Genomic DNA, 144,179 nt, shown 5'->3' on the forward strand with positions numbered 1-144,179 from the left:
GAAACTAAGACTCGATGCAGCCAAATAAATAAATAAATATTTTAAAAATATGCCTTATAAAAGAACATAACACAAAATCATAAACTTAGAAGTATAATCTTATGTTTTTTGATTGATGACAATCTTAATATGACACTTAAATATCCATAATGGCTTTTATTATATAATATGTTGTGTTTGGTGAGATTTAAAAGAATATTTATTTACAATTATTTTTATATACAGGGGAGAAAAGTTAGTGGGAAAGAGGCTCACACATGCTTGTCAGTTAAATCATATAGGCAGCCGGGTGACCCTGATTTCAGAGCCAGTCAGTTATTATTCTGAAGATCTTGGGCAAGTTACTTAATCTTTCTGAGCTTTAGGTTACTCATCTTAAAAAATAGTGCTAATAAGCTAACCAGTGCGAATAAGCCTAGCATTTTGGAAAACATTTGTGGCAGACTATATTTTCCAAAGATGGCTGCAACAATAGCTCCCATTCTAAGCACTCACGTTCATGTGATTTTGACACATTTCCCATCAAGAGGTGGGAGTTTCCCTGGTGATCCAGTGGTTAAGACTCCGCGGTTCCAATGCAGGGGGTGCGGCTTTGATCCCTGGATGGGGAATAAGATCCCACATGCCCCATGCCGGGGCCAAAAGATAATAATAATAATAATAATAATAATAATAATAATAATAAAAAGAAGTGGGGGTTTTCTTATTTGAGTTGCCTTAACAAATTACCATTGACTGTATGCCTTAAATAACAAACATTTATTTTTCATAGTTCTGGAAGCTGGAAGTCCAAGATCCGGGTGCCATCATGGTTGGGTTCTGGTGAGAGCCCTCTTCTGGGTTGCAGACTGCTAACTTCTCACTGTGTCTTCACATAGCAGAAAAAGAGCAAGCCAGCTCTTTGTCTTTCATGAGGACCTAATTACCTCCCAAAGGCCCCACTTCCAAATACCATCACATTGGGAATTAGATTTCAACATATGAATTTTGGAGGAACACAAACATTCAGTCCATAACAGGGTCTAAATTCACTCCCCTTGTATCTGGATGGATTTGTAATTATGGTGAAGATGATACTATGTGACTTCTGAGGTTAGGTCATGAAAGAAGATACTGAGAAAGAAAATAAAAAGCAGTTTTTAACATTTGGAAGCTGGCCTGGTACTCATAGCTAGGCCATATTTTTCTTTTATTGGATGTGAACAATCTTAGAGTACCACTCTCAGACAAGACTACTTTGAGACCATGATAAAATGAGACCAAAAAAGCCACTTCATAATTTTATCTAAACACAAAAACAAGGTCACTCACTGTGGCACCCCCAAAATACCAACTCTCCTTCTCCCTTGGTCAAAATGAGTGACTGCTACTTCCTTATCAATTGTAGTTTTATCTTCACCCTCGTCTGATTTATTGAGATACCAATCAGAATTGCATGCAATCTGACAGCATTCAGTCTAGGGTGAATCAATCCCTGCTTCCTTAGACCCTCCCCCAAACCACTCAACCAAAGCCCAAATCCTATAATAGGTTCTTTCTAACATCCTCTTAACTGAGACATCCAATAATTCTCCAATGGGTTTGTTCTCCCTCACTTCAAGGAGTAATAAATTCAACTTGTTTAACTACATGTATATTCATGGTAGTCTTTGGCTGGAGAACGTAAACAATATTTTGGCTTTTTCTTCTTAGGACACTTGCTTGGAGGGGAACCCAGCTGCCATGTAAGCAGACCAACTACCCTAAAGTCACCAGGTTGTGAGGAAGCCCAAATTAGCCCACAATAAGAGACCACATGGAACTAAGTGGAGAGAGAGAGAGACGCTGGTCAGCCCCTAGATGCTGTAGCCCTAACACCTCCCCACCCTCACCCCCTTCCCTTCCAGCTTCAGCTACCTTCTGACTGCAACTGCATGAAAGACTTTGAGCCAGAACTGCCTGGCCCAGACTTTCCTAAATTTCTTATCCACAGAAACCACAGGAGATAATAAAATGATTGTTGTTTGAAGCCATTAAGATTGGGGGTGATTTGATACATAACAATAGATAACTGGAAAAGGATTGAAAATTACATATACTATCTGGCACACAGTAGGTGCTCAATAAGAGGCAGCTCTTTTTTGGTACTTGTAAGAAGTAAGGCTATTTTGTGCAAAATCTCCAACACCTAAACAATTTTTTTCAGTAAATTTCCTCTGACAAAAACTTGTGGATTAGTGTCCACAGATCCACTCAATGTATTTTAATCCTGATACCAATGTAATGTAGACTGATCAATAATCCTCAGTAAGAGGGTGAGCTCATTTTGGAGCATTGCTAGAGCAATACTACTAGTGTTACTTTTTGAGGAGCATTTTCTGTTTAGAAAATACATATAACTTTGCTCATAACTTTAGAATCCACATTAGTGGTTGACTACGTTTCCTCGCCCCATTTTCCTGTGGGGGTAATATGTTGAGCCAAACATGACTTATTGAAAAATGTCTTAATTGAATATTTTTCAAATTGCAAAAGTAGTATATGCCCATAGTAAAAACACTAAACAAAGATGTATAAAACAATTCTCCCTTATTCCCCTCCTCAACTCCCTCCCATTCCCACCACCCTCACAACTTAAACCAGTATCAATAGCCTGGTGTGTATTCTTTCACAACCTTCTTTTGCTCATATAAACACAAGTGAACATAAAGATATGCATATAGATGTATATGTATATATAAAGATATTAAGTTACTTAGTTGGTATTTTTTTACTAAAAAGGAATCATACAATTATTCTGCAACTCTGCAACTTACTTTTTTCACTTGACAGTACCTCATGATCACTTACAAGTTAGTGTATATACTACATCTGCATTTGTTTCTTACAGCTGTTGCAACAAGTTACCACCAATTTAGTAGCTTAAAACAGCACAAGTCTATTCTCCTACAGTTCTGGAGGCCAGAAGTCCGAAATCAGTTTTACTGGGCTATAGTTAAGGCTTAAGTCGGCAGGGCTACTTCCTTCTCAAGGCTCTACACTTCTACTGGCTGCCTTTATTCCTTGGCTTGTAGAGACCCCTCCATCTTCAAAGCTATCACTCCAAGCTCTGCTTCCATTATCGTATCACCTTCTCTCTTCTTAAACAATTGAAAAAAAAAATCATTTCATTTAAATTTTGGGGTTTCTGTAGTTGCTAAACTTGGGGTTCCTAAAGCTACATTTCATTTTTCAAAATCTATTTTTTTTCTTAGACTCTTCTCACAGCCTGCTCCCCACTCCCGCCGCCCGGACCTTGCCCCGGAAAGGAGGTGGTCAGGGAAAAAAATGGTCCCAACACCTTTCCTTTTGTCTTCCTGATCTCCTTTCTGGAAGTAGCAGTCTACCAGACCCACAAACGTCCTTTTTGTCAGTGAGTCAGGAACTTTTGGACCCCAGTTCCTAGTCCCTCCTTGGCCCGCAGAAGCATCGGAAGGCGTGACCCAGGCCCAGGACACCCTAGCTGAGCACCAGGAGTTGACACTCTTCTCTAGCACCTCAGAGACAATTCTGACTATTGAAAGGCAAACCGAACACGCCTGTAAGGAAGGAGACACACCACAAAGACCACGAAGACATGTTTCCGGCATCCTTTTACGGATAGGAAACATAGGATTTTACCTATGTTTTGCGAAAACAAGAAACACAGAACTAAAGCGTCTTCATTTCTGTTAGATGGGAAATATCTTTTATAAGTTAGTCAGAGGGAGGGAGACTAGGTCAAGGGATGGGTCAGCCGGACCTTCCCAGTTAGCAAAGGTCAGGCAGTAGCTAAATCACTGCTTCTTAGGTTAGTACACGCTGGCATAACCTCGATTCACCTCATTTGCTGATTTTAAATAAGGGATCATAAGAACTTGAAATGCATATTGGGTGTCACCCAACAGTGAAGCTCGACTGCCAAGGCGGAATAAAAAAGCGCCCTTTCTCCTCCTGCTCCTGGCTCCCCGAGGTGCCAGGTTGCAATCTGCAAATGTATTGTCTGGCCCTAGGGGCTTGACAGTTAATGATTTGCCGCAGAAGGAGCCCGCCGGCCGCGGTGCGAGAAGGACGCGAGCGAACCCGGGAGCGCGGACTCACTGGCCGAGCCGAGCCCCACCGGCAGCACAGGCACCGCCTCCCGTCTTCCGGGACCCGGCACGTCTAGGGGTTCCGGGCGCCGGAGACCGCGGGGCTCCCATGGAGGCCACCTCGCCGGCGGCATCCGCCGGCCCGCAGCCGCACGCTCAGGGAGCAGCGGGCGAGTCCGCCAGCCTGCTGCGCCGGATCAAGGGCAAACTCTTCACCTGGTGAGTGGAGGCCGCGCACGGCGACCGGCTGGGCGGCGGGCGCTGCTGGGAGCGCCCGGGTTCGCACGTGGCGGCGGCAAGCACTGGGGAGCTGGTTCAGGCGGCTGAACATGTGCTGCAGGGATGTAGCTGTTTACTGGCTTTATGAAGCTCTTGGTGTCCCTTGACTCCCTCTTAGAAATCGTGGGGATGTATTTCAGAGGATTTGAGGGGAAATTCACTGTCTTGGCATTGTTAGGTCGATCCCCAGTGGCCTCCCAGCGGGGAGGGGACGAAGTCCCCAGGGATGCTGTGAAGGAGGGGTGCCCAGTCTCGGGCTTGGTAGGTGGGTGAGCGCCTCTTCCTGCCACCGGTGCCCACATTCCCTGCTGCGGAGCCCGGCAGAGTGGGCGGGTGATCCCTCACTTACAGTTGAGTTCACCCAAGTGAGAAGTCTGGGTTGAGTTTTGTGGTGCCGCCCCGAGGAAATCCAGAGCCTGCCTCTTTCCCGGGCTGAGCGAGGCGACGGAGCCACCTTCAGGTCTGGGGTCCAGGGAAGCCTGCTTCTCTTGTCACTGTGTTATGTGGAAAATAGAGAGAAATGTGCTCAAGGGATCGGCAGAGACTCTGGGACGGGGAAAGCATTTCTGTGGTTACTGGACGACTCGCATCCTGGAAGTACAGATAACTCAGGATCTAAATAATGAAAGCCAACGTTCACTGAGCATTCACTATGTCACGTACTGTGCTTAGCGATTTATATGGATACTATCATTTAATCCTTATCATTTTATGAGATAGCACTGTTGTTATCCCTGCTTTGCTGATGGAGAAACAAAGAAGGCTAAGCAATTCCCCCAAGGCCATGCGATGACCTGTAAGGGGTGGCGCCTGCCAGCCCCAGTCTAAACTGGGCTTAACTACTCCTGGCCGCTGGCACCTTTTTTTTTTTTTTTTTTTTTTTTTTAAGATTAACAAAGTGAATTTTCCGTTAAAGGTTGTGAAAACTGTCTTAAAAAGTCATACTATATTCAAAACTAGATCAATAATGGTGTATGTATTTTTTCATGTAAATAAGTTTTAAATAGCTGTGTGTGTTTAAAGGGCCAGAAATCACCTTGTATTATCCAGCTATATACAGTATGTCTGATAAATTTAGCCATAAGTTCTCAGCTGGGAGGCAGTGTAGTGTAATGTCTAAGAGTACAGATTCTGGACCCAAATCCTGTTTTTGTGCCACTTACCAGATGGGTGACCTTGGGCAAGTCACTTAACTTCTCTGTGCCCCACTTTTCTTACTTGTAGAATGGGGATAATAACAGCACCTACCTTGTTGGGTTATTGTGGAGATTAAGTGGCTGATTACGCAGGAGTGGCAGACAGCCTTGTTCATGGTACTAAGCATGGGTTAGTTTACACCCACCATCAGCCCTCCATTCCTGGGTGATAGGAAGATGTGATGTTGCTTCAGGAGATGACAAGCAACCCTGATGATGAGACAGACACTATGGTGGATTAGTTGAGCAAGACATAACAAGGATAAGCAATAACTGTTTTTTCCTAATGCTCTAATATTTTCAAAATCTGGTATGTTTTACCAGGAACATCTGATAGCTTCCTAGATATAAGATTTCTTCTGTCTCTGAACACACTTTTTTTGTGCCTCCCTTATGGATTTTTACTTTCTTCCCTGTGTGATAGCTATTTATGTGTATCTTGCATTCCTGATGGACGAAGTCCTTAACAGCAGGAATCAAGTCTTTAAAATTTTTGTATTTCCCACAACCCCATAAATGAATGAATGAGGGATGACTAAGGTTCTTGAGGCTTCCTTTCCATTCTGCCATACTCCCTACACTCTTCCCTTTATTGATCTTTATTCTGAGGGTCTTGGGCTGGAGCTTTTTTTTTTTTTTTTTTTGGTTGGCTGAGCTCTTTTGTTCATTAAGATTTTCAGTCCTACCTCTGGCAACCGTCCAAACACGAATTCTTGTTTGCAGTTTCTCCTTGTCTAAGCCAGCAATCAGAAAAATGCAGTTTACCCAATATCCAGAACTGCTTATATTCAGTATTTTAAACTCTCAGTATTAAAACTCATCCCCTAAATTTGAGTTTAGCTCCATGAATCCCTAACCGTTATGGGATGGAGAGAGGTTGGTGAGTAGATGTTATCACTGTATGGATAGGATACAAAGGAATAGTTTGTGACCACACAACTGTTTTCTACTCCTTTTACCAAAAGGAGGCAATGATACCTCTTTTGGCAACTGGGTACTAAATAACAGAGGAAAAGTTTAGGACCTTGAGCTGGTTCTGTTTTCATTATGAGAGGGATATATTCTAGGTAACACCAACTCCTGATATGCCTGCCTCAGTAGTAGACAGATAACTTTTTCTCTATGATTAAGAATATCAGGTCACTCGTTGAATAAAAATTTATTGAGGACCCACTACATGCCAGGCATTCATGATAATGAGCACTCTCTGTTTCCAAGTAGACTCTGCTTGTAATTTCAGCTTTTGTCACTTATTGCTATCAACTCAAATGACAACTACTATGATAGGAGGATATGGATTTCCAGGAATACCTGAGGATATTTATTTAATCGTATGTATACTATCTAGCAGATTACATCCTAACGTATACTCTAATTCAAATATGAAAAAAGGCATGTTTCTTTTAATGACTATCAAATTTATATCTCTAGCAAAAATTGTTGATTATTATTTCACATATTTATCCTTTTCCCATCAAATAGATGATAAGCTTTTTGAGGGCATAGGTTTTGTCCCATTCTTTTTGTAGTACAGTGCAGGACATGTATTCATTCATTCAGTCTTTCATTTGACAAACCTTGAGCATCTATGATGTTCTAGGTTCTAGACTAGTCTCTGTGCTATTAAGATGAATAGGATATAGTTCCTGTTCCCAGAGAACTCATGATCAAATTATGGTAAGAAGTTATGATTAAAAAATCATAAAAAAAAAGAAGTTATGATAAGTACTGTAGAGGTGAGCACAAAGTACAGATGGCACAAAGGAGGCCAGAGATCAAGTCCACCAGCATGAGGGAGCTCGACAGAGAAGGTGATAGGGAATTTGAAGCATGAATAAGAGTTTTCCAGGTGGACTAGGTGAGGAAGGACAGTCCAGGCTTAGAGATGCCAAAGAGTATTTTGCTCAGGGAACTGCAAATAGCTTGGTTTGAGGGGGGCACAGTCTTGAGGAGGAATGAACAATAGTAGTTGGTCAGTCTACACGTGTACTCCTTGTTACTGTCTAGTAAAGGGCCTGGCCCTTTGGTTCTGACTTTCTGTTCGGTTTCCTCATTTCAAAGGTTAAGGTGCAGAAACTTTTGAAGGAGTCATTTAGTGGTGTTTAACTGTACAGCCTTCATCTATTCACTCAACAAACATCTACTGAGCACTCACTGTGTGCACAACACAATCCTAAGCCGGTATGTAGCCCTCCTGAAAGGTACTGTAAATTGAAGAACTTTTTGTGGCCTTTGCAAGTGGGGGATTAGGGAGTTCTAGATCCTACCAGTCTCCAAAATATCTTCTCCCTTCCCCTTTTAATTTGCAAGATTAATTAATATCTGCCTCTTCTACTAGACTTCAGCAGGTAAGCAATCCAATCTAGTTTTGGTCACTGTTATATTCTCTGCCAAGTGTAGCGCTTACCTTGCAAATACATACATAATGAATATCGGATGTGACTATATGAATTCTTAATTCCAAACAGGAATTTTATAAGAGACCACATCTCTTTAAAAAAATTTTTTTTTTCTATTCAGCACTATATGTTTATGACCCAGTCATGCTTTTTTCCTCTACTCCATTGTTTTTCAATCTCAGCCTTATCGACATTTTGGGTCAAATAATTCTTTGCTCTGGCGGCTGGCCTGTACGCTGTGGGATGTAGCAGTATCCCTGGCCTCTACCCTCTAGATGCTAGTACAGCACTCCCTCCACCCCCTTACCTCTGAGTTGTGATAATCAAAAATCTTTCCAGACATTGTCAGATGTTTCCTGGGGAACAAAATGACCCTGGTTGAGAATCACTGATCTAGCCTGTTGTTTCTAACTATCTGTGGTTCCACGGTCCTTCAGTGATGGACACTCAGATAGTTTCCAACTCCCAGCCACAAACAACACTGATGAGCATTCTCATACATGTCCCCTTGTGTACTGGGGAAGAGTCAGTGGCCAGGCCTGGCCAAGTCCCTCCAGGTGACTTTAAGTAGAAGGGAGGAGATGAATCCCAGAATGGAGAATCCTTGGGCATTACAGAACCACTGTTGATTGCTTTTGTTTGTCACCCCTCCATCAGGCTGTTCTGTGACCATGGCTTTATCACCAGCTGCTCTGGAAGAAGGAGGAGGCAGTCTCTCTAGGTTGTAGCCCATTAGCCCTAGGAGCTTGGAGGGAGGTGGGTGGAGGAACGGCTCCTGGTTAGAAAGCCTGAACCTTTTTAACGTCTCAACACTGCAGGAAGTTGTTAAAGGGATAAGCAGTAATGCAATGTAGGGGAGAGGTAAGGGTTGACATTAAAAGCCTTCCACTTGGCCTCTGGCTGTTCTGTGCCCCGGGTATAGTCCTCTCCCTCCCCCAGACCAGTTCTAGGAATAACCTTCGGGTTATTCCTGCTTATCTCTTGTCCTTTCTTCAGGTTGATTTGGAGGAATATGAGATGGCTGCCAGTGCTTATTTCCCATCTTGACAGCACTTCCAGAATATTTCTGGAGTCCACCTTCCCCTCCAATCCTTATCATCACTACTTCAGTTTAGGCCTTTATCATTACTTGGACTTTTGTCGTAGCTTCCATCCCTGCCTCCACCTACCCTAAATCATCTTATTTCACAGGAACTAGAGTAATGTCAAATAAAGTTAAAGGGTACCAATAGCTGCCATCAAATGAGAATTTACCCCCTATCAAGGCATCCTACTAACATTTCATCAGTCCTTATAAAAAGTTTTTTTAGTCCCTTTGATAGCATAGAAGTAACTTGCCTGAGGGCACATGGTTAGTGAGAGGCAGAGTTGAAATAGTTTCATTTGATTCCAAACCAGACTATTTTACAGTACTATCTCAGAAATCTCACTGCACCATGTTCAGGCTGAAACCTTTTGGCTTCCTCCCATCACCTGCACCAGTGGTTTGCAAATTGAGGGAGCTCTTGGGGTTCCCTGGAGGCTCCTCTCGGTCCATTATGGCGGCAAGTTAGGAAACAGAAGCTGGTGGCTCCTGGGCTGGCCTCTGGCCCCCACCAGTCCGTTGCTTTGCCTGGTTTATAGTTGGGCTTCTGTGCAAGATGTTTGAAGAGAGGGTTCTGCAGCTAAAACAAGACTGAGAGCCACTGGTTACTGGATGGAGCTCAAGCTGTGGCTATTGCTACTGCTTCTGGCTGTTGTTCCCCTCTTCGCCTTCCTCCCCCCTTCCCTCCTCCCTCCTTCGTTTTCTTCTTTACCTGAACACAATTATTATATTTTTAGTGGTTTTTATTATGGTGAAATATATATAACATAAAATTTACCATTTTAACCATTTTAAGTGACATTAAGTACATTCACAATGTTTTTGCAACCACCACCACTCTCCATTTCCATAACTTGTTTATTATTCCAAACAGAAACTCTGAACCTGTGTAAATACTAACTACATCCCCCTCTCCCCTCAGCCCCTGGTAACCACCATTCTACTTTCTGTCTCTACAAATTTGACTATTCTAGATCCCTTATATAAGTGGAATCATGCAATATTTGTCCTTTTGTGAGAACTCAAGGTTCTTGACGTGAACTGTAAGGCCCCCTATCACTGGCCCACTTCCCTCTCCAAGCTTATCTCCCAGAACATCCATCTCTCATGTGGCGGCCCAGTAATAACGGCATGCCTCTGAGCCCCTTGCTGTTACACATCATAGTCTGCATCTTTACACCTGTACCTCCTTCCTTGAATGCTTTCCTATCTGACCTCATGGCTGCTTAAAGACTCTTTGTAGACAGCATCAAGTCAGGCAGTCTTCTTCTGGCTCCTTGCTGTCTCTCTGTTGGATGCCCTTCCTCTATGCCCTTCAGTTACCTGTTTCCTAACTCGTTACATTTACCATATTGTGACAAAAAAGGTAATTTTTCACTAGCCATAGCTGTGGAAGAAGCGAATTGGCTCTCAATGTAACTGCTTGTGTATATAAGTTTTGGTAAGTTTGTTAAAAAGTTATAAAACTTCCTTATATTATTAGTTACTGAGGAACATCAGAGAAAATGAATCATTTCATGCAGGTGAATTTTACAGAAAACTTATGACCCACTCTTTTAAAGTATTAAAATTTACTTTTAAACCCAATTAGAATGACACTGTTTATGTAATGGATTACTCACTTCTGTTAATTAATTTATTCATAATTTTGGGCAGCAGTTCTTCAACATTTAATTGGTTTGTATCAAACAACTTTCTAGGGTAGGCCAACCCATTGAATTACTTAGTGGGTCCATTTGCAACTAATCCTGGAGATTTTACCAAGGGAAAAAACCCATTATTTTGAAGTCTTCATGGTATATTTAAAACAGATATATGAGACTACTTGCCTTTTAATAAACAAAGTGCATTCAACATATCACCTTTTCTTCATGATTCAGGATCATCATTATGATGATTATGATGATTAAAATTATTATGCTGAGTGGCCATAATATGATCAGAGGTTAATTTTTTGTCTTATTTTTTCTGACTTCTTTCTGACAGTTGTCACACATGATTTTTTTCTGTATTACTGAGCATATCTCTGAAAGTCTGCATTCTTTCTAAATTATGACTTCTAACCTGTTAACGCTGTAGAAACCAGGTAACCCAGTTTCTTAGAATTGCTCGTAGTGAAAGTATAAATAGGCCCTGTATAAATATTTAAATGGTTTTTATTTTAATAAATTATAAAAACTTTAAGTCCACAAATTTTGGGACTTTTTTTTGGATGGTTACAGGAGTCTATGTTAATTAAAGTCATCAGATAAGTAATATGTCACAAAAACTTGGTTATTTATGCTAATGATGCAGAGAAAGATTCCATGAAAAACCACCTTTGGGTACCGAACTTCTTTCTAGTCATTTCTTGGAAACCACAGTATTTAAGGAACGTTTTAACTCAGTTTTTTCAGTCCAACAAATCCAACTGAGAGCTTGAGGCTAGTATTATTGAGAGCTTGAAGCTTAGAGCTTCCTAGAGGAGTACTGCGCAAAAGAGTTTAGAATATTTCTTAAGCTTTTCACTGTGGTATCAAGCCAGAGATAAAAAAAATAATAAAAGCCAATCTTTGTTGTGTAAAGTTTACCTAGTATACCTAGAGCAACTTCACTATTCCAGCACCTCATGTGGATTAACTCATGCAATCCTTACAATAATACTCTGCAGTAAGTATTATACTATCATTGCCAGCCTACTGGACACATTTGGAAGCTGAGGCACTGAGAGGTTAAATCTTATTCCCTAACAGGATTAGTCACACAGTAGTAAGGAAAGCAGCCAGGTTTCATCTCCTCCACCAAGTCAGTCTGGCCACAGAGCCTGTGCTACTAACCAGTGTGGTGACCCTGCCTCCTATGAGCTGGGCAATAAACAGAAAAAAAAGGCCTTGGACAATTTACCCCCTAGGGTTTTTGCTCTGGGTTATTTGTATCGCCTTGGGGTGCCAGAGAGTATATAAAGTCACAGGATAAATATAATGCTCTTTCTGGGGCATCATTTAATTTATTTTTTAGATTCCAGTTGCACAGAAGTGGATTAATCATAATCCCTGGCTCATGACACCCTTTCATTGTTGGCCCATGAATAAGTTAATTTTTTTGTGCAATAAGTTCCTGTATACCTACAACCAGCCCTAAAACTGGAATTGTGATGGTAATTTTCATCGACCTATTGGTCATCTCCTCTTTCATATCCCTTCTTCCCCAACCAAAGATAATCACCATCCTGAATCCTCCTTTCACCATTTCCTTGATCTCATTTTGATATAGTTTGGTACCTCTATGTATTTCTAAAAAATTATTTTTTATTATCTTTTATTTTTTTTTACTTTTTAAAAATGGTATGCTATATATAATCTGTTGGGATTTATTTACCCACCTATATCGCATTGCTAAGTTTCATCCGTATTGTTGCCTGATGCTGCAAAACACTCCCTTTTGCTTCATATAATATTATTTTCTGTGAGTATACCACACTTTATTTACTCATTCTGTTGATGGGCATTTGGGCTTTTTTCTATGTTTTTTGTGATAGTGAACAGGACTTCTAGGAACATTCTTCTACATGGCTCCTATTGATCACTTGTAAGAGCTTCTTTTATACACACACATGCACATATATATACATACATCTAGGAGGGGAATTGCTGGATTATAGGGTATGTGATTGTTCAACTTTATAAAATAATGCCAAACTTTTTCCAAAGTGGTTGTATCAATTTACACTCCCACTAGCTGAGTATGAGAGGTCCTGTGAAACAAATAACCTTTCTAACACTTGATATTATCAGACTTTAAAATTTTTGACAGTCAGATGAATGTAAAATAGTATCTCTTAATTTGCATATCCCTGATCACTAATGAAGCTGGGTCTCTGTGTATGTTTATTGGCCTTATTTGTTTCCACTTTTGAGAAATACTCATATTACCTGTGAAATACCCATATTTTGCCATTACTTTTATATTAAATGGTGTCTCTATACATAATGCAATTTATATAGATTTTAAAGATACCACCAGAGAGTTGAAAACATTGGGGCTTGTATCAGGTTCCCCACTAATGCTCATTTACTTCTCCTTGCCTGATAGTGGTGGTTCAGTTGAAAAGGCTGAGAGTAGTTGAGAGCTGGGAGGTGTAAATTAGGAGCAAATGAAGCAGATTAAGGAGGGGAATGAGTTTTTCTGGTTTGAGGCCTGTGGAGTGTTGAAAGACTCGAATGACTCACAGGAAATCTTCCTTACACCTCCGTTTGCCTCCCAGGCCCAGTCCTCAGGAACTTTCTAATTCAGGCTTAGACTCCTGTTTTCTTTTGGTGCCTGGCTGGTGTTTAAATAGTGTATTAGTTTGATTGTTAGCAGAGAAATCCAGCTCACCACTGTTGTAGGTAAAATAGAGGATTTATGACTTCACAGAATTCAAGGAGGGTAAAAGTGCCAAACCACAGAGAGCAGAGAAGCAGCTGGAGGCGGGAACCCAAACCACAGTGGGATTCTCTGCCTGTCTCTTTATTTGTGCTTTGCTTTCGCTGTTGATTTCATTCTTCTAACTGCAGACCAGATGATTATCTTCATTTGAGGATTACGTTTTACAGTTTAAACCACACAAAACAGAAAAAAATACAAACAAAACCCTCAAGTTTTGAAATCTGTATTTTTATTTGATAATCCACAAGGTATGTACATTTAGATTTTCCAATGGTTAAAAAAAAAACTTCTTCAAACTTCCTATTCAGCCTCAGCCTCAATGGGCAGGCAGTATTAGGAATTTAAAATTTTATGGGTCGTGGCTTCTTGGCTGCCCATTGAGAACAGCGTTAGTCTGTTTTCTTCCGTGCCTTTGCCAGACTGGGCTGGGTAGAGAGAGGGCTGTACCTCTGTCACAGGGTCATAAACTCTAGTCATCTAGACTCTTGAAACAGCAGCACACTGATTACCCAATACTAGTCCCATCCTTCTGAATCTACCCTTCCCCCATCCCTGCGCCCAACTTGTCAGCCCTCCTGGAGCTCCTGTTCCTAGCCTTTGGATGGTGTTCACATTGGTACCCCTCTTAGAATTCTCACACAGGAGTCTGGGGAGAGGGAGAATCCTGGAGGTAGAGGCCATATCCTCTACATGTTGCCCACAGTTTAGTGCTGCCCCCTCCCCCCTTGTAGGCTGTAGGACTCAAGTTTCTCTGACCTGTGTCCAAAGAGAATAGGTGAGTTGAATATGTGTTTCAGACTTTCTCATTTCAGCCAATCAAAAATTGGAGGACAGAGGGAGGATATCATAAATAGATTTTATGTCATCTTATTTTCATTAGAACACCCCTTATTAAAATAATTAATTGTAGAACATATAATCAAACTAGTGTGTTAATGCCCATTGTTAGAGATGCAGGGTAATTTGTATCAATTGGTCTCCCTGTATGGTATTATAATCCTCAATATTGTATATTTTATTTTTGTTCTTATCAGGGACGCAGTGTGTAGGATGAGAAAATACAAACTGAACAGCTAAAACTCAGTTTCTCACCTATTCAATTGTACTTGTAATCCCTTTCTTACAAAAGTTTTTGTGAGATTTAAATGAAACAACATATATCAGCACTTAGTATGGCACATGACACAGTTATTTTTATTAAGCCACCTCACTTTTGTTAGGATAACAATAAAGGTTTTTTGAGTTCATAATAAATGCAAGTAGTATCCCCACTGTCCTCGGTTTCAGTTACACGTGGTCAACTGAGGTCTGAAAATATTAAAGGGAAATTCCAGAAATAGACAATTCATAAGTTCTAAATTGCATGCTGCTCTGAGTAGCATGATGAAATCCTGTGCTGTCTGCTCCATCCCACCTGGGACTTGAATCATCCCTTTGTCCTGCATGTCCTGCCCATTAGTCACTTGTAGCATCTTGGTTATCAGATTGACTGTTCTTGTGTTCAAGTCACCATTATTTTACTTAAAAATGACCCGCAAATGAAAGAGTAGTGATGTTGGCAATTTGGATATACCACAGAGAAGCCATAAAGTGTTTTCTAATTGAAAAGGTGAAAGTTCTCTACTTAATAAGGAAAAAAAATTGTCAACTGAGGTTGCTAAGATATATGGTAAGAACAAATCTTCTAGATGTGAAGTTGTGAAGAAGGAAAAAGAAATGTGTGCTAGTGTTGCTGCAGCACCTCAAACTGCAAAAGTTACAGCCGCAGTGTGTAATAAATGCTCAGTTAAGATGGAAAAGGCATTAAATTTGTACCATAAGATATTCTGAGAGAGATCACATTCACATAACTTTTATAACAGTATATTGTTGTGATTGCTCTATTCTATTAGTTTCTGTTGTTAACCTCATTTATAAATTAAACTTTATCATAGGTATGTAGGTATAGGAAAAAACATAGCATATATAGGGTTTAGTACTATCCACGTTTTCGGGCTTCCACTGGGGTTCTTGGAATGTATCCCTCATGGATAAAGGGGAGGGGGCTACTGTACTTCCAATATAACAATGATTATGAGCCACACTGCTTGGGCTGCTCTCCAGGTTCTACCACTTACTAGCTGTGTGATATTGGGCAAGTTACTTAATGTCTTGTGCCTCAGTTTCTTTATCTATAAAGAGCAATAAAAGTAGTACCTACCTGGGACTTCCCTGGTGGTCCAGTGGTTAACACTCCGCGTTTCCACTGCAGGGGGCACGGGTTGGATCCCTGGTTAGCCAACTAAGATCCCACATGCTGCATGGTGCAGGCAGAAAAAAAAAAAAAAATAGTACCTACCTTTAGGATTGTTGGGAGGATTAAATGCATTAGGATTATGAAATTGTGAAATTGTTAGAACAGTGCTTGGTACATGGTGTGCACTCAACAAGTGTCAGATATTGTTATTACTACTGTAAACAATAACAGTGGTAACAGTAATAATAGTAATGGTAACAATAGTAACAACAACAATAATAACAGTACTAGATATTGTGTGGATATGTATATAAGGGGGAGGCACAAAAATATCCATGACAGTTTCTGCATTTATAATCTAGTAAAACAAATACAACAGGCATATAAAACACTACAGACAGGATGTAGAAAATGGGAAGGAAGATTACAATGCAAATGCCGTAGGAGTTGAGAGGACATCATTCTGGAACTGGGCACCCTTCTTGCTATCTTTCTTCCCACAATTATTTCATTTTCTTAGCATAGAGGCATGGAAAGAACACAGGCTTTAGAATCTCGTTTGGATTTTAATCTAGTGTTACTATCTATTCGTCATATCAACTTGGTTAAAAAACTTTGAACTTTTGCAAAATGTTACCTACATTTTAGGTTTGTATGAAAATCCAGTAAGATAATATATGTAAAAGCTCAATACAGTGACTGGCACTTGTCTCCCTTTTATTGTATAGACGGTGAGTATTAATATGTTTCCCTTGTATTCTTGACTACCTAGGAATCATGCAGGACATAATATGTAAGGAAATCACTGGATTTCCAATTTTTCTTTTGTTGGTTTGAATAAAACTAGTTCAGTAGTTTCTGTCTTGATGGCATGGTTTCATTTTTTTCCCAGCAAATGATGAAAGTGTTTTAATCCAGGATGGCTCCTGATCAACTTTGTCTGAAGTTACTTAATAGGCTTTTTACTTGATGTGATTATTTTGTTACTAAGGCCATTCATTGAGATGAATGTAAATAGTTAAATAATATTATGATTCAAGTATTATTTTAAGTGTCATATGCAACTAAGTTAACTTGGTGTATTAGTTTTCGATTGCTGTCATAAAAAATTACCACAAATTTAGTAACTGAAAACAACACAGATTTATTATCTTACAGTTCCTTCGGGCAGAAATCTGACACATGTCTCACTGGGCTAAAAGCAAGGGGTCAGCAGGGTTTTGTTCTTTTCTGGAGGCTCTAGGGAGAGTGGATTTCCTTTCCTTTTTCAGTTTCTAGAGGATACCTAAATTCCTTGGCCTTTGGCCCCTTCCCCCATCTTCAAAGCCAGCAACTTTGCATCTCTCTGACTCTTCTTCTGTAGTCATACCTTCCTCAACCACAGATGGGAAAGATTCTTCCTTTTAAGGACTCATCTCAATGTACTTAACCATAATCACATCTGCAAAGTCCCTTTTGCCATGTAAAAGGAAAAAACTGTACTTTCCTAAACTCAATACTTCTGACAACAAATGTCAGGGTGGGGGTGCGTGGTTTTCTCACATCAACCGATTCTTCAACTCTCCAGACACAAATTGGGTGTCCTACAATTTAGTTATGACACTATTTGGAGCTAGTGCAGATGACGCAGGTTAAGGACTCAGTCCCAAAAGATTGCTCCCATCCCCCAACCTCCCATTTCAGACACCACTCACGAGTCCCAGGTTGTCACCTTGTACTTCTGATCAACCAGCTATAAATCAGAGGTTCCCATAACCTCCTCCTCGGGTTTGATAATTTGCTAGAGTGGTTCACAGAACTCAAGAAAAGTTTACTTGTTAGATTACCAGTTTATTATAAAAAGATACAACTCAGGAACGGTAAGATAGAAGAAATGCGTAGGGCAAGCCATGGAGGAGGGGCCATGGAGCTTCCATGCCCTCTCCAGGTACATCACCCTCCCAGCACCTCAGAGTGTTCACCAACCTGGAAGATCTCTGAATACCTTACTTAGGGTTTTTATGAATGCTTCGTTATGTAGGCACGAGTGATTAACTCATTGGTCATTAGTGAGTAACTCAGCCTCCAGCCCATCTCCCCTCCCTGGGGGTGGAGCTGAAAGTTCCAGCCCTTTAATCACTTGCTGGTTTCCTTGGCAGGCAGTCCCCCATCCTTAGGGGCTTTCTTAAAGTCATATTATTAACATAAACTCTGATGTGGTTGAAGAGGGCCTGTTATGAATAACAAAAGATGATTCTTTCACCTTTATCACTCTGCAGCTATTTCAGGAACTGGGGACGAACAAACAAACAAACAAACAAAAAAAGGTGCTCCTTTCACGCTTATCATTTAGAAAATTACAAGGGTTTTAGGATCTGGCCAGAAACCAAGACTAAAATATGTATTTCTTATATCATAATATCACACCATGTAAGGTGAACTATTCACAGGTTCCAGGGTACTAGGACATGGACAGTTTTGGGGAGACATCATTCTGCCTACTACATTTGGTGATAGAGTCTAAAATTGGTTCCAATAAAAAAAAAAAAACCAGCTTTAGAGCACAAAGACCACCTGGATGCTGGTAAAAATGTAAGCAATAATTCATAAAATGTCAAGGAAACCTTTTTTAAACCTTTTCTCAGCTCATCTAACCCACACCTTCTGCACATGGTCAGTGTTTGAAATAATCAACCAAGAATTGGTACTCTTTTCAGTTTGTACCACAGGTTTGAAAGAGATTTGGTAGCTGCTAATTTCTTTGGATGAGCTGCATCTCTAGGCTCCAGGCACGCTGGAGAATTCACAATACCATTCTCTCTGCTGAGACCCTATAAGCAGATAGGGAAGGGGGTCCCTGGAGAAAGAGAACCAGGCATGGCTTTCTTGACATTAGAGAAAGACCTAAGCCATTTTGTGATCTAAGCCTGGACACAATGCCCTTGAACAGGTCTCAGTAATTAGTGATCTTAAGGGAACAAAAGAACAAATGTGTTCTTAGGCAAGAAAAGTAACAGTAGCAAAGAATAAATTAGTTATAAAGGCTCTCAGTTCTGTTTCAGTGGTAAAGATAGCCTGAAGCACATTCTTGGGCTGTTTTACAGAATTGAGCCCCCCAACCCCACCCCCTGCCCAGTGCAGCTGGAACCTAAGGAATGATGATGTTGAGCTTTTCTGACCCACGAGATTTTGGTCAACTAAAGCTTGGACTCTGTCAACCTTTGTCCCAATTCTATGCTGAATTCTTCTCTGCTCAAGCCCCTTCATGAATATGCATATACCCTCAGCTTCAGACTTCCCCAGTTTTGCTGTTGGGGAGACACTGCTTTGGGAAAGGTACCTGTTGTTCTTACTTGCTGCAAGTAATAAATCCTTCCTTCTCCCACTCTTTGGCTTGGCTGTGTCTTTTAGCTCAACACCCACTAAGAAGCGAACCCAGTTTTCAGGTAACAGAACAGCAGTTCCTATTCCCTTTCTGTTAACCTGAGCAACTTGACTTCATTCTTTGTGTCAGATGAAATATCACTTCATGAGGAAAGCCTTGCATGAAATCTCAAATTAGGTTAGGTCCCATCCCAATTGTTTCTTTACTGTTTTTCTGCACTGCTGTGTTGTGAATTTCATGAAGGCAGGCTCTCTATCTATTATTTTTCTGTATTCCCAGAGCCTGACATACTGTCAGGAACTAAAAAAATATTTGATGAATTGAAAAGGATACCATTAAGAAGATGGTAATAAAGGTCACCATGGGTTATTGCAATTGCCTGCCTGGTGGGCTATTTCCACTAAGCAGTTTCTAGGTAGGAGTGGGGTACTACTGCAAAGGCTACCCCTCTTCTGAAAAAAGACACGGTTATTAACTTGATTTGATCATCCCTGAGCTAGATCAGCTCCCTTGAACAAGCTGCAGCTTTCTACTCCACAGGTGCAGTTACCTTCAAATACCTCAAATGCTTTTCTCTCTCCACACTTCTCTATTTGTGTGAGGATGTGTGTGTGTGTGTGTGTGTTTCTGCTTAACTCTGATTTTCTAGAGGGCTTGATATTGGTAGCCTTCTCTTTTATTGGCTGTGGGATGATACTGTGATGATTGCCAGGTATTGCAGAAGGTTATATACTTCAGTAGTGTGCATAGTATTTATTAAATTGCTTGGCATGTGTTAGGATATATTTATATACAAAATTCCAAGTAAAATGTAAAATAATCATAATTTTATGATAACTGATTTAATTCTATGCAAACCGAGTCTGCAGTTATTATGGAATATTTTATCTATTATAAAATATATGGGAAAATATAATATTGAAGTCATATTCAATGATCACATAAGAAGTCAAGCATTTATAGAGAGAGATGGCACCAACCTGTATTTTTGCAGCCTCATCCATTGTCATCAAACATTTGGTTATAGAAAAAAAAGAAAGATGAATCCTCTACTTTGAAATTATTTTAACAGAATCATGTAGGAGGGAACATGGTGGGCTAGCAGAAGCACTCTACTTAGTGTTGGGGGTTTGTATTTTGTACCTAAATCTGCCGCTTTTGAACAACATCGGTTAGGTGACCCATTTCACCTCTCTCAGTCTTGGTTTCCTCGTCTGTAACTCCACAGCACTGTCAAATGGATCAAAAATCAAAGAGGGTAGAGAGAAGTTTTTGTAAATTGTGAGGCACTATAAAAAACATAAAGTTAGGTATTCTGGTGGGGTCCATTAGTGTGAATGTAATAAATAAATAATATTTGATGATGACGGATGCCCCATTGGCGAGTCCAGGGAGCTTTAAGTCAGCAGTTTGGAAACCTTGAATTGTCAGCTGAGAATCGCAGGTAATAAGGAGGTTGGGGGAGAAACAAAGGTGAGCTGTGAATCCACATTAGCACAAGGATTCAAAATGAGGAGTCAAAGAAGTCTTCTAATGTTATGTTCTCTTCTGGTCCCTTCACTTTACAGGTTTTTATAGAAAGAAAATAGATTTTTAAAAATAGATTTCTCATTGTTAGAAAACTTGCTATGTACGAACTGGATAAAGAAAACAACAAAAGTCCTGTAATCACACCCAAATTCTCCATTAATTTTAAGGTTCAATCAGGCAGTTTGATTCATCGACCAATCTAGTCATTGATTTCTTACCTCTTTCACTAGTATCCTTTGGCTCTAGGCCCTCTCTTTTTTCTGCAGAGTCAGAATAGAATGAGAGTTCCAGAAACTATAAGAGTTGTTAAGGCCCAGAGGTTGAAGTTCATTTTGTTTGAAAACATCCTGAGTTACAACTAAAGTGACTGGATGTAATTCAGTGGGTTACTTGCTGGATCTAGACCCACACTAAGCTTGCTCTTCTCTAAACTATGTTGTATTGTCATAGAGTACCGCAAAATTGGTTAGCTTCTCCCCTCCGCTTCTAGTGTAAGAAGTTCATGTGACATACGGTGAAGTTAAGTAGAGAAAAATGTTTTGCTAATTTCAAAGTGTACTATTCCATTATTCTGTATAATAATCATAAATACAAGAAAATATAATGGGTGTTATAATTTATGGGACAATTTTTGGACAAGCTTGCTTCATTACTTCATTAAATAGTAGACTGTGGTTTTGGCAAAATTTTATGAACATGCTTCTAGCATTGTAGATAAGAAAGCTGATATCTGAAACTCTGGATTCCTGTTCCCTGGTGGAATTTTCCACTTCTGTATATCATGGTCAGTTCATTTGGGGGTGATTGTGCCCTAGATAAAGTTGCTCTTGCTGTTCAAACTTACATTTATATTTGAAAATAAATGTATTAATTTATAATGAGAATTGTTACTGTTAAATTTGACAGCTGGTTATAGTGAAATCATCCCAACTGAAAAATCTACGCAGGGATTACAAGATCTGATGTTGTTTGGTAAATCTAGAACAAGGACAAAAGAAAGTACATGTCTCCCCTTACTTCATGACGTCCTTTCTTCCACTCTTGGTATCTGACTTCCAAGCAGTTAAGATTGACTTTTTAATGGATTCTTGTTCCTGTATAGAACTAGAGAAATTGTAATAATTTGGCAAGTTTCCTTTTTCTAAGATTTATATTGCCCAGCAGGTCAGACAACAGTCACTTTGTCCCATTTCAATATGCACTGCAACTTATATTACATTTTCATTTTGAAGTTGAATGCTTGCTTTTTTTTTTTTCCACTTCTTTATTGGAGTATAATTGCTTTACACTGTTGTGTTAGTTTCTGCTGTACAACAAAGTGAATCACACGCATACATATATTCCCATATCCCCTCCCTCTTGAGCCTCCCTCCCATCCTCCCTAACCCACCCCTCTAGGTCGTCACAAAGCACCGAGCTGATCTGCCTGTGCTATTCTGCTGCTTCCCACTAGCCATCCATTTGACATTTGGTAGAGTGTATATGTCAGTGCTACTCTCTCACTTCGTCCAGCTTCCCCTTCCCCCACCCCCGTGTCCTCAAGTCCGTTCTTTACGTCTGCGTCTTTATTCCTGCCCTGCCACTAGGTTCATCAGTACTGTTTTTTTAGATTACATATATATGCGTTAGCATGCGGTATTTGTTTTCCTCCTTCTGTCTTACTTCACTCTGTATGACAGACTCTAGGTCCATCCACCTCACTACAAATAACTCAATTTCGTTCCTTTTTATGGCTGAGTAATATTCCATTGTATATATGTGCCACATCTTCTTTATCCATTCATCTGTCAATGGTTTAGTTTGCTTCCATGTCCTGGTTATTGTAAATTGTGCTGCAATGAACATTGTGGCACATGTGTCTTTTTGAATTATGGTTTTCTAAGGGTATATGCCCAGTAGTGGTATTGCTGTGTTATATGGTAGTTCTATTTTTAGTTTTTTAAGAAACCTCCGTACTGTTCTCCATAGTGGCTGTATCAATTTACACTCCCACCAACAGTGCAGGAGGGTTCCCTTCTCTCCACACCTTCTCCAGCATTTATTGTTTCTAGATTTTTTGATGATGGCCATTCTGACCAGTGTGAAGTGATACCTCATTGTGGTTTGATTTGCATTTCTCTAATGATTAGTGATGTTGAGTATCCTTTCATGTGTTTGTTAGCAATCTGTATATCTTCTTTGGAGAAATGTCTATTTAGGTCTTCCGCCCATTTTTGGATTGGGTTGTTTGTTGCTTTGATATTGAGCTGCATGAGCTGCTTGTATATTTTGGAGATTAATCCTTTGTCAGTTGATTCATTTGCAAATATTTTCTCCCATTCTGAGGGTTGTCTTTTCATCTTGTTTATGGTTTCCTTTGCTGTGCAAAAGCTTTTAAGTTTCATTAGGTCCCATTTGTTTATTTTTGTTTTTATTTCCATTACTCTAGGAGGAGGGTCAAAAAAGATCTTGCTGCGATTTATGTCAAAGTGTGTTCTTCCTATGTTTTCCTCTAAGAGTTTTATAGTGTCTGGCCTTACATTTAGGTCTTTAATCCATTTTGAGTTTATTTTTGTTTATGGTGTTAGGAAGTGTTCTAATTTCATTCTTTTACATGTAGCTGTCCAGTTTTCCCAGCACCACTTATTGAAGAGGCTGTCTTTTCTCCATTGTATATTCTTGCCTCCTTTGTCAAAGATAAGGTGACCATCTGTGCGTGGGTTTATCTCTGGGCTTTCTATCCTTTTCCATTGGTCTATACTTCTGTTTTTGTGCCAGTACCATACTGTCTTGATTACTGTAACTTTGTAGTCCAAGGTCAGGGAGGCTGATTCATCCAGCTCTGTTTTTCTTTCTCAAGATTGCTTTGGCTATCCAGGGTCTTTTGTGCTTCCATACAAATTGTAAAATTTCTTGTTCTAGTTCTGTGAAAAATGCCATTGGTAATTTGATAGGGATTGCATTGAATCTGTAGATTGCTTTGGATAGTATAATCATTTTCACAATGTTGATTCTTCCAATCCAAGAACATGGTATATCTCTCTATCTGTTTATATCGTCTTTGATATCTTTCATCAGTGTCTTATAGTTTTCTGCATACAGGTCTTTTGCCTCCTTAGGTAGGTTTATTCTTAGGTATTTTATTATTTTTGTTGCAATGGTAAATGGGAGTGTTTCCTTAATTTCTCTTTCTGATTTTTCATTGTTAGTGTATAGGTATGCAAGAGATTTCTTTGCATTAATTTTGTATCCTGCTACTTTACCAAATTCATTGATTAGCTGTAGTAATATTCTGAAGTTGAATGCTTTCTGGTGGCATTAGTGTTGACACATTTCCAAGTTACACTGTAGAATAATTTCTTTTTGTAGCCCATAAATAGTTCCCTCTGCTGAAGATAGGCTAATGGAGGCTTCAAAAGGCCTCTTTCCCTGGTGGCATTTTTTACCTTTGCAGCAATTCAGCCTGCCCATATTGATTCACATACCGGATAAACAAAGATGAATAAGACATTGTTTCTGCCTTTTAGTAGCCTACAACCTACCTGGGGAGCCAAACACATACTAAGTAGAGTATAATGTGAGACATTTTATTAGATCAGCAATCTTTAGGGTTTTCCTCCATTATAAACCCCTTTTCATTACTTCTCTGTCAGGAATTAATGTATTTTGAAACTCCTCTAAATTGCATTTGTTAAGTAATAATGAATTTATTTTTCCTTCTCTCTCTTTTAACTAATCAGACACTAAAACTTCTGATAAGCAAGAGAAAATGAGTGTTACCATGCTTAGTTGGTAACTGAAAGTAAGTAAATGTGATGTTTGGGTTTATCATGGGTAAATGTGGGGGTTCTGTTAGGCTTTAAAAATATTATGGAAATGTTTAAATAAAAATAGAGACTATTACCTGCTGTGATGTACTCATCACCCAATAATTATCAACTCATTTCATTTGCACTTCTCCACTTCACCCCTTCTGGATTATCCTAAAGTAGGTCTCAAGCATCATATAATATCATGCATAAATATTTCAGTATTAATCTCTGCAAGATAAGGGCTTAAGAAACATAGTCATAGTACCATTATTCCACCTAAAAATTAACAATCGTTCCTTACTATCATATATCTTGTCCATGTTCAGATTTCCCCAATTATAACTTAACTTTAAAAATAGTCTTTTTAAATCAAGATGCACATAAGGCCCACGCATTTCAACAGGTTGTTATATCTACATCTCTTTCTTCTATACGTTTCCTCTTCTTCTTGGCTCTTTTTTGTTGTTGTTGTCTTTTTCTTTTCTTGGCTCTTTTTTTTCTTGCAGTTTATTTTTGAAGAAACAGTTCATTTGTCATGGAGAGTTTTCCACACTCTCAGTTTTGCTGATTGTATCTTTCTGGTGGGTGTACAGTATTTCCTTCTCAGAATACTGTTTTTAAATGCAGAAAATAAAATACATAGGATTATAGTGGAAACAAATTACATCTGTTTAGGTATTAAACTATTAAAAATACATTATGATGTTAATATATGTGCTTCTTTTCTTTAAAAAAAAAACACATTAAATAACAAGATCTCACAATGAGTCTTTAACATGATTTTGGAGTAGTGATGATATTTTGAAATTTCAGCAACAGTTGTCATATGATATGAAAATATCTGTGAATTCTTTGGCAGCAAATTCATAGGTACTGCTAATATTTCTACAGTTTGTTACCCACGTTTACAATCAAAGGGAACGTATTGTGATGTATTTTTTTCCCATCCAAGTTCATATATTTCCCAGAATATTTTCATGGACCTGATCAGTGGACCCCTGTTAAAAACCCTGTGGTCCTACATTTTTGGCAAGACTATTTCATAGATATTGTGTATTATCTTCAGGAGATGCATAACGTTTGTTTGTCTTTGTTGTTGTTGTTGTTGTTGTTATATTAGAAGCTATCAAGTTTTATTGCCTAGATTATTATTTTATTAGGGGTTGTAAAATGATATTCTATTTCTGTCATTCCATTTTTATTTATTATATAAGTATTTCTACAAACTCCCTGTCATCAACTCATTACCCTGAGGTATAATTTGTATAGGAAGGGCGGATTGCCCTTTGAGTTAATTCTAACTTTTAATAAAGTTCAGAACCATAGGGTTTTTATTATAACCTCTTCAGTCTTACATCTCCATCTCCTTTTTCCTGTACCAAAAATCAATACATTAATATCATTTCTTGTTTGCTTTATTCCACAGTAAACACACAGTCTCAAAATAATATCAACACTACCTCTAAACAGTTTAAGATATTTTACAGTTCTTATTCTTTCTATGGTATATTCTATTAGGAATGTACTGTCAAATTAATGTGTTTTAAAGTTGCTTGAAATAATTCCTTTCTATTTGGTTTTGCCACCAACTTAAGACATCCTTAAGTTCATTTAAAATTTTGTTTTTAATTTTATATGTAGCTTTTTAAAAAATTTAATTTTTGTTTTATAATTATGTAAAATACTTACATGTCTCCTAAGACAAATAATAAAACAAGGCATATTCAGACATAACGTACCTCTTACTTTCTCTCTCTCCTGACCTATATAGGTAACTTTAAAAACGGTTACCTGTTTTCATTTAAAAATGCTAACAAATATATGTAAATGTTTGCATTCCATACCCATTTTCCTCCTCATTTGGTTCTTTTTTTAGTATATCCTGGCCGTCATTTTATAGAGTGTATAGAGATATTTGCTTTGCTTTTTATAGCCGCACGGTATTCCTTTGTGTTTATTAAGCTAGTCCCCTGAGACAGGAAGGTGGCAGGGCACAACCTTTAAAAGAATGACAGCCATTGAGGACACGACATAAACCATTTAGAACGAACTGGGTCCAAGATGGTGGGTGATTGACTTCCACTAGACCTTGAACCTCAGTATATGTTCATTGTAATACATCAGCAAGCTAAATGACACACCCACAGGCGCCATGACAGTTCCGAGGCCAACCATAAAAGGCAAAAAAGTGGGCAGTGGCCCAATTCATGGAAATCCCCACCTCTTCCCCAAAATAGTTGGAATAATCCTCCCACTCATTAGCCTATGAAATTATCCACCCCTATAAAAAATGACAACTGCATACCCTAGTGCCTGTCATCTTGTGAGGTGGCCCACACTCTGTCTATGGTGGGTGTATCTCCCTGAATAAACCTTCTGTCACTTTACTATGGCTTACTCTTGAATTCTTTCCTGTGTGAAGCTAAGAACCCACACTTGGCAGCCGTCCCAGGGACTCACCTGAGACCAGGGACGTGACCATCCTCTTGTGCCCACTTTCTTTCCTGCAACAATATTTTTAGACATATAGGCTTTTTTCTTTAGACTTTTACTATTATAAATAGTGCTGCAGTGAATAGTCTGTATATATTTACTGAGCATCTACAATGAGTAAGACATAATCCAATGGGGGAAAAAGAAAATTACCTTTCCTTACCTGCCTTCCTTTTGAGGTAATAATATATACTATTGCCCTTTCTATTCTTTGAAATTTGGCTTGCTTGGCCACTTTGAGTTTTGAATATGCCTTTATTACATCAGAATGTGGGTTCTTCAAAACTGCTAGCTACTTATGCTTATTAGCATTAGATGATACACTAATGGCTAAATTTTTGAATCATAGAAATGTAGATAAGGAAAGAATATAACAGGTCATCTAGGCTGCTACACACTATATAAAGAAAAACTATCATTTTTTAGCTTCCTTCCAGTCTAATTTAAAATACTCTACTAATAGACACTGGATAATCTATGTGCTAAATGTGAGGATTTATTCTTTTCAGATTTGTAATAAGATTTTTATAGAAGTGCTCAAGTTATTATTCTATCCCGGGTATTTACAGATGGCGGTATGATAGATTTAAAAATCTCCCCAAGAAGACGGCGCCATAGAAGTCTTTTAGCTTTGATACTAAATCTTGCCTTTAGATGATAATGTGCAACCTAGCAGCACGGATTTGAGACATAAAGTGAACAAAAATGTGTGATTTGCATTCAAACAATGCATTGTATCAGTCATTTGACACTTTTTTTTTCTTCAAATAATTCAGTGGTTTGTCATCTTCATTGTGTATTAGACGCATTAGGGGACTTTTAAAGTAGACTGATATTTGGATGCCACCTCCTAAGAATGTGATTCAGCTCATTTGGGCTGATGTCTTAGTTTTGGTGTTTTTTTAAAGCTCCCAATGATTTTTAAATGTACCCCCAGGTAGGGGACAATCAATCTAAGCTGACGTTCCAAATGAAGAAGAGCTAAATAAATGAATCAGTCCTGTCATTGTGTCTTGTGTATATTTTATGTAAAGCTAGTGTTTGAATTAGGCAGAAATCCATATTACAGCCTTTCCATCATTCCTGAATCTTCCTGGAAATTGTTCACTTTTCTGGTCTGTGATCAAGTGTCTCATTCTTTGTGAACGTTTTCCAGGCAGTCTTGACTCTTCCTTACCCTGGCCACGCAACAATGGCAAATATCCTTGAAGCACTTATTCTGTGCCAGGCACTGTGTTACTCATGGAGAATATAATGTCCCTGTCCTCCTGGAGCTTAGAGTCCTGGAGGAAGAAGAACCACAAGCAGCATGGTAGGTGCAAGGATAGAGGGATATGGTATTTTTTCAGGGCACACAGCAAGAGCCTGCTGACCTATTCTGGAGAGAAGTGGGCCTGGGACCATGAAATACATGGGCCTTCTAAATTCCCTGTGCTTAGCACATATTAGGCACCCAAGAAACTTTAGTAAGTACATGACTGAAGAGTTTACTGACTGAATAAATGAATAAAAGAAGTTATAGTTTCATTGGAAAGCATGTGCATGAGTATGTGTTTTGAAATGGAAGGGACGTTAAAATACGTACTTTAGCTTTTCTGGAGGAAATAAAATTCCTTAAAGTCTTTTCTTCTTTTATTCCTTAAATTCATACAATATATCCAAATAGTAATGTGGTCAGAAGTGATGCTATTTAGTTTATTTTCTACGTGTTTTCCCACCCCTACCCCTGATGATCCATGACTTGTTTGCCCTGCTTTCTGGTGGCCCGGCTCCCACAGCATGAAGCTGCCTTGGGAAGTATGTCTTGGAGTTGGATCATATCCTGCTATTGAAGTTCACTTCAGTGGAGGTTCCGTTTGAAAAACAGTGGCAGGATATGTCCCATGGTTAGATGCATGTTGCTTCTGGCAGCTTCCCTTAGAGAGTAACAGGTTTTATTATGGTGTAGAGAGAGTCCCTTTGTTTAATTCAGAATTCATATGCACTAGGACCTTGTGAAATCCAAATGCTTTAATAGGAAGCCATAAGTAACAAAAATTGTTTTGAGGCCTATGGTATCTCTACGAGTCTGAGTGGTTTTCTCTTCTTTTGCCCTTGTTCAGCCTCCACCTCCTTCAGTTTCTCTTTCTTTCTCTCTCTCTTTCTCACTTGCTCTCATTCTTGTTCTCTTCCTCTTCCATTATAGATGAGGTCATTATGATTTGGAGCCAAGAGAAGTGCATTCCTGTAACTTTAAATCTCCATACTCAATTTATGACTCTTTTTTTTAGAAGATGGTTATACTTTATAGTTGGAGGACAGCTTGCTTAATTGTGCTATTTTTTAATGTAAATGTGAGCTTATTAGAGGAATTTTGTCAATTTGTGAACAGGGCTTAGTGCTTCCACATTTCTTATTCTCACATATTTCACATTTATTATTGCTTTCGAGCCCATTATGGTGTGCAAAGAATGTTCTGAATTTGATAAAGTTATCAGCTCCTTGATTAGCTTTCTAGTGCCCTGTACTTTGGACACCCAATGCCCTCCTGACATACGGAGAAACAGTGTTAGTACTGGTAGCAGGGAAATTAGGCTAGACCCTTTGTTTCCTGACTGCAAGGTGAGGTGCAGGGATCCTTTGAAGAAGGTGTTTTCTAATATAAGCTCTGTTATAAAATCGTGGAGAAGTGAAGGAGGGTAAAGAGAGGAATGTGGGGAAAGGTGAGTGAGGACAAAGAGGCACAGGAGGTAAGAAGATATCAGCTGTGAGAGATGACCTCACTTACTATCCTAAGACCATGTTCTATAGCGGGCACAGCAGATATTCAGTGGTCAGACAATTTGCGCACAGACTCTGCTCCTGAGATGATCTTAGGGAAGACACACCCCTCTTCTGGGCCACAGTCTCCTCAACTTAAAAAAGTGGGCATTAGCAACAAAATCTAGCAATTCTGAGACTTTGTTCCATGGAAGAGAGGAGGAGAAGTTTAAAGAAAGGAGGTCATTAAACAATGAAATACCAGAAAATTGGAACCATTTCCTTGGCCATGTACCCTTCCCCACATGATTCCAGAGGGAAGTATGTGGCTGGGGACAATGACACAAAATGAATGCACTTTTTCACTCTTTGGCTTTGGCCTATACTTCTGTAGGTTCCCAGTAGACTATACAGGACTCAGTGGTGAATTTCTTATGCCTAGGATAGGGCAGCATAACATCCAGAATCGATGCAAACTATGCTTCCTTCAGGAAGAAATGAGCATAAGAGAAAGAGGTAGCAACCCGCAGATCCGGTTTGCCTCATCAGCCTGTGACAGGTAGAACATCCCTAGAACGAACACTGCTCTGGGGCTTCTCTGGTGGCGCAGTGGTTAAGAATCCGCCTGCCAATGCAGGGGACACGGGCTGGAGCCCTGGTCCGGGAAGATCCCACATGCCGCGGGGCAACTAAGCCTGTGCGCCACAACTACTGAGCCTGTGCTCTAGAGCCTGCAAGCCACAACTACTGAAGCCTGCACGCCTAGAGTCCATGCTCCACACAAGAGAAGCCACTGCGATGAGAAGCTCGCGCACCGCAACGAAGACCCAACGCAGCCAAAAATAAATAAATATATAAATAAATTTAAAAAAAAGAATACGGGGGCTTCCCTGGTGGCGCAGTGGTTGAGAGTCTGCCTGCCAATGCAGGGGACACGGGTTCGAGCCCCGGTCTGGGAGGATCCCACATGCCGCGGAGCAACTGGGCCCGTGAGCCACAACTACTGAGCCTGCGCGTCTGGAGCCTGTGCTCCGCAACAAGAGAGGCCGCGACAGTGAGAGGCCCGCGCACCGCGATGAAGAGTGGCCCCCGGTCGCCGCAACTAGAAAAAGCCCTCGCACAGAAACGAAGACCCAACACAGCCATAAATAAATAAATAAATAAATAAATAAAATTTAAAAAAAAAAAGAAATAGGGGAATGGATATCTTTCAAAAAAAAAAAAAATACTACTCTGTGGGAGCAAGTCCTTAACCTCTTGCTCACCTGGGTGAAAATTTCCTTCATTAGCCTAATAAAATGTCTTTGGGTCTGGCCATTTCCTGATATAATTTCTGCCTGTTGAAGGGTGAAGTTGCTTCATTTCCTTCCTTTTGAAAGTAACAGAGTAAACTACATGGAGTGATATAACCCTTTGAAGAGCATTTTAGCAAAACAAGTGAAGTTGAAGACGTGCCCTAAAACCAATGATTCTACTCTTAAATATATCCCCAGAGCAAATGATTTCTTTAAACTTCATGACACAAATAGAAACTCATTATATTTGTAGAGTACTCTGAGTTCACTGCTTCCAGCAGATGTCTAGATGGTACCCATCAGGCCATCCTGAGTGCGGAGGAGATTATATGTTAGCACATAAGTAACCCATTTGCACTAGTTTGCTAAAACCCAGAAAACCTCTTAGATATGTATGTCAGGGGACATACATATGAATGTTTGTAGAGGCATTGTTTATAAGTGCAAAAATAAATTGGAATACAACCTAATAATCAATAAGGGAATGGATAAATAAAGTGTGATATAATCACATAGTGAAGTACTATACAGTAGTGGAAAGGAATGAACTAGAACTAACGTATCAACATAGAGGACTCTGTTGAACAATGTTGATCGAAAAAGCAAGTTGCAAAAGTATACATTTAGTATGATGCTGTTTATATAAAAATTTAAAACAGACAAAACAATTGTATACATTGCATAAGGATACTTCTGTAAATATGAAAATATATGGAAATGCATTGAATGTTAAATACCAAGTTCTAGAAAGTACTTATCTCAGGAGGGCTAAGAGATTGGGGAGAACACAAGGGGGATATGTTGATTTTGCCAATATTTGTGGAGAGAGAGAGTAGAGCAGGAAGTGCAGTTAGGAGCAATTTGCTGCAGTTCAAACTGTAGAGCGCTTCCTCCTTGAAATACCACTTACTCTTGCTTCCAGAGTGTTTTTCCTTGTTTTCTCCCTGCGTCTCTCTGACCATGCCCTTTCATCCCCATCTCTAATTCCTCTTCCTCCTCTGCCCCTTAAATGTTGTTGTTTCCCAGAGTGTTTTTTTAAAAATAAATTTATTTATTTATTTTTAAATTTATTGGCTGCATTGGGTCTTCGTTGCTGCACGTGGGCTTTCTCTAGTTGTGGTGAGCGGGGGCTACTCATCATTGCAGTGGGGCTTCTCATTGCAGTGGCTTCTCTTGTTTCAGAGCACGGGCTCTAGGCACATGGGCTTCAGTAGTTGTGGCACACGGGCTCAGTAGTTGCTCCGCAGCATGTGGGATCTTCCCGGACCAGGACTTGAACCCGTGTCCCCTGCATTGGCAGGTGGATTCTTAACCACTGAGCCACCAGGGAAGTCCCCCAGAAAGTTTCTTTTTTACCCTCTTTTCTTTTCAATTTTTAGGTATATATTTTAGTGACCTCATTTATATCCCAACTTTGATTACCACTTTTATGATCATGATTCCCAAATTTATTTCTCCAATCCAATCCTTTTTCCCAGCTCCAAACTGTCTACTGGACATTTCTTCTTGACTGTCTCATAATTAAACAAAATCCAGCATGTCCAAAATGGAGTTAATCTCTTTTCCAAATGTGCCTTTTCCTTTTGTCTTTGGGATCTTGATTAATTACATTGTTATCTACACAGGTGTCTGATCCAGAAAACTGGGTATTATATTAGATAGATCTGTCTCTGTCAATTTTCCTCTTTAATTGGCTTCCATGGCAGGAATTAAGGGTTAGGTTTTGGTGTTCTGTGTTATGACATAATGTGCTATGACATATTTAGGGACCCAGGAATGCTCAATTCCTGCCTTGCTAATCTCTTTACTCCCTCCTATTCAGAAGATTTCAATGAGCTTACCACCAGCAAAATAAGATACCAACTTTAGAACCTATTTTAGATCTCTTCTTGATCTCGATTCTATTGACTTTTCCATCATTTGCTGCTTTTGTTTTTCTCTTATACTCTGGGTTATAGCTACACCAACCCACTTGAAATCCCTGAATGTGCCATATTGTTTTAGAACTCTGTGCCTTGGTACCTGCTATTCCTTCTGCTTGAGATACCTTTCCTTACTGTGCCTGTCTAGTGAACTCATGAGGTTCTTGTAACTAGCCCATTTTTGTACTTGTCTGTCTGTGCCCTAATTACTAGTTTATATGCCTACTTATCCCCAGTGGTCTCTGAGCCTCTGAGGCACAGATAGTGCCTATCCAGTTTTGAATCTTCATGGCCTGGCACATGGTAGATGCTCTATAAGTATATATTTAGGGTTGACTTACCCAGCAAATTTCCCCTTTTTCTTTTTGCCTGTGTTAGGATTGTTTGAGATTAGTTGCAAATTACTGAAGCAAATATTCCAAAGAAAAAATACATTGTAAACTCTTAGAACAGATATTCTCTGTCTTCTGCAGTTTGGGTATTTTCTATTTTGCTTAGAGCAACTCTGGAAGGAAGTATTTATGTAGAGAACATTTAAATAAAAGTTGCAGTATTCTCAATCCTGGTCCCTGAAACTTCCAGGAACTATATGTCTTCATCATCTCTTTTAATTTCTTTTAAGTTTCTTTCAAGTTTTCACCCATATTGCCTTCTGCTCATCTCCCAAACTTGTTTAAGTTTCCCTGCTCCTTTAACAAGATAATAATTAAACAAACAAACAAACAAGCAAAAAACTTGTCCTCAACACTGCTGCTTATTCTTCAAACTCTTTCCCCATCGCTATTCTCCTTTTCATCATTAAAAAGAAAAAAATAGATATTTATGTTTGGTGCATTAATTTGCTCATATTCTACTCACTCAGCCCACTGGAATCTGACTTTAGTCATTACCACTAACAAAATGCTTTCCTTCCAAGCCATCTAGCAGCTTCCAGCTTGCCAGTCCAACTGTGTCTCTTTAGCCACGATGACACCTTTTCTCTCTGCAGTTTTTGACACTGTAGTATTGATGATCTCATCCTTCTTGAAATGTTTTTCTACTCTTAGTTTCTGTATCATGGCAGTCATAATTTCTTGTCTTTCTCTGACTATTGCACTTCATTGGGTAAGTGGGGAAGTGTCTTATATTTCAGGTAACCATATATTTGGGCATATCTGGTAATTTCTTTATCCGTTTACATTCACTTGACAAATATTTATTGAGTGACAACAAAGTGCCAGCACTGGATATGTAGTGGAGAGTAAAACAGATATGGTCTTTCTGAAGTCCAGAGTTTCAACCTTGTATTTGTTATCTGTTGCTACTGTGTAACAAATTACCTCAAATTTAGTGGCTTAAAACAATACACATCTGTTATCTCATAGTTTTTATGAATTAGGCATCTGGGCATGGCTTAACTCTGCCCTCTGCTTCAGGGTCTCTCATAAGGCTGCAGTCATGGTGTCGGCCAGGGCTAGAGTCTCATCTGAAGTCATGACTGGGGAGGGAATCTGCTTCCAAGCTCATGTTGATTTTGGCAAGATTTATTTCCTTGGAGACTGTTGGACTCAGGGTCTCAGTTCCTTGCTGGTTGTTGGCCAGAGGCCACCCTTAGTTCCTTTCCATGTGGGCCTCTCTATATATAGCAGCTTGTTTGATCAGAGCCAGCAAGAAAGAGAATCAATAGAGTTGGGTAGCAAGATGGAAGTTATAACCTCAGGTAATGTATCCATGGAAGTGGTATCCTGGTTTTGTTTTGGTTTTTTTTAGTTTTTTTTTTTTAATTGAAGTATAGTTGATGTACAATATTATATAAGTTACAGGTGTACAATATAGTGATGCACAATTTTTAAAGGTTATACTCTATTTATAGTTATTATAAAATATTGGCTATATTCCCTGTGTTGTACAGTATGGTATCCCATTAATTTTCTTGTATTCTAATGGTTAGAATCAAGTCAAAGATCCAACCCATGTTCAAGTGGAAGAGATTACACAGAGCAAAACTACCCAGAAACAGAGATTCACTGGTGGCCGTCTTAGAGTCCACTTGTCACAAACCTCTTAATGTTTTTCTCTTAGACCTTCCAGACACCTCAATTTCTAGTGCTCTCAGATTGAGCTCAGTGCTCTCCCCTTGCCGAAACCTGCTTCTCATCCTGTATTCTGTGTCTTGGTCAGCAGCCTTATATCTATCCAGTCATCTAGTCCAGAAACCCAGAGATCATTTTCAATACCTCCTCCTGAGATTTAATGGATCACTAGGCTCTGTGAGTCTTTCACATCATTCTCTATTTAACATTCACATTGATGTGGCTTTAGTTCAGCCATGGATTATTATATTAACCTTCTAACCTTCAGTCCTTCTCATAGTAACCAGAGTTACCTTTTTACAGTCTGGCCTCTACTTACTTTTCCAGGCTTCTTGCCCTCCACTCTTTGCTGTTGACCTTATGCCCTAGGCATATGCCACTTGATGTTTCCTGAACCCACCATTGCATGTTTGTGCCTCTACATTTGGTCCTACAGTTACTTCTTCCTGGATTCCCTTCTCCCTACTTCTTCCTCTAGAAATCTCTTATATACATACTTCCAAACCTAACTGAAAAATCACCTCTTCCATAAAACTTTTCTCAGTTTTCTCCCTGCCTGCTAACTCCCTCACTCAGAATTAACCAATAGTACCTGTGTGCTCTCTCAGCCCTTTAATCACACCACTGTTACAAGACTGTTGTTGTGTAGTTTGCTTTCTGCAGTTTCGTAGTTGGTTGTTAAGGTACTTCTCTTTTAAAATGCCAAAGGGTAGGGTCTAGATCTTATTCTTCTCTGGATCCAAAGTGCCAGCCTCTGGAACAGTAATTCACAATCTTGGCTGCATTTGGAATTACTTGGGGACCTTTGAATTCCACCGAGGCCTAGACCCACCCCCAGAGGCGATGATATAATTGGTCTCAGGTGCAGCCTGGGCTATTAGCATTTTTAAAAGCTCCATGATTCTAACATGTAGGTAACATTGAAAGCCTCTGCTTCTAGTTTAAGGAACCAAGTCTCTGGGAGAATGAAAGGATGAGAAAATGTTAAACATTTAATGAATAGGAAGACTTTAAAACTAGAGTTAAAGTTGAGTTTTAAAAAATCACACACACATAATTCAAATAAAATATGACATAGCTAAGTGATCAAAATGATCTCTAAATAGATCATCAGTGAACTGAGGGAATATGTATTTTTGTGGTAATGAGGGGAAAATTAGAAATGTAAAAGAGAATAAAACTGTAGTCTCTCAAAATCCAACACTTTAATTTTTGTGCATATGAAGTAAGTGGTAAAATGAAATAAAGAACCACCTGGAATTATTAGCATTTCCCTTTTGGTTTAGCCCTAAAGTGAGTGTGTGTGTGTGTGTGTGTGTGTGTGTGTGAAAGATATAACTTACTTGCCAGTTCCTCTGATTTCCTCCTTTATTTTCTAGGAATATTTTGAAAACAATTGCCCTGGGTCAGATGTTGTCCTTGTGTATATGTGGGACAGCCATCACCAGCCAGTATTTGGCAGAAAGATGCAAAGTGAATACCCCCATGCTTCAGAGCTTTATCAACTATTGCTTGCTGTTTCTAATTTATACAGTGATGCTGGCATTTCAATCAGGTATGTCAAATGTTGGAATTACCTTTTCAACAAATTATCTTCAAAAAAATCTTTGGCTCTAGATGTTCAAAAAATAAAATATGGGGCAAAACCAAGAACAGGAAACTACTGTTTTTATAAAAGTTATTAGAAAAGTATGACACCTTTAAATTCTATTAAATTGGTGACTAGAGATTTGTGTATAACTCTCTGAAATTGTTGATTAAAATAAGTAGCACCAAACTGTAACGTAGGAGTTGTCTAAAAAAAAAAGAAGTGTAGATGCCATTACAAGTTAGATCTTTTTTTTCCCCCCATGGTTGATAAATTTAAAAGACAGTATTAGAAACACTTAAAAAGTCAAGAACCTCACTGTCCAAAATATGTATTTCCAGCTAAGTGGAGAATGCTAAATGGACCACCAATTGCATGTATTGATAGATCAAGTCTATGTTGTGAGAGAAACAAAACAAGGAATTGGCAAGGAATTAACATCTTATCACTGGCTGGTTAAGTTGCTTTAGAACCATTGTAGAATTATCATTTCTAGCTAACTATTTATAAATGGGAAAAACTAGGCTAACAGTATTGTGCCAGGTATCATTTTAATTGCTTAACTCATTGAAGCCTCCTAACAAATCAAGTGAGTATTATTATTATCTCCACTTTATAGATGAGTAATCTGAGGCATGTAGTACTTAGATAACTTGCTATAAGTCATGCAGGTGGAGCCACATTTCAACCTAGGCAGCCTGCCCCAGAGCCCATGCACTCACCACCATGCTGTATTAGGGGCTTCTTGTCATGATAAGAGCCATCCTTCCCACAAAAGAAGAGCATGGTATTATAAAATAAATTAAATAAGATTGAATTCAAGAGTGTAAAGACAATGGGTAACCCAGACTGATTGGTAGGGTGCAATACTCCCATTTTCATCACATTTAAGGCATATAATAAAATCACCAGTGTGGTATTTGCTAATCGTCTTTTAATATGAATCTTAATACATCAATGGTATTTCTATGTGTCAGGAATAATAACTTATTTTGAAAGAAAATGGAAACCAGTTGTGGGAAGGGGTAAAGAGATATCTTAAGGGGAAAACTCCAAATTTGGCAAGAACTTTAGGAGTTGGAAATAGAACTGGTACGTGGTTAATAGCCCCAGACTTTTCCCCTCTATGTAAGCATTGGCCTTTAGGAAGTCAGTGTGATTCATAAGTATATCAGTGAAGTCTCCTAAGGGATGGTTATTAGATGCCTTCCATGCCATCTCATCTTGAGGAAGACAAACTGTGTTTTCAGGATGTTCCTGCTGATTGGGATTTCATGATAATTATTTGGCTACAATTCTCACTACCTTTATTTCCTTGCAGGTTATCTTACCCATAAAGCTTTCTTGTATATGTGCCAACTCTATATATCCTTGTGATGCTAGATTCTCCAAAGAAATGAATCACAGTTAACTTGAATAAATAGAATTTAGGGGATAAAAGGTGTTTCTTCAATGGTGCCACTAAATCTTTTTTCCGTACTTACCACTGGCTTAATTTTCTCTTGAAAGCACATCTTTTCCAAAAGAATGACCACATGCAGAGTTTTCTTTGAAGAAGCTCATGAATAGAGGTTAAATAACCAATGAATTCATAAGAAAACATTTCATTTCCTAGGGATCTGGATGTTATATTTCTGTTGCAGTAGGAAAGGGAACTTAACCACTTTTCTCTTACTTCCTTTCTCTTTGGTGTTTTCATTGAACCCTTGGTCTATGATGACACCTTAGCTTGGGCCTCATACTAGAAAAAAATCTGACTGCTGAGCTGTTGCAGGAGTTTGGGTTATGAGTAATGGAAATTAGGAGGGTCCACGTTCAGAATACATAGTAAACCCTTGCTTTGACTCTTTATCTCTAAATTAACATGGATGGAATCATTTCAAGTACATGTACTAATCTAGATTTCTTTCAACCAGGTAGTGATAACCTTTTATACATCTTGAAAAAGAAATGGTGGAAGTACATCCTGCTTGGACTAGCAGATGTAGAAGCTAATTACCTGATTGTCAGAGCATACCAGTACACAACTCTAACCAGTGTCCAGGTAAGAAGGAGTCCTCTTACCAGTTTGGGTTTTATAGCTTTAAGAGAAGAATCTGAACTCATATGTGCTCACCTAATTTTATTAAGAACCTGTTCACTTGAAGAAAACCTAAACACAGGTGGATGCTATCTGTTTTCCAGTGGAGCATATGTGCTAATGAGTAAGGCTTCCTGGAATTACTGAAAACGTGTACAAGTTAATCAGTTCCCAAACTGCTAATGCTATAGCAGAATAGAACAGTTGCTACCAAAATAAACATAAATATTTAGTTGGCAATGGATGCTGTGATGTTGGCAAGAGTTCTGTTTTATTTGTTGCTTAAACATGGCATATAAAGTGGATATACCATTGTGCTACAGAAAAGTTGGAGGTTTGCAAGTAAAGTGGATATTCAAGACAAAGGAACAATTAGAAGGAACCTATTAGACATCTTGGGTAGAGATGGTAGCCAAAAGTAAAACTTATATCTCTATTCCTTTTCTAGGTTTATTCTCACTGGATTGAAAGAAAAATGTTCCTACATAGCAGTACTTTTCAACCTGGTGGAGTTGAGGAAGATTGTTTAAGTTGTCTTAATGTTAAGGAGTTTCCTGGTGGCCTAGTGATTAGGATTATGGGCTTTCACTGCTGTAGCCTGGTTCCATCCCTGGTTGGGGAACCGAGATCCCACAAGCCGAGTCATGCAGCCAAAAAAAAAATGAAAAGAGTTGTCTTAATGTTAGCGAACTGTGTGATGTATCATAACACTGACTCCCCATTGCTAACAACAGAATGTGTTATAAATGGAGATGAAAGTAAGATAGTTTCCAATACCAGGTTTAGACCTCACAGTTTACTGAATTTAAGACTTTTGATGCATCACTTTTGTTTTTTTTTTTGGCCGCACAGCACGACTTGTGGGATCTTAGTTCCCCGACCAGGGAGAGATTGAACCTGCACCCTCAGCAGTGTAAGCACGGAGTCTTAACCACTGGACCACCAAGGAATTCCTGATACATCACTTTTTAATATAAAACAGAGATGGTCTTATCTCCAAATTTTAGGAACATGGAAAAATTGAAGTGAGATTAGATTTATTTTAAAGAGAAGGATTAATGAAAACAGTATTTTTCCAATGTGAATATGCATCAAATTCTATTATTACCAGAAAGCCTTTTAATATTGTGCTAAGCATTGTCCTCAGCAAATATCTTGGGTTTTGACTGGCATGGGTTAAAAAGCCAAGATAGGAAATATTTGTTAAGACAGACATCATAGGAGGCACGTGAAAAACCCAGAATTTCATAAAAATTAAAACCAGGAGTTACCTAGAAGATGCAGTTCATCACAAAATAGTATTAAGTGTACTTTTAGCAATGAATAATGAGTATAAGTGTAAAGAAAATGACATTTTTCTAGTCACATCTACCCTCATAGTCTCACACACAGTTTAATTACTTGATTACAATTTGCAGAAACTTTGATCTCTGACTAATGACAATTAGAAGTTTTGAATTGGTACAAGGTCTAAACACAGCTAAACAAAACACTTACAGCTGGGTTATTGTGACTAAAGGTCATGCCTTAAACTAATCTCAAACAATTTCTATCGTCTTAGCCTCTTAGAAAAACCTAAGCATTTGGTTGTCAAAAGTTATGTACTTATGTACAGTTATGTACTGGTTCTAGCAAGCCCTATTATAAAAAGCACATCTAACAACTAGAGGTGTTTCCAGCAGTAGAGAGTGCCTGTCATTGTAATTCTTCAAGTGGATTCTCTCCTTGAGTAAATCTCTGGCCTGGTTAATCTGAAAGGGTGGAAGTTATTTACTGATTGATTGATTGATTGCCACGCATGACATGTGGGATCTTTGTTCCCTGACCAGGGATCGAACCTGTGTCCCCTGCAGTGGAAGCTTGGAGTCCTAACCACTGGACCACCGGGGAATTCCCCTTAAAAGGGTGGAAGTTTAGATTGGATGGTCTTTGAAACTCCTTCTTAAGGATTCCTTCAAAGATTCTGTAATTGCAAATAGTAATGTAGTAGTTCTTGATGTGGCCATTGACATTGCTGGCCTAGGTTTCTACTCATGTCTCTTCTCACTTCACTGCCGCATCTACACATTCCCTACCCACAGGCGGCTTCTCTCTCTTATGTTGCTCTATTCTTTCTAGAATGAATCCTTTTCGAAGCCCCTTCTCTAAGGCCTAGTTCAATTTCACTTTCTCCTCTATACTCCACTGTATCTCTAATAAAGTCTAATTCATGTTTATATCCATGCCTTCTCCTCATTCCAGGTTCTTACTTAGTTCCTTGCTTACTGTGACTGTACAATAATTTTTAAAGATTAAATTAAATAGGGAGCCTCTTAGAACTACAAGCATCAAACAGAAGGCATCTGTCACCAAGAACACATTTTGAAAAGATCCAATGTAGATAAATGACTGAATGTGATAGATATCAGATTAGAAGTCATGGAATTTTAGAGTGGGAAGGTACCTGTGAGATCATTTGGTCTGATCTCTTGATTTCAGATTTTGACTCAAAGGGTGACTAGCTAGAGATCACACAGCTGGTCAATGGTAGGTCTGGGGCCTGAGGCCTTGGGAGCTCTTACCAAATGTAGGTGCTTCCCTTATATGGCTACTCATTGCCCACCAAAAATTGTTAAAAATAGAGCAGATTTAAGTTTGACTTTAAGACACAATTTGAGGATAGGGAGTCTCCTGTAATAGTTTTTAGAGTGACTTTTTCCACTTTTTTTGTTTAAGGAATGTAGTTTAGACTTTGTTATTTCATTATGGCTGGATTCTGTTGGTGTCTTCCAGGACAAGCTATTATCATTTGCATCGTTTAATGGTTATTCAGGCAGGCTCAAAAAGCACTTAAGAGATTGGAGTTCTGCAGCTGGAATAAATAACACAAGGCAAGGTGCCCATTCCTATACTTGACATTGCAGTGAAAGGCGATCAGTAAACAACTGTGGACAGGATCAAACAGGCTGTTGGAGATTTAGGGGCCTGCCTTGTCCAAGACTAAACAGATACAAAGCAAATCAGGGACAAGGTTAAAAAAAGAACAGGATGAGCAATCAAAAACCATCATCAGGAACATTATTAGTAAAAGGAATATATTTTATCCTTGAATGCACTTTACCAAATTTGTGACTTTAAGAATCCAGTGAATGAAATCTCTTTTTCTTTTATCTTACAAAGATTTTGGATTTACTATAATTTTGGCACTCTTAATCCCCCTGCCTTTCAGACTGGCAATATCAGGGGTGTAGCAAGTATTTTCTGGACCCAGGACCAACAGGTGATGGAGGAGTATATGATGAAGATGAGCAAGAGTATTTGCTGTGAGCAAGCATCTGTCTTATATGGTGGGGTTGGACACTTTGTCAGGGAGATGGTGTCTGTTTGCTCCCTCATAATAACCTGTACTTTTTTGTAGCTCTTAGCCCAACTGCATTTAAATATTGGTTGTGTGATTCTTCTGTGTCTGTCTAGCCTTCTGTATACTCCTCTTTGTGTCTCTCTTGTTCTCCTCTATATTCCAGCTCCTCTCATAGTGTCTCCCACATATCACATACTTAAATATTTGTTGACTGAGTGAATGGGCACATGTCTACTGGACTTAAGGATAAACGCAGGTGGGAGTGTAGAGGTAAACTGCATAGGCTGTTGGGCAGAATTCCTGGGTTCATCAACTGGCTCCAACACTTTTTAAAATTTATTTCTTTATGGCTGTGTTGGGTCTTCGTTGTTGCACGTGGGCTTTCTCTAGTTACGGTGAGTGGGGGCTACTCTTCGTTGCGGTGCACGTGCTTCTCATTGTGGTTGCTTCGCTTGTTGCAGAGCACGGGCTCTAGGCACGCGGGCTCAGTAGTTGTGGCGGACGGGCTTAGTTGCTCCATGGCATTGGGATCTTCCCGGACCAGGGCTCGAACCCGTGTCCCCTGCATTGCCAGGCGGATTCTTAACCACTGTGCCACCAGGGAAGTCCTCCACCACTTTTAACTATGTGATTTTTGGGCAACTCATTTAACCTTTCTGTGCCTTTGTTTTCCTCGTGTGTAAAATGGAGATTGCAGTTCTAATCTCATGGAGTTGTTGTGAGGATTAAATGAGTTAATCCAGGTAAAGCATTTAGTACAGGGCTGGCAATAATAAATGCTCAATAAACACTGACTCCTGTTATTACTTGATCATCTTTTAGCTAATGAGAGATGTTTTAAGCCATCTGTTTCTCCTTCCATGCAGCTTTTGGATTGCTTTGGGATTCCTGTGTTGATGGCTCTCTCGTGGTTTATTCTTTATGCAAGATACAGAGTGATCCACTTCATCGCTGTGGCTGTCTGTCTGTTGGGCGTAGGAACTATGGTTGGTGCAGACATATTAGCAGGGAGGGAAGACAATTCAGGTGAGACTGTGTTACTTGTTTCTGGTTTAGTCACAGAAAAAGTTTTGCTTATGTCCTCACTTTTATTGTGCAAAGATAAAGTAAAAGGCAGAGAACATGTCCTCATTAACTATCTTTAAAATTTTATTTTTAGATTTGCTTGCTTCTGGTACTATAACCATTTCCACAAAGCAGTCTTTATGTTTCTACCTGCCCCGAGTCCTTGCTGTTTTTTGTCACACTAAATGGTTTGTTTGTGTCATGAGAGAGAAGTTTCTGTATATATTTGCAATAATCTTTTTTTGGCCCATACATTTGGATTAGTTACTGGAAATCTTACTGTAGATTCTTGGTTTTTGTTTTCATCAAAAAGGAGACTTTGTGTTCACTGAATGACCTCTTTTTTCAGTTACTCTGTAGATGAGAACATTTTGATATTCTTTATGTCAAGGTTCAGATAGTTGATAGTGTAAAATCTAAATAAGGTCTATGATTTCACCCAATATACAAGTGACTTCAGTGTCTCCTTTGATTGAGAAAATTACCTTGCTTACCTAGCTTCCTTCCCTATAGTTTTCAGTGATTTCCCATCAATAATTTCCATTAATTTCTCATGTCATAAAATCATTTTCTGAGGCCTTACATTATGGTATACACCACCATCTTCCAATCTGTTAGTCTCCTGAGGATCCAAAATAAGAAAAATGAAAGCAGAATTGTGCCGGAAAGTGAGAGGAGCAAGAGTCTTTAAACTTCTAAAAATCAGGGTTTCTTCTTCTGTAAAATCTTACTTAAATAAATATGAGTCAGATAAACTCCTGGAAGCAAGCTGGAAAGTTTTTCCTAGTGACAAATGTATTCCTTTTTGTGGCTTATCTCCTTATAGGTAGTGATGTACTGATTGGTGACATCTTGGTCCTTCTTGGGGCTTCCCTCTATGCTGTTTCTAATGTGTGTGAAGAATACATCGTGAAGAAGCTGAGCAGACAGGAGTTTTTAGGAATGGTGGGCTTGTTTGGAACAATTATCAGTGGCATACAGCTGTAAGATTCTAAACTTATCCCTAAAAGCAATATAAGCAAATATGTCATAGATGATTATGTTCCAGCTACTAATATTCATTGTTTATTTGGCCCAAATTCACATTTGAAATCAGTAACTTGCTAAATATCTATTAGAAGATTTTTGAAACATTAAGAATTATGCCTCATTTTCTTATACATGTGTGAGGCTTGATTCCTGCTTATAATGTGGTAGACTTTATATCACCAGTGAAGACTCTATTTTTCAATTATTCCTAGAAAATATTAACTTCCTGTTCAAAGGGAACACATAGTGCCATGTTTTCCTCCTGTAGAGTGCTTCTAAGTGTGTCAAACATGTGTTTATGGACTCCTCTGGGTTTTATTCTTTGTCGTTTTAATTAAAGATAGTTATTTTTATACTCTAAGAAAAATTCAAAAGTCAACATAATTAATCACCTTGAAGTACTTAAAGCTTGAAGCAATTTAATTGCTTATAAAATAGTGAAAAGTAGTATAAAGATCTCTCTGTGACCTCTTGTTTTAATCACAGATTGATTGTGGAATATAAGGATATTGCCGGCATTCACTGGGACTGGAAAATTGGTATGTACATACATAATAATTCTTGTTAGTCTTTCCCCTAACTGACACACATCAAGAAATAAATACTTCATTTTAGTAATACTATTTAGACATTTTTATATAAAATCACAGAGTAATTTAGTACACAGAGAACTATAGTGGTTTACATTGAGTTTTCTCTGAGAACTTGTAAATAAACCCCCCCATAAAAGTTAATCCTTAATCTTTACCTTCAGGAATAGCCTTTCTTTACTAGGAATTCTGAACAAGACTGACCTTTGGTCACACTAACTTTCAACTAGATCTGTATCTCGAGTTCGCAGACTTCTTGTGAAGGTTGTCTGCTTGATGTAATTTGTGAAGTATTAACCTGAATAATCTGATGGTGTGTCATCACCACCACGTTCCATTGCTACTCTCATCTGATAAGAAAGATTTGAACCTTATTTAATGATGCGTGGAAAGAAATTAAGTACTACATGAAGTGTCATTGAAATTCATTTACCGTGCTTGGATGATTTCATTCAAGTAAATAACTTAGATTGCCTCTGTGTGTGTGTGTGTGTGTGTGTGTGTGTGTGTTGAGCGAGGTTGGGGAAGTGGTTGTGAAGCAGAGATAACTGCTATAACTAGTTATCTCTCAGCACCCACATGACTAGCTCTTATGAGATGTACAAAAGATAATGGGCCTAACGACTATCTTTGATATCCTAAAAATACTTTATTTTGATTCAACCACACAAATCATGTCCAACCATGATGCCTTTTATCATTGGCATCTCTCTGCCCTGGGCACGTGGATAACACGGGGTGATAAGAGCTGTTGACTTACACCATAAGCAAGATTCTATGGCCTTGATCATCTAACACTCTGTTGAATTTTTTAAGTTCTTCATCATATCTTGTTATTATTTTTTTCCTGAGAGCTTTGTGTGTCTCATTTGCAATGCTTACTGTTAACAAGGGGCTTTGTGGATAGTATGTTAAAGGATCAGGGAATTTTATATATCAGTCAAGCTTTAAAAGCACAGCACCTTTAACTTTTGGTTTCTTCCTATAACAATAGATATTCCATTTTTTTCACAGCCCTGCTGTTTGTAGCATTTGCCCTCTGTATGTTTTGCCTGTACAGCTTCATGCCACTGGTGATTAAAGTCACTAGTGCCACTTCTGTCAACCTGGGCATCCTGACAGCTGACCTCTACAGTCTTTTCTTTGGACTCTTTCTGTTTGGCTATAAGGTGAGCAAATAGATCTTGTTCAAATCAGAACACTTGTTTGGTTTAAAAGAAGTAATGGGTTTCTTTAAGATTTTAGATCCCAAAATGAAACCTTCTCATCTTCTTGACAAGAATTTCTTTGGACACTCTCACTCCAGGCAAATAGCATGTTAGTGTTATTGTAAGAGTCTTGCTTTGAGAACTACTGCCTTAGAAATCCATCTTTCCGGGACTTCCCTGGTGGCACAGTGGTTAAGAATCTGCCTGCCAATGCAGGTGACGCGGGTTCAAGCCCGGGTCCAGTAAGATCTCACATGCCGCGGAGCAACCAAGCCCGTGTGCCACAACTACTGAGCCTGTGCTCTAGAGCCCGTGAGCTACAACTACTGAGCCCGTGAGCCACAACTACTGAAGCCCGTGCACCTAGAGCCCGTGCTCCGCAACAAGAGAAGCCCGCGCGCCACAACGAAGAGTAGCCCCCGCTTGCTGCAACTAGAGAAAGCCCGCGTGCAGCAACAAAGACCCAAAACAGCCAAAAATAAATAAATAAATAAATTTATTTTAAAAAAAAAAGAAAGAAATCCATCTTTCCATAGTATAAAGCTTGTTGACTTGGCTGCTATTACAGTCATTTAAACAAATAGTTAGAATGTCAGCTGTTGCTTGATAATTTTGGTTTTAGCTGGGGATAGCAACTATATTTCTTTATCCGTATAAAATTTTGTATCTGGGTGGAAATTGCTTGGCACTGATTTACATTGTTCCCAGGAATTGGCCAGGAACTCACAATGCCTAGTTCAGTGTGTTCTCAGAAATTTCTGCTTAAGAAACATAAACCATTTTTGCTTTTACATGTCACAGGAACCAGCTGTTATCTTGGCAAACTTGCTGGTTAAGGTATTCCTGAACTAAGACTGAAGAAGTATTTATAGCTTTTTGGTGGCATCATTAAAAAGTAACAAATGTCAAAGTGAATCAGGGAAGTGATCCTGACAGCCCTAGATTTTTTTTTCTATTAAGGGGTACAAAGTGGGCCTTAAAAGTGAGTTTAAAAAAAAGTGAGTTAGCTGTTCCGTGGTGCTGTTCTTGCATTTCACATGGCCACCACTAGGGGACCATGGTGTTTTTATTCTGCAGTTCAAGGCCAGTTGATGGCTACCCATACCCAGAGAAAGCTTGAGAGCTCTGCAGTATAACATTTGACCCCTCTTACCTGTGCTTTTTTTTTTTTTTTTTAACCTAAACATATTGAGGTAGCTTTAGTAGTTTAACTTTTACTTTTCCCTTATTAGTAAAATAATGTCCAAGGAGGAAGTAAGTTTAAAGAAATAAAAGCTTCAAAGTGAAAGTACACTTGTCGCTACCTGACTATTATAAGATCCCTTAATGTAGATATTTGCTTTTTAACTGTATTAACTTTAATGAGAAAAAGCCTTCTTTTGTGTCATTTTTTTTTTGGCCACATGACTCATACTATTATTCTCAAAAGTGGAACATGCAAACTATAAGTTCCTTTGCAGTTCTTTTGCTTTATGTTTCTTTGTCCCTGAATGTCTAGCAGCTCACTCATAACCATATCAGATTTTATTCTTTTGGGTCAAAGGCTGTTTCAAGACTTGTAGAGCAAAGAGGAGGTCTGCTGTGATCTTCAGAGTAAATTACAGAGGTGGGAAATCATTCAGAGCATAATGACAATATCTAGGATCTTAGAAGAAATTTTTAAAGACAGAATCATAAGTTCAATATGTCACTAATTTAAAGAAATTATAGTATCTAAGATAACTTTGGCTCTGATATTTTGAAACACAGTTGAAAAAGACATTAAACAATTTCTGTATTCATTGGTGTCAGACTCTGCCTCCTCTGGATTGATCTTGAGTAAATACTCACTGAACAGAGTAGCCACAAGAAATTTCCTGTATAGATCCAGACACAAAGGGTAAAATTTAAAAAACAGCCTGTGATTCAGGAGACTTATTATCTCACTCCCTCAGAGTCTCTCTCTTCTAATAAAGGTGCCTCCATTTAATCATGTGCCTTCTTAAGAGGAAAAAGATACTTTTTTCTTATAAACATTTAAAACCACCAAACCAAACAGGACATGTTTTGAATAAGTTACTTAGGTTTTCCCACAGGTAACAGTGAACATTCTATTGGAGAGCATGATTGACCTTCATGATACTGCCTTTAAAAGTTTAGGGTACTCTACATAGCTTTAACTCCCTTTAATCTTTTCTGAATCATTTCCCCCCCAAAAAAAACATTTATTCAATACCAGCTATGTGCTGGGTGCTGTGCTGAGATTGGATCCAAGAATGAAACCTGTGGAGGAAATTAGTTTGGCTGCTGCTCCGGTTGACATTATCACTGGCTTTGCATCATCAATGAATCCAGTGGAGGCCTTCCAGCTTTGAGGAGGGCTGTGGCTATTCCATTCCTTAAAAAGTTCTAATGGTTTAAGGTTAAGAAGTAATTGAGCATCTATGAAACATTACCATGTTGAAGCCAACAGTGACCCATAGAAGCCCATACCTGGAGATGACTGTAATCTACTTAATGCTCATTTCAAAACCCATTTCATTTTTTCCTTCTACCTTTGGGAGTGTGTCTTTTTTTTTTTTAATTAATTTATTTTATTCACTTATTTTTGGCTGCATTGGGTCTTCGTTGCTGTGCGCAGGCTGTTCTCTAGTTGCGGCCAGTGGGGGCTACTCTTCATTGCGGCGTGCGGGCTTCTCATTGTGGTGGCTTCTCTTGTTGCGAAGCACAGGCTCGAGGAGCGTGGGCTTCAGTAGTTGTAGCACGCGAGCTCAGTAGTTGTGGCTCACGGGCTCTAGAGCGCAGGCTCAGTATTTGTGGCGCACGGGCATAGTTGCTCTGTGGCATGTGGGATCCTCCCGAACGAGGGCTCGAACCCATGTCCCCTGCATTGGCAGGCAGATTCCCAACCACTGAACCACCAGGGAGGCCTGGGAGTGTGTCTTACTTTTTCTTCTCTCTCATCTTCTTTCTCTTCTCCTTCTCCAAACCATTCTGTTTTCTTATTGTTTCACACCAGTGTTGTAAGCTGTGCCTAGGGTCTGAATCTGGGTCTCTCATGGTACCATGCTAAAATTTTAGTCTCTCCACTAAGTAAGTGGGACTAGTTGTGAGGTGGGATGCAGCTGGGTTATCACAGAGAAAGGCAAAAGTCCATTTCCTAAACATCCAAGAATCCAGTTGGCTAATGTGGTAGGTGATGTGGGCAGAGCTCACACATTCACCAGTACACACACACAGGACGGTTTTGGTCATTAGCATCTCCTAGGGCAACTTTCGGAAAAAAAAATTATGAGAAGGTAACCCTCAAATCTCCGTTGACAAAAGGCAGCAGCAAAGATGTGTATGTGAGGGAGCACTGTCCATAGCCTATTATCTCCTCCTAGTTTTCAGGACTCTACATCCTCTCTTTCACCGTCATCATGGTGGGGTTCATTCTGTACTGCTCCACCCCGACACGCACTGCAGAGCTGGCTGAAAGCAGCATGCCACCAGTCACCAGCATTGGAATCGACAACCTGGGACTGAAGCTTGAGGAGAACCTCCAGGAGGCCCACTCTGCAGTCTTGTAGCTGGAGAAGAAGGCACACACGTACACCTGGGGTTTCCTGGGAAGCTGGAAGCTGTCACCTGGATAAAGCAGAGCCTACTGCCTTGGGATACTTGGAAAATTATCAGACTCAGAGTGAATACTCAGTAACATTGGATTGGATCCAGTGGTTAGATTTTACAAAGGAATACAAAATAATGTATCAAAAATAGAAATTCCAAAATAGGGCAGAAGCCAAGGCCAGAATTGTGTTTCTGTGTGTTTGAGGGCCAATACCTATTAGTGTCAGGGAGACAAGGAGTGGGGCCCACACTGGGGTCTTAGAGGTAGAAGTAGGAAAGCAGGATTGGATAGATACCTGGGTGTGAGCCAGCCTCAGGACAGAGCCTGAAAGCAGGCTGTCCAGGCTGGGCTGGGTAGTCAGGAGGAGGGGCAGCCCAGGATGGTTTTGGAGTAGGTTTCCTCATTTGGAGGCATCTGAGTTTTGTCCTGCTGAGGCAGTTATTATCCTTGTACAAGCCTCGTGGCCTTTAGGCCACTAGGTGAGGTCTGGTGACTGATTGCACATGTTGGGAACATGGGTGGGGCAGTACTTGAGAAATCCTGGGATACAACTGTGAGTACCATAGAAGCCGTAAAGTAGAGTACAGTAAACCTAGGAACCTTCTCCCAATTGTTATTATGCTACTTCTTAGCAAATAATGTGCCATGAGATTTTTATGATACTTCTTCAATACAGAGTATTAATATGTAGCATCATTATGATATCAACTACTAGTATGACACTTTACAAAAACTCTGTATGTAAACTTTTTTAGGTAAAAATATAATAAAGAAATTGAGGGTAAGTGTTCATATTATTAAAAGATTTTGATTTCATGGAAATATATTTACTGTGTGGTTTTTTTGATTACTTAATTCCCCTTGTGGATTTTAAATGACTTAATATATTCAAGATTTCCTCATATCCAACTTTTCAGAATCATGTCTTCTTAAGGCGAAGCAAACCTATCTATTTGGGGCTCTGCCAGAATGGAGGGGAAATCAGAGTAAGCTCCCAGATCATTTGCTGGAATAAACATTTAAAAATTTTGAATTACCTTAATGGGTTTTTTAAAAAACCTTTTTGAGTGAAATAACCTTTCACTTCCTGCAGCCAATTAAAACTGATGTTTGTTTTTCACTCCTTACCATTAACAACTGTCAGTGAATGGAAAAAGATTATGTTAAAATGTTTCGCCTTTTGGGGAAGACTTCCAGTTTGATTAATACACTGATTATTTCTTAAAATATCTTGCTTAATAATAAACTTGTATATATAGGGATAGTGGTGAAGTAGAGAATCTCAGGTGACAATATCCCACATGTCTGTCAAGGCTAAGCTCAAATGTCATCTCTACTATGAAGCCTTTTTTAGGCCATCTGGGCTGGGTCCCCCACCTCCTCTAGGTTCACAGGGCCCTTCCTCGTAGCACTTATTGAATTGAGGTGTTGCTGTTTACCTGCCTCTCCTCATCACGGGTTGAGCTCTTCCAGGTCAACAGCCTTTTAGCATCTTTCTAGTCCTTTGCTCATCTTACTTCTTGAGTGATTATTAAATGAACTTTGTCTTTGGTCTCAGCTCAGAACGTTTAAGGGGAGATTGATCTAAAGTAAGGCCTTTTATGCAGATACATGTCTGTAGGGAGTAAATTATCCTACCCTGCTCTCTTTCTACCCATCACCCTTAATCCTGGTGTTTCCCCTTGCTTGCTCCCTTTGGAAAGGGGCAGAGGAGTTCCAATCTGGGCATCCCAAATTAAAACTCAGAATAATGTTCCAAAGAAGCAATGCTATGAATGACATTCAGCAACTAAATAATAGTACTGCAAGGCTGTGCAAGGTTTAAGGAAGTTGTGAAGACTGTCAGTTTAACCAGCCTGCATAATACCACTTTCATGGAATATATGTTTTCAAACATCTGGCTTACACACAAGCTTCTTTTTTATTTATTTATTTATTTATTTGTTTATTTATTTATTTATTTATTTATTTATTTTTGGCTGCATTGGGTCTTTGTTGCTGCGCACGGGCTTTCCTCTAGTTGCGGCGAGTGGGAGCCACTCTTCGTTGCGGTGCACAGGCTTCTCACTGCGGTGGCTTCTCTTGTTGAGGAGCACGGGCTCTAGGTGTGTGGGCTTCAGTAGTTGTGGTGCACGGGCTCAGTAGTTGTGGCTCACAGGCTCTAGAGCACAGGCTCAGTAGTTGTGGCGCACGGACTTAGTTGCTCCGTGGAATATGGGTTCCCGGACCAGGGCTCAAACACATGTCCCCTGCATTGGCAGGTGGATCCTTAACCACTGGCCACCAGGGAAGCCTGACACACAAGCTTTTGAAACACAACACGTTCTTAAGTTGAAAACCTCCTATAAATTCTTTCTCAGCCTATTAGAGCAATATTGATTTTTCTATATTTTTTGTAGATATTCGTGCCATTAAAAAAAAATCCTGCTGAATAATATAATAGAGTTGCTAGGTCATTCCCTAGTGTTGTATAGGGGTAATAAATTGTGCAATTGGACTGTGGTAACACTGTAAGAAGAGAGGGCTTTGCTGGAGCCATTTTTGTTATTTGCATTTTGAATCTAGGTTCTCTTTTGTGGATGAGTAGTTAACATTTCTCATCTTTCTGATACCAGTGTCTCACAGAGAATTGGTATGTAAGATCAGTATTTCCAGCAGGTGGCGCTTTAACAATTATAAAAGAGACCTGTGACATAATCTTTCATTTTGTAGTGCCTCCATAACGTTCTGTTAAATCAAAGTGTTTTGTTTTAAAAGAGGGTATTATGATGACTGTCCTCAGCAGGGATTGCCTTTGATTAACTGTTGAAGAATGCAGGTGCCAGAAAAGTTGAAATATCCTTTGCAGGTCATAGTTTGGTGGCTAAAGTGAATACAGGATCCAGGATTCCCTTCAGTTTAGTCGGCGGCCTGAAGTTCCCACTGCTTCTTGAAACTGAGTTCTGAGGGGGCCGTAGTCCCTGTGGAATGCACCTCCAATGAGAGGAACTGGGAAGATTTTCCTGTAAAAACTAGCTTGATGGTGCAGTTTTCTCTGCGGCTCTGGAGCCTGCCCTTTTAAGAAGCTGTCGACATGCATCTCTGTGACGTCTTCTATATGCCTAGTCACGATTCTCTTTTCTGTCATTATTATGGTGATGTACCATTTTCATCCACATTTAATCACTTAGTATCTGGATATATCCTCAGCCCTCAAAAGATACCAATAAATCAGGGAAATTCAGCAAATAGCCACTTAGCTTATTAAAAGACAAGAGATTTATGAGGACATTAGGTAATGCTGAACATGCAGTTCTTCAATAGTATTTTTTTTTTCAATAGTATTTTTATAAAGAGTGTTTTGAGAAGTCTGGCTATATATATGTGGAATATCGAGAGGAGTAAAGCCTCTTTAGGATAGCAAAATTTTACCTGTAGGATTTAATGTCCCAAAGTTTCTTCCCCCAATGCTTTCTTCATACACTTTATTCCTGGTTTAAATATTGCCCTCTTTAGCAATCTTAAAGTGCAGACACTTCTGGAGAAGAAAATTGGAAAGGGGAGAGAAATGATACGAATAAAAAACATGGGCCATTTGAACAATTATTGGCTCCAACTTACCATAACAAGCATTCAGATGGTGCCATATAATCATCACTCAATGAGCTATTCTTCACAGCCTGCCCAATGGGGAGGCCAGACTCTATATACCAGGTGAGATGTAGAGGACTTGCAGTGCTAGTAGCCGGAGCTTGGAGTCCCACTTTCGTTGACCTCAGATGTTGCCTTCTTTCTGCTTGGTGACAGTGCTTTTCCACTTTTCCCTGAGTGTTTCACATTCTTTCAGATTCATATTCTGACTTTGGTCTTGTGGTCCCATGTGGGACCTTATCCACCTTGGTCTTCATAAAAAGTCCAGTACAGGTACCTTTACATGATAGGACACACACAGACACACACACCACCATCTCCAACTCCTACGTAGACCACTCCCCCCAACATCTTATTTTTCCAGAAATTGCAGTTGTTGATAAGATTGATTGCAGCAGTTTCAGGGAATCTGCCCTCACCCCTGACACACATCCAGAGACATTTCTGTAGAACTTCAGTTTCCTAGTCCAGCTGTTGGATTAAGTGTACAGGCATACCCCATTTTATTGTACTTGCTTTATTGTGTTTTGCTGATATCATGTTTTTTTACAAGTTGAAGGTTTGTGGCAACCCTGCATTGAGCAAGTATATTAGCACCATTTTTTCCAACAGCATTTGCTTACTTCATGTTTCTGTGTCACATTTTGGTAATTCTCACGATATTTCAATTTTTTTGTTATTATATATTTGTCATGGTGATCTGTGATCAGTGATCTTTGGTATTACTGTTGTAATTGTTTCAGGTGCCATGAACTGTGCCCATATAAGATAGTGAATTTAATTGATAAATGTTGTGAGTATTCTGACTATTCCACCAACCAGCCATTCTCCTGTCTCTCTCCCTAAGCCTCACTATTCCCTGAGACACAATAATATTGAAATTTGGTCTATTAATAACCCTACAGTGGCCTCTAAGTGTTCAAGCGAAAGGAAGAGTCACGTGTCTCTCACTTTAAATCAAAAGCTAGAAATGATTAAGCTTAGTGAGGAAGGCATGTTGAAAGCTGAAAAAACTAGGCTTCTTGAGCCAAACAGCCCAGTCATGACTGCAGAGGAAAAGTTCTTGAAGGAAATTATGTGCTACTCCAGTGAACACATGAATGATAAAAAAGCGAAACAGCCTTATTGCTGATATGCCGAAAATTTTGGTGGCCTGGATAGATCAAACCAGTTACAACATTCCCTTAAACCAAAGACCAATCCAGAGCAAAGCCCTAACTCTCTTCAATTCTGTGAAGGCTGATACAGGTTAGGAAGCTGCAGAAGAAAAGTTTGCAGTTGACAGAGGTTGGTTCATGAGGTTTAAGACAAGAAGCCATCTCCATAACATGAAAGTGCAAGGTGACTCAGTAAGTGCTGATGTAGAAGCTGCAGCAAGTTATCCAAAAGATTAGCTAAGATAATTCATGAATGTGGCTCCTCTAAACAGATTTTCAATGTAGATGAAAGAACCTTCTGCTGGAAGAAGATGCCATCTAGGACTTTCCATAGCTAGAGAGGAGAAATCATTGCCTGGCTTCAAAGCTTCAAAGGACAGGCTGACTCTCTTATTAGAGGTCTTTTTGAAACAAGTTTTACTGTGGGTAAAATGCTATCAAACAGCATTGCATGCTACAGAGAAATCATTCATGAAAGTAAGAGTAAAGTGATGCAGCAAACTTCATTGTTGCCTTATATTAAGAAATTGCCATGGCCACCCCAAACTTTAGCAACCACCACCCTGATCAGTTGGCAGCCATCAACACTGAGGCAAGACCCTCCACCAGCAAATAGATTAAGACTTGCTGAAGCCTCTGATGATGCTTAGCACTTTTTAGCAATAAAGTACTTTAAAATTAAGCTATATACATTGTTTTCTTAGATACAATACTATTGCATACTTAACTGACTACATGTAACTTTTATATGCACTGGGAAACCAGAAAAAATTGTGTGACTTGCTTTATTGTGATATTTGCTCTATTGCAGAGGACTGGAATCAAATCCGTAATATCCCCAAGATATGCCTGTATATAGTGACTTTACTTGGATACAGTTGGTATACAAAATTTATTTGGTCTCCCATCAATTTAGAGCATTCAGTAGGAGGGGGAGGGTCAAGTCTTAATACCTGATCTGATAACTAAAGTGTGAGACATGCCAGAGCAGGGGGATTTGGCTTAGTTGAGAGCTAAATTTGGCTGGTGAGCACAGTCCTGAGAACTCTTTGGTCATGATGTAGAAACATGGTTCAAGTCCACATCTCCTTGTGGAGAGCAGTGCAGGAGGAATCTAGGCTAGGCCAAAGGACACTGTCTGGGAGATCTATTTGCAGAGAGCAGGGAACTCTCAAATTGCCTGGAGTTCAGTGACCACATGCTAATCCTTTAGAGGAAGGCTGGCTAGATTATGGGAGGACACTCACATAGACCCCCCAAACAGGGATGCAGGGGGCAGGGAGAAGAAACTGGGGAAGGTGTGAGTCCTAGGCCCCTGGTACTAGGATGAGTTCAAGAAAAGTAACTGGGGGCATCATCAAAGACAGACAAATCAATTTGGCCCTCAAATAGGCCTGTGGCCTTAGAATGTTCTTTAACCTTCTAACATGTACATTTCTCCAGCTGACTATCCTACCATTAAGCTCAGTAAGTTGAACTGAAGCACATCATGGTTTCTGTCCCCTTCACTTCATCATCTGCCTCACCTTTTAACGTAGCAAGTGGAGAAATGTCCCTTTTAGAAGGTTAAAGAACATTCTAAGGCCACAGGCCTATTTGGGGACCAATTTATAACAATTAAAAACAATACCTTTCAATTTGGTTATCCTTTTAATATTCTTCCCTCGTTACTAATTTTGCTGTTTCAACAGTGATAGATAATGCAGTTGGGAATAATTCATGTGTTTTCAACTGAGTGGGACAAGAGAGGAAGGGCTCCGAGTGCTCCGAGAAGGGAGAGAACCCTGTGGATTCCATCTACTAGGAGGAGGAGATGGACTTGAGCTGAAGCTTGGATAATGAAGTAAGCGTTAAGTACAAAAAGAAGAAGTGGAAGAAGTACTTGCCCCTAATATAATTAAATAATTATTATTTAGATACATGGAGAATTATGAGCTTTAAGCATTGACACTCAAGAACAACCATTTGACAGTACTTGATTTGGTAGCATTCAAGCCTGCCAGAGAGTGTTTTTAGTCCTTGGGAATTTGAAAATAAGTTCTGAGCTTCAGTTTTTGGCTGCTTCCCAGACACAGGCCTTCTACCCAGGGAACTATTAGAAATGCCAGCCAGAATAGTTAATGTGCTGCTATATTAAACCCTGAGAGAGATGGAGTTCTTCATCTACAGCTTAAAAAAACCATTAACCAAAAAGCAACCAAACCAAAAAACTCCTGGGTGAATTGGAGTTCACAAATAGATTGGCAAACCTGACCAGAGAGCTCTTCTGGAGGAAACCATCAGCCTTGGGATCACAAAGCAGCTGGCATAGTGATTGTGAGCACAGCTGGGTACAATCCTGGCTCTTCCTATTGCTGAGTGAGCCTCAGGCAAGTGATTTCATTTGTGTCTCTGTTTTCTCATCTGAAAATGTGAAGATTAGGTGAGAGAATGCACGTCAAGTGCTGAGCACATGAGGTACTGCCCCTCTGGCAATGTTTGGGGCCCACTGTCCTCTGAGGGGACTGGTTCTGCCTACCTGGGCTTGCAGTCACTCTCTTCATACACTGGCTATTTCAAGTTTCATAATCTCACTACCTTCTTTGTTATCTTAAGACACCCAGCTGTTTCTGCTGTTGACAGTAAAGGAGGAAGATCCAAAAATAAAGGAAGTGCAAAGTAACTTGTCATTATTAATGTCACAAATATAAACTGCTCCATAAAATGGGGGCACAGTTATGTCTCATTTATTTTACTAATGAATTATTCTAGAACTCATAACCCTATTAGTAAGAAGTTCTCTTTTTAGGGGCTCTCCCCATTCCCTGAATTACCTGAAAACACAGGGGCTTCAGCAATTCCAAATGGTTGAGGGGTGCTTTCATTCAACTTTTGTACCGGGTAGGCTAGACTGCTTATCCTGCATTTCTATTCCAAATTGTCCTGATGGTAGATCCTTTGCAATGTGGCACTTCATGCACTCCATCAACCAACTTTTCTTTTGTCAAATTGTTTGTCATTGATAATTTACTCTAAATGCCATGATTTTAGCAATTGACCCTCAGTTTGTTTTTTGGTTTTGGAGGAGTTGAAAGCCCTCCAAGTCCATATTCAGTGGTCTCCAGACTGACAGGCAAATGGAAAATATCGCCAGGTATAGGAAGTATTCTTCTATTACTATATCTCCTACCAACACAGCAAATGATTCACCTATCAAATGTGTAGCACAAGCAACTGCTTTCCTCCATTCAGAATGTCCTACTGTATTTCTGTTACTTCTCTACCTTCAAGAAGTCTAAGGACCAGTTCAAGAAGTTTTCTTGTAAGTATCTGACCTCAGATACAACTGTTCAAGTGGCATATGTACCAGGTCTCCCCCATTACTTACATACTTCCCTACTGTGCTAACTAAAATGTGGGGTACTACTACCTGGGGCCCTTTGAGATAAGAGATTGTCAGTCCAGTGGCCTTCCATTAACAAGAATGCTTACTGCAGCTTTAATCATAATAGAAAAATGTTGGAAACAATTGATCCATCAACAGGAGAAAAGATTCATAAATTTTGGTATATTTGCAAATGTACTACCACTCAGAAATAAAATAGTATACACTACTGATAAATATAATAACATGAATAAAAAATATTATATGAGTGAAAGAAGTCAGTAACAAAAGAGTACATATTGTATGATTCCATTTATATGAAGTTCAAAAGCTAATTTATGGGAATAGAAATTGGAACGGTGGCTGCCTCAAGGCAGCACAAGGGTTATTGGAAGGGGCATGAAGGAACTTTCTAGGATAACGGAAATACTCTACATCTTGCCAGGGAGTATTGATTACCTGGTTGTCTAATAGTCTTTTTTTTTTTTTTTAACATCTTTATTGGAGTATAATTGTTTTACAATGGTGTGTTAGTTTCTGCTTCATAACAAAGTGAATCAGCTATACATATATATATATACCCATATCCCCTCCCTCTTGCGTCTCCCTCCCACCCTCCCTATCCCAACCCTGTAGGTGGTCACAAAGCACCGAGCTGATCTCCCTGTGCTATGTGGCTGCTTCCCACTAGCTATCTATTTACATTTAGTAGTATATATAAGCCCATGCCACTCTCTCACTTCGTCCCAGCTTCCCCTTCCCCCTCCCCGTGTCCTCAAGTCCATTCTCTACATCTGCGTCTTTATTCCTGTCCTGCCCCTAGGTTCTTCAGAAGGATTTTTTTTGTTTTAGATTTTTTTGTTGTTTTAGATTCCATATATATATGTGTTAGCATACGGTATTTGTTTTTCTCTTTCTGACTTACTTCACTCTGTATGACAGACTCTAGGTCCATCCACCTCACTGCAAATAACTCAATTTTGTTTCTTTTTATGGCTGAGTAATATTTCATTGTATATATGTGCCACATCTTCTTTATCCATTCATCTGTGATGGACACTTAGGTTGCTTCCATGTCCTGGCTATTGTAAATAGAGCTGCAATGAACATTGTGGTACATGACTCTTTTTGAATTAATGGTTTTCTCAGGGTATATGCCCAGTAGTGGGATTGCTGTGTCATATGGTAGTTCTATTTTTAGTAGTTTTTTAAGGAACCTCCATACTGTTCTCCATAGTGGCTGTATCAATTTACATTCCCACCAACAGTGCAAGAGGGTTCCCCTTTCTCCACATCCTCTCCAGCATTTATTGTTTGTAGATTTTTTGATGATGGCCATTCTGACTTGTGTGAGGTGGTACCTCATTGTAGTTTTGATTTGCATTTCTCTAATAATAAGTGATGTTGAGTATCCTTTCATGTGTCTGTTGGCAATCTGTATATCTTCTTTGGAGAAATGTCTATTTAGCTCTTTTGCCCATTTTTGGATTGGGTTCTTTGTTTTTTTGGTATTGAGCTGCATGAGCTGCTTGTAAATCTTGGAGATTAATCCTTTGTCAGTTGCTTCATTTGCAAATATTTTCTCCCATTCTGAGGGTTGTCTTTTCGTCTTGTTTATGGTTTCCTTTGCTGTGCAAAAGCTTTTAAGTTTCATTAGGTCCCATTTGTTTATTTGTGTTCTTATTTTCATTTCTCTAGGAGCTGGGTCAAAAAGGATCTTGCTGTGATTTATGTCATAGAGTGTTCTGCCTATGTTTTCCTCTAAGAGTTTGATAGTGTCTGGCCTTACATTTAGGTCTTTAATCCATTTTGAGTTTATTTTTGTGTATGGTGTTAGGGAGTGTTCTAATTTCATTCTTTTACATGTAACTGTCCAGTTTTCCCAGCACCACTTATTGAAGAGGCTGTCTTTTCTCCATTGTATATTCTCGCCTCCTTTGTCAAAGATAAGGTGACCATCTGTGCGTGGGTTTATCTCTGGGCTTTCTATCCTGTTCCATTGATCTATATTTCTGGTTTTGTGCCAGTACCATACTATCTTGATTACTGTAGCTTTGCAGTATAGTCTGAAGTCCAGGAGCCTGATTCCTCCAGCTGTTTTTCTTTCTCAGGATTGCTTTGGCTATCTGGGGTCTTTTGTGTTTCCATACAAATTGTGAAATGTTTTGTTCTACTTCTGTGAAAAATGCCATTGGTAGTTTGATAAGGATTGCATTGAATCTGTAGATTGCTTTGGGGAGTATAGTCATTTTCACAATGTTGATTCTTCCAATCCAAGAACATGGTATATCTCTCCACCTGTTTGTATCATCTTTAATTTCTTTCATCAGTGCCTTATAGTTTTCTGCATACAGGTCTTTTGTCTCCTTAGGTAGGTTTATTCCTAGGTATTTTATTCTTTTTGTTGCAGTGGTAAATGGGAGTGTTTCCTTAATTTCTCTTTCAGATTTTTCATCGTTAGTGTATAAGTATGCAAGAGATTTCTGTGCATGAATTTTGCATCCTGCTACTTTACCAAATCTTTAGGATGCAAACAGTGACAGTTTTACTCTTCTTTTCCGATTTGGATTCCTTTTATTTCTTTTTCTTCTCTGATTGCCATGGTTAAACTTTCAAAACTATGTTGAATACTAGTGGTGAGAGTGGACAACCTTGTCTTGTTCCTGATCTTAGAGGAAATGGTTTCAGGTTTTCACCGTTGAGAACGATGTTGGCTGTGGGTTTGTCATATATGGCCTCTATTATGTTGAGGTAGGTTCCCTCTATGACCACTTTCTGGAGAGTTTTTATCAAAAATGGGTGTTGAATTTTGTCAAAAGCTTTTTCTGCATCTATTGAGATTATCATATGGTTTTTATCATTCAATTTGTTAATATGGTGTATCACATTGATTGATTTGCGTATATTGAAGAATCCTTGCATTCCTGGGCTAAACCCCACTTGATCATGGTGTATGATCCGTTTAATGTGCTGTTGGATTCTGCTTGCTAGTATTTTGTTGAGGATATTTGTATCTATGTTCATCAGTGATATTGGTCTGTAGTTTTTTTTCTTTGTGACATCTTTGGTTTTGGTATCAGGGTGATGGAGGCCTTGTAGAATGAGTTTGGGAGTGTTCCTCCCTCTGCTATATTTTGGAAAAGTTTGAGAAGGATAGGTGTTAGCTCTTCTCTAAGTGTTTGATAGAATTCGCCTGTGAAGCCATCTGGTCCTGGGCTTTAGTTTGTCAGAAGATTTTTAATCACAGTCTCAATTTCAGTGCTTGTGATTGGTCTGTTCATATTTTCTATTTCTTCCTGGTTCAGTCTTGGAAGGTACTTTTCTAAGAATTTGTCCATTTTTTCCAGGTTGTCCATTTTATTGGCATATAGTTGCCTGTAGTAATCTCTCCTGATCCTTTGTATTTCTGCAGTGCCAGTTGTTACTTCTCCTTTTTCATTTCTAATTCTATTGAGTTGAGTCTACTCCCTTTTTTTCTTGATGAGTCTGGCTAATGGTTTATCAATTTTGTTTAACTTCTCAAAGAACCAGCTTTTAGTTTTATTGATCTTTGCTATTGTTTCCTTCATTTCTTTTTCATTTATTTCTGATCTGGTCTTTATGATTTCTTTCCTTCTGCTAACTTTGGGGTATGTTTTCTTCTTTTTTTCTAATTGCTTAAGGTGTAAGGTTAGGTTGTTTATTTGAGATTTTTCTTGTTTCTTGAGGTAGGATTGTATTGCTATAAACTTCCCCCTTAGAACTGCTTTTGCTGCACCCCACAGGTTTTGGGTCACTGTGTTTTCATTGTCATTTGTTTCTAGGTATTTTTTGATTTCCTTTTTGATTTCTTCAGTGATCTCTTGGTAATTCAGTAGTGTACTGTTGGCCTCCATGTGTTTGGTTCTTTTACAGTTTTTTTCTTGTAATTGATATCTAGTGTCATATTGTTGTGGTCAGAAAAGATGCTTGATATGATTTCAATTTTCTTATATTTACTGAGGCTTGATTTGTGACCCAAGATATGAACTGTCCTGGAGAATGTTCCATGAGCACTAAGGAAGAAAGTGTATTCTGTTGTTTTTGGATGGAATGTCCTATAAATATCAGTTAAGTCCATTTTGTCACATGTGTCATTTAAAGCTTGTGTTTCCTTATTTATTTTCATTTTTGATGATCTGTCCATTGGTGAAAGTGGGGTGTTAAAGTCCCCTACTGTGATTGTGTTACTGTGCATTTCCCCTTTTATGGTTATTAACATTTGCCTTATGTATTGAGGTACTCCTATGTTGCGTACATAAATACTTACAATTGTTACATCTTCTTCTTGGATTGATCCCTTGATCATTATGTAGTGTCCTTCTTTGTCTCTTGTAATAGTCTTTGTTTTAAAGTCTATTTTTTCTGATATGAGAATTGCTACTCCAGCTTTCTTTTGATTTCCATTTGCATGGAATATCTTTTTCCATCCCCTCACTTTCAGTCTGTATGTGTCCCTAGGTCTGAAGTGGGTCTCTTGTAGACACCATATATATGGGTCTTGTTTTTGTATCCATTCAGCCAGTCTATGTCTTTTGGTTGGAGCATTTAATCCATTTACATTTAAGGTAATTATCGATATGTATGTTCCTATTACCATTTTCTTAGTTATTTTGGGTTTGTTATTGTAGGTCTTTTGCTTCTCTCATGTTTCCTGCCTAGAGAAGTTCCTTTAGCATTTGTTGTAAAGCTGGTTTGGTGGTGCTGAATTCTCTTAGCTTTTGCTTTTCTGTAAAGGTTTTAATTTCTCTGTCAAATCTGAATGAGATCTTCGCTGGGTAGAGTAATCTTGGTTGTAGGTTTTTCCCTTGCATCACTTTAAATATGTCCTGCCACTCCCTTCTGGCTTGCAGAGTTTCTGCTGAAAGATCAGCTGTTAACCTTATGGGGATTCCCTTGTATGTTATTTGTTTTTCCCTTGCTGCTTTTAATATTTTTTCGTGGTATTTAATTTTTGATAGTTTGATTAATATGTGTCTTGACATGTCTGTCCTTGGATTTATCCTGTGTGGGACTCTCTGTGCTTCCTGGACTTGATTGACTATTTCCTTTCCCATATTAGGGAAGTTTTCAACTATAATCTCTTCAAATATTTTCTCAGTCCCTTTCTTTTCCTCTTCTTCTTCTGGGACCCCTGTAATTCGAATGTTGGTGTGTTTAATGTTGTCCCAGAAGGTCTCTAAGACTGTCCTCAATTCTTTTCATTCTTTTTTCTTTCTTCTGCTCTGTGATAGTTATTTCCACTATTTTATCTTCCAGGTCACTTATCTGGTCTTCTACCTCAGTTATTCTGCTATTGATTCCTTCTAGAGAATTTTTAATTTCATTTACTGCGTTGTTCATCATTGTTTGTTTGCTCTTTAATTCTTCTAAAAGTCCTTGTTAAACGTTTCTTGTATTTTCTCCATTCTATTTCCAAGATTTTGGATCATCTTTACTATCATTACTCTGAATTCTTTTACAGGTAGACTGCCTATTTCCTCTTCATTTGTTTGGCCTGGTGGGTTTTTACCTTGCTCCATCATCTGCTGTGTTTCTCTGTCTTCTCATTTTGCTTAACTTACTGTGTTTGGGGTCTCCTTTTCAAAGTCTGCAGGTTCATAGTTCCTGTTGTTTTTGGTGTCTGTCCCTGGTGGCTAAGTGTTGTTCAGTGAGTTGTGTAGCTTCCTGGTGGAGGGGGCTAGTGCCTCTGGTCTGGTGGGTGGGGCTGGATCTTGTTTTTCTGGTGGGCAGGATCGCATCTGGGGGTGTGTTTTGGGGTCTCTGTGACCTTATTATGATTTTAGGCAGCCTCTCTGCTAATGGGTGATGTTGTGTTCCTGTCTTGCTAGTTGTTTGGCATAGGGTGTCCATCACTGTAGCTTGCTGGTCGTTGAGTGGAGCTGGGTCTGAGCATTGAGATGGAGATCTCTGGGAGAGCTTTTGCTGTTTGATATTACGTGGAGCCAGCAGGTCTCTGGTGGATCAATGTCCTGAACTTGGCTCTCTCACCTTAGAGGTACAGGGCTGACACCCGGCTGGAACACCAAGACTGAAAAAAAAAGAAAGAAAGAAGGAGAGAAAGAAAGAGAGAGAGAGAAAGAGAGAGAGGGAGAGAAAGAAAGAAAAGAAAAGAAAATTATTAAAAGAAAAATTAAGAAAAATTATTAAAAATAAAAATATTAAAAAGTAATTCAAAAAAGAAAAAAGAAAAGAAAGAAAGAAAGAAGAGAGCAACCAAACCAAAAAACAAATCCACCCATGATAACAAGCGCTAAAAACTATACTAAAAAAAAAAACCCAAATGGACAGAACGCTTGGACAAATGGTAAAAGCAAAGCTATACAGACAAAATCACACAAAGAAGCGTACATATACACACTCACAAATAGCGAAAAAGGAAAATATATATATATTTATATATAAAAAAGAAAAAGGAAGAGAACAACCAAATCAATAAAGAAATCTACCAATGATAATAAACTCTAAATACTAAACTAAGATAAACATAAAACCAAAACAAATTAGATGCAGAAAGCAAACTCCAAGTCTACAGTTGCTCCCAAAGTCCACTGCCTCACTTTTGGGATGATTCATTCTCTATTTTGGTATCCCACAGATGCAGGGTAAATCAAGTTGATTGTGGAGATTTAATCCGCTGCTCCTGAGGCTGCTGGGAGAAATTTCCCTTTCTCTTCTTTGTTCACACAGCTCCTGGGGTTCAGCTTTGGATTTGGCCCCACCTCTGCATGTAGGTCGCCTGAGGGCATCTGTTCCCACCCAGAAAGGATGGGGTTAAAGGAGCAGCTGATTTGGGGGCTCTGGCTCACTCAGACCGGGGGGAGGGAGGGGTATGGAATATGGGGCAAGCCTGTGACGGCAGAAACCAGCACAATATTGCAATAGCCTGAGGCGTGCTGTGTGTTTTCCTGGGAAAGATGTCCCTGGATCATGGGACCCTAGCAGTGGCGGGCTGCACAGGCTCCCAGGAGGGGAGGTGTGGATAGTGACCTATGCTTGCACAGAGGCTTCTTGGTGGCTGCAGCAGCAGCCTTAGCATTTCATGCCCATCTCTGGTGTCTGCGCTTATAGCTGCGGCTCGTGACCATCTCTGAAGCTCGTTTAGGTGGTGCTCTGAATCCGTTCTCCTCGTGCACCCTGAAACAATGGTCACTGGCCTCTTAGGCAGTTCCAGACATTTTCCCGGGCTCCCTCCTGGCTAGCTGTGGCACACTATCCCCCTGCAGGCTGTGTTCATGCAGCCAACCCCAGTCCTCTCCCTGGGATCTGAACTCCAAAGCCCGAGCCTCAGCTCTCAGCTCCCACCCACCCCGGCAGGTGAGCAGACAAGCCTCTCAGGCTGGTGAGTGCTGGTTGGCACCGATCCTCTGTGCGGGACTCTCTCCACTTTGCCCTCTGCACCCCTGTTGCTGTGCTCTCCTCCGTGGCTCCGAAGCTTCCCCACCACCACCACCCCTGCCCCCCATCTCCACCAGTGAAGGGGTTTCCTAGTGTGTGGAGACTTTTCCTCCTTCACAGTTCCCTCCCAGAGGGGCAGGTCCCGTCCCTATTCTTTTGTCTCTGTTTTTTCTTTTTTCTTTTGCCCTACCCAGGTACGTGGGGAGTTTTCTTGCCTTTTGGGAAGTCTGAGGTCTTCTGCCAGCATTCGGTAGGTGTTCTGTAGGAGTTGTTCCATACGTAGATGTATTTCTGATGTATTTGTGGGGAGGAAGGTGATCTCCACATCTTACTCCTCCACCATCTCGAAGGTCTCTCTCCAATAGTCTTTTTATGGCCATTGATTCCTTCTATTCAAATCTATCTCATCTTGCATTGCTCCTATTCTATATGACCCACCTGGGTTCTACCTTCCACCTTCCAGCTGTGACCTGTCTTGGTACTTCTCAGAAGGGGAAACTGTAGTGGGTTGTGAAGGAAGTGCTGCACAACAAGGATGACACAGACAGTTCCCTGTGGACACTGGTATGGTGGTAAACATCATACAGTCCAGAAGTGTGGCTGTGGGATAGGACCTTCCAACTTTAGAATTCTCCTAGAGGGTTAGGAGCCTCCTGCCAAACAAGTAAGGAAATTTTTGTCTGCTCTTTGTTAGAGGAGAACTTGACACTCCAAATAGCAGCCTCCTTCAAGGACTCATTATTAACTTAATGAAGACAAACTAATATAGGTATAAATTTTTTAAATTATAATGTTAAATAAGTAAAAATCCTAAAGGTCAGTATGCCATGTTAGGCAGAATAATGGCCTCCCAAAGATGTCCAAGTCCTAATCCTTGGAACCCATGGATATGTGACCTTACATAGTAAAAGAAACTTTACAGATGTGATCAAGTTAAGGATCTTGAGATGGAGAGAATATCCTGGGTTATTGGGTGGGTCCAGTGTAATCACAGGGGCTCCTTATAAGTGAAAGGGGGAAGCAGGAGAGTCAGAGAAGGAGATGTGACAATGAAAGCAGAATCAGAGTGATACAACATGAAAAAGACTTGACTGGCCATTGCTGACTTTGAAGATGGTGGGGCACCATGAAACAAGGAAGGTGGGTAGATTCTAGATACTGGAAAAAGCCAAGAAAACTAGAGACTCCACAAAGGAACACAGCCCTGCCCATACCTTAATTTTAGTTCAGTGAGGACCATTTCAGCTTTCTGATCTCCAGAACCATATGACAGTAAGTTTGTGTTGTTTTAAGTCCCCAGGTTTGTGGTAGTTTGTTACACAGCACTAGAAAACATACACCAACAATTTGTGGTTAATATACACTTGCATCCAGGGGTCAAGTGGTATAGGGGTACAAGAGGGCTGAGTGTCAGGTATCCTGGTTCTATTCTTATCAACTAACTGAATGACCATGGACAATTATTCTGTTCAGGTCTCTGGGCCCTGATCCTCTTCTGTAAAATGGGGATGATGGCAGCCTCATCTTTAAATTATTTATCTGAAATATATGTTGATCAGTACCCTGAGCCCAGAGAAGAATCAGATTGAGGGAAGGGCCTGGGTTTTGTAGTTAGTTAGACCTGTGTTCAAATCCCAGCTCTCTTATTTACTGGCTTAAATCGTAGGCAAGTTACTTAACCTCTTTGAGCCTTTTCTTCATCTGCAAAATGAGAAGGATAATCATGTCTGTTACCTCATGGGAGTAAACTGTCAACACATGTTAAGCTCTGAGAACAAGTCCTGGCATATAGCAAGTGCTCAGCACACTATTTGTTGTGTTTATTATCTCTGTGACCTTTGGTAAAGTTATCATATAAAGATGGGCTTTTGTTTACTTATAATGTGGTTGTACTCTAAAAAATATGTACTTCATAGATTTCTATGAGGGTTAAAGAATGGTGCCTGAGGGACTTCCCTGGTGTCGCAGTGGTTAAGACTCTGTGCTCCCAGTGCAGGGGGCCTGTGTTCGATCCCTGGTTCGGGAACTAGATCCCACATGCATGCGGCAACTAAGAGTTTGCCTGCCACAACTAAGGAGCCCATGTGCTGCAACTAAGGAGTCCGCCTACCACAAATAAGACCCAGCGCAACCAAATAAATAAATAAATATTTAAAAAAAGAAAAAGAATGGTGCCTGATACTTAGTAAGCATTCAAAAAAACAAAATAAAAAACCTCTCGTTTGGATAATGTGGGGGAATTCCTTAGAAACTTGGAACGGAATTGTGCGGTGGTTCAGTATTCAGGTTTTGGAGAAACACCTGGATTTGAATCTCATATATTTTTTGTGACTTTGGGTAAGTTACTTAATCTCTCTGAGCCACAGCACTCTCACTTTCGTAGTTTCACCTTCAGTATTAAGATTCAGAATGCGAAAAACTCAGCATGGTGCCTAACACATAGTAAACACTTATTAAAAGGTAGAAGGATGTTATCTGACTTTAGAGGTATACTTTCAGATCAAAAGTATGCATTGTAAGTAGTTGATGCTCAGTAAATTCTGTTGAATTTATTTAACTCCAGAAAATAACCTTTTTTGGGTGGATTTTCATCCTGGGGCTCATTTGGTCTTTTAAAATAAATTTTCCTCTTATTAACACAGATGATCTATTACTGTATGGAAAACTGATGAAGTAAACATAAGGAAATCACAAAAATTTTCCTCACATCCTACCAACCAGAGATACCATCAATAATTTGGAGAATATTTTTCTAGATTTTTATGCATATGGATATATAATTAAACTTTGCACACATATATACACACAGATCTACATGTATGGAACTATATAATACATAGCTATATAGTACAATTTAAATTTTCTTTTTTTCATTCAACAAGGTGTCATAGACATCTTTCTAAGGCAGAGAATATTAACCTTCCTAAGAGTTGAATAGTGTTTCCTTCAACGGATAACCTGAGGCCTGGTAAATCAGATAACTGGACACTAGGTGGCGGTGTTGAAATGAAAATTTTGGAAAATAAACACTGACGGTACGCAGGAACAAAAGGCGTACGGGACTTTGTTCAGCTGAATCCTGTTCCTGACATCCTGATAATGAATAACTGGTGAAAGGACATTATTCTGATTAAGACTATTACTCTGGCGGATCCATATTCCCCCAGCTTGGGCTGCAGACATCAAGCTTCTAAGATTTATAAGACTGCATTCTGATTTCTTTTACCATCCATCTGTGAAACTGAAAATCTGCTCTACTTGCTATTTCTTTCACACTCTCTCCCCAACCCCGCTACCAGACACGACAGATGGATTGATACTCTTGCCGCCTCCCCACCCCAAAAAGCAACCCTGATTCTTGCTCCATGGCGGTTAGGCGAGAACTGGCTCGCTCTCTGGCCCAGGGTACTCTGGATGGTGCTTCACTTTGAGATTCCAAGTCCCAGAGACCTTGATCCAACTCTCCTGGGAATTTTTATTCCCCCATAGCAACTGTGTCCACAGGGAGATAACAGATCAACCCAGACCTTCAGAATTCCAGCCTTCCTTGGGTTTCTTTTGTTTTATTTTTTCTTTGTTTTTTTGCAGATACTTTCTACTTCTGATCCCAACACATAACCCCCACCCAGACACACACACACACACACACACACACACACACCCATTGGTATTTGTGCAGAATGCTCTATTGGGAAGTGTGCAAGAAGCAAGTCTAGAGTTTCAGCTCTGCTAATAACTGACCTTGTGGTCTTTGTTAAATCCCTTACCTCCCTTACCTTATTTCTTCATCTCAGTTTTGTTAAATATGAGTAATAACAACAGCTGGCTCCACTCTGGGGTATTAAATATGTAGACCATATGTTTGCTTAGGGCCCTCCCAGCCCCACCCATTAAAAAATGAGAAAAAATCTTCTGAAAGAATTTGATAATTTCTATTTTAAAAAAATTGCTGTCGTAGGAAAAATCAGAACGTTATGAATTTCTTTATATTTATTTTGTGATTTAGTTTGTTTTTATCTTACACCACACTGACTTCTCAAACCACTCCATAGTAGAGGCTCCTACAAGCTTAGTACCATCAAAATTCTCCGTGATTCAGGGCACAAGGGTATTTTCCAAGTCAGAGCTCTAACTACACGGTCTATTATAGCACTGAGTCACGGACAAAATTTCATCTTAAGGGAAGTAGCACAAGGGGTTTGTTCACACAGACTCTATGAAAAGCCACAAGTGACACTTGCTCTGGAAGCTAACCCTTTTGGTTTTAGCTGGAGAAAATGTCTGTCTTGATTTCAGCGTCTGAAGAGGGAGAGCTTGAGGAGATGTTTTGGGACAGGACATTATTGAAACATTAAATGCAATCTAGCTTGCTACCTGGGCACAAGCAAACAAAAAGAGAGTTAACTAGTGACCCAAATAAAACATTGTCAATTTGATAACATTTGAGTCAATTTCATTCAATTCAATATATTTTGATGCAATTAACAGCTTTTGAGTCCCTACTGTAGCTAGAGTATGTGAAAGATGAAGAAATGAATTTGACTTCATCCCCACCATAAGGAGGTATAATCTAGAATACACAAACGTATACACAATTGTCTTCTCTACTGTAGTCCAGTAAGCCCAGGGACTTTGTATATCTTGTTCATCACCCTTTATCCCATTCCTGGAACATGGAGGAGCTCATTATTTTGGGGGGATGAATAAACATATAATCCATGCAAGGCAGAATGTGACAACTGCTATCAAAGAGTGATGTTGGAATGCAGAGGGGCAAGCAGTAATGCCAATTAAAAGGAAAAAGGGAGAGTGCTGAGGGAAAGAAGTATCTGAGCAGAGCTTTGAGGGATGGGTGGAATTTTGATGGGGGGGAAGAAGGGTGATTGATAGAGATTGATCTCTTGTCTAAGAGGAAACATGATGAGCACAGGCAAGGAAGTAGAGAGAGACAAGGGGAAGACAAACTTCAAAACAAAACAAAAGGAAGCACATATAGGCCTCCTGTGGCAGGCACTGCTTTAAGCACTTTAAAAGCATCGACTCATTTAATTCACAGTAACCCTATGAGATACATGCTATAATTATCCTCATCTAACAGATGAGGGAACTGAGGCACAGAGAGGTCGAATAATGTTCAAGGTCACACAACCACTAAGAGACAGAGCCAGCATTCAAACCCAGGCAATTAGTCTCCAGAGATTGTGTTAACCAATTGTGGTGAATTGCAAGAGTGGGTGCAGATTGCTTTTCTCTGTGTCCAAGGCCTTGGACTGTGACTTCATGGTTCTTCCCGTCAAGAGGTGGAGTCTACTTCTCTACCCCTTGAGTTTGGACTGATTTTATGACTTGCTTCTGTCAATCACATGCAACAGAAGAAACACTGTACCAGTTCCAAGCCTAGATCACACATGCTTCCTCTCTCACTATAAGAACCTTTCTTGCCGCCAAGTGAATAAGCCGGAGTTAGCCTGCTGGTTGATGAGAAACACGTGTCCCAGTGTTTTGCTTCCCCACCCCCCCCACCCTTCTCTCTCTCACTTGCTGGCCCAGACAAACATGTCTCTGTGTTTTCTAGGACAGGCCCATGCTGTTCCACAGAGCTGCTGGGTCTGGCAGTACCTATTTAATTCCCAGCAGTTTAATTCCCCATACTCCTTTATTCTAGCTGACAGTAGCCAATTCCCAGAACCACCCATCTGAGCCCAGCCCAAATTGCCAACCCACAAAATCATGAGCTAAATAAATTGTGGTTTGTTAAAAGCAAAACAGGCCCCAAATGGAGTCACTTATGTTAAGCCCCATGTCACCAACCGAGACATATTTTCAGCTCTTCCAGAAATAGAATCTTAAACCAGTTAATCAGGAATTGCCTGATCCCCTAAAGGAAAGTGACATCACCACAACCAATATGTTTTTTGCCTAGTACAACTACCTTGTTCCTGCTTCCTTCTGAATAAAGAAGTCTTGCATTTTGTACAGCTTCTCAGAGCTGCCTGGTTCATGAATCATTGAATACAGCCAATAAGATCTTTTAAATTTATTCAGTTGAATTTTTTTTTTAACAGGTTGTCTTAAACCCCTAAGATTTGGGATAGTTTGTTAAGCAGCAAAGGCTAACACTATGCTGCTTCTAAATTACTCTCTATTTACTTTGTACAACACATTTTACAGAAGATTTGGCATGTTATCTTACATGAGATGGGACAAAAAATCAGAGAGTGTAGAGAGTTAATTTGCTCATGATCAAATTGCTAGTAGATGGAAGAAACAGGATTATAAAGTATAATGTTCCAAAAATCAAAGGTCAAATGAGACTTCAACTAGTGCTGATAAGGAACAAAAGCTACTTTTGGTTCTAGACATGATAGTGAATTAACAGGACTGTTGGCTCTTTTTCTAACTGAACCATAGTCATATCACAGAAATGAGAGAAAAGCACTAGGATTTGAAGTACTGGAGCAAAATCCATGAGAAACACTTGGGGAACTACAAAGTGATTATGACCTGGTATGGGAAGGAAAGCTCAGCGTGGGGTAGAAGACCAGGCTCCAGTAGGACAGGGGAGGGAAATTTTGAGTTATGCTCTTTTATCCATTGCCCACAGTGGATCACTGATGGCTCTGTTGTAATGTAGAACAGAAATGTAGCAGCTCTAGTCCAGGACTTCAAGAGTCAGCAGGGTGATTGGCCATGGTGTGGAGCAGATGACAATGATACAGTCAGATTATTGAGCCTCTGTTTGTTCCCTACTCCCTCCCATCTCCTCCTAAAAGAACAAACAAACAAACAAACAACACTGTTTTTCTCTACTATTATACTCGTGCTGCTTTACTTATGACCCTATCTACCCTAGAGTTAACATCAGGTCCTACAAGTTAAAGGGCTCAGTCCCACAAGACTTCCCTCATCCCCCTTCAGATGCCAATCACAAGCCCCAGATTGTCACCTGTACTTTTGACTGACCAGCTATAACTTAGGCGTTCCTTCAATAGTGACAGCCTTCTCAGGTTCAATAATTTGTTAGAATGGCTCACAGAACTCAGGAAAAGAGTTTATGTATTGGATTACTGGTTTGTTATACAAGGATACAACTATCAGACGGAAGAGGTACATAAGGCAAGGTTTTGTAGGAAAGGACATGGAGATTTCATTGCCTACTCAGGGTGGCCTTCCCAGCACTTCGACGTGTTCTCCAACCCAAAAGCTCTGAACTTTGGTTATAGTTTTTGCGGAGGCTTCATTATGTAGTCATGAATGATTAAATCATTTACCATTGGTGAATGAACTTAATCTCCATACCATCTCCTTTCCCCGGAGGTCAAGGGATGGGGCTGAATCCCTCTAATCACTGGTTGGTTCTTCTGATAACCAGCCCCCATCCTCCAAGAGTCATCACATTAAGATAAACTCAGGTGTGGCTGAAAGGGGCTTGTTATGAATAACAAAAGACATTCCTTTCACTTTTATCACTCTTCTCATTTAGGAAATTCCAAGAATTTTAAGAGCTTTGTGCCAAGAAGGATGAAGACCAAACATGTATTTCTTATTATAAATCACAAAATCACACCTCCAGGATTGGACAATTACAATGCAGAGAGAAAAAAGATCTTTCAGGGAGATTTTTGAGAGATTTATGTAGCCTCTCCAACAACCTAGATGTTAGGTCAGGGTCACCTGGTGAAGGTACAAAAAGTGGAATAGATTCTTCCCCCAACTCCCCAGGGTTAGTACAAGCAAGAGTCTGGGCCACAGCTCCTCACTTTGGGTATATCACCAGGGGAAAATGAACTCAGAGGCAAAAATATCGAGATAATGGGAGTCCAGTCTGTTTGAGAGAAAGAATACCACCCAAATGACCTTTGCTAGAGAAAACAGAATTGATGTAAAACATGGACTAAGGCTTTATTTATTTAATTTTTGGCCGTGCCTCGCGGCTTGCGGGATCTTAGTTCCCTGACAAGAAATTGAACCTGGGCCATGGTAGTGAAAGCGCCTAGTCCTTAACCACTGGACCTCCAGGGGACTGGAGTAAGGCTTTTAATTTAAGCTTAATAAATCTCTTCAAAGAAATGGAAGATGATATTGGTAATTTTGAGCAGGGACAGAAAGCAACGAAGAAGACCCAAGTAGATATCCCGGTGTTAAAGAGAAAAACCACAGGCCCCAAATGGCACCACTTGTGCTAAAGCCTAGATTTAATACCTGACCTAACTGCAGTTTCAACCTTCACCAGGAATGTAATCTTAACCAATCAGTCTGGAATTTTCTGGTCAGCACCAACGAAGTAATCTGCTACATGGGTCCTCTCCATCCCCCAGAGGGAGAAGAGGCGTCTGAAGGGTAAAACCTTTGCCAAATTCCCTCCCCACAAAAAAGAAAATGTCCCGGCCTAAAAATAATCCTTTCTTTTCTTTTGCTAATGGCTCCCTTGCCCCACCCTTCTTCCTACAAAAACCTTCCATTTGTACAACCGCTTCTAGTTGCTAGTGCCCTTTTAGTTGCTAGATGGGATGCTGCATAAATTCATGAATCGCTTAATTAGATCTTAAGATTTACTCAGTTGAATTTTGCTTTTTAATATTGAGTACGAAAATATAATAGTTGAAAACTGGATTCAATAGATATGGCACTAGCCAGAACGAATACAGACAATAATTACTGAGCTGGGATGTCAGGTCAAGAAATTCTCCTAGAAGCATAGAGTTAAGGCTCTGGCTCTACTCTAGGTTGTACCAAATCCTGGAGTGTTTGGTTGAAATAAATTTCTAGGCCCAAAATAGTGTCGTTCCTGCCCAGGGTGGCGGGTACACATCAGCAAACCGAAACTTGGGTAACTTTCACATCCCTGTAAATGCTCCAGTTGACCAGAAACCCAGCATGTCTAGTCAGCCAATCCCCAAATGCCAAGCCAACTTTGGGCTCTATACTTATTTCCTTGTTCTTTATTCATTTTCTATTTCTATTTGTCTTGCTCCTTATTCTTTATCCTATAAAATCTTCCTGCCTCCTGCTCTATTTCGTAGTGCTCTGGACCTTTGGGAATGAAGACTGCCCACTTTCTGAAGTTTCAAAGTTTCAAAGTTTCAAATCACCTAAATTGTCCTCTTTAATCTTTTTAAACAATTTATAGGAGCAAATTCTCTCTCTCATTTGTATCTATCTCCTCTCTATTCCTTAGATAAAAGAAACAGAGTGTTTCTATATACTTTGTTCTGAACCTTGTTTTTTCATTCAACAATATATCTCAGAGATTATTCCATAGCAAAATAAGAGGTCTTCCTCATTTCCTTTTATAGTTGTATAGTACTGTATAAAATTGTGTGGGTGTGCTATCGTTTATCCAAATAGTTCCTTATTGATAGATATTTGGATTCTTTCCAGGCTTTTACTGCAACGAATAGCCTTGTTCACTACTATGTTTTAACATAAAAGTGCTAAAACAAGAAAAAGGCACAAGAGACATAAGAACTGAAAAGAAAGAGATAAAACCAATCTATCTGATGAAATAAAATCCATATTTTATGGCAAGACAAGAAAAATTTAAATAAAAATTTTCTCTGCTTTTTTGGGCCTCCTTCCTCCCCTTTAGTGTGTATTGTGTATCTGCATTAGCCAGACCGCCTTAGGAGATAACATTTCTTCTTAAGCTTATAAGGTGTCACTTTGTATGTGCAGATATGAATTGTATAAACTGTCAATACATTTGATGTATAACCTTTTGTCTCAAATATGTATATAACTGTGATTTGACCTCTAATGGGCAGAGCAGTCATCAGAGATTTCTGAAAGACTGTCTCTCAGGTTATAATCAGGTTGGTTCAAATAAAATTTTCCATTCCTTTCTTAGATTGACTACTGATTAATTTTTTGGTTGACATATTCAACATGGAAATATATTAGAACTAATAATATTTGACAAAATTATTGGTTACAAGGTCAACTTATAAAAAAATCAACACTGTTTCTCCAGGCTAGTAATAACAAACTTGAATAGCAGTAACATTTGCACAAAAGCATGGGTAATTAAAATAAGTGAGTACAGACTGAAATAGAAGCTTTGAATTAGATATTCATGCAGAAATAGATATATCTTAAAAATGGTGTTGAAGTGATATTAGAAACAGATTGAAATTATATTAAAAGTACATAAACATACAACACCACAAATTTCATGAGGATATATGCCTAGTTCAGAATATTATATAAAATAGATTATAGTTAGTGACTTTGGGGGTCAGAAATGAAGGCAAAGAGTAAAGAGGTAAAATAGAGCAAGAGAGGTGTTTTGCCTGGACTGATGATGATAACGTGTTAAGAATTAGGATTATATTTAATTTAACTCTTCACCTAAGGTCAAACCAAACCAAACCAAACCTCATAAATAGACATCCCTGCAAATCCACAGGGATGAAGCTCATGTTATACTGGGCAAGTGAAGATTACAAAACTGGATCATTAGAAATCACATGGCATGTTGAGAAGCCATATGACAGATTTTCCAAGCATGTAATTACTCTGTTGAGATAAATTCAACAATTTGTTAAATCAGGGTCTCCGTGCCTTAACTGAAATGGCAGATGTGGTACCATGAGATCTTGCTTCCTCATGAGATATGATCATAAGAAATTGACTGGATTTTTTCACATGGGATCTTGTTAGCAAAATGTAGGGGTTTTCCACTATAGTGTGGTGACTGTCACTCCCCAGGATTTAAAGTGGGAAGCAACTGTCTGTGATGTTGAGTCACAAAGATTCATGAGTAGAGTATTTCTGCCTGGTGGAATATTCCACACAAAGACCACCTCCTGTTGATGGAATTCACATCAGGGCCCCTCTGCCTGATGGTGTTTAGAACGTGCACAGTCCTAAAGAAGATTGAATTTCAATTGGCTTAATCCATTGGACTAAAATAATGAGCCCTAGCCACTGTGGTCAAAACAAGGTATCCAAGGGAACTGTGTTTCTTTGACTCATAATATATTATTTTTAGAAGGATCCTATTAAATGGTCATCCTGTCCAGTTCTCCATCTGATGCTTGACACTACTTAGCAAGATTCCATTAATTAGTCATTTAATTATGACTGAACATTCTTGTCTAGAAAACTCATTAAGCCAGCAACAGGGATTGCATTACATTTTTCATATATTAATATATTTATTAACTCAACAAATATTAATTGAACACCAACTATGTGCTAAATATTGGCACAAGGTTGAACAAGACAGACAAATTTCCTACTCCATGGGTCTTACTATCGAGTTAGAGGAATTAACATATAAAGAAGAATATGCCACTGAATAATAAATATATGATGAAAATAAAACAGGTTGGTGTAATAAAGAACGATAGGGCAGGTAGTGGGATGGCTATGGTAAGTGGAGCAGAATGGAAATGATGCCAAAATCTTGGCTCTCTGTGCACCAGTGCCAAACAGAAATATGGAGACAGAGTTATGGAGGAGAAAGAAAGAGTGGCTTTATTTCTTTGCCAGGCAAAGAGGGAACCCAGTAGGCTAGTGCCTCAAGAACTCTGCTCCCCTCCCTGGGGAATAGGGAGAAGTGTTATAGTCTTGGTCAGGGGTATTCGATAAGGATCAAAGCAGTGACAGTCTTGCATTCTTCTTTCTTCTGCAAAGTTTCAAAAGGGTGGGGTTGCTGACAAGATTAGGGTGTGTGCAGGGTCTCAGGTGGTGGGTCTCTTAATCTTGATGAGTTTCTCTTGTCCCTTTAATCTTGCCTCAGGTGGTTTCGTGGCTGATCCTCCCTTCATTAGCAATTGTTTGAATCTGCCCTTTGGAACTCAGGGAAGGTCATGGAGGCTGGAGGCGCCTACAAGAAATGGGGGATAAAAAGGCCTCCATACCCAGGAGCCCCACAGGGCTCTGCTCAGTTTCACTCTCCCCTTTTCTTTGATACTCCTCAATCTTGAGGAGAACATATGTTGGATGAGAAAGGGAACAATCGTTTTGGATAGAGATGTTAATCATAAACTCGGCAGAAGAACTTGGTTTTAGGGGGGTTTAATCCCTACTTCGGTTTTCTCTTTCCCCAAATCTGTCAGGGAACAGGGCAACAACTGCTCTAACTACTTCCTGCTGAGATGGGATGTAGTCCTGCCTAAATTTTGGGGAATAGATACCAAATTAGAAATATTTGAGTTCCAAGTCCTGGATCCGAGTCTTATATGATTAAGATTTCAATCCCTTGTTCTGCCACTTTGGTGCAATAGATCCAGTTAGAGGTAAGAGAAGTGTCAACTTTAGTAGACAGAATAGATTTCATTTTCTTAGGAATTTAGTAGAATAAGTCTGAAGCCAGTTGTTTCCAAACCATTCCCTGTATGGGGAAAATCCATCAAGGCAATCCTGAAGACATGGAAATAGGAAGCTGACCACATATCTAGCAGTTAGAATTATTGAAAGAATCAGTGTATGAATAAAGTATGAGAAAGGATAAGATAACAGAACTTTCATTCTGCTTGTCAGAACAAATACTTAAAGTTTCCCAAAGGGTGAGATGTCTGCTTCTCAGGAGTCTGCTTGCTGGCTGTAGGCAGGCTTGGCTGGTCAGTCTCTGGTAATCTTCTTGCTCTGGTGGGATGTACCCACAGTTTTTCTCGATTCAATTTTAGAGAGAAGAACATCATAAGATCCCTTCCATTTTTTTTCAAGCTGCTGCTCAGGTCATTGCTCTTTTTCACACATTCAGCAGCACCTGGTCTTCTGCTTTGAGGGCATGCAAGGGAGCTTTCAGGCGAGGGGGAGATCTGTGGAACACAAACTCATGCATAGCAGTTAACAATTGACCAATCTGTTGAACAAGACCTTGCCATAATTGGCAAGACCTTGTCCCATTTTAGATGAGTTTTTTTGCATAGCTTGGTGAGAGTTTTCTTAATAATGTCCTTAAGAAGGGTTTTTGTAACTTCCCATGCTTTTTCCAGTTCTGGCTGGAAAGGCCTCTATTCAACCTGATCAGGATGAAGAGGATGGGGGAATTTTTAAATCTTTGTGAAGCCTGATATAGTTCAGAAAATTCAAGTTTGCAAAAAAACAGGAATGAATGCATTTGAAATCACATCCACAATGGTCATCTAGTTTTACCATAGTTACTCCACTTTGACTTTCAAATGCAGTCTCCTCCTCAATGTTAAAGCAGATGTCACTGTTAATGATTTCACTGCTTTCTAGATATGAGAAGATGCTAGAATTTGGGCTCATAAAATCTCCTGAAAACATCTAACAATCTAAAGGCCTGTTGTGCCAGGTTTTCTCAAAGCACGAGTGCCTCATTCTTGATCTCCACCCTGAATTCCTTTCAGGGGGTGTTGAAGGTCAGTGACCACAGTGGCCATTGACTTAATCCTTGCAGAGGCAGATGGCAAGTGCCAATTTTCAGTTGGCAGGTCCCCTTCAAGGTCATAAATTTGACCGTGGTTGGGGGTGCATTTCATGACCATTTCATCCCACGGTGCTAGGAATGCTCATTTCCAGGTTTGGTGAAGATATCACTGATAGGCCACTCAATGTGCTACTATTGGACTAAGCCTCTCTTGCAGCAAAAGTCCCTGGACCACCTGCCTTACTAATCTCTTATGGTCCAGGAAAATATTCCCTCTTGTTGCTTCTTCCCATATCTAGAGTTACACTATTACAATCATTGATCTCGTATGGAACTACACATCATTTCATCAGAGGCTCAGTCACACATTTGGTAATGTAAGAAACAACAATTTTGTAAAACAGACAAACTGCAAATAACATAGCTAGCAGTATTAGGAAAGTCATAAGTAAGAGTTAAGCCAAGAACTTCCATTAGGCCCAGTATATATGGTCGTCTGACTTAGTCTGTTCTGTACCAATCCTTATCTCTAAGGGAAATTATGTATTGACACTGTCCATAAGGCACCCAGCTTAATATTCTAATGTTACTAGACTGATTATCCTTAGTATGATTTAATAGTTCCCAACGTAGAGGTGACTTTAAACTTAAATTACCATAGTTAGCTGTTAACTACATAAATCCATCCCATAATTGTGGGAGGTTTATTCTCTGGCTGAAATTTTGCTTGTTGCTCTGAACTTGAGTAGTAGAGGAAAATTCATATTTATGGCCAGAGTCAGAGCAGGCATTATTAACTTGCTAGGTGAGGGGATTCCACCTAGTAATATCAATAGTGGCCTGAACATGACTATAATTTTTCTTTTAAAATAAATTTCCTATGAGCCAACCAATTAGAAACTTGGAGTGGAGAAATCCACCAAGGTAACCCAGAATTACTAGACACAGGTAATTGGTCACAAATCCAACAATTGGATTAATTTTTTTAAAAAAAACTAGCATAGGATCATGCCCATGATAGGAAAACATTCGATTCATATGCAAGGGTCCAAGAAGTCAAGAAAACATTATAAATGATCATACGAATCAGGTCCAGCATCTTGGGTAAGCTATCTACTTCTGATGTTGTCTTCTTTTCATCCTGGTATGAGTGTAGCTTCTCCTTTGTTTGAGCATTGTTTTAAGATGATTTTGAGGTCAGCCACCCTCTCTAGAGGCCAGTCTGGTGCAGGGGCCCTTTGTGAGTGAAAATTAATCCAACGGGCAATTTCCTTCAGTTTTACTATGCATGAGCTAGTTAAGAGTACCTGATATGGGTCCTTCCATCTGGGTTGGAGATAGTCCTTTAAATTATGTCTTCTCCAGTATGCATAATCCCTGGTTGCTGGTTGTGGGGCATCTGATCTTCATGCAAAGACAGATTACTAAGAAGAGCTTCAGAGACAAACTTAGAGTGTACTTTTAATAATTAAACTTTACCTTAATATAACAACAAGGAACTATCTGGGAGGAAGTCTTAGTAAATACAGACCTCCATTAACAAAGGTGGAATTTAATATTCACTGAAACAATCTTTTTCTCTCTAAAATTACCCTCTTTTCTACCAAATGTAACCAAATTAAGACTAATTTGTTTGCAAAATAAGTCTGGTCTCAATAAATTTGGCCTGATGATTTATATAACTGTAATTGATTATATAGACTTTTTACTTACTGAACTTTTATAAGGAGTCTCAGACTGGACTTTTAAAAGACTTCTCAGGGCTAGGAAAGTCACGCCAAGGGCTTATCACAGATTTCACCTAACAGATCTAGGTGAATTCCTCCCTTTTCAAGGTTCCCAAAATACCATGAGATTTCTGTACCTGTTAGTGAGGTAGCCTTCCTAATTTATCTGATAAAGCTGTTGAGAACCTAAGAATTTCCAATCTCTGGAGGGAGCAGATAGAGAGAAAAGATAAAGATTTCAATTTTGTTTACAAAGGTAAAATTTACCAAATTACTGTAAGTCATAATTAGTTTGAAGGGAAGGCTTTCCTTGCACCTGGAAAACACAGATTCAAACTAGTAATTTTTCAGATAGAAGCTATAAAAATTATAACTGTATTCACCAGTTCACTCAGTTCTATGTAACTAATCCTTTTTGTTAACAGCTTTATGAAGCCATCAGGTTTTTCATTAATATTCTTCAATTTCTTACACAGGTCAGCATTATGGTCTGAAAGTCAGAAACTTGTATTTATTTAGTCCTTTCTCTAAATCTTCTTGAAGAGGAAGCATTTTTGCAAAGGCATCAGAATAAAACCATAACTGTATAATGACAGAAGACTTAAGAAGGCATGTTTAAAATCTGATTACAATACAATTGACAAAGTAACTTGGTTACTGCTGTGACATACAACACTTTAAGATTGAATTATGACTGATAGCATTTTACCAGGACATGTCAGATCTTTAGGAATAACATATAATTTCTAGAATATCTATATTAGTAGACATTTACCATACAATATAACCTAAGAAGATTTATTACTCATTTGACAATAGTTCCCCTGTACTTTTAACATATCAAATGAACCTAATTAGTTTAATATCTCTCTTTGGGATGTCTCAGGGGCCCTTTGAAGCAACCCAAAGTTAGCTGGAGGTCAAAGGACTTCATTTTGATTTACGAAGTTTTGTCAAAAAAAAATGTCAAAAAGGGTCTAGAGGGGCTTCCCTGGTGGCGCAGTGGTTGAGAATCTGTCTGCCAATGCAGGGGACACGGGTTCGAGCCCTGGTCTGGGAAGATCCCACATGCCGCGGAGCAACTAGGCCCGTGAGCCACAACTACTGAGCCTGCGTGTCTGGAGCCTGTGCTCCGCAACAAGAGAGGCCACGATAGTGAGAGGCCCGCGCACCGCGATGAAGAGTGGCCCCCCGCTTGCCACAACTAGAGGAAGCCCTCGCACAGAAACGAAGACCCAACATAGCATAAATAAATAAATAAATAAATAAATAAATAAATAAATAAATAAATAATAATGAAAGCTGCTTTTAAAAAAAGGGTTTAGAACACTCAATCAGATAGGATCACAGGTCACTGTGAAACAATAGTTATTCACTTAGCCACAGTAACAATAAAAGATTTCAAAGGCAAATACAGAACAGATCACTTAAGGGATAATGAAACTTGAAATCTGTTATCAAAGGCAGTTCAACGTTTTAAGAAATCTTGTCCTCTTAAGAGAGAAAAACCAAATTCAACTTTTGTACCCACTTACTTTTAAAATTCATATTACTCAATTAAATTTATTTTAATCTTAGTCAATCCTGACCATGCGCAAAACTTTTTTCTCAGGGTCCACTTTCCACAAGTCTTTTTATCACTTTCTGTATCCATCACTTTATTTCCCATTCAGAAACAGCCAGCTATAAGTCAGACCTGCTTCCTTTTCCCTTAATAAAATGCAATTCCAATCCTCATGGCTTCTTTACTGAAAACATACATCCTACTTTCCTACTGTATACTGAAATGTTTCCTTTATTATTTCTATTAGCTTTAGTTACATGTTTAAATTAGAATCCTTAGCTCTTAAAACCGTAATTTCTTGTGAAAGCTAAGAAGTAAGCTATTATAAACTGTCCTTTACATTAGCATTCTGTAGACTGGTGAACATAAATACCAGTGATATTTTCTGAAAATATTTGCTTTCTTTAGAGAACGTGGCACCAAATATCATTAATAGTCCTAAATACCTTTTGTTTCTCTGTAAACGGAAACTGATGTTCAGTAATTAATGTTTCAGTATCTTATTTTATTTGGGAATGAACTAGCTATTCAATAAGCTTCCATTACTTAATTTAGCACAACTCTAGAATTTTAAGTTACCAGAATCTGGAGAGACTATTTTAGTCCTAAAGCATAATTATTCTTAATAGAGTTTATCTAAAAGCTCTTATCTCATTTGCATTTTCTTTTCCTTAAAAGTTTCTTCACATCGAGTTACTTTCCTTGTTGACAAATTTGCAACAGATATAATAAGGTCTTATTTAACTTATAGTAAACCTAGGTGCAATGAACGTATTATAAGATATGTCTATATAAATTAGATCAACAAACTTAAACATTATTACCATGTATTAATTTAATACTAATATTTCCCAGTTCACATGAACCTGAAATTCATTTAGCTTAATTTCTCTTGTATTTAGAATTGTTTGATTTGTAAGTGCTTACTTTGCTTTAAGCCAGTTAAATAGAGTGCTTTACAAATTAACCTCAGCAATAATATCCAAAGACAAAGACACATACTGAGACATACATATATCCAGACAGACACAACGAGAGCTCTCATAGCTTCATTTTCCAAACTTAGTCATGAATCAGATATCACAATATAAAACTCACTAGTTTATAAATAACAGTTGGAATAAGAAAAAAATTTTAAAAGGCTTTCCCCCCCCCCTTTTTTTTTCTCAGTCTCAGGAATTGGAGATTGTCTAGATTAGATAAGTGTTCCTGAGAGCCATGGTCTCAAGGCACAGGGAGAGAAAAGCAAATTCTCCAAGTAGGACTTGTTCCCTCAGGGTCAGAATTCTGAAAAAAAGTATTTTAACAAGCTACTTTTCTCTAATTGTACATGCAAAAAGAACTGATTTTGCAATTTCCAAAAAATTTTTTATCTTAACCAATTTTCTCCAGAGTCTAAAGAATATTGTGGCCACACTGTCAAAAATCATTTCTTTTTCCATGGTCATAGTTTCATAGCTAAAATTTAGACCACCTAGTGCTTAAATTGGCCCTGATAACAGGGGCAGACTGGCTGATAAAATGTTGTCCCAGCAGGGATAGTCCCTCTGGGGAGGTGGGGTCTTAGTTTGATCAGAAGAATCTGAAGGAGTACGGAAACTTGCAGGAGTAGAGGGGAAACTTGGTTTTCCCTTAAGAGTTGGGAAAAGTTAGAAGGAGATCGTTTAGAATGTCAGGAGCTAATTGTAAGAGACCCATTTTCAGGCCATTTTTCTTTTTGTCACTGAATCATAGCTCTAGGTCAACCAGTCATTCAAAATTTTTCCCAAGGGACTCTCAGGTGGAACTTTAGAGGAAGTGCTTCCCATTCTAGCTCAAGCAATTAGTAACAGGTGTCTGTGCACTCAAACCAAAGTAACCAAGCCAAACCAAAACCTCACCAGCCGGAAGACACACTCAAATTAAAACAAAAGGCAAAGAGAAGCCCAGAAATCAAAAGTCAAATGGCAAAAATACCCCAAACGTGACTTCCCAGTCCCACTAGACCCGTGACCTTTGTCCAAAGTGACACCTTACAAACGGAGTTTCCCTTCACAAGGAGAATTCTCCAAATTGGAGCTGAAGTTCCCCAAACCAACAAAGTCAAAAAATCCCGGTGTGCACTCCCTGGGACTTAACCAAATTGCTGGCAGGTGTGTCGCAATGTACCAAATGCCCTCTTTCTGATCCTTCAAGAGTTAATGCCTTCTCAGAGTAGAAGCCTGGGCCGATGTGGGGAAGGGAAAAGGAAGGTGTCCCCAAGGCAAAGAAAGCCTCAGCAGCTGCTAGGGCAACCTTTCCCCCATTCTCCACTGCAGCCTTGGAGTTCCACAACCGAGAAGGCAAGCCGGGTGTGATTGGGGAGCGGCCCTACGGCAGGGGAACCCTAGCAATCTGGCCTCAGAGAAATCCTCCAACCCTCTGCTCTCCCTGAGGAGGCTGGTGTGGAGAGAAATCCCTGAGGGTCCCATCAAGCCAAGGGGCCCTATGAGGCCGCCTGCCTATGAGTCTATCCCAGACAAGCCCCGAAAATTTGATGCCAAAATCTTGGCTCTCTGTGCACCGATGCGAGACAGAAATATGGAGACAGTTATGGAGGAGTACGAAAGAGTGGTTTTATTTCTTTGCCAGGCAAAGAGGGAACCCAGTAGGCCAGCGCCTCAAGAACTGTGCCCCCCTCCCTGGGGAATAGGAAGAGGTCTTATATTTGGGGCTTGTGGTCAGGGGTAAGTGAAAAGGATCAAGGCAGTGACAGTCTTGCATTCTTCTTTCTTCTGCAAAGTTTCAAAAGGGTGGGGTTGCTGACAAGATTAGGGTTTGTGCAGGGTCTCAGGTGTGGGTCTCTTAATCTTGATGAGCTTCTCTTGTCCCTTTAATCTTGCCTCAGGTGGTTTCGTGGCTGATCCTCCCTTCATTAGCAATTGTTTGAATCTGCCCTTTGGAACTCAGAGAAGGTCATGGAGGCTGGAGCCTTGCCTACAAGAAATGGGGGACAAAAAGGCCTCCATGCCCGGGAGCCTCACAGGGCCCCTCTTGGTTTCAGAAAGACCTCTCTGAAAAGATAACATTTAAACTAAAATCTGAAGAGCAAGAAGGAGTCAGTCATAGGAAGTTTTAGGAGAAAAGCATTAAAGACTGAGGCAATGACTGGAGCAGGGACTCAATGGCCAGAACAAGAAAATCTTGTGTGTTGAAGGAAGAAAAAGACCTTGTCTTGAGGGGCATATATTTGCTAGTCATTTGTTTTTTCCATTTTGTGAATCAGATTATTTATTTATGTTACTTACCTTAAAAAATGGATGTCTTTTCCTTTTCCTATATGTTTTCAGGTGTTCCTGGTACAACCTAGAAATTAATTCCTTATTGGTTTTATATGTTGCAAACATTTTCTAATCTGTCACCATACCACTGCATGGTATGGTATGCTTTGTTGAACAGAAATCCTTTATTTGATATAGTCAAATCTCATCAACTTTTCTCCTTATGGTTTTTGCTTTCTAGTTCTTTCTTTTTTTAATTTTTTTTTTTTTTGGCGGTGTTGGGTCTTTGTTGCTGTGCATGGGCTTTCTCTAGTTGTGGCGAGTGGGGGCTACTCTTTGTTGCAATGTGCGGGCTTCTCATTGCGGTGGCTTCTCTTTTTGCAGAGCATGGACTCTAGGCACGTGGGCTTCAGTAATTGTGGTGCGTGGGCTCAGTAGTTGTGGCTCACAGGCTCTAGAGCTCAGGCTCAGTAGTTGTGGTGCAGGGGCTTAGTTGCTCTGTGGCATGTGGGATCTTTCTGGACCAGGGATGGAACCCGTGTCCCCTGCATTGGCAGGCGGATTCTTAACCACTGCACCACCAGGGAAGTCCCTGCTTTCTAGTTCTTGTTTAAAAAATCCTTCACTAAGTTTGTAAAATATTTTCTAAAATTTTTTCTTATTTGCTTTATGGATTTACCTTTCACATATGTAACACATTCTGGAATTTGCATTAATAATGTGAAACGTAGATCCCCGTTAAATTTTTTTGCCTATCATAAGCCTGTTGGGGAGGGAGAAATTTCTCCCTCTACCCTTCTTGAGTTCTTGTGGCTGGACTAATAAAAAAATTGACACAATACAGATTAATAGGAGAAAAAGAAACACATTTTAATTGATGCACATGGAGGTGCTATAGAAATGGGACCTAAGAAGTGGCCAAAGCAGGCAGCTTTTATACTTTTTAGACAAAGAAACAATAAGTTTGTGAGGAATTGCCAGGAGAAAGAAACTTAGGTTTTGGGTGCCCAATAAGTGAAGAATCTGAACAGAGTTTGGGCTTGGAGTAGTAAACTAGAGAAGTAACAAGTTTGTTTATATAGGCTTCTTGGCCCTAATTCCCTATCTTTGGTGATTAGGGTGCCCTTCTACCTCCAGACGCTGGGAGTGCACCTTTTACATGAGAGATTTATCTCCTGCTTTTAGGGAAAAAGGTAGGAGGGTCAGAGTGTCCCTCTTGTGTTGACCATTTAAATAACTTTAATTCAAAATAATCAATATGCCATTGAGGCACATTTCGGGGCAGCCTACTCTGGACTGCAACAAGCCACCTTTTCAACATCCACCTTTCCCTCCAACTTGGTGATACCGCTGCTACTATAAACAAAGATCTGAGCATTAGGGATGTTTAGTGTTACAGGCATGTTTTAGAAATCATGAGTTCATGCTTATAACAATTCAGCACCACAGGGATCTTCCTCTCTTTCCCCCATCTGTAATTGTACCTCTTTTCTTACACAGTGAGAACTCTGGCTTCCTCAAACGTACTAACATTGACTCTCGACTCAATCCTACAATAAATATAAGATTCAGAATTCTTGCATCCATATCCCTATGAAAAACAAACCTAAAAATAGAGTTTGAAATCTGCTTTCCATGTTCTCTCATTCATTTGAAATGCAATTGAGTTCATTTGTTTCTGTTCATATCTGGTTTTAGGTCTCCCCCAGTTCTTGTTGATTTAATTTCATTATTTGAATATGTAGAAGATTAACATGCTTCCAGAAGTCAAAACCATACTCAGAGAAGCATCAGTCCCCTTCCTATCCATTCCTCCTCATTTCTCTCCACTCTTTGTATGTCCCCAATTTACAACCTTTCCATTTAAGACTTTTTGATGGTGTGAAATCGGTATGTATTCAGTAGAAACTGTACTTCAAATTTTGAATTTTGATCTTTTTCCAGGTAGTGATATGCAGTATGAACTCTCATGATTCTGGGCAGTGACAGTGAGCTGCAGCTCACAGTCAGCCCTGTGATCACAAGGGGAAACAACTGATACACTTACAATTATCGTTTTTCACTTTCAGTACAGTATTCAATAAATTATATGAGATATTCAAACTTTATTGAATAGCTCTAACACAAAATAAGCTTTGTGTTAGATGATTTTGCCAAACTGTAGGATAATGTAAGTGTTCTGAGCATGTTTAAAGTAGGCAAGGCTAAGCTATGTTGTTTGGTAGGTTAGGTGTGTTAACTGCAATTTATGATGGGTTTATTGTGATGTAACCCCATTGTAAATCGAGGAAGATCTGTAATCAATTTCATTGTTTTTTGGTTATTTTTCCTGTCTTTCTTTTTGCAAACAATTGTGTTTTTTTTTAATCTCCCTCTTCTAACACAAAAGGTAGCATAATATGCATACTCTTTAGTGTTTTGCTTTTTTCACTTAATAATATTTCCTGGAAATCATTCCTTTTTAACTCTGCCATTTATTCAATGCTAAAATTATTGTATGTATTATATTTACTATGTTTCTTTACTATCTGAAAACATTTCTTTTGGTATTTAGGAAAATTTGTATTATTAGTTGTAATAGTTATTTTTGTTTTTTTTTTTTTTTGAAATTGACATGTAACATATTAGTTTCAGGTGTACAACGTAATGATTCAATATTTGTAAATATTGTGAAATGATCACCATAATAAATCTAGTTAATATTCATCACCACAAAGTTACAATTTTTTTCTTCTGATGAGAACTTTTAAGATTTACTCTTTTAGCAGCTTTCAAATATCCAATACAGTATTATTAACTAGAGTCACCATGATGTACATTGCACCCCATTGACTTATACATACATTGACTTATTTATTTTATAACTGGAAGTTTGTACATTTTGACCTGCTTCACCCATTTTGCCCACCCCTTATCCCCTACCTCTGGCAACCACCATTCTGTTTTCTCTGTAATATGAGTTTGTTTGTTTTAAGATTCCACACATGAGTGAGATAATATTTGTCTTTCTTTGTCTGACTTGTTTCACTTAGCATATTGTCATTAAGGTCCATCCATGTTGTTGCAAATGGCAACATTTCCTTCCTTTTTTATGACCAAGTAGTATTCCATTGCATGTATATACCATATCTTCTTTATCCATTCATCCATTGATGGACACTTAGGTTATTTCCATGTCTTGACTGTTGCAAATAATGCTGCAATGAACATGGGTGTGCATGCAATAGTTATCTTTATTTTTTTTAAAAAAATATTTATTTATTTGGCTATGTTGGGTCTTAGTTGCGGTTGGTGGGATCTTCTTTGCAGCATGTGAGATTTTTCATTGTGGTGTGAGGGCTCTTCATTGTGGTGCATGAGCTTTTCTCTAGTTGTGGCACGTGGGCTCTAGAGTGTGAGGGCTTAGTTGCTCCATGGCATGTGGGATCCTAGTTCCCTGACCAGGGATCAAACCCACATCCCCTGCATTGGAAGGTGGATTCTTAACCACTGGACCACCAGGGAAGTTCCTATCTTCGTTTTAAAATCTTTTCAAGTACCTTTAGTTCCTCTTTTTAAAACTAATAATATACTTTCAATTTAAAATGGTATCTTTTTTTCCCAGAGTCAAAATCTTCTTTCTATTTTCCCCTTTATCTCATCTCCTCCCATTATCTTGGTTGCCTTGCTTCTATTTTGTTCACATACTATTCTTCTATCCATTTCTTAACCCTTGTTTTATTCTTAACTCTACAATGAAATATATTGAATACTCATCATCAGTCCTTTTGCTGATGTATTCTCTCTTGGTTGAAACTTCTCCCTCATATTACTTTGGAAGGGTTTGTGTGCACTTGAAGGACAGCATGATTATGTATAAAATCCTTGGTTCTGCCAGTCTTCCCATCCAACCTATTAACTGGTTCCTTCATTCTCCCACAAGACTGAGGATTTGCTGGGACCATCCTGATTGCAAACATTCTATCCCATCATCAAACCTGTGTCAGATCACAAGTTCTCCTTTTGTGGTAAATATATGGTCACCAAGCCTTTAAGCCTAGTGTTTTATACAAGAATTAGTGATAATAAAGTTTCATGACAAGGCTTTTGGCTTGAGATGGGGGGAGAGAAACAGAATGGCCAGACCCCATCATACATAAACCTTGTGTGGAAGCTTAATTTAGACAGGGTTCCCAGAATATAAATAGATAAGACACTAACTGGGGAATGCCTCTGGTCTAAGGCTACTGTGAAAAGAAAAAAAGCTTTCATAGTTTAAAACAAAAAAGTTTCAGGGCTTACTTCCCTTGAAATAGCTGACAGTATATTCCTAGCCCCTTTCCAGAATTTACTCAGACAAAAGGTTATTCATCTATAATCTTTTCAAAGCCTTGAGATTTTGAAGGAAGCTCGAGTATCAAGGCTGAAAGGGATCTTAGAAGTGATCTAACCTACCTTTTCTTCCTTTAATAGACGAGGAAACTGGGAGCATTGTCTGGAGTGGAAGGAGAAGTATTTGAAACTTATATGTGAAATTTCAGGCTTATTAAAATGCTTTGAAAAATAAATTTGATGCAGAAATGAACAAAGAATTATAAAATATTTTTAAGTTTTGGATTCAGATTTTTAAAAAATTTTTAAGAAGAAAAAAATCACAATAAAACAGAAGTCCCTATGTTACCTCTCTTATCTTATTCCTTTTCTTTCCTAAAGGAAACCATTATCATGAATTTGGTATTTATTCAGTCCATACTTTTACACTTTTGCTTATACATATGTATTCAATATTATGTAATTATTTTAATTTGTAGAAATGTTAACATAGTATATAATATTCTGAAATATGCTTTTTAAAAATGTTGAGGGCACAGAATTATTCAGTGAACATCCTTGTACATACCTCTGTGAGTATAGCAAGTAAACCCCCATCATTACAGTGTCCCCATGGCTATTGGGGAATGAGTCACTCAGCACAAGTGTTGGGACATGCTGTGATAATTAGCAGCGATCAGTCCACATCAGGTGTCAGGACACTTTTGATTTCTGGAAGGAGTTTTGGATACGGAGTCAAGTCTACTGCTGTCTCTGTTCCTGACAGTGTGACTTTGGTAGAGGAACTGAGGTGTGATGGAATGAGCACTGGATATGACACCAGGAGACTTTGCTTTCAGCTGTACCACTAATTCTACTTGAACCTCAGTTTCCTGATATGTAAAAAGAATGATGCTGCTTCACAGGGCTATTGGGCTCAAACTGGATAGGGATGAAAATGCTTTGTAAGATAAGAGATAAAAGCAGAATATTGCTATTACTAACTTCTATAGGTCTCAGTTTTCATATTTGTAGAATAAGAGGGATAGAACTAGGTATTGAAAGCCCTTTTCCCATCTAAACTAGCCTGTTATTCTGTGACTGGGGATAAAGACTTATCCCCCAAATGAGAAGGGTAGCAGGTGACCACCGTTGGAACAAAAAATATTACAAAGCAAATGAGATAATACGGTATCCCTTCCTTTCTCCCTTCATCACTTCTTCCATTCCTCCCTTCTTTTCTTTCATCTGTTTCTTCCTTTCTCTCTTCTTTCCTTTCTTATTTTTCTCTGTTCCTTTGTCCTTTCTTCCATTCCCCAAACTTGCTATACTTCCTGAAGCACTGATTTCCACCCTTCCTAGCTAACTTCTATCTATTCTTCAGGTATTCTTTGTTTTTCTGGGAAGCTTCCTCTTGTAGGCTTTTCCTGATCTCTCAAATTTTGAGTGTGATGCCCTTCCCGTGTTCTCTCATAACACACTCATGACCTTCATCATTGCACTTATCACCCTGATCCGAATTGTCTTCAACCATTAATAGAATGTAAGCCTGGGGGCATGGAAGGTCCATGTCTTGTTCACTGCTTCATCCCCAGAGCCCATTCTAGTGCCTGGAACATAGTGGGCACTCCAATTCTGTTGAATGAATGAATAAATAAATATTCAGGCACCATGCTAGGCAGCATGGATACAAAGATAAATAAGACAAAGCTTTAAGCTCTCAAGGAATTAGAAGCCTTGCAGGGGGGATAGACAGGCAATCAAATAACTGCAGTTCTGCGTTATAAGAACAAGCAACAGAAATCTGTTCAAAATGCAAATGCATATAGAGAAAAGAGTTTGAGTGGGTCAAAGAAAGTTGTACAAGAGATAGGTAAACTGGATGTTAAGGATGAGCAGGAATGTGTCAATCTGAGAAAAGCAAAGGACATGCCAGAGAGAGCATCAGCATATTTATTCAACAAGTATTTATTGAGCCCTTACTATGTGCCAAGCACTCTTGTAGGTATGGAAGGTATAACAGGCACATCGGAAAACATGCCCCCCTGGAATCCTTTCCCACCCCCTGCAGAGGTCTCCTTTCTGTCTGACCCATGCCATCCTGTGTCTCTGCAGCTCTCATGCAAATGTAGGTATTTACTGCATATGAAATCTTACAGGGAAATTGTTTTTCTTTGATTCAAGACAACAAGGTCTTAGCTGTTTTTGTGCTGAGGAGGACGTGAGGGTTTATATTTCTCAGTGTTTTGATCAAAGCTGTTACATGAGAACACCTTGGAAATGTAATCTGAGTTCTCCAAGGCACCAATTGGGCCTCACCATCTGTCTCAGGCCACAGTCTGACTGAGGACTATCTTTGGCTGAACATCCTTGCATGGGTGAAATATTAACACAAGCATCTGCCAAGGAGAGTAACAAAGTAAGAAAAAATATAAATGAAATAAAGGCTAGAAGAAGTTTCATAAATCAAAACACACCATTACACAGAGCTTTTATGGAAACAATCAGTAAGAAGAAATACAGGGTTACATGGGGTGAAAGATAAACCATTAAGGAGGTTGTTTCATGATGAAACTGGAATTTCCATTTGCAGCAGGGTTTGGACCTATTTATACAGAGAGCTAGAAAGGAAATTATCTTCTTTATTGTCAAAAAGGGTTGTACTAATTTACCAGAGTAATTCAACTTGATATAGACAAGCCCTCTTCTCCAGGTGATTGACTATATGGGCAACCATAAGGTTCATAATTTGAGAGGGAAAGAGGGGGGTGGGGGAGGTAGGTCATGAATCAATTTTACTATTTAAAAACATTTATCTACATTTAAAAACGCTTTGTTGCTTTTAGTTTTTTAAGTTGTATATGCAATAGTGTAGAGTGACTAAAAGCTCTACAACACACAACAGCAGTCCTGCACCCTAGTTCTTCCCCTGGAGGCAATGATCTTCCCCTTTTGCTGATTCATTTTATGTTTACTTACATATTTTAAAATAATGTGTTTGTATTACTCCTTGAGTTTTCAAATCTTAAGCATTATATTGACTTCTTACTGTGGTAGAAAGAACTTACTTCTCTTCACTACGCCTCCCCCCATGTCCCAATAGAGTTATATTTTAATTTTATTTAGCTCAATATTCAGTACACTAGGGTTATGAGAATGCTATTCATAGTTGAGCCATGTAATAAACTTTGACTACTTTTCATTTTCTGCACAATATTGAAATTTTTCTTGGGGATAAAACTTCTTTGTTTGCTTGCTTTTCTAAAACTTACCATTTATTAAACCCCAAACTTTGATTCTCTAAAACTCCCTTCAAGATGTTCAGATACATCAAGTTTCCTAGTGGTTTGCATTTTCCTGAAGGCATCTCTCATGGCCATCTGACACACTCCAGGGTGAACTGATTGTCCTTCATTCCAGGTACACAGGTGCCACTTTGAGCTGTCCATTCATGATTATCTTGGTATTTCCTTAGCCTCTCCTGTTTCTTTGGATCCCATGTCTTTTTTTAATGGATAACCCCCTCATTTTGGTGGAGTACATTATCTGGGGCTGAATTTATGGGAGGTAAATTGCTTGAAACCGAGCATGTCTGAAAACATCTTTCTTTTTTTTTTTTGGCAGCACCAGGCAGCTTGTGGGATCTTAGTTCCTCAACCAGGGATTGAACCTGGGCCCACAGCAGTGAAAGCGCGGAGTCCTAACGACTGGACCGCCAGAGAATTCCCCTGAAAACATCTTTATTTTACCCTTTTCACTTGATTGATAGTTGACTGGGGATAGAATTCTGAGTTGTATATAGTTTTTCTTCAGAATTTTAAAGTAATTGGAAACCTTCTATCTTCCAATATTGCTGATGAGAAGATGGAACCCAATCCAATTTCTTCTTCTTTGAAAATTTTCTTCTCCCAGTACAATTTCTGTTTCCTTCAGATTGCGTTTCTTCTGTTTGTATTGGACTTTAACTTCCACATTTTCTGATAATCTTTAAATATGTAGGATTAAAAACTGCTAAGACTCTCTGAGTACATGACTGAAGCTTGTTGACTGTGCATGTCTATGTAAGATGAGTTGTTAGGGACCTTTCACTGGGGGAATTCCCATGTCAGTATCCTTTCCCCTTGGGCTGCTCAGATTGCTCAGAGAAGGCTCTTCCAATCTTTTGCCCAGAGCTTCATGTGAAGGTTCCACTCTTCTGGAACCTGAGGAGGGGAAGAGGGCTGGGGTGGGAGATGGGTTCACCATCCAGATGTATGTTTATTTAAATCCACCCTTTCAGTAGGATACTTCTGTTTTTAATTGTGCCCAAGTCTTCCCAGTCCAGAGACTCTCTCCAGGGAATGAAACTGCAGTCTGCTCAGGTGGGGGAAGAGCAGTTGTTGGCTGTGTCAAGGTTAGGGGGAGGGAGGGATCTTGGGACCTAGCAATTTCTTGAAAAGCTCTGAACTAGTTATCTTTATTTCAGCCACCCCTCTCTTCATCCCCACTGCCACCAATCTGTACAGTATAAATCAGACTGACTCTTGGCTTTCCCTACTACCAGTTTAGGATTCAGTTTTCTTAGTTTTGCTAAATCGGTTACAGCCGTCCTTTTGCAGTACAGCTTCCAAAATTTACTTGCTGCTTTCTCCTCCTTTATTCTCACGGTCCTTATGGCTTTATGCCTTAAACAAATCTCTCTACTGTCATTTTAGTAGCGTTTTGAGAGGGAGCAAAATTATATGCATATGTTCAATCTTTCTGTCTTAACCCAGAAGCCCAGAAAAATTTTAAATTGAGGTAAAGATATGCTATTTCTATTACTGTATCTTGAACATCAACTGAAGCCAGGAAATTAGTAAGCAGATAGCATAATGGTTCAGAACTTACACCCTGGAATCAAACCTGAGATTGAACCTGTGTCTGTTACTTGCTTGGTTTTTGACCTTTTGACATTTACGTAACCTCTCTCAGCCTCAGTCTTTTTCATCTGTATGATAGAGATAATAATATAACAAATTTATGAGATTAAAGTACATATACATATATGATATGCTTCTTACATTGTCTAAATTCTAGAACTTAACAAGCACTCATTAACTTGAAGGTAACTTGAGTGCTCATGAAAAGACAGTCAGCAAAGAGAAACCACAGTAAATGACTTCATGACCTTCGGACTCATGTTATTGAACACCCATTGCATACCAGATTCTGTGTTAGGCACTAGGTTTATTATGGAAAATAGAATGAATGTTAAGGCTAGTCTTTGAGGAGTTTAGAGTCTGGTAGGGGAGAAAAACAATAAATAAGCACAAGTAAATATAGAATTAAAATTTGTAGTAAGTGCTATAAAGGGAAAGAACAGAATGCTATGAAAGAGAATAACAAGGGGGAATTACTTTGGATTAGTCTATTGGGAAAAGCTCTTAATGACTGAGAATACTGCTTATGCCATATCCAGACTAATGTCAAAGTGGATCAGTAAAATGCACATGCATTTAAACTATTCAAAGTAAATTAATATTAACTTGTAACATGTAGGTCAAAGGGATTAGAGATATGACCTTGCTGTCAAGTTATTTAACTTCTCTTTACCTTAATTTCCTCATCTATAGAAAGAAGATTAGACACAATAATCTCTCAACTCAGCTTCTACAATTCTATGTGAATTTAGGACAGAAAATATAAGAATATAAGAATGTTGTAAATAAGGTTATATATAAAGAGAAAATACTTTTTTCCATTTAGTCCTCACAATATGGTTTTATTACTGAATTTAATTTTTTTCTTAGTAAAACATAAAAATTGTTTATAAATGATTAAAGCAAGAAATAAAAAATCCCCTCCTGATCAACCCCTCCACAGAGACTCCACAGATGACTACTGTTTACTTAGATCTTCTCCTGTAACATGCCTCTGTTCATTTGTTCTGAGTATGTGATATTATTCTCTCAGATATGAAAAACAAAATATTGAGAGTGGTTAATGTTGCTATTTTCTTTTTTTTAAATAAATTTATTTATTTATTTTTGGCCATGTTGGGTCTTTGTTGCTGTGCACAGGCTTTCCTCTAGTTGCGGAGAGTGGGGGTTACTCTTCTTTGCAGTGTGCTGGCTTCTCATTACAGTGGCTTCTTTTGTTGCAGAGCATGGGCTTGAGGCACACGGTCTTCAGTAGTTGTGGCATGCAGGCTCAGTAGTTGTGGTGCACAGGCTTAGTTGCTCCGCAGCATGTGAGATCTTCCCGGACCAGGGCTCGAACCCATGTCACCTGCATTGGTAGGCAGATTCTTAACAACTGTGCTACCAGGAAAGTCCCAATGTTGCTATTTTCTACTTAATTTTTTCCTCCTATCATTTCTATCTTTTCCCACAATATGCATGTATTATTTTTATAATCAGAAAAGTTAATTTTATTTAAATAAAATAATGCTAGTTGTAATGAATAATAAAAATATTTTATCTCTGTTTTATTCTTAAAGAGAGAAGAGAGCTATGCATTTCATTAAAAGTTTGTATGGAAATAGTTCTGGCTAGTAATTATATTTTGCTGCAACCAAACTGCTTGTGAAGATTTATTCTATAAGTAGTTAAGAAAAATATGACAGCCAGACCATATAACCATGTTATATACTCACGAAAGGAAGTACTGGCCTTTATCAGCAAGATCTTCCTTTCTGTGAGATAAGTTCAGGGGCAGGCTTCATTGAAAAGAAAAATTTCTCTAACATCTTTTAATAATTAGTACAGTTGAAAATTTATCAGCTTTAGAAAAGTGATGGTAGATTGAATATTTTGTATTATCTCCTTTCTTGTCTAATGTTTTTCTTCTTTTTATCTTAGTTTTACTTTGTTTTTATTATTTTCTAAGAATTATAAGAAGGTCAGTAGGAAATATCTATATATCTATATCTATATTCCCATTGAATGATCCATATGGCATTCCATCACTATCATATTATATCAGGACTCTTCTAACTCTTTGAGAAGTTCAGGTAGAGTTTCATTATGTATTATAATATTATTGATGAAAATTTAAGGGAATGAGGATGTTCCATGAATGACATAGACTGGATCAAATCCTGGGTGCTATGCAGTTACAACCAAGGTTTGTGAATTCTTATTCATACCAAGCACAGCCTATGGACTGAATGCATAACATTTACAACTATTTTTCAAATATTTGTTGATGCTATAGTATTTAATATAGTGTGAATTCATTTAAAGGTATTAAAACATTTTGTCAGTATGCATTTTGTCAATAAATATTTTCTAAAAGTTTGGAAATCATTTATCTAGTGAAATGAGTACTTGATATGGAATATATATCTTGGAATGACCTTAAATATTGCTTTCATATATAAAAGGTATGACTCCATCCTGGGTTGAGCATTTAACTAGCTGTGTGGCTCAGTTAATTTTTCTCATTTGAAAAATGGAGATAATAACACAAACTCTATTTATTCCTCCAGGAATGGTGAATCTCAAGTGCTTTAAAGAAGCTGCATACTTTGAAAATAGATGTTGCTATCATGACAGTTATTATCATAGTTGTCCATATAATGATATAAAGCATAATGAGAGAACTGAAAAAAATGATTCAACTACCCCTTCTACCTCAGGGTCAGAGAATTGAGTTCAAGTCCTTAAATTTTTAGTTTTTGTTGTTCACCTTAGTAATAATTTAAAAAATAGAAACAAAATTTCTGGGTCAGTATGACAGAATGAGTACATGCAGAAATCTCCACTTTCTGTTCTAAATATATAGGAATGAGAGATGAAATATTAAATATTTAATTAATATTAAATTTAATATATATATTAAATTATATATATATATATAATCACATTCAAAGATAACTGAAACAACCACGATGGACAAAGGCAGGGAAACTACAAAGGTAATCAGAGCCTGAAGGTATGTAGTTCTCAGGAGGCTGGGATCAGAAAGAGGATGAGGACTTCAATGTCTTCATAAGAACAAGATGTAAATATGCCTCAGTCATGATGAGGATGGAGATAAAGTTTTCTGCTTCATTATGGGGGATAAGTGTTATTTTCTTTGCTTTCAAATATCACCTGTGTTCTGTGTTGAAAGACAAAGGAAATACACTTACTTACCCATCTGAAACTTACTTCTGCCCAAGCCTGGTAGTTGAAACAGCTTTCTGTGTGAAACTGGAATTCGAGCTTGTACAATATATAGTGGCTATAACTGGGCCACCTGAATAAGTGGGAATCCCAAGACAAGACTGCAATACGTGACTTGGTTTGAGGCCAGACAACTGGTGAGGCAAGGATGACTCTGCCCTACATGCAGGCCAAATATAGGAGAAACCCTGCACTGAAGATGATCTCTCAAACAAAAAAAACACAAGGATACTTGGTGTCATAAAAAGTAGTCAATAGAACCATAAATAAGAAAATTCACAACCAAAGAAAGAGAGCTAACAAAATAATCTGGAAGGGCCTTAAAGTTTAAAACTGTCAAAAAACCAACCAACCACCCCCTACCCCCCAAACAACAATCCCTGAAAGATAAAATTATCATCCATAATACAAGATTAAGAGTTAATGAAAGCAGAAGAGTCATATATGAAAATGAACTTATTGGAAATCTTAGGAATAAAATATAGCCACAAAACTTAAAAATATAATGGATGGGTTAAATAGTAATTTTTAAAGAACCAAAGAGAGAGTTTATGAATTGGAAGATAGAACAAAAGAAATCTTTCAGGATGCAAAGACAATGAGATGTGAAAAATGAAAAAGAAGTTGAGAAATATGGAAGATTTCAGATTACCTGCAGGATATATCAACCAGATCAATAGCCCACTCCTCAGCCATAGCAATAGAAGCCAGACAACAATGCAATTATTGCTTCAGAGTACTGAGAGAAAATAAATGTAAACATAAAATTTGATACTCAGAAAAATTATCATTTAAGAGGGAAGCCTAAAGAAAGCACATTTTTAGCTATTTGAGGACTAAGAAATCTTACTACTGATATTATTGAAAAGAATTGTTATTGAAAAAATTCAATGTTGAAATTGACTCTTATTGAAAGAATTATTGAGAGATGAATTTCAGCAAAAAGAAAAAGGAACCTAGAAGGAAGAAGTGTGATGCAAGAATCCTGGTTGTGCCAATAAATCTGGAAAATATCTTGATACATCTAAGTAAGCATTGGTTGTATAAATAATAATAATCACAATAATAACAATACCATTGACAGAGAACTAAAGAACTAAACAATAATTACATGGATATTAGAGGATATCAGAGGGAATGAGAGGATATAATGTTCTTTTCTTATTTAGAAGGAAGATAGAGATGTTGAGTAAGTTTAGGTTTTAATAGAAAATGTATGTTTAAATATGTATTTAGATTATTGTGTTAATCTTTCAAAGAACAGAAATAGACAATAGAATTTCCAAGTCAATAGAGGGAAAAAGGGAAACAAAAACAGAACAACTTTATGAAAACAGGCAGGAAAGGAAAAAAAAGTAAGGGAAAATGTGGAAAATATAAAATGTTATAAATATTTCAGAATAATCTCATAAATATAAGTTGAACCTACTTATTCAAAGATATACACTCATATTAAATTTTTAAAATTTAGCTATATGCAATTTAGAGAGACACATATGAAACAAAATTACATAGAAATGTTGAAAATAAAGAAATATAAAAGTTACCAGGTGAATACTAATCAAAAGACATCTAATACAGCATTATTTAAACCAGATAATATAGGATATAAAATTAAAAGCATCAAGAAAGTAGAAAAATAGCCTTAAATAGGTAAAAATCTCACTAGAAATGTAATAATATAACAAGAAAGACTCAAAATATATAAATTTTAAAATTTAGCATTATAAGGAAGGAAATGCAAACCTACAGATATTATGATAGATTTTGGCAGATCTTGCTCAGAAAAGGATTAAGTAGCTGAAAAATGGTAAGGGTATTGGGATTTTGAGAAATATAAATAGCAAGTTTGAACTAACAGATATATATTAATATTATTTTTAATAATCAGAGAATATGCATTCTTTTTTAAGCACACAGAAAACAGTTACATGAACTTTTCTCCTATTAGACTCCAAAAACAGTCTCTTAAAATTAGGAGAATTCATATCAATAATTAAATAATATTAGACATAAACAATAGAAAAGAACTAAAATATCCATACATTTGATGCACAAAATAACTCACTTCAAAATAATTTGTGGTTAAAGAAGAAAGCCTAATGAAAAAGAAAAATCTTTAAAACTGACTGATTCCAAAAGCGCTATCATACTGAAACATACAGAGAGCAGCTGAATTAGAATTTAGGAGATTTATAGGCTCAAGTGCATATATTTTAAAACAAGAAATGGAAAGAAAAAATTCTTAGGCATTTAAATAAAGAAGCTAGAAACAGGACAAGGAATAAATCAAAAGAAAAATAGAAGAAAGTAAATAGTAAATGTTAAACGAGAATTTAATTAAATAGCAAACAGAGTAATAAAACAGCAAGATACATTAAGAAGAGGGAAAAAAGCTAAACTACATAACACTAGGAACAAAAAGACCTAGAAACGATGACAATAATTCAACCAGAAACAAGAAAAAATTCAGGAATTATTTTTAACTTTGTGAAGTATGATAATGATGTGGTGGCTGTGAAAAAAAACCCCAGAGTTATCAATTAAACATGCATATGAAATGATCACGATTTCCAGGATTTCCATTAAAATATTCCAGAAGAAATAAGGAAAGAAAAAGAAGAGAAAATAAGGGAAAAGTGAGGAAGATAATGATAAATATAACAAGATTGGCAAAATATAACTGTTAAAACTTAGGGTTTGTTATATTATTTCTTCTACTTTATTTTTAAAAAGTTCTAAAGGGGGGGTGCATAACAATAGATCAGAGAGAAATTGAAAAAAATCTAGGAGAATACAATGATAAGTGATACTAATAAAATTATAAACAGATTATGGACAATTTTCTATTAATATAATAAATTGCCAGAATTGACTTAAGAAGAAATAGAAAGCATATTAAGTAGGATCTATAACCATGAAAAATCATGAAATCAGTAGTCAGATATTTCACCTGACACTCCAAGAGTTCACCAGGCCCATAGAGTTTAATGGACCAGTTGTTGCAAACTTAACAAGAAGAAAGGTATTATCTATTTTACACAAACTGTTTCAGAGAAGAAAGAGGGAAACCTACTTATTCAAGCTTGCATAATTGGGATACTAAATCTAAAAAGGTTAATTACAAAACTAGGATTATACACCAAAATCATAGCAGCTGTTTTTTTAATATAAATTTATTTGTTTATTTTTGGCTGCCTTGGGTCTTCATTGCTACACATGGGCTTTCTCTACTTGTGGTGAGTGGGGTCTACTCTTCGTTGTGGTGTGCGGGCTTCTCATTGCAGTGGCTTCTCTTGTTGCAGAGCACAGGCTCTAGGCATGCAGGCTTCAGTAGTTGTGGCTCGTGGCCTCCAAGGTACAAAAAATACATATAAGCAGAAAAATGAGAAAATACAGAAATAAAGGAAAACAGTCAAGCAAAACAAAATAATAATAGTTTAGCCATTAAACAAAGTCAAGGACCTTTAGTTCCTCCTCAAGGGTTATAGAAAATATCCTGAGCCATCTCCTTTGAGCTGTTTTGCAGATACTGAAACCCCCACCAGGTGGAAGAAGTTAACTGTGTGCTGACCACAAGCACATAAACCGCAGAGCGGCTGTAACTAGAAGGTTGATGATGTTGACTCCCCAAGCAATCAGATTAAGATCTCAGCCTGTCCACACCATGATGGTTTGACTGGCTTCTGACCCAGATTCCAAAGGACCATACAAGGGCAGAAAAGAGGTGGCACTCCAGGTCTAGGTAGAACCCCACGTATTCCCAGAAAACCAATGCATATGCCTCCCTTTCTTGCCTTAATCATCCCCTGAGTGCGAAGTTGATTTGTGAACTAAGTTCCCACTTCTCCATTCTCTGACCATTGAATAAAGCTTGTGCTTCTTTCATCTCAGCTTCAGTTTTTGGCTGCCTGAACCCAAACAGAAAAGAATTTTCCCTGCCAAGGCAGGGGCCTCGGCTGGGACAGGGCCCAAGTGGGGATGCAAATAACCTAATTCAGTAACAAAAGATATTAAGATTTGTTTGTTTTGTGTGGTAAGAACATTTAAATTATTTTTACATTTCTAAATTTTTAAGTTTTCTCCAAAAAAATCTACAACAAATTACATCGTTTGTACCTCAACTTCAACAGCAGAGAAAATCATCCCTTTAAAGCATATCATGTGCCAACCTAATAAACAACCGTCAGACTTGTCAGTGGTAGGAAGCCTAGAATGTACTATTCTTAGATCAAGAAATCCTCAGTAGTTCAAGTTACTACAGGTCTTGTAAACATCACTATGGTTTCTCATGTAAGTTGGTGAAAAATTACAGCATTTTTTTAAACATCTTTTTTTTCCCAACATCTTTATTGGAGTATAATTTCTTTACAATGTTGTGTTTGTTTCTGCTGTACAAGGTGAATCAGCTATATGTATACATATATCCCCATATCCCATCCTTCTTGTGCATCCCTCCCACCCTTCCTCTCCCACCCCTCTAGGTGGTCACAAAGCATCGAGCTAATCTCCCTGTGCTATGCTGCTGCTTCCCACTAGCTATCTATTTTACATTTGGTAGTATATATAAGTCCATGCCACTCTCTCACTTCATCCCAGCTTACCCTTCCCCTTCCCCGTGTCCTCAAGTCCATTCTCTATGTCTGCGTCTTTATTCCTGTCCTGCCTCTAGGTTCATCAGAACTTTTTAAATTTTTTTTTAGATTCCATATATATGTGTTAGCATATGGTATTTGTTTTTCTCTTTCTGACTTACTTCATTCTGTATGACTGAGTAATATTCCTGTATATATGTGCCACATCTTCTTTATCCATTCATCTGTCGATGGACACTTATGTTGCTTCCATGTCCTGGCTATCGTAAATAGTGCTGCAATGAACGTTGTGGTACATGTCTCTTTTTGAATTATGGTTTTCTCAGGGTATATGCCCAGTAGTGGGATTGCTGGGTCATATGGTAGTTCAATTTTTAGTTTTTTAAGGAACCTCCATACTGTTCTCCGTAGTGGCTGTATCAATTTACATTCCCACCAACAGTGCAAGAGTGTTCCGTTTTCTCCACACCCTCTCCAGCATTTATTGTTTGTAGATTTTTTGATGATGGCCATTCTGACTGGTGTGAGGTGATATCTCCTTGTGGTTTTGATTTGCATTTCTCTAATGATTAGTGATGTTGAGCATCCTTTCCTGTGTTTGTTGGCAATCTATATATCTTCTTTGGAGAAATGTCTGTTTAGATCTTTTGTCCATTTTTGCATTGGGTTGTTTGTTGTTTTGATATTGAGCTGCATGAGCTGCTTGTATATTTTGGAGATTAATCCTTTGTCAGTTGCTTCACTTGCAAATATTTTCTCCCATTCTGAGGGTTGTCTTTTCATCTTGTTTATGTTTTCCTTTACTGTGCAAAAGCTTTTAAGTTTAATTAGGTTGCATTTGTTTATTTATTTAAAAAAATATATGTACTGATTTTTTTAACATCTTTATTAGAGTATAATTGCTTTACAATGGTGTGTCAGTTTCTGCTCTACAACAAAGCGAATCAGCCACACACACACACGTCCCCATATCTCCTCCCTCCCACATCGCCCTCCCTCCCACCCTCCCCATCCCACCCCTCCAGGCGGTCACAAGGCACCGAGCTGATCTCCCTGTGCTATGCGGCTGCTTCCCACTAGCTATCTATTTTACGTTTGGTAGTGTATATATGTCCATGCCACTCTCTCACTTTGTCCCAGCTTACCCTTCCCCCTCCACGTATCCTCAAGTCCATTCTCTAGTAGGACTGCATCTTTATTCCCATCTTGCCCCTAGGTTCTTCTGACCATTTTCTTTCTTTTTTTTTTTTTTTTAGGTTCCATATATATGTGTTAGCATACGGTATTTGTTTTTCTCTTTCTGACTTACTTCACTCTGTATGACAGATTCTAGGTCCATCCACCTCACTGCAAATAACTCAATTGTCTTTTCATCTTGTTTATGGTTTCCTTTGCTGTGCAAAAGCTTTTAAGTTTCATTAGGTCCCAACTGTTTATTTTTGTTTTTATTTCCATTTCTCTAGGAGGTGGGTCAAAAGGATCTTGCTGTGATTTATGTCATAGAGTGTTTTGCCTATGTTTTCCTCTAAGAGTTTGATGGTGTCTGGCCTTACATTTAGGTCTTCAATCCATTTTGAGTTTATTTTTGTGTATGGTGTTAGGGAGTGTTCTAATTTCATTCTTTTACATGTAGCTGTCCAGTTTTCCCAGCACCGCTTATTGAAGAGGCTGTCTTTTCTCCACTGTATATTCTTTTTTTTTTTTAAAGGAATTCCTTTATTTTTATTTTTATTTATTTATTTATTTATTTATTTTTGGCTGTGTTGGGTCTTCGTTTCTGTGCGAGGGCTTTCTCTAGTTGCGGCAAGCGGGGGCCACTCTTCATTGCAGTGCGCGGGCCTCTCACTGTCACGGCCTCTCCCGTTGCGGAGCACAGGCTCCAGACACGCAGGCTCAGTAACTGTGGCTCACGGGCCTAGTTGCTCCGCGGCATGTGGGATCTTCCAGACCAGGACTCGAACCCATGTCCCCTTCATTGGCAGGCAGATTCTCAACAACTGCACCACCAGGGAAGCCCTCCACTGTATATTCTTGACTCCTTTATCAAAAATAAGGTGACCACATGTGCCTGGGTTTATCTCTGGGCTTTCTATCCTGTTCCATTGATCTATATTTCTGTTTTTGTGCCAGTATCATACTGTCTTGATTACTGTAGCTTTGTAGTATAGTCTGAGATCAGGGAGACTGATTCCTCCAGCTCCGTTTTCTTTCTCAAGATTGCTTTGGCTATTTGGGGTCTTTTGTGTTTCCATACAAACTGTGAAATGTTTTGTCCTAGTTCTGTGAAAAATGCCATTGGTAGTTTGATAGGGATTGCATTGAATCTGTAGATTGCTTTGGGTAGTATAGTCATTTTCACAGTGTTGATTCTTCCACTCCGAGAGCATGGTATATCTCTCCACCTGTTTGTATCATCTTTAATTTCTTTCATCAGTCTCTTATAGTTTTCTGCATACAGGCCTTTGGTCTCCTTAGGTAGGTTTATTCCTATTTTTTGTTGCAATGGTAAATGGGAATGTTTCCTTAATTTCTCTTTCAGATTTTTCATCGTTAGTGTATAATTATGCAAGAGATTTCTGTGCACTTATTTTGTATCCTGCTACTTTACCAAATCTTTAGGATGCAAACAGTGATGGTTTTACTTCTTCTTTTCTTATTTGGATTCCTTTTATTTCTTTTTCTTCTCTGATTGCCATGGTTAAAATTTCAAAACTATGTTGAATAATAGTGGTGAGAGTGGACAACCTTGTCTTGTTCCTGATCTTAGAGGAAATGGTTTCAGTTTTTCACTATTGAGAACGACGTTGGCTGTGGCTTTGTAATATATGGCCTTTATTATGTTGAGGTAGGTACCCTCTATGACTACTTTCTGGGGAGTTTTTGTCACAAATGGGTGTTGAATTTTGTCAAAAGCTTTTTCTGCATCTATTGAGGTTATCATGTGGTTTTTATCCCTCAATTTGTTAATATGGTGTATCATATTGACTGATTTGCATATATTGAAGAATCCTTGCATTCCTGGGCTAAACCCCACTTGATCATGGTGTATGATCCTTTTAATGTGCTGTTGGATCCTGCTTGCTAGTATTGTGTTGAGGATTTTTGCATCTATGTTCATCAGTGATATTGACCTATAGTTTTCTTTCTTTGTGACATGTTTTTCTGGTTTTAGTATCAGGGTGATGTTGGCCTTATAGAATGAGTTTGGGAGTGTTCCTCCCTCTGCTATATTTTGGAAGTGTTTGAGAAGGATAGGTGTTAGCTCTTCTCTAAATGTTTGATAGAATTCACCTGTGATGTCATCTGGTCCTGGGCTTTTGTTTGTTGGAAGATATTTAATCACAGTTTCAATTTCAGTGCTTGTGATTGGACTATTCATATTTTCTATTTCTTTCTTGTTCAGTCTCAGAAGGTTGTGCATTTCTAAGAATTTGTCCATTTCTTCCAGGTTGTCCATTTTATTGGCATAGAGTTGCTTGTAGTAACCTCTCATGATCCTTTGTATTTCTGCAGTGTCAGTTGTTACTTCTCCTTTTTCATTTCTAATTCTGTTGATTTGAGTCTTCTCCCTTTTTTTTCTTGATGAGTCTGGCTAATGGTTTATCAATTTTGTTTAACTTCTCAAAAAACCAGCTTTTAGTTTTATTGATCTTTGCTATTGTTTCCTTTATATCTTTTTCATTTATTTCTGATCTGATCTTTATGATTTCTTTCCTTCTGCTAACTTTGGGGGTTTGTTTTGTTCTTTTTTTCCATTTGCTTAAGGTGTAAGTTTAGGTTGTTTATTTGAGATTTTTCTTGTTTCTTGAGTTAGGATTGTATTGCTATAAACTTCCCCCTTAGGACTGCTTTTGCTGCATCCCACAGGTTTTGGGTCATTGTGTTTTCATTGTCATTTGTTTGTAGGTATTTTTTGATTTCCTCAGTGATCTCTTGGTTATTTAGTAGTGTATTGTTGAGCCTCCATGTGTTTGTTTTTTTACAGATTTTTTTCTTGTAATTGATATCTAGTCTCATAGCATTGTGCTCGGAAAAGATGCTTGATATGATTTCAATTATCTTAAATTCACTGAGGCTTGATTTGTGACCAGGATATGATCTGTGCTGGAGAATGTTCCATGAGCACTTGAGAAGAAAGTGTATTCTGTTGTTTTTGGATGGAATGTCCTATAAATATCAATTAAGTCCATCTTGTCAAATGTGTCATTTAAAGCTTGTGTTTCCTTATTTATTTTCATTTTTGATGATCTGTTCATTGGTGAAAGTGGGGTGTTAAAGTCCCCTACTATGATTATGTTACTGTGCATTTCCCCTTTTATGGCTGTTAGCATTTGTCTTATGTATTGAGGTACCCAATTTTTACTCTGACTCCAATGAGAAGATAATTAGTAGAAAGCACAACATGCTGCACTACCTGTCTAAGGACACTGATGTGGTAGGACCTCAGCTTGTGCCTAAACTGTGTCTACTGGTGCACTTCAAGATATATGAATGTGTGTTTTATTTACTGACGGAGCAGGCCTGATAGAAGCTGATTTATTTTGGGAACTTAGGCCCCTCCTGAGAGAGAATTCATCCTAAGAGAATGAAATTCTGGTGTAGTATCAAATCTTAGTAGTGAAGGGAAGAATTGAGTCTGAGATATCAAGATGCCTACTACTATGTATTGCCTGGCTGAACTTCCCCATGAACTTATGTCTGGGAAGATACTGGAGTGAGAGTGAGGAAATATTCCTTTGGTATTCCTCAACAGGTTGTAACACATAGGAAGAGACACATTTCCTCACTCCAATGCCTCATTTTGCTCTGGAAGTAATTGTAAGTTTGTTACCTTCAATAGTCAATAGCTGTGGTACTCAGCAGAGGCGGCTGCAGAGGAAAGGTGTCTTATAGGCAAGGTCAATACCCAAGGCAAGCAGTGGTGGTTCTTGGCAGATGCGATTGGTCATAAAGAAGGTAGCACAGGGATGTCTTGTGCTTGTGTTGGTACTCTGTAGGAGTGGTTGACATGTAAGTGCCTGGTGAGTGCTGTAACATCTAGCAAAAGAGAGATACAATAGAAGAAGAAAAGGTTAGTTTGTTAGCACAAAATGTGTACCCCCATGAAGACACAGATATAATTGGCCTGAAGTGTGGGGACCTCCTTTTCTGTTCTACACAGGCAAATGGGAGCAAGAAGCAACAAAATACAAGCTAAAGAGAGTAGGCCTGAACCATCTCTCCCAGATAAGCTGCCCAAATTCCCAGGATACTAGGCCCTGGCAACTCTACATTCACTTACTGTAAAAGTGTAAAAGGTTAGGTTACTCCCTGGCTGTAGAACAAGTGCCCAATTACCCTCAGAGATAGCATATCCCTCATCCGAAAGGAAACCTAGCCTGTATCTTGCATCCAGCTAATCTTCTACATTACTGCAACTAGGCACTTTTGTTTTCTCATTACCTTCACAGAGAGCAGAGAGAGATTTTCATGATTCTTCACGACTCTATTCTCTCTGCTTTAATAGCCAAAGGCTAAAGTCAAATGAACTTATTCACAGAGAAAAACAAGCAATTTTGTCTGATCTATATTATTCTTACTGAAACTGCAATTGTGTTATTCCGACTGACAGATTCTCAAGAGAGATTCAGTGAAAATACTCTTGATCAAATTCACTAAGGAACAGAACGTTTCAAGTGGGTGTGTCTGGCTAGAATATCCCTGAACTTTTCAGTAACAGCACATCAAAATACTGCTGAATTTTTATTTTCCATCAGAAAAATAACAAAACCAATTTGAAATCTGGGTGTGTTTTTAGGGCAGGTGGTATTAGCCTAGTAGTAAACACATTTTTGGCTGCTCCTTTTTATTTTTCCCCTTAGGCAGCTATGCTTAATGGGCAGAGAGAAAGCTGTTTGCTTGCAGAATCTTATTATAGAGCAGAAATATACTTGTTCCAGAAAAGAGGAATTTAATTGGTTCCAAGTTGAATGATGTTAACAGGTGTCACCTCACCAATCCAGGACTTAAATGGGTTATTATAAACTGGACTAATACGTATTTTTCTGGCTCTTGCTCCCACTTATTATGCAAGACTGCATGCCCCTGTAATGTTTCTCCTATTATTTCTAGCAGTTTAGGGTGTGGTTGACATGTGCTCATGAACACATACTGTTGGCTACTGCATACTGTCTGCCATTTTCTTGCCCTTTAGCTCAAGCTCTTCTCTGCTGCCATCTGCACCTAAGGCCTGCACAGCTTAATATAAACTGCAAGGAAGTCTTGATCAGTATTTCTGCTTCTGCTAGGCTCCATGACACTTCAATGGAAGAACATTACTTTGCTGGTTCCATGGATGCACTGAGGTCCAAGAGATTGCACAGGTAGAGGGAGAAACTCTCTGTCCCTTTCAGTGTTCTACACTGTTGAGGTTAATTGTCACAAGTTATAGAGTTTTTATCCACAGCTCTCTCTTCCCCTAGGACCCAGACATCAAGCTGTAGGGGAGTAGGGTGGGTAGTATGTGAGTATGGTGGCCATAGAATGTGTCTCTCACATGTGACTGAAACATAATTGAGGTGGACTCCAGGTGCTGTGCTCTGAAATCATAATCACGTTTGCACAGAGGCCATGCTTCCCTGGCTGCTTTCAGTCAAGAACTGAGCATGGGAGTAATATGAAGGTTGGCATCCTGAGAGACATCAGTCACCTCTGACAGATGACTTTGATTTGAGGTTTCCTAACAGCAAGTGTCAAACTTTCCTTGGAACTGAATTATAGTCTAAGATGCTTCTACCCAACCTCTCTTTGTTTTTTCCCCTCTTTCTCTTGCTGTTTGATAACTGTCTCAGTTTCCCTAATCTCTTCATATTTTCTCTCACAAGCATTTCCCCCAATACATTTTTCTTTTGCACATTTAGTCCCATCTTGGCATCTTGCTTCTCACAGGACCTAGACTAACCAGTGAATTTGTTATGTGCTAGTGAAATAACTAACTATTCTCCCTGTTGCTGAACCACATGTATCTTCTTGATCACTTCCCTTCAGAGGAGTTTTCTCTCCCAGGTGGCTTCTAGGTCCTTTTACAAGTAGATTTGATGCTGACCTCAATTTCCCCTACTCAGGTTTTCCTGGCATGCTCGGACATGTCCGATCTCATTAGGAGATGTGATGTGATGGAGGCTCAAACTGAGCCCCTTGCTATATATTCTAGAGCATCTATTATGATTCTTCACCAGTTTGATGCACAGTTAGAGAAATAAAAGAAATACAGGAAACTATCCCTGCCTTTGAAATTAAAATTCAGTTAGTGAGACAGAAATCACACATGTGCCACAAGTGGTTAAAAATACAAATAATAATCATTAATTTTTCAAAGACATGGCAAGAGCTTCAAGAAATATGGCTTTGAGACTTCCCTGGTGGTGCAGTGGTTAAGAATCCACCTGCCAAGGCAGGGGACACGGGTTCAAGCCCTGGTCCGGGAAGATCTCACATGCCATGGAGCAACTAAGCCCGTGCACCACACCTACTGAGCCTGCGCTCTAGAGCCCATGAGCCACAACTACTGAGCCCATGCACCACAACTACTGAAGCCCGCGCGCCTAGAGTCCGTGCTCTGCAACAAGAGAAGCCACCATAATGAGAAGCACACACACTGCAACAAAGAGTAGCCCCTGCTCACCACAACTAGAGAAAGCCCAAGTGCAGCAAAAAAGACCCAACACAGCCAAAAATAAATAAATTTATTTTTTTTTTAAATCCAGACTTAAAAAAAAAAAAAGACTCCGCCTGCCAGTGCAGGGGATATGGGTTTGATCCCTGGTCCAGGAAGATCCCACATGCCCAGCAACTAAGCCCGTATACCACAGTTACTGAGCCTGTGCTCTAGAGCCCACGTGCCACAACTACTGAAGCCCGCGCGCCTCGAGCCCGTGCTCCGCAACAAGAGAAGCCACTGCAATGAGAAGCCCACGCACCATAACGAAGACTAGACCCCCGCTCACTGCAACTAGAGAAAGCCCGCACAGCAACGAAGACCCAACGCAGCCAAAAAAAAAAAAAAAAGAAATATGGTTTCCTCTTTCTCTGGGTTTGTACTCATGTGTTTAGGATAATGACAGAGAATAGCAGAAAGCTGTTTCTGTGCAGCTGCATGACCAGTAGTACGTGAAGGTGAGAGAGGCACCATAACCATCATACTCATTACTGTGATGTGCTAAGAGCTTATCGCCTTTCATCAAGGCCTTACTGAATTCTCCCATTGTGTCAGAGACTTGCTGAATTCATGGACTGACATGAGGTCTTCACTTTTTGCTTCCCAAAGTAAAAAGCTGATGGAAATTAGGAATAAATTAAACAAGTTGGTTTAGCTCTTAATCAGGCATAAGAACTCACCATTGATTTTCAAAGGGTATAATATTTTACAATTAAGAATGTATATACCATACGGGGTGGGAGAAGATAAATGTCAGTTAGCTCTTATATACCAATGTCAATGTGAATGTTGTTTTCTTAACAAAAGGCCTTTGGCTAAATTCTGGATTAATAGGCATAGAAATAATATCAAAGATTAGTAATTTAGTGTGCTCTCCTGCTGATGGGAAGAGCAGCACCTTGAAAGTTGATATGGAATGTTAAGTCATGGGAATTGCTCACAGAAAACAAAATACCAGCAGAATTAAGTTAATTTAAAGAGACAAATTTTCTTTGGTAGTGAGTTTTTTTGTTTGTTTGTTTTAATGGACTTTCAGATCCTCAAGGTTAAACTCTACCTTAGGCCTTTGAATAGTTGTCATATGACTTTGGGTGGCTTGCATATTCTTCAGGAGAGGGTTATGTCAGACTGACAACCAGCTAAATTCTCAGTGTTATCCCACTCTCTTATGATATCACAGAATAAACCACTAATGTCAAGAAGTTTCTGAAGTCTCTATCTGGGAATTTGTCAATGCACCGGGCACAACAGTCCCTGGTATAATGCTAGATAAACTTAAATGGGACAACCAAACAAACAACTAAACTGACTCATGGATTTATCTTTCAGGTTACATTTCATTGGTCATTGAAATTTACCAATTCAACTGAATTGACAGTATTGGTGAGCTGTTTTGTGATATGTTAACATTTCCCCATTGTATTTAACATTTTAAATATTGTAGAGTTAATTCCTATTCCAACATATACAAAATAAATGCTTGTCCCATAAATTCAATACCAACACATGGTACAGTACAAGTAATTTGATTCTATAAGAATTAAAAAAGGTAAAGGTTTTTCAAGAATCAGATTCTTTTACCAAAAATATCTTGTGAATTTGAGATTGTGTCTATGCAACCTCAAATATGAATAAAAAGTAATATAAAGGTTTTTTCTTCCTTTTGGGTGGTGATATTAAATTTTCTTTATACTTTTACATTTTCAAATTTTTTGCAATTAATATATAACTTTTTAATTGGACAAAAAATAATTTTGAGTGGTTAAAAAAGGGATGGGTGTGGCTTAGTGAGTAGGAAAATATTCCTAGCATTTGAGACAATCTGGCAAGTGCTTGGAAGCAAAAGACAGAAATCTGACTACATTCAAGGAATTTGCCAGTGTTTGACTGCACTATAATTACTATATACTACCTGTCACTTCAGCAAGCTGTCTCTTTACAAGGCATGTGACAACAGAATGTTATATTAAGATTCCACATCATTAGGTTTATATCAAAATGAAGAAATGAAATGGAAATTCTTTCCTTTAGTAATATTTCTAGTGCATGAGAAATGATGGGGAAAGGTTTGGCTATGAACACAACTAAATAGGGAATTTTGTTTATGTCTTCTGGGAATGTATTATTTTGATTGACCCTAACTGGGAATTCAGAGGGGAAGCTTGTTCTATTATCTGTAAAGAAAGAATCTGATGAACAAGCACAGTTGCTAAGGTCATGTTTAATTGATAGGTTTTCAAGTTCAGTTAAACACTTCAGAGGCTCCATTTACCTCCAGACACCTGAAAAGTTGATTACAAACTCATTTTAGTAGTCTAGTTTTAGTTAATGTTTATATTTGAAAGTTATACAGTTTTATTTCTTTCAGGTATATCCTATAACTCATGTTTTTCACTAGTTTTGACCAGTTCTCCTGCTACCCCCTATCTATCCAAATGACTGAATTTTGCAGTATGGGTTTACTGCTGTATTAGTATATTGACAGAGATATATATACCATGGCTTCCACAGCTGTTTCAGATGAAACTGTATATTAATGTGTAACTTGCAACATACAGCTTAGCTGGAAAGTTATGTGGAACAGGTGACTGGGGAGATAGCTTTCACCACTTGGACTAAAGTCAATTTTGAAGGAGGTAAAAGATGCCTGTTGAATTCTGGTGCGTGTGTGTGGTTTGGGGTGTGCATGTGCAAAGCAGAGAATTCTTCATGCTTCAAAAAGCTGAAAATATGGGTGGTTAAATGAAGTCACATTTTTACACCCTCATATGCTGAGTGGGGGTGGGGGGGCAGCCAAATGCAGCAAAGATTTGTTAATATTAGTCTGTCACTCTCGGTTTATGATGTTTTAAACATGTTGGAGATACTCATGAAGATGTAAAAGATGAGTTTAAAACCTACATCATTTGTACCAAAAGTCAACTGGAAAGAAAAGATTTTAAGTCCCTGGGCTTTTAATACAAATTGGCAGCCAAAGGAAGAGTCTTAGTCAACACATTTCCATGGCCCCCTAAACACAAATAGCCTCCAACCTTTGGAGGTTGTTCCTTCAAGATGTTTCATCAGTGACATCACAGTGATTGCCACCTCCCTCAGACTACTTTAGGCCCTGCCCAGAGCCCAGGAGTCCAGACAGCCTGGGACACGAGCAGGAGTTGGATCCCAAGTTGGAGAGAGAGAGAGGAGAAGCCTACTGCAGCCCGGTGTGTCCTTGACCCTGTTCAGGTAACAACAGGATTTTTAAGCTTAGCATACAGTGTGTATATGTGTACAAGTTGCAAATGAGAAAAGCAGAGGAATATTTACATTTCTTAATAAAATAGGCAATGCCTATTGTACACAGTATTTCTTAAAGTAGAAAGTGAATATTATTGATTCTTGTTTTCCTTTTTTCACCTTATGTTATGCATTTTCTCCCTTCTAATTAAATTTTTTTTTCCATCATAAAGTATGTCTTCCATCTTTTCAAAGTCTCCATTCAAAGAAAGTCAATGTCAAGCAATTTATTCAGAGTTTTTTATTTCACCATATGGCAATAACTTTAGATCATATGGTGTGATCTTGACTTCAGGAAAGATTCAAAATGAAGCCAAAATTGTCTTTGCAGGTTAACAGCAGAAAAATGGAAGATTGCTGATCTGAGGTTTTACCTAACTTTGGTATAAATGTGAGTGAAAGTAGAGTCCACCCCCTACCGTTAGCATATGTGTTGATTGAATTGGATTCATTAGAAATTCTCATCTTAATGCTGTGTTTTATTATTTTAAAAATATACATAAAAAAACAAATGTTTATGTCCACCATCAAAGTGCAAGAAATAGTAAGAGGTAAACCATAGGAAATAAATAAGTGTTATGGGTAGCCTGTCAATTCAGAGACTATTGAAAAAATTGTGAAAAATGCCTAATACATACTGTTTGAACAATCATTTTAAGGCAACACCTGTATAAATATCACCCAGGCCAAGAAATAGATCATTGGAGCACCCCAGAAGTCCATTCTTCATCACCTTCCCCTTTTGCCCCACCATAGGTAATCATCATCTTAATTGTTGAGATAATCTTATCCATGCTTTTCTTTATAGTTTTATCATCTCTGCATTCCTAAACAATATAATTAAGTTTCCTGTTTTGGGCTTTGTAGAAATAGAATCACATTCTGTGTTTCTTTTTGTAAATTCTTCTTTTGCCCAATAGTTATGTTTGTGAAATCCACCCATCTTATTATGTGTTGCTGTAGTTCATATATTTTCTTTGCTCTATAGCATTCCAGTGTATGACTATACCACAATTCACATCCATTCTATTGCTGATGAACATTTGAGTTTTTTCCAGCTTAGGAATAATATGAAAATGTTGCTATGAACATTCTTATATCCAGGTATATATGTGCTTGAGTTTCTAGAGTAGAAGTGAAATAGCTAGATAAAAGGGAATGAGCATTATCAACCCTAATAAAAAAATGTCAAATTGTTTTCCCAAAGGTTGAAAAGTTACACTAGCCAGGACAGTTATTTGCAGTAATAACTCATTCATGTAATCACTCCTACGGAGTAACCACAATTCCAGCAACTATTTCCAGTCTACCAGTTCTAGTTCTGCCTGTAACTTCCTATGTGCCATTACAGAAACAACTTAACATCTCTCTAAAAGCTATAATCTTGGGAGAGAGAAAAATCAAAACAAAACTTGCCTGAGTTGTGAAGGTCACAGAGTTGTTGTGAAGGTCACATTAACAAAGCTGTGGACAACTTTCAGAAACATTTTCTGACTATGTTCTTTTTGGGCCACTATCCATGATTCCTTTTACTTAAGAGCTTTAATCTAATAAGATTTGGTGAGATGGTTATTTTGCCCTCCCTGAATTGGGTTGTTTTGATCATTATAAATAGGGATGCATATTTTTTGCATATCTCTGTATTTCTTCAGAACTTACCCAAACAAATTTGTGTTTGAATCAGGGTTCAATTTTATTAATAAATTCATAAGGAAGAATCTGCTTTAGAGTCTTTAGATTCCTTTACCTCTAAGCTCCTTACCTTCCTATTCCCTTCTGCTCTTGTGTACATTCTTACACATTCTCTCTACTTCCTTTATACTTCATTTTCTTCTGTTTACTTTCTCCTTCAAACAAATCTTTGTAAAGATTTTCATTGGAAATTTACTATGTCCTTCACATGGTGGGCAAAAATATAAGTAAGAATTAAAAGGAAAATGAAACATAAATCAGTTATCATTGGTCATATTTTAAACCAAGATTCAACAACCTACTGGTTGATATCATCTTATTTGAACTTGTGTTGTTATACCAACAATTACATAATATGAAAAAGGATTATTCAGCTGGTTTATACAATTAATAATTTGGTACACTAATAATATAACAAATACAGTAATTACAATTAATAATTCAGTCAGGTTAGATGGTTAAAAATACCATTCAGACCAAAATCTTGCTAACAACACTTCTTGCCCCCTGAACTTCCACTCTTAGCAAATAAACAAAATGCTCTTTCCCCCTAAACTTTTTCACTCCATAGTAGACTTTTGTCCTAAATACTTAAAATTTTATCTTTAATCTTTAATTTCATTTGGTTTGCATATACACAGTGTCAATTATGCCACATCACTGGAGGCAATAATTTTATGTTCTCAAAGTATGGTTTCCTGCATGTACTACCTGTACAGACTATAAAGATACCACCCTTGCTTTTTGAAGTGTTTACAATATAGGCACATCCTGGACTTGACTAAAAATAGCTGGCACAAGCCCTTGTTGAAATAGAAGTACCCATGGGGTTTACACTTGCTCTTTGGACTGAGTGCCTGTTATGTGAGGGACTTTTGGTTGACCCCAGTAAGCTCTGTGCTCAATGCAGGGCTTTTTAAAGAGGGCAAGCAGCTGTTGAACTAGTTCATGCTTTCACAGGGTTACACAAAGATAGGTCAGCCTGAAACCTGAAAAATTATGGTATCCTACTTCTATATGTAATTCAAAGCAAGAACAATACTAAACCACAACACTTTTTCTGTTCTGGTGACCTTGCTTGCTGGTGCTCTAAGTTAGCAAAGCAAGCACACACACAGACACACACACACACGCAGAAATTGGAGAGAGAAAAATGTAATATTTTTTATTTTGTCAAAGCAACAATATAATGAGGACTATGTTGGTTTTTGTGACATAAGAAAAAAAAGCCAGGCTCTCTGTATAAGTCAGGGTTCTTCAGAGAAACAGAACCAATAGGGTGTGTGTGTGCATGTGAGTGTGTGTGTGATATAATTGGCTCATGTGATTGTGGAGGCTGGCAAGTCCAAAATCTGTAGGGTCGGTGGGAGGCTGGAGACCCAGGGAAGAGTAACAACTCTAGTCCAAAGACAGTCTGGAGGCTAGAAATCTGAGATTAAAGTATTGGCAGTGCTGATTTCTTCTGGGGCCTCTCTCCTTGGCTTGCATATGACCATCTTCTCCCTGTGTCTTCACATGGTCTTCGCTCTGTACATGTCTGTGTCCTAATCTCTTCTTCTTTTAAGGACACCAGTCATATTGGATTAGGACCCCTCTTAATGACCTCATTTTAGCTTAATTACCTCTTGAAAGACACTATCTTCAAATATAGTCACATTCCTCAATAAAAAAATAAAAAATTTATAGTCAGATTCCAAGATACTGGGGGTTAGGATTTCAACATGTGAATTTAGGGTGGACACAATTCAGCCAACACGTTCCTCTTCCATAATGCTTCTGTTTCTTTTGAGGAAAGAATGCTCACTAATTTCTTATGTTTTCTTTTTTACTTTCAGTTAGGAGGTAAGGACAAGCAGGAGGTCTTTTGTGTGCCTTCAGAAGTCTGCCTTCAGTTCTCACCAAGCTGCTCTGAGAATGGAACGATCCACCAGGGAGCTGTGTCTCAACTTCACCGTTGTCCTGATTACAGTTATCCTTATATGGCTCCTTGTCAGATCCTATCAGTACTGAGATACCACAGATCCTGCAATTGACTGCAACACTCCAGAGCTGTCTTCTGCATGCACTGAGATCCCACTGCTGTCATGGGATGCCTTTTCTGGCACCCCACGACACTTCTGACCTGCTCGCACAATATTTGGGCTGCCTCCAGTGTTAGTATTGATTGTGTGATCTCTAAAGATGCTGCTCTCAATGGCTGCCAAGTGTTTGTCAGGGAGCATTAGATTTATTCCCCAACTCTTATTGCAAATGTGTCAGACAAGCCACAAGGTTAAAAGTAAACTGGATTCGTGATGACATAGAATTCTAACAAGCCCCTGGTGTGTTTCACCACACATCCCTTCATCCCACACTCAGCAACCAAACTCTAAATCAACTGCCAGAAGAAAGAAATGTTGAAGGAAGTCTTTGTCAGCCCCTATAACTATCATGTGAATAAAGTTGTCGACCCCAAAAAATGACTTTTAGAATTTATTTTACCTTCTATTTGTGATACTGCATTTGACCCTTGGCTGGGATTGAAGTGACAAATATTACAGTATTTCTAGCATTTGAGATAAGCCAAGATCCTCCAACTGCTGAGGATTTGAAACCAAGTCAATTGAGAGTCATATTTCAAATAATTCCATTGATTCAGTGCTCCTCAAACTTTCCCTCTGAACTAGTCCCAAGGGCAGAGGGAAAATAAATCCATTCTACTCGGAGGTCTGTAGCACAGCCTGAAATGTCCACTAAAAGCACAAAATTTCTTTGAGGCCTTGTGTTTTATTAAAATTCACAAAAAAATGTATATTTTACCCTGTAATATCTCCATGTTTGCTTTAATATAAATATTTAAAATTATTTGTCACTGAGTAAAACTAGAACATCAGTCATGTCTCTAAGAGTAGCATATTCCAGTTTGGTTATTGTCATTATGCAAATAGAGCTAGTTACTAATAAACTACAGTTATAACAAAGAGAGAATAAAAAGTGCAACATACATGTTTATGGAAGAGACGTGAAATAGACATTTCTTAAACATGTTACTAGAATACCCCACACTAGACAGATCACATTTGTTCCCTGTGCCAATTCCGAGGTAACCATGGAGAAAGGGAATATTGTTAAACCTCATTTTTCATAGCACCTCTCATAAAGGCATTCCTTGCTGAATTTAGCCTATCACTGCCATTGCCTACTTAGCATTGTGATTCTCATCCCTGGCAGCACAGTTTATGTAGTCAGGGGTGATTTTTCAAAATATTTATTCTGAGTCCTCCTCAGACCAATTAAATAAAAATCTCAGGGGGTAGAACCCAAGAATCTGAATTTTTCAAAAGTCCTTTAGATAACTATATTGTGTAGCCAGAGGTGAGAATCACTGATACCTACCAGTACTTCCCATACTTTGATGTGATTATGAATCACTGGGAAGCCCCTTTTAAATGCAGATTCTAATTCAGTTTGGATTCTGATACAGTCTGGACTGAGGCCTGAGATCTTGCATTTTAAACAAGCTCCTTAGTGATGCCGATGCTATAGTCTGTGGTCTCCACAGACTTAACAGATTAGAATTGTGGGATTAGCACATTAGAATCACCTAGAACCTTTAGAAAATGACCCAAGCTTGAGCCCTATTTCCAGGAGTTTCTAATGTAATTGTTCTGGGGTTGAATCTGAGTATTATTTGTTTTTAGAAGGAATCCAGATGATTCTAATGTGCAGCCAAGGTAAAGAACCCTGATATAAAGGAAAAAGTGTCATTATTTCGATGGGTTCCCACCAAATTTGGGAAATAGCAGTGTATGTTCATCAATGTCATGTTCCTAATTTCAGAGTCAGACTACACATATGGTTGTGCAATTGTTAATGTTTTAGTGTGCAGCATGCCTACATGGCTCCAGGCCCTTTGGTAGAGAGTTACTAGTCTTTTTCTTACTTAAAGAAAAACTCAGAAAATCTACCAATGTTTGTGAATGTGTTTGCGAAGGTGTGTGTGTGGTGGTGGAGAGGGGAATGGACAAACCAAGTGACAACATTCCCTACCCCTAAGTCTGAGTCTTGGTGCCAGCATTTACAACAGGTACCATTTACTGAGCCTACTGTATATGAAGCCCTGAACTAGGCACTTTCCATACATTATGCCATTTAGCAGAGGTGGGAACTGAGGATCATAGGCCTCACTAACCAGATGTAAGTAGTGAAGCTAGGATGACAAAGTACCATCTTAATTTCTTTTGGGGACTGCATACAAACCATGTTTCACTACAGATCTCCAAACCATTTGATTATAAGTTTTTACCATCACATTCTTTAGCATTCCAAAATATCAACCTAGTTAGATAAAGGTAACAGTTGTAATTCCCTATGCAATTTCTCTTTGCTTGTCCGTCCTCACCTGCTTTTCTCTCCCAATCTTCATATAATTGGGTCTACTGATAGGACCCATTTGTAGACCACATTATGGGTCACTTTTGAAGAGATAGGACATCCTTTAGCTGGGGCTAGTAATTTTGCCTAATTTCTCCCATGTTCAGGAGTCCTAGTCATTATAGTTAAATTCCATTCTCACTTACCAGTCCCTTTTTATGTATCATGATTTACAAGCATGTTTTAATAAAACTACCCAAGAAGACAAAAAAAAAAAAAGAAAATTTTTAAATTTTTAAAGAATTTTAAAATTCTTTAAATTCTTTTAAATTTAAATTTTTAAATTTTAAAAGAATTTTTAAATTCTTTTTTCATCTATTTGTAGTTTTCAAATCTTCCCTGGGACCTGGGGTTCCCTGAATCATCACAGTACTACCTCAGTGTTGGCCCTAGTCACTCATAAACTGTCCAGTTAGCCCCAAATAAGATGCTAGTTCTCCTCTGGAACCAAAGCATTGAATTCTGGTTGTTAATGTTCTAGCTCATAGGCTTGATCCAACCTAGCTTCTTTCTCTTTAGTTCATTCATTCATTCAGCTTATGTGAAACTACGTGTTGTATATTGTACTAGACACTAGGGATAAAATGGAGAATGAGACAGACAAGCCCCATTCTCATGTAGCATATGATTTAGTGGGGGAGACATATATGAACAGGTGGTTATTACAGCATAAGTTCTTTGGGATTATTATAACATAAGTTCTTTGGGATAAAGTGTTGTTGGAGGAGATTCCAGGTAGAGCCAACAGCATGAATAAAGATCTAAAGGTCAGGGAGTATGACAAATTCAGGAGATTGAGAGTATATGCTAGCTGAAGCATAGAGTACCTCTCCAACCACTGGCAGAAGTTATGCCACATAAGGGCAGATCTCAAGATTCTGACTGCGTCTGTCTGATTTCTAATTTGAACCACCTCTGGGATCCCTCGCTGTCAAGCCTCCTGCCACCAACAATTTTCTAAACCTTGTCTGTGCCTACACAGAGATTAGACATTGAGTCTTGGAACACCTCACCACCTTTATCCATAGCTGTCAGATCAGTCCTCCACACTAACCATCTCACATTTTGAGCAGCTCTCTGTTGGGTGATGGTCTGTTCTTGTGATAAATTCTGGGATGCCAAGATCCAAGCACATATTAAAGTTGGGCTGCTCATATCACAATGCCAAAAAACCATATGAATTTTAAAAAGAAGACATCGTATGCTGCCAGCTTACACTTTTCTTCCAGTCTTCCTTAAACTCACTACTAAACTGGGCATCTTTTGGAACATCTCATTTTTATCTAACAGTTTTCTTACATTGAGGAAACACACAGGTTTTTATCAGTTTCTGGCAGCCCCAACACGGTATCTGGTTGCCATCTCCTCTCCCTAGGACTGCCATTTGGTTAACCTTTTAGGCATAAGAAATTATCGAGGTAATTCATGATCCAAACCACAGCTCTAAGAAAAAAGCCCCAAGGTACTCCAACCTGATCAGCCTTCATAACTACATTTCCATCTTTGCTCCATTGACCCAGACAGGAGTGTGTGAAAATTGTTATAAACTGGTAGTGCTGCCATTGTTTTCTTCTAATTTGGGGCTCTCAGTCAATCTAGAAGCCATCTCCAGGGGACAGCCCCCTTTTCACTTCTACTATTTTCTTATTGCTTAGCTGTCCATTTTGGTCCACTGGACATAATACATTTTGCCGTTCCCACCTGCCCCCCAGTCATTTTGGTAACTGATCCATGCCATTCCTATGTGAGGTCTCAGAGCCTTCCTCAAGCAGATAGGGGTCATCTGTCACCACCTTGAAATTCCACCACCCAGAATCCTGTCCTGGATGCCTAGAGTACCCCCAGTAGTTAGAGACAAAATAACTATTTCTGTTCCCTTTTCTTCTGAATATGTTACTTATCCTTCTTCTAGATGTATTTTATCATTTTCTTGCTTCCAGAATGTCTTTTTAAAAAATTTGGCACAGAAGAGCCTTCTTAGCTAATCCACATAGCTGCTCTTCTGTTTACCTATCTTACTTGTCCCACCCTACCTCTCATTTCCAACCATTTTCATCTATTTGTAGTTTTCAAGTATGCCATGCTCTCTTGTACTGCAGTAAGCCTGCACATGTATTCACTTTGCCTGAAACTTCCTCTCTTTCTTTCCTTGGTTAATTAATTTGCTAAGATTGCTATTATGTGTTATTACCTCTTGAAACTTATCCCCAGATAATTCCCTTTTCTGAGCCTCATTCCTAACATGTTCATAGACTTATCACATTGTATAGTTTTGTTTGTGTGTCTCTCCCATGTTTGTTTCTCATCTATGGAGACTCTCTTCAATGTTAAATTTTAGCTCCTAGCTGGTCCATCATTATCATTAGATAAGTATCTATTGAATGTATCAATAAATGCTTGGCTATATATAAAAATCTTTGGAATAGACATGTACCCATTTTTATTAGATGCTTAAGCTGTGCTCCCACAGTATAATAAAGAGGGGGCATGAAATCTGTAGTTCTAAATGTTCTATTACAGTAATGAGCCAACTAAACTTCTTTTAACTACAGGCAGTTGAAGTTGCTTTTTCAAAGGCAGTTTACTTCTTTATGAAATATTCATGGTGCTTCCTTCTTTTGATCTATATCTATCACCACCCTGAATAGTTTGAGAATGTTTATGAGTGGTTCGTTAAGCCCAATGTATTGAGCATATTTTAAAGTTTATCTACAAACACGGTGATACTGGAGAAATTTTCTTTTTCTTTTTTTAAATTATTTTTTTAATTAAAAAAATTATTTATTTAATTTAAAAAATTTTTGGCTGTGTTGGGTCTTCGTTGCTGCGTGCAGGCTTTCTCTAGTTGCAGCAAGTGGAGGCTACTCTTCGTTGTGGTGCATGGGCTTCTCATTGCTATGGCTTGTTGCAGAGCACGGGCTCTAGGTGCGCGGGCTTCAGTGGTTGTGGCACGTGGGCTCAGTAGTTGTGGCTCACAGGCTCTAGAGCGCAGGTTCAGTAGTTGTAGTGCATGGGCTTAGTGGCTCCGCAGCATGTGGGATCTTCCTGAACCAGGGCTCGAACCCGTGTCCCCTGCATTGGCAGGCAGATTCTTAACCACTGCACCACCAGGGAAGCCCCTTAAATTATTTTTTAATACTTCTTTCTCTCTTTCTTTCTCTTTCTCTCTCATCTCTCTTTCTTTCTTTCTTTCTTTCAGCTGCACCAGATCTTAGTTGTGGCATGCAGGATCTTCATTGTGGCATGCAGGATCTTTTTAGTTGCAGTATGTGGACTTCTTAGTTGCGGCATGCAGGCTCATGGTTGCAGCGTGAAAACTCTTAGTTGCAGCATGCATGTGGGATCTAGTTCCCCTACCAGGGATCAAACCCAGGCCCCTTGCATTGGGAGAACAGAGTCTTACCCACTGGACCACCAGGGAAGTCCCTCAATTTTCAAGCTGCATAAAGTTAGGGTTAAACTGCACTTATAAACAGCATATTGCACACTTACTGTTTGTTAGGGAATTATTTTACTTAATTCTCTTTTATCTTGAGAAGTGTTTATTTTTATTCATAACATATCTTAAAAGGGAGAAGGCTGAGGCTCAGAAAGGACAAATGACCAGCCCCCAAACACAGAGCTAATGAAAGGCAGAGCTGAGAGGCAGATCCGGTTTTTCCAACTCAGATCAAGCAGAGCTCTTTCCAATCACCACGGCTGCTCCTCTGTGCTGTCAGGTAAGAGATTCTAGGGCAGAAGGCACATTCTTTTACTCTGGGCTGAAAGTGCCAAAAAAGGCACATATCAGAGGCCTCTAGGCAAATACTTTAATTGCCCTACCACTCAATCATATGGGGTGTACAACCTATATTTACCAGGAGTTTAAAACAAAGCTTTGGTTTTTTGGTCATCTTTTCTTTGTTTTTTGTTTTTTTTTAAATTTATTTATTTAATTTATTTATTTTTGGCTGTGTTGGGTCTTCGTTGCTGCGTGCGGGCTTTCTCTAGTTGCGGGAAGCAGGGGAGGCTCTTCATTGCAGTGCGCAGGCTTCTCATTGCAGTGGCTTCTCTTGTTGCGGAGCACGGGCTCTAAGTATGTGGGCTTCAGTAATTGTGGCACATAGGCTCAGTAGTTGTGGCTCATGGACTCTAGAGCGCAGGCTCAGTAGTTGTGGTGCACGGACTTAGTTGTTCCACAGCATGTGGGATCTTCCCGGACCAGGGCTTGAACCCATGTCCCCTGCACTGGCAGGCAGATACTTAACCACTGCGTCACCAGGGAAACCCCTTTGTTTTTTTTTTTTTTTTGTCATCTTTGTCAATCAACAGAGCAGTAGATAAGAAGGAATAAGAATACCGATGGCTAATTAAGCTGATAGAAATTACCGTTGATCTAAATATTTGTTCCTTGATGTGAGGGTGGTTGTTGCCTGCCCTGGGTCCATCATGTCCCTCAGTGGTGGTATTCTTTGTCTGTGTCTGGGTGTGGGTGTGAGAGTGTGTCTTTATATTTGCCTAGTTATGCACTTTGTGGGGAAACCAATCAGACATAGTGAACAAGCACAGAGATATATGCTGCTGGGGAAACATTTTATAGGCTATACATTTTTATCAATTATATCAAATTATCACACAAACATTGTATGTGTGCTTTTAGCAGTAGATTTAAAGCAAGCAGTGATACATGTAATAAGTAACTATACTCTGTAATAACTTCACTAAAAAATTTTCTTTCCATCCTGAACATTGAGTTGAAAGTACAGCTAAAAGTAAAGAAGTAGATTTCCATTTTGATAGGGAGACAAATATTTGGTAAACAGTAAAACTGAATTAGTAGGATGGGTCTTACAGGCCTGGTCTAGATTTTTGTGTCAGTTATCTACCACTGCTGTTGTCTTCTTCTTGACCTTTTGTAGGTGTCTTTTCTCCTCTATTTGAGCATTGTTTTTATGGTGAGTTTGAGGTCAGAAGCCCTTTCAAAAGACCACATTCAGGGGCCTTTTTAAAGTGGAAAATATAAATTCAAGAGTCAATTCCCTTCAGTTTCACTGCACATGAGCTAGTTAAGAGTACTTGATAAGGGTTCTTCCATCTAGGTTGGAGAGAGTCCTTTAAATGATGTTTTTACTAGTATGCACAATCTCCTGGTTGCTGTTCATGGGGCACCTGATCTTCCTCCAAAGATATATTACTGTGGAGAGCTTCAAAATGAGCTTAGAATGTCCTTTTAATAATTCAATTAAACTTTACAATAATGTGACACAGCAACAAGGAGCCATCTAGGAAGTGAGTCTTAGTAAGTACTAAACCTCAAAGACAATTAACAACACAACACTTAATATCCACAAAGGTATATTACTGATACAAGTTTTTATCTCTAAAATTACCCTCATTTCTACCAAATATAGCCAAATTAAGACTAATTTGTTGGCAAAATATGTCTGGTTTCAATAAACTTGTCCTAATTATTTGTGTAAGTGTAATTGATCATATAGACTCATTTAAATTTGGCTTTGCTGGAACTTTTCATTAGGAATCTCAACTTGAACTTTAAAAAGACCTCTCAAGGGAATTCCCTGGTGGTCCATTTAGAAATAACCAGTTTCAGGACAAAATCACTTTCTTTTTCCTTAACAAAAAAATTCCATTCTTCGTACTTTCTCTTACCAACACATATCCTACTTTACATATACAGTCCTTTTAAAATTTTAATTTCTAAAAACATATGCCACTTTATAATAATTTCTCAATAAAGCATAAAATATATTAATAGTCTCTCTGCAATAAGAGGTCAAAAGTAGGTAAACATAGAATTCTTTTATTTATTTATTTATTTAGGTTGTGCTGGGTCATAGCTGTGGCAGGCAGGCTCCTTTGTTGTGGCATGTGGGCTCCTTAGTTGTGGCATGTGAACTCTTACTTGCGGCATGCATGTGGGATCTAGTTCCCTGACCAGAGATTGAACCTGGGCCCACTGCATTGGGAGCATGGAGTCTTATCCACTGTACCACCAGGGAAGTCCCAAACATAGAATTCTTTAGCAATTAATGTTTCAGTATGTTAGCTTATTTAAAAATAATTTAGGCATTCAATGAATTCCCATTATTTAACTTAATTTAGCAAAACTTTAAAGCTTCAAGTTACCAAAAATCTGGAGAAACTATTTTTGAGTAGACATACCATAAAACAGTTATTCTCACAGAGTTCACCTAAAAATGTTTAAACCATTTATATCTATTTTATTACTTATGAAAATATCATCATACCAAGTTATTTTTCTCCTTGACAATTTTGTAACAGAGATAACATGAGCTTATTGGCTTTCAGTAAGCCTATGTACAATCAAAGTATTATACTTAATGTTGATGATTCTAAAGACATGTATGTATTAACTAAACCAACAACTTAAACTAACTTTAATACCAAATATTAACTTAATGTTGAATACTTCCCAGATCCCATGAAACTGAAATTCATTTGGCTTAATTTCTATTGTATTATTTATTTATTTATTTATTTTATTTAATTAATTAATTTATTTTTGGCCACACCATGTGGCTTGTGGCATCTTAGTTCCCCAACCAGGGACTGAACCCAGGCCTCGGCAGTGAAAACACAGAGTCCTAACCACTGGACCACCAGGGAATTCCTTCTATTGTATTTTTGAAAGTTTATATAAATGCTTATTTGTTCAAATCAGTTAAATAGAGGTCATTTATAATTTAATCTTGGCAAACCACCTGGAGATAGAAATATATCATATTTATAACATACATACATATACATGCATCCAGATAGACAGAGAGATTTCATAGTTTTCATTTTAAAACTGAGTCATGAATCAGGTATTACAATATAAAACTCACCAGCTTATAAATAAGTTGTTTATTTGCTTGAGTTTAAAAAAAGACTTCTTATCCCTTTGTTTGTTTGTTTGTTTTGTTTTAGGTTCTACTGGTTAAGCCAAGGCTGTAGTATCAGGCTATGTGGGCTGTGTTTACATTTCCAGGACATGATAAGAGTTATAACTTCAAGCTTTCTCCTAGGAATACTTTTTTTCCCTCATTTGAGAAGATGTTTATGATGTCAGATTTCTCTAACTGTGTATGCAAAACCCAGTTTTGGAATGTCAAAAGAGCCCCATCATGGTCATTGCTTGGCAAAGATATGTACTTTCAAATATTGGCTCCATTTCAATTGTATATGAAGCCAGCTGGTGTTCCTGGGGTGGCTGCATGTCCAGGAGCTTGTCAACTTTAAAAACATGATTTCTATTTTCTTTTAGTTTTATTTTACTACAGTCTGAACAATTTCTAAGGACAGTGTACTGGGTCCAAAATGTGTTATTTGTGAGCTTAGCTCCTTAAGGTGTCACCCTTGAGTTGGTTCTGCTCTTTTGTGTCTTGGTTTCTCCCACTGGCAGTCTAAAAACCATCATGGGGGCTAAGAGAACAAAATCCATATGTGTGTGTTGCCAGGTGAGCTTAAGTGTCATGATGGGGCACCCAATGGAACTGTTACTTGTCACAAGGATCAATCCTCAAATACTTTCACTAGATTCCCAGTCACCTGAAAGCATCTTGTGGCCAGAAGGAGCCTTCTCTTCAGAGTTGAATGGACTCAGTCACTCATTTTGTTGTCAAACAATTTGTTGAGACCATATATACAAATCTCTGCAATTTTAAGCCACAATAAAAAGGTCAGCAAACCCAGTTCAATCAAAAGTTCCTTCTAGGCCTTTCCTGCCAAGGAAATTTCCCCTCAGTCCCAAACTAAGAAATTCCCTCTAGTACCCTGCTTAGGAAAAGTACCAGTACCTCCTTAAGACTCCAGTCTTAAGAGTCCAAATAAAATTCACAGGACTGTCAAACTTCTGATAAGGAGGTTCAGCCAGGTCCCGGAAGCACAGGGTCAAAAATGGGATCAACCCAAAGAGGACAGTGTCAAGATACACTGTAATTAAAATAGCAAAAATTAAAGAGGAATATTAAAAACAGCAAGGGAAAAGGTAGTAAATCACCATGTACAAAGCTAGTAGGAAGGTTAAAAGACAAGAGTAATAAAATCATCTATATCTGCAATAAATAGTTACAGGGCACACAAAACAAAAAGATGTAAAATATGATATCAAAAACAGTAATTGTGGGAGAGGGAGTAAAATGCAGGGTTGTTAAAATGAGTGTGAAATTAAGAGATCAGCAAAATAATTATGTATATACATAAATTTTTAAAAATTAATTATTTATATTTGGCTGCATTGGGTCTTCTTTGTTGTGCATGGGCTTTCTCTAGTTGTGGCAAGTGGGAGCTACTCTTCATTGTGGTGTATGGGCTTCTCTTTGCAGTGGCTTCTCCTGTTGTGGAGCATGGGCTTTAGGCATGCAGGCTGCAGTAGTTGTGGCTCACGGGCTCTCGAGCACAGGCTCAGTAGCTGTGGTGCATGGGTTTAGTTGCTCCGTGGCATGTGGGATCTTCCCTGACCAGGGCTCGAACCCGTGTCTCCTGCATTAGCAGGTGGATTCTTAACCACTGTGCCACCAGGGAAGTCCCTATATAAATTGCTATATATAAATCTCATGGTAACCATAAACCAAAACTCTATTATAGATAAAGACACAAAAAAGAGGAAGAAATACAAACATAACACTAAAGATAATCATCAAATCACAAGAGAAGGGAACAAAAGAAGAAAGGAACAAAAATGAAGTACAAAAGGAGCCCGAAACAATTAACAAAATGGCAATAACTACATCCCTAACAGTAACTACTTTAAACATAAATGGACTAAATGCTCCAATAAAAAGACATAGAGTGGCAGAATGGATACAAAAACAAGACCATATATATGCTGCCTACAAGAGACTCACTTCAGATCTAAAGACACACACAGAGTGAAAGTGAGAGGATGGAAAAAGTTATTCCATGTAAAGGGAAATCAAAAGAAAGCTGCAGAAGCAATACCCATATCAGACAAAATAGACTTTAAAACAAAGATTGCAAAAAAAGACAAAGAGGGGTATTACATAATGATCAAGGGATCAGTCCAAGAATTAAGATATAACAATCATAAATATATGCGCACCCAACATAAGAGCACCTAAATACACAAAGCAAATATTAACAGATGTAAAGGGAAAAAAATTGACATAACACAATAATATTAGAGGACTTTAACACCCCGCTTACATCACTAGACAGATCATCCAGATAGAAATGAGGAGAGATTGGCCTTATATGACTCATTAGATCCAATGAACTTAATAGATGTGTGTGTGTGTGTGTGTGTGTGTGTGTGTGTGTGTATACACATTCCATCCAAAAGCAGCAGAATACACATTCTTTTTGAATGCACATGGAACATTCTCCAGGATAGAACAATGCTAGGCCATAAAACAAGTCTTGGTAAATTTAAGAAAATTGAAATCATATCAAGTACCTTTTCTTATGAGACTAGAAATCAATTACTAGAAAAACACTGCAAAAAACACAAACACATGAAGGGTAAGCTATGCGACTAAACAACAAATGGAATACTGAAGAAATCAAAGAAGAAATTAAAAAATGCCTGGAGACAAATGAAAATGAAAACACAACGATCCAGAATCTCTGGGATGCAGCAGAAGAAGTTCTAAAAGACAGGTTTTTAGTGATACAAGCCTACCTCAAGAAATAAGAAAATCTCAAATAAACAACCTAACCTTATACCTAAAGTAACTAGAAAAAGAACAAACAAAACCCAAAGTTAATAGAAGGAAAGAAAACTCATAATGATCAGAGCAGAAATAAATGAAATAGAGACTAAAAAACCAATAGAAAAGATCAGTGAAACTAAGAGCTTGTTCTTTGAAAAGATAGCCAGACTCACCAAGAAAAGCAGAGTAAAAATGAAAAAGGAGAAGTTACACCATACACAAAAATAAACTCAAAATGGATTAAAGACCTAAATGTAAGATCAGATACTATAAGACTCTTAGAGAAAAACATAGGCAGAACACTCTATTATGTAAATCACAGCAATGTCTTTTTCAATCCATCTCCCAGAGTAATGGAAATGAAAACAAAAATAAACAAATGGGACCTAATTAAACTCAAAAGAGGAAACCATAAACAAAACGAAATGAAAAAACAACCCACAGAATGGGAGAAAATATTTGCAAATGATTGACTGACAAAGGATTAGTCTCCAAAATTTACAAACAGTTCATGTGACTCAATATTATAAAAACAAACAACCCAATCAAAAAGTGGGCAGAAGACCTAAGTAGACATTTCTCCAAAGAAGACATACAGATGGCTAAGAGGTACATGAAAAGACGGTCAACATTGCTAATTATTAGAGAAATGCAACTCAAAACTACAATAAGATATCACCTCACACCAATCAAAATAGCCATCATCAAAAAATCTATAAACAGTAAATGCTGGAGAGGGTGTGGAGGAAAGGGAATCCTCCTACACTGTTGGTGGGAATGTAAATTGGTACAGCCACTATGGAGAACAGTATGGATGTTCCTTAAAAAGCTAAAAATAAAGCCACCATATGATCCAGCAATCCCACTCCTGGGCACGTATCTGGAGAAAACCTTGGTTTGAAAGGATACATGCATCCCAATGTTCAATGCAGCGTTGTTTACAATAGCCAAGACATGGAAGCAACCTAAATGTCCTTTGACAGATGAATGGATAAGGAAGATGTGATACACATATATAATGGAATATTACTCAGCCATAAAAAGAAATGAAATTGGGTCATTTGTAGAGATGCAGATGGACCTAGAGTCTGTCATACAGAGTGAAGTAAGTCAGAAAGAGAAAAACAAATATTGTATATTAATGCATATATGTAGAATCCAGAAAAATGGTACAGATGAACCTATTTGCAGGGCAGGAATAGAAACACAGACATAGAGAAGAGATGTGTGGACACAGGGGTGAAGAGGAGGGTGAGATAAATTTGGAGATTAGGTTTGACATAAATACACTACCATGTGTAAAATAGACAGTTAGTGGGAGCCTGCTGTATTGCACAGGGAGCTCAGCTTGGTGCTCTGTGATGACCTAGATGGGGGTGGGGGGGGTGGGGGGGAGCAAGGTCTAAGAGGGAGTGGATATATGTATACATATAGCTGATTCACTTCACTGTACAGCAGAAACTAACACAACATTGTAAACAATTATACTACAAAAAAAAAAAAACACATAGCAAAAAAATAAATAAAAACAAAAACAAAAAACTTTCCACAAAGTGGGTATAGAGGAAACATACCTCAACATAATAAACGCCATAAATGATAAGCCCACAGCTAACATCATACTCAATGGTGAAAAGCTGAAAGCATTTCCTCTAAGATTGAGAAGAAGTCAAGTATGCCTACTCTTGCCACTTTTATTCAATGTAGTATTGAAAGTCCTAGTCACAGTAAACAGATAAAGAAAAAAAAAATAAAAGAAATCCAAATTGGAAAAGAAGAAGTAAAACTGTCACTGTTTGCAAATGACATGATACAGAGAAAATCCTAAAGATGCCACCAAGAAATCACTAGAACTCATCAATGAATTCAGTAAAGGTGCAGGGTACAAATTAATACACAGAAATCCGTTGCATTTCTATACACTAACAACAAGCTATCAGAAAGAGAAATTAAGGTAACAACACCATTTGCAATCACATCAAAAAGAATAAAATACCAAGGTATAAATATACCTAAGGAGGAAAAAATCCTGTACCCAGAAAACTGTAAGAAACTGATTAAGTTGAAGACAACACAAAGAGATGGAAAGATAGACCATGTTCATGAATTGGGAGAATTAATACTGTTAAAATCACCACGTTACCCAAGGCAATATACAGATTCAGTGCAATCCTTATCAAAATGCTAATGGCATTTTTTCACAGAACTAGAATTTGTAGGGAAATTTGTAGGGAAACACAAAAGATCCCAAATAGCCAAAACAATCTTGAGAAAGAAGAACAGAGCTGAAGGTATCTTGCTCCCTGACTTCAGACTATATTACAAAGCTATAGTCATCAAAACAGTATGGTACTGACACAAAAACGGATACATAGATCAATGGAACAGAATAGAAAGCCCAGAAATAGAGCCACACATTTATGGTCAATTAATCTACAACAAAAGAGGCAAGAATATGCAGTGGAGAAAAGACAGTCTCTCCAGTAAGTGGTGCTGGGAAAACTGAACAGCCATGTGAAAAAGAATGAAATTAGACCACTATCTTACAACATGCAGAAAAATTAACTCAGAATGGATTGAGACTTAATATAAGACCTGAAATCATACATTTTCTAGAGGAAAACATAGGCAGTAGCCCCATTGACATTAGTCTTAGTGATATTTTTGTGGATCTGACTCCAAAGGCAAGGGAAACAAAAACAAAAATAAACAAATTGGATTACATCAAACTAAAAAGCTTCTACACAGTGACAGAAACCATCATCAAAATGAAAAAGTAACCCACTGAATGGGAGAAGATATTTCCAAATCATGTATCTGATTAAGGGTTAATATCCAAAATATGTAAAGAACACATACAACTTAACAACAAAAAAACAAACAACCCATTAAAAATGGGCAGTGGACCTGAACAGGCATTTTTCCAAAGAAGACATATAGATGGCCAATAGGCACATGAAAATGTGCTCAACATTGTTTTCATCAGAGAAATGCAAATCAAAACTGCAATGAGATATCACCTCACACATGTCAGAATGGCTATCATCAAAAAGACCACAAATAACAAATGATGTGGAGAAAAGGGAACCTTCATGCACTGTTGGAGGGAATGTAAATTGGTGCAGTCACTATGGAAAAAAAGTATGAAAATTCCTGAAAAAATTAAAAATAGAACTACCATATGATCCAGCAATTCAACTCCTGGGTATTATTCAAAGAAAATGAAAACACTAATTAGAAAACATATGCACACCCATGTTCATAGCAGCACTGTTTACAATAGCTGAGATATGGAAGCAACTCAACTACCCATCAATAAATGAATGGTTAAAGAAGATGTACATATATACATATACAATGGAATATTACTCAGCCATAAAAAAGAAGGAAATCTTGTTTTTTGGACAACGTGGATGGGCCTAGATGGCATTATGCTAAATGAAATAGTCAGACAGAGAAAGACAAATACTGTATGATTTCATTTGTATGTGGAATCTAAAAAATAAAACAAATGAACAAACATAAAACAGAAACTGAGTTATAGATATAGAGAACAAACAGGTGGTTTCAAGAGGGGAGGGGGTTGAGGAGAGAAAAGAAATAGATGAGGGAGATTAAGAGATACAAACTTTCAGTTGCAGAACAAATGAATCATGGTTATTAAATGTACAGTGTAGGGAATATAGTCAATAACTATGTAATATCTTTGTATGGTGACATATCATAACTAGACTTATCATGGTGATCATTTTGAAATGAATAGAAATATTGAACCACTATGTTGTGTAATAGGAACTAACATAGTATTGTAGGTCAGTTATATTTAAAAGCAAGCAAACAAACTAATAAACTCATAGAAAAAGAGATTAGATTTGTGGTTATCAGAGGTGGCTGGTAGGGGGAGGGAGAATTGGATGAAGGCAGTCAAAATGTATAAACTCCCAGATGTAAGATAAGTAAGTACTAGGGATGTAATACACAACATGATAAATACAATTGACACTGCTGTATGTTATATCTGAAAGTTAAGAGAATAAATCCCGAGTTCTCATCACAAGAAAACATTTTTTTTTCTATTTAATTTTTGTACCTGTATGAGATGACGGATATTTACTAAACTTATTTTGATAATCACGTCACAATACATGTGAAATCAATATACTGTATACCTTAAACTTATACAGTGCTGTATGTCAATTGTATCTCAATAAAACTGGAAGGAAAATAAAAGATAAGGAGATCCAGATATCAGGAAGAAGTCATTGAGACACCCAAAGAGGGCTGTGAAGCCAGGGTTGGGGGGTCAAGGTGCCCATGCTTGGTATCAAGTGCCAGTCCAAAGTAGACTCCAGTTGATCTCAGGTGGGTTTTTCTAATATCCTGCCTGCCAACTACACAAAGCAATGTCAATGAAAAAAAAAAAAACAATCCATAATAGGAATAGAAAAGTGTTTTATCTGAGCCAAACTGAAGACTAAAGCCTGGGAGACACAGATTCAAGAAGCACTTGAATTTTCTTCTGGTAGACTACAAAATAGGGGGGTTTTATATAGGCAAAACCCGCAAAGTTACATAGGTTGTTTGTCAAGAATTACGACTGTAGCTGGCAAGAAAGAAGGGTGCTTGTTAAGTATTGGTTGGTGTCTGAAATGTTTGCATAGTTGCAAGGGAAGACCTTGAGAAGATAAGGTTGCAGCTGGCAGCTGCTAACAGCTATTGTTCTGAGTATGGCTGGTGGTGCCCTTGTGTTTGATACAGTTCAGAAAATTCAAGTTCTCAGTGATGCAGGAATGTGTCTGAAACCACATCCTCAACAGCCACCTGGCTCCATTTTGGATGCCTGAACCACAATTACTCAATTTTGATTTTTAAATGCATTTTTTTCTTTAATGTTTAAAGCAGATGTGCAATCTATGTTTGATAGTGCATAAGACAGGCTATTTTAGTTAGCATAAAGCTCAAGCCAAATCAAATATAAGCCAGAATGACTTCTATATACCTCAATATGTGAAAATTTCTTTCATCACAGTTTCATCTAGAACATTAGCCAGTTACTGGAAACTAACACAACATTGTAAGTCAACTATACTTCAATAAAAAAATTAGCCAGTTATATACACTTGCAGGAATTTGTCACATCGGGAGATGTTTTCGTCTCCCAATCATTAGATCATTTTAAAGTAAAGTATTGGAAAGAGCACAGTCTTTGAATTCACAGAGTATTTTGCTTACTAATATGTGACCTCAGACAAGGTACCAAACTTTTGTGAGTCACAATTTCCTTAGCTGCAAAAGTATAGTATCTTCTTTGTAGGAAGATTACATTAGATATTATTTAGATATCTTGTGTTTAATTAGATAACAGTGCCTGGCAGTTAATAAATACTCAGTAAGTGGTACTTAATATTATTATTACATAAGTAAAGGGTTTACAATGCTTGAAACATAGTAAGCCCTAAAAAAACGTGTTAAGGGTTGGTGGTGGGTAATGCTGCTGCTATTTCAATGCTATATCTTTTAAGAAAGAACAAAAAACACCTTGTGAAAGTTGGGGGATTCTTTTTTGAAAGCAGAGGGAAGAGAATTTCAGATTCATTTACTCCTGAAGAGACAGCGTATTTCTCAAAATGCAAAGCCTTGAATTACAATATCTGAAACACTTATTCATTTGTGGATTTCTGCCCCAACCCCAGATCAACTGAAATGGAATCTCCAAGGGTGGGGTCTGGCTTGCTATATTTAAAATCAGCTCCTTTGATGATTCTTATACTCACTAACATTTGAGAACCACTAATTTACAACTTACTCGAATGCCAATCCACAGGATTTGCATCTCTAATATTATGAAAGATTTGGCACTGGTTGGACTGAGAAGTTCACACGTTTTTACTTTCTCAGAGGGATCACAGAATTCTCACCCTCATCTCCTTGAACTACAAATTTACATTCTTCCCTTTCTTTCCAAGGAAAACTCTCCTTGCATTCCCACCCTCCATTTTTAGTCAGTTCCCATGCTGGATCTATAGATTCTCTCCCAAACAAGTTTGCTTCTTTGTATCTGCAGATTCAGACCTGATCTACAGCTCCACTTAATAAAAGTTTTTTGTTTTGTTTTTTTTTTAACATGAGGTCATAGCTTGTATGCAAGATTTCTATTTTGACACATTTTCAGAAAAATTTTGGAGTTGTCATTCAAGTTTTAATAGCTTCAGAAGCATTAAACATCAATAGATTTTTCCAAATTATGTTACCATTTGACACTCACCTTTTTCCTGGCAGCCAGACTGTACCCCAGGGTAGAAAATCAGCATATAGCAGTTTTCACTTTAGACCTCATATTTTAAAAACTCAGAACTTTGTTACTTTCTGCCTGTGTAGGTAAAGTGAAAATTTATTCACTATTCTCAGCAGTAGCCATTTCATCCAGGGTCTGCACAATGTGATATCAGTCTGGAGGCAATGTTCACAGGCTCCAGCCTATGCTGTCTGACACAGATCCAATTGTGAATTACTTCTCTTCCAACCACTTACACACTTTATGTTCTTCTGACACAGCTTCAAAAGAACCATAAAGTAAAAACTCTATTTTCAATACATGCTGTGTCTACAATGATAACACGTATAGTGAAACTCACCACCCATGAACTCACATACATTCTGCAGAACCCTAAGACAATTTGTCTTCACAATGCAAACTTTTCAGATGTTCAGAGTTTTCATGGTGATTATCTAACAATTAAACCCCAAAACTGCTCCTGTTCTTTGCTGTATATCCCTTGAACTTTCCATCTTCATTCAGAATGACAGGGCATTTGTAGTGTCTTAAAATCAATTTTGATATTTCTCTGTGTGTGGAAGAGCAACACTTGGAATTAGGTGATATTGTAAGCACCCCCCCTTTATAAAATGTAGTATAGTTGATTTACAATATTGTGTTAGTTTCCAGTGTACAGCATAGTGATTCAGTATTTTTGCAGATTATACTCCACTTTAGGTTATTATAAGATAATGTGCTATACAGTATATCCTTAATGTTTATCTATTTTATATACAGTAGTTTATATTTGTTAATCCCATACCTCTAATTTGTTCCTTCCCCCTTCCCTCTCCCCTTTGGTAAGCACAAGTTTGTTTTCTATATCTGTGAGTCTGTTTCTGTTTTGTATACATAGTACATTCATTTGTATTTTTTTCCTTTTTTTAAATATTTATTTATTTATTTTTGGCTGCATTGGGTCTTTTTCTTTTTTTAAAACATCTTTATTGGAGTATACTTGCTTTACAATGGTGTGTTAGTTTCTGCTTTATAACAAAGTGAATCAGCTATACATATACATATATCCCCATATCTCTTCCCTCTTGCATCTCCCTCCCTCCCACTCTCCCTATCCCACCCCTCTAGGTGGTCACAAAGCACTAAGCTATCTCCCTGTGCTTTGCGGCTGCTTCCTACTAGCTATCTATTTTACACTTGGTAGTGTATATTTGTCCATGCCACTCTCTTACTTTATCCTAGCTTACCCTTCCCCCTCCCCATGTCCTCAAGTCCATTCTCTAGTAGGTCTGCGTCTTTATTCCTGTCTTGCCCCTAGGTTCTTCATTGCTGCGCACAGGCTTTCTCTAGTTGTGGTGAACAGGGGCTACTCTTCGTTGTGGTGCACAGGATTCTCACTGCGGTGGCTTCTCTTGTTGTGGAGCACGGGCTCTAGGTGCACGGGCTTCAGTAGTTGTGGCTCACGGGCTCTAGGGTGCAGGCTCAGTAGTTGTGGTGCTCGGGCTTAGTTGCTCCATGACATGTGGGATCTTCCTGGACTAGGGCTTGAACCCGTGTCCCCTGCATTGGCAGGCGGAGTCTTAACCACTGTGCCACCAGGGAAGCCCCCACTTGTATTATTTTTAGATTCCACATATAAGTGATATTTGTCTTTCTCTGACTTATTTCACCAAGCATAATTTTTTCTAGGTCTATCCACATTGCTGCAAATGACAATATTTCATTCTTTTTTTTTTTTTTAAAAGGATGAAAGGTATTTATTTATTTATTTATTTATTTATTTATTTATTTATTTATTTATTTATGGCTGTGTTGGGTCTTCATTTCTGTGCGAGGGCTTTCTCTAGTTGTGGCAAGTGGGGACCACTCTTCATCGCGGTGCGTGGGCCTCTCATTATCTCAGCCTCTCTTGTTACGAAGCACAGGCTCCAGATGCACAGGCTCAGTAATTGTGGCTCACAGACCTAGTTTCTCCGCAGCATATGGGATCTTCCCAGACCAGGGCTCGAACCCATGACCCCTGCATTGGCAGGTAGATTCTTAACCACTGCGCCGCCAGGGAAGCCCCTCATTCTTTTTTATGGCTGCATAATATTCCATAATATTTCAACATTTTCTTAATCCATTGTTCACTTGGTTTTCTTCCATGTCTTTGCTACTGTAAATAATGCTGCTATGAACATTGGGGTACATGTATCTTTTAGAATTAGTGTTTCCATTTTTGTCTGGATATACCCAGAAGTGGAATTACTGTATCATATGGTAGTTCTATTTTTAGTTTTTAAAGAAACCTCCATATTGTTTTCCATAGTGGCTGCACCAATTTCCACCAACAGTGTACATGGGTTCCCTTTTCTCCACATCCTCTCCAACATTTGTTATTTGCAAACATTTTGATGATAGTCATTTTGACAGGTGTGAGGTGATATCTCATTGTGGTTTTGATCTGCATTTCTCTGATGATTAGTGTTGTTGAACATCTTTTCATGTGCCTATTAGCTACCTGCATGTCCTCTGTGGAGAAATGTCTATTCAGGTCTTCTGCCCATTCTTTGATTGGGTTGGGGTTTTTTTTTGATATTGAGTTTTATGAGCTGTTTGTATATTTTGGATACTAACTCCTTGTTGCTTTCACAGTTTGCAAATATTTTCTCCCATTCTGTAGGTTTTTTCATTTTGTTGATGGAAAGTTGTGTTTCCATTTTCACTTGTCTTGGGGTATTTTCTGACTTCGTCTTTGATCTCATCATTGACTCACTGGTTTTTTAGTAGCATGTTGTTTGTTCTTTTACCGTTTTTCTTTCTGTAGTTGATTTCTAGTTTCATACCATTGTAGTTGGAAAAAAAATGCTCAATATAATTTCTATCCTCTTAAATTTGTTGAGGCTTACTTTGTGACCTAGTATATGATCTACCTTGTAGAACATTCTATGTGCTCTGGAAATGAATGTGTATTCACCTATTTTGGATGTAATGTCTTGTAGATATCAATTAATACCAACTGGTTTATTGTATTATTTAAGAATACTGTTGTCTTATTGATTTTCTGTCTGGTTGATATGTCTATGATGTCAGTGGGGTGTAAAGTCTCCTACTATTATTGTATTATTGTCAATTTCTCCCTTCATGTCTGTTAGTATTTGCTTTATATATTTAGGTGTTCCTGTATTTGGTGTGCATATGTTAATGAGTGTAATATCCTCTTCTTGTATCAATCCCTTTATCATTATATAAGGCCCTTCTTTGTCTTTCAGTATGGGCTTTGTTTTCAAGTCTATATTGTCTGATTTGAGTATTGCTACCCTCACTTACTTGTTGTTTCTGTTTGCATGAAGTATCTTTTTCCATCCCCTCACTGTCAGTCCTTGTGTGTCTTTCACCCTGAAGTGAGGCTCTTGTAAGCAGTATATAGATGAATCTAGGTTTTTTATTCAGTTAGTCACCCTATATCTTTTGATTGGAGCATTTAGTTCATTGACATTTAAAGTTATTATTGATAGGTATGTACTTACTGCCATTTTAATCCTTATTTTCCAGTTGTCTTTGTAGTTCTTCTATGTTCATTTCTTCCTGTTTTGCCAGTTGTGGTATGATGATTTTATTTTGTAGTATGCTTGGGTTCCTTTCTTTTGGTTTTTTGTGTATCTATCATAGGTTTTTTATTTGTGGTTGCCATGGGGTTCATATATGATGAACCATAATTATATCTACTTGATTTAAACTGATAGTCATTTAAGTTCAAACACATTCTAAAAGATTTATATTTTTTAGTCCCCTCACCCTCATTTTGTGTTTTTGATGTCATATTTTACACCTTTATGCTTATTCCTTTACCGTTTATTATAGTTATAGTTTCTTTTACAATTTTTCTCTTTTAATCCATGTACTGGCTTATTTAAGTGATCTTCAATACTTTCTATATATTTTCCTTTTCTACTGTGATTTTCCCTTTCCTATAGATTCTTCTTTTCTATTTAGAGAAGACCCTTCAACGTTTCTTTTAGGGTAGGTTTAGTACTGATGAATTCTTTTGGTTTTTGCTTGCCTGAGAAGTTCTTTATCTCTCCTATTCTAAATTATAATCTTGCTGGGTAGAATATTCGAGGTTGCAGGTTTTTACCTTTCAGCACTTTGAATATATCATGCCACTCCCTCCTAGTCTGTAAAGTTGCTGCAGAGAAATCAGTTGATAGTTTTATTGAGATTCCCCTGTATATGACTTTGATTTTCCTTGATGCCTTTATTTTTTTTCAAGAGGGTACTAAGTCATTTAATGATTACACATGATAATGGATGATACACAGGCTTCATTCCCATCTATGATTTTATCTGGTACCATAATTCAATTTAGATATATTTCATAGGATGTGCCAACAATCATATTCATAACTAAAAAACTCCATGACTTTGCTTGGGTGACCCTTTTAATTGTGAACTCCAGGTCACAACACAGTAACTGTCAGTTCAACTACACCAAGATTTCTGAAGACAATGGCTTCTCCACTCAAGCAGGTTGTAAGTAAATTTCAAATGGAACCTGGTATCTTGATGCCTTTAGAATTCTCTATCTTTAACTTTTGCAATTTTAATTATGATATATCTTGGAGTGGGTGTTTAGGTTCATCTTGTTTGGGACCCTCTGTACTTCCTGTATCTGGATATCTGTTTCCTTCCTTAGGTTTGGGAAATTTTCAGCCATAATTTCTTCAAATACATTTTTGATAATTTTTTCTCTCTCTTTTCCTTTTGGAACCCCTATAATGGGGATATGGCACATTTAAAATTATCTCACAGATCTTGTATGCTGCCTTCATTTTTTTTTAATTAATTAATTTATTTATTTTTGGCTGTGTTGGGTCTTCATTTCTGTGAGGGCTTTCTCTAGTTGCGGCAAGCGGGGGCCACTCCTCATCGCAGTGCGCAGGCCTCTCACTATCGTGGCCTCTCTTGTTGCAGAGCACAGGCTCCAGACGCGCAGGCTCAGTAGTTGTGGCTCACAGGCCTAGTTGCTCCGCGGCATGTGGGATCTTCCCAGACCAGGGCTCGAACCCGTGTCCCCTGCATTAGCAGGCAGATTCTCAACCACTGCGCCACCAGGGAAGCCCCAACTGCCTTCATTTTTTAAAATCTGTTTTTCTGTCTGCTGTTGTGGTTGAGTGATGTCCATTATTCTGTCTTCCAGATCACTTATGCATTCTTTTGTGTCACTTAGTCTGCTGTTCATTGCTTCTAGAGTGCTTTTTATCTCAAATATTGAATTATCTATTTTTAATTGGGTCTTCTTGATATTTTCCAGTTGTTTTATTACCAGTGCTTGAATTCATTGTCTGGTAGACTGATTATCTCTGTTTCATTGTTTTGTTTTTTTTTTTTCCTTGCTCTTTCAATTGAGAGCAGTTCCTCTGCCTTTTTGTTTTATTTAACTTTCTCTGTCTTTATGAATTTAGATGAGACAGCCACCTATCGTGGTTTTGAAGGGGTGTTCTTATGTAGGAGTATCCCTATGTAGACTGTGTGTCCCCTGTGCCTTTGGGGGGAGGGCTGGATATGATGTGGATGCCAGTCACCTCTTTCCTCAGGTCTGCTGACTGCTATCATCTTGGTATGGGGTGTGGCTGGTTTTGGAGGAGCTAGAGAGTTCTCATGGTGTGAGGTGGGACATCCTCTCTAGTCAGTGGCCATCACCGCCATGTTAGGGGAGGCATTTGTTCCTAAGTTGCTTAAGCAAAAGCCCTGAGGGTTGGGCTTGAGCTGGCTCTGTTCCCTTTAAGTGTGTGTTTTTTCCTTCTCCCTTCACTGGGACTTTGCCCCAAAGGAGGGGAGTGCTGATGTAACTGGGGCTTCTGTGCTTACAGAGGTCCACCTGTTTAAGTGTCTTTGGCTCTGCTCAGATGCAGCCCATGGTTGTGTCTTTTCCTCTGTTCTGTCTACCTGAGATCTAGTGCTAGCTTGTGGCATGGAGTAGGAGGAACTGGAGCATTCACTTGGCTAAAACTGGGGAGTATGGTGTGGAGGTTGTGGAAGTTCAAGTGGCTGCACTGCTGTCAGAAGTGTAGGCTGCTTCTATGGCACTGTTTAAGTGCCAGTAATGGCCACTGCCAGCCCACCTGGACAACACCTGGGTTCCTGGGTTGCCTCTATGTCCCTAGATCCAGTCTTTTCCCCGGTCCTGGCCAAGCTGTGGCTTGGAGTGAGTGGGACTGAGGTGTTCACTTCACTCAGACTGTGGAGGAGGGGTGGAGGCAGCAGCTGCTAGGGCAAACCTCTCTCTGCCCTGTCTAGGGGCAATATAGCAGTACCTTCTCACTCCTCAAGAGTGGAGTCTAGGCTTCTTCAGCCTTTCTATCTGTCCCAGTGGTTCCCCAAGTAGCCAAGAGAGATTGTCTCCTATTTGTAGGACCCCAGGACTGGGATGCCCAGTCTGTGGTTTGACTATCTCACTCCCCAGGGCAAGTGTCCACCATTTGATCTCCCTTTTCCTCTGAGTCCCCTCCCAGGGGCACAGGTCCCAACCAGTACTTTTCTTCCCATTCTACCTGATCATGTGTGTACATTTCTTACAGTCTTTGTTGTACAGGAGTCCTCTGCCAGTTTCCAGTTAGTTTTCCATGAGTATTGTTCTATGTGTAGATGTATTTTTGACATGTTTGTAAGGGGAGGTGACCCCCATACCCTGCTGTCTTGATCTCTCTCCTCTGTTAGGCCCTTTTTATAAGTCACTACTTCCATCTGCACCCTGTCAGAATGACTGGGGTCATATTCATATAGCAGACTAACCAAATAAGTAGAAAGCTAAACTTGTAAGATTTTATTTTGACACATGTGATAATATCATCAAACCTTGATTTTGGAAATGAGAGACAGCCATATATAATTTGAGAGATTGCCAACCTGAGATACATTATGCATTATACCATATGTCACTGACTTTAATGATGGTTTTGGACCAGTTCATTTTGAATGTCACTTATGAAAGATCATATCTTTGATTTTTAATATTACTGATGGTTAGTTCCTGACTCATAAAGCATTCTCTGCCTGAAAAAGATGTGTATAACAAAATATATTTCCCTTGCCATTCTCTGCAGTTGGTTCCATCTTCCCTTTTCCATCTTTTCCTGGTATTTTCTGTGTCCCAAATATGATTATTCTGATACCATAATGATTAATATGGACTTTTAGCTCAGGCTGCATTTAATCTGCAAACCTGTCCCCCCAAATAAAAGGATGTTCCTTCTATCTACAATGAAAAGGTAAAGCAAGCACAATGCTTCAGACCTAGATGTAAAGGCCACATGACTACTCATATATGGAGATGAGCATGAAAGAATATCTCTTTTGGGAGAAAATGATGCAGTAGTATCTGACCACAGGGCATATATTTTGATAAGTGCTATTTTTTATTTGCAATTCAAATAAATTGGCAAACATTCTCCTGAATATCTTATTCCACATGTATACAACTAAAAGTGTTGATTGTGAGGCTATCTATGACCAGGTTTCTCTTGCCATGGACTGGAAAATATGTTGGCACATCATCCTGACTGGATGTCCAGGCCCCTCTATTTAATATTCAGCTTTCTAATAGTACAATTACCTGAAAAGAGTGGGCTCAGAGGTGCTTGAATCAGAAGCCTGTCAAATCTCTCACTCTTTTTTATGGTAGTTTAATAATAAACAATTTAACTTTCATTATGGCTGGAAGTAGAAAGAGAATTTTAGCAAGTGTTGAAATTTTAGCTGTGTGGAGGAATAAATAGCCCTGTGACCTCTGAGATTTCCTACAATATCATTGGATGGTTTCCCTGAGAATTTTCTTTACAACTCTCAGATGCTAAAACCAGCTGCTTACAGATCTCTTTCCTTACTCTCAAAGAACATGATCTAAATATGAATCATCATAGGCACCAAGATCTTGATTAGAAAATCCTCCTAGTGACACAGTATACTATTGCTTGAGAGATGCCAAGGAAATTCTTTCCACAGTTTGTTCCTCAGAAGAGGGCATAGTGGAAAAAGCTGGGCTTTGACAACAATTAAACTTAAGTTTTAATCCTGAGTGAGCCACTTATTAGTTTTTGATCTATGGCAAGTAAGTTAAATTTCTTAAGCCACAACTTTCTAATATAAAAATGGAGATAGTATCACCTACTTCAGAAGGTAGTGGAAAAAGTAGGAATAGTGCATATAAAGCACCCAAATATAGATATTCTATATAAATTATAACTTGTAATTATGAATTTTAGGTTGAGTCTGGTTCCTAGAATGGAGCACCATTTCTATATACAAGGTAAGCTTTTGAGAATTAAATGCCCCACCAAATTTCACATGCTAATCAATGCATTTGTGTGTTGGAGGTAGGGGTATGCATGAGATAAGACAAGAATAAGAAATAAGATGCTGGGACTTCCCTGGTGGCCCAGTGGTAAACAATCCTCCTTCCAAAGCAGGGGACACAGGTTCAATCCATGGTTAGGGAACTAAGATCCCACATGCTGCAGGGTAACTAAGCCCACGCACCTCAACTAGAGAGAGAGAACCTGCACACCACAACTAGAGAGAAGCTCAAGCACAACAACGAAAGATCCTGTGAGCCTCAACAAAGATCCCACATGCTGCAACTAAGACCCGACACAGCCGGAAAGAAGAAAGAAAGAAAGAAAATATTAAGAAATAAATAAGATGCTAATTTTCATTTTTTTAGTAAAATTTTAGTATTCTCTTCCACCTTTCCTTTCTCATTCCTTTTTTCTCGTTTAAAAAAATATATATACATTAAATAATATAGTATTTAAAGTATACTTTAAAATCAAAAGTAATACATCAATGCATTTTTATTTAAAAAATGAACACAAACATCTTTGTCATTCTGGTTTTTTCTGACTGGAGAGAGTCAAAATAGCTGCTACTATAATGATGAAATGCTAGCAAGTAAATAACCAAGGCTGGCTCTCCCTATTAGAAGTAAAAATTGTATTAACTATTCTCACACATTAACTATAACATATGAAGTTTAGAGTCAGTTTTTCAAATTTTACAAAAATTGAGATTTTGATTTTAATTACATTGATTTATAAATTGATTTTACAAAACGTAATACCATTTAAAGATTAAATACTTTCAGCCATGAATTTGGTACATTTCTCCAAATTTCCTAGTATATTTTTAAAAAATGTCCTTCAGTAAAATTTATACAGTTAACCCTTGAGCAACATGGTGGGGTGTAGGATTTCCTCCTTGCAGTCAGAAATCTTTGCATTCATTGCTCCTCTGTATCCACAGTTCCACATCCAAGGACTTAACCAACACTTGCA

General features: G+C 38.5%; 2 protein-coding genes across 6 annotated transcripts; both read left to right on the forward strand.

Annotated features, from left to right (window-relative positions):
* Nucleotides 1-4,137: 4,137 nt before the first annotated feature.
* SLC35F2 (solute carrier family 35 member F2) lies at nt 4,138-50,127 on the forward strand. Its single transcript, XM_068556007.1, has 8 exons — nt 4,138-4,307; nt 36,275-36,450; nt 38,400-38,527; nt 42,770-42,929; nt 43,795-43,951; nt 44,484-44,536; nt 45,602-45,756; nt 49,161-50,127. Exons 1-8 carry the CDS (start codon nt 4,198-4,200, stop codon nt 49,344-49,346), a joined length of 1,125 nt encoding a protein of 374 aa, XP_068412108.1. The 5' UTR covers nt 4,138-4,197; the 3' UTR covers nt 49,347-50,127.
* SLN (sarcolipin) lies at nt 38,448-116,949 on the forward strand. 5 transcript variants are annotated; one of them, XM_068556008.1, is made up of 2 exons: nt 38,448-38,527; nt 116,340-116,949. In XM_068556008.1, the coding sequence occupies exon 2, from the start codon at nt 116,419-116,421 to the stop codon at nt 116,512-116,514; it is 96 nt and encodes a 31-aa protein (XP_068412109.1). In that variant the 5' UTR covers nt 38,448-38,527; nt 116,340-116,418; the 3' UTR covers nt 116,515-116,949. The 5 variants fall into 5 exon arrangements, with proteins under 5 accessions (XP_068412109.1, XP_068412111.1, XP_068412110.1 ...); XM_068556010.1 differs by lacking the exon at nt 38,448-38,527 and adding an exon at nt 45,696-45,756; XM_068556009.1 differs by lacking the exon at nt 38,448-38,527 and adding an exon at nt 112,683-112,761.
* Nucleotides 116,950-144,179: the final 27,230 nt, after the last annotated feature.

This window comes from Eschrichtius robustus, chromosome 11, assembly GCF_028021215.1.
Source record: "Eschrichtius robustus isolate mEscRob2 chromosome 11, mEscRob2.pri, whole genome shotgun sequence".
Classification (NCBI taxonomy): Eukaryota; Metazoa; Chordata; class Mammalia; order Artiodactyla; family Eschrichtiidae; genus Eschrichtius; species Eschrichtius robustus.

Excerpts from the sequence above, each read along its gene's own strand:
- SLN (XM_068556008.1), top strand. The coding sequence starts at position 116,419 with ATGGAACGATCCACCAGGGAGCTGTGTCTCAACTTCACCGTTGTCCTG.
- SLC35F2 (XM_068556007.1), top strand. The coding sequence starts at position 4,198 with ATGGAGGCCACCTCGCCGGCGGCATCCGCCGGCCCGCAGCCGCACGCT. Across the intron at positions 42,930-43,794 it reads AGGGAGGGAAGACAATTCAG|GTAGTGATGTACTGATTGGT; the intron begins GTGAGACTGTGT and ends ATCTCCTTATAG. Across the intron at positions 45,757-49,160 it reads TCTTTCTGTTTGGCTATAAG|TTTTCAGGACTCTACATCCT; the intron begins GTGAGCAAATAG and ends ATCTCCTCCTAG.